The sequence below is a fragment of the Ranitomeya variabilis genome, chromosome 6, assembly GCF_051348905.1.
Source record: "Ranitomeya variabilis isolate aRanVar5 chromosome 6, aRanVar5.hap1, whole genome shotgun sequence".
In the NCBI taxonomy this organism is placed as follows: Eukaryota; Metazoa; Chordata; class Amphibia; order Anura; family Dendrobatidae; genus Ranitomeya; species Ranitomeya variabilis.
This window is the reverse complement of record NC_135237.1, coordinates 57,812,556-57,956,734: the sequence shown is the minus strand read 5'-3', so window position 1 is coordinate 57,956,734 and position 144,179 is coordinate 57,812,556.

Here is a 144,179-nt window from a genome sequence, read left to right as displayed (position 1 = left end):
TCCAACACCGCCAGTTGGCGTCCAGAAGTGCTGTACGCACAGTCAACAGTCCCTCCTCTGTTATTGGGGTTCAGTAACGTCAGCTGTTCCCCTGCTGTGTGTGTGGCAATCCCTCCTCCAACCTCCTCCAACCTCCTCCTCCTCCACCTGTCCCTGGGCTCCAACACCGCCAGTTGCCGTCCAGAAGTGCTGTACGCACAGAGCCAAACACCTCGCCAATGTGTTAGTGGGGTTCAGCACCGCCAGCTGTTCCCCTGCTGTGTATACGGCAACGTGTACTGCGACCGCCACGCAGGCACAACAAGTTAAATTTAAGGGAACCTGTCCCCCCCCCCCCAGGCGTTTGTTACTGAAGGAGCCACCTTGTGCAGCAGTAATGATGCAAAGGGAAAAAGTGCCTCTTTTCGTGGTGCTCCTTGCAGATGCTGAACCTAACACTTATGAAATGTGTCCCCTCACAGCGTTCAACCGTCCGGTAGGTGGAACTTTCCTTTGTCATGTGACGCAGCACAGCCGTCATTTTTACCCCCTTGTCGCCGTGCGCCGCCTCCTCAGCGTTGTTTGAATCTGTCCCGGAGCCTGCGCTGTTAGGTTACCCCTTGGCCATGCACACATTTTGCGCTGCCCGTCTTCTGACATCATTTGCTGTCAGGCTGGCTGCGCCTGTGCGGGTGCGCTGTCCGAGATTCAGCCTCGCGGTGTCGTCTAATGTAATCCCACCGCGGGCCTGGGATCCGTGTCCATGCGCAGTGCATATCCTCGCCTCTCACTCCCCTCCCTACGGCTTCTTCAGACTGTTCGGTGTCAGCTGATCCCTAATAGCATGCCACGGCCGTGACACCGCACAGTCTTAAGAAGCCGTTGGGAGGGGTGTGAGAGGCGAGGATATGCACTGCGCATGGACACGGATCCCAGGCCCGCGGTGGGATTACATTAGACGACACCGCGAGGCTGAATCTCGGACAGCGCACCCGCACAGGCGCAGCCAGCCTGACAGCAAATGATGTCAGAAGACGGGCAGCGCAAAATGTGTGCATGGCCAAGGGGTAACCTAACAGCGCAGGCTCCGGGACAGATTCAAACAACGCTGAGGAGGCGGCGCACGGCGACAAGGGGGTAAAAATGACGGCTGTGCTGCGTCACATGACAAAGGAAAGTTCCACCTACCGGACGGTTGAACGCTGTGAGGGGACACATTTCATAAGTGTTAGGTTCAGCATCTGCAAGGACCATAATTAAAAGAGCTAAGTTTACCTTTTCCAGCATTAGTGCTGTACACGATGGCTCTTCCAGCTACAAACGCCTGGGGGGGGGGGGGTTAAAGGTTTCCTTTCAACTTGCTCCAGTGCAGGCTTCGGCCTACACTCTGCTCCCCCTGCAGAGCCCGGGCTCCAACACCGCCAGTTGGGGCCCGGTACTGCTAGCTGCACAGAGAAAAACACCTCGCCAATGTGTCAGTGGGGTTCAGCACCGCCAGCTGTTCCCCTGCTGTGCAGCCGGCAACGTGTCCTGCAACTGCCACGCAGGCACAACAGACCCAAAAGCTGCCGCCAGTGCAGGCTTCGGCCTACACTCTGCTCCATCTCCTCCTCCTGCTGACCCCGGGCTCCAACACCGCCAGTTGGGGCCCGGTACTGCTAGCTGCACAGAGAAAAACACCAGCCAATGTGTCAGTGGGGTTCAGCACCGCCAGCTGTTCCCCTGCTGTGCAGCCGGCATCGTGTCCTGCAAAAGCCACGCAGACACAAGAACTGAAATTGAAGGGAACCTGTCCCCCCTCCCCCAGGCGTTTGTACGTTTTTAAGGCCACCTTGTACAGCGGTAATGCTGCATGTGTGCAAGGTGGCTCATAAACGTATTCTCCTCGCACATGTGGAACGGAAAACACGTCTAAAATGTGTCCTCTGTGTGACCATTTAACCGTCCCGGTGGTGTGACTTTCCTTTGTAATGACACGCTGCAACCCCCTTGGTAGCGCTGCCCGTCTTCTGGCATCATTGTTTGGCTGCCTGCGCCTCTGCGGCCGCCCTGACCCACACAACGCCCCTCGGTGTCTTATTTCTTGGGACTGCGAGGGTGTGTTTGATGGGCATGAGCAGTGCATCAGTTCGCCTGTCCCTCATCTCCTTCCGCCTTCTTCAGACTGTGCGGCTTCATGGCCGTGGCATGCGATAAGGGATCAGCTGACGCCACATAGTCTGAAGCAGGTGTAAGAACCCAAGCGAGAGGCGAACATATGTACTGCGCCAGGCCATGAATCCCAGCCCCGCAGTGTTTTAACTATGTCAATACACTGCGGGGCTGTGATTCATGGGCATCGTGAACCGCACCAGCCAACATTAAATGAGGTCAGAAGATGGGCAGCGCTAACAGCGCTAGGCCAGGGGATAACACGACAGCGCAGACTCCTGTACAGCAAATAACAACGCTCAGGAGGCTGCACCCAGCACCAAGGTGGGATTCTTGACATCTGTGCTGCGTCTCATTACAAAGGGAACTCGCGCCTCCAACACAGTTTGACTGTATAAAGGGCTAAATGTTATACGTGTTCCATTCAGCGTGTGCAAGGAGCCAAATTAAAAGAGCAACCTTTGACTTGTGCACCACTACTGCTGCATAAGCTGTGGCTCTTCTACTTTGTAACCCCTGAGGGGGGGTTAAAGGTTACCTTTGAAATTGGTTCGATTAGGCTTCTGCCTACACTCTGCTCCCCCTGCAGAGCCCTGGGCTCCAACACCGCCAGTTGGGGCCCGGTACTGCTAGCTGCACAGAGAAAAACACCAGCCAATGTGTCAGTGGGGTTCAGCACCGCCAGCTGTTCCCCTGCTGTGCAGCCGGCAACGTGTCCTGCAACAGCCACGCAGGCACAACAGACCCAAAGCTGCCGCCAGTGCAGGCTTCGGCCTACACTCTGCTCCATCTCCTCCTCCTGCTGACCCCGGGCTCCAACACCGCCAGTTGGGGCCCGGTACTGCTAGCTGCACAGAGAAAAACACCAGCCAATGTGTCAGTGGGGTTCAGCACCGCCAGCTGTTCCCCTGCTGTGCAGCCGGCATCGTATCCTGCAAAAGCCACGCAGACACAAGAACTGAAATTGAAGGGAACCTGTCCCCCCTCCCCCAGGCGTTTGTACGTTTTTAAGGCCACCTTGTACAGCGGTAATGCTGCATGTGTGCAAGGTGGCTCATAAACGTATTCTCCTCGCACATGTGGAACGGAAAACACGTCTAAAATGTGTCCTCTGTGTGACCATTTAACCGTCCCGGTGGTGTGACTTTCCTTTGTAATGACACGCTGCAACCCCCTTGGTAGCGCTGCCCGTCTTCTGGCATCATTGTTTGGCTGCCTGCGCCTCTGCGGCCGCCCTGACCCACACAACGCCCCTCGGTGTCTTATTTCTTGGGACTGCGAGGGTGTGTTTGATGGGCATGAGCAGTGCATCAGTTCGCCTGTCCCTCATCTCCTTCCGCCTTCTTCAGACTGTGCGGCTTCATGGCCGTGGCATGCGATAAGGGATCAGCTGACGCCACATAGTCTGAAGCAGGTGTAAGAACCCAAGCGAGAGGCGAACATATGTACTGCGCCAGGCCATGAATCCCAGCCCCGCAGTGTTTTAACTATGTCAATACACTGCGGGGCTGTGATTCATGGGCATCGCGAACCGCACCAGCCAACATTAAATGAGGTCAGAAGATGGGCAGCGCTAACAGCGCTAGGCCAGGGGATAACACGACAGCGCAGACTCCTGTACAGCAAATAACAACGCTCAGGAGGCTGCACCCAGCACCAAGGTGGAATTCTTGACATCTGTGCTGCGTCTCATTACAAAGGGAACTCGCGCCTCCAACACAGTTTGACTGTATAAAGGGCTAAATGTTATACGTGTTCCATTCAGCGTGTGCAAGGAGCCAAATTAAAAGAGCAACCTTTGACTTGTGCACCACTACTGCTGCATAAGCTGTGGCTCTTCTACTTTGTAACCCCTGAGGGGGGGTTAAAGGTTAACTTTGAAATTGGTTCGATTAGGCTTCGGCCTACACTCTGCTCCCCCTGCAGAGCCCTGGGCTCCAACACCGCCAGTTGGGGCCCGGTACTGCTAGCTGCACAGAGAAAAACACCAGCCAATGTGTCAGTGGGGTTCAGCACCGCCAGCTGTTCCCCTGCTGTGCAGCCGGCAACGTGTCCTGCAACAGCCACGCAGGCACAACAGACCCAAAGCTGCCGCCAGTGCAGGCTTCGGCCTACACTCTGCTCCATCTCCTCCTCCTGCTGACCCCGGGCTCCAACACCGCCAGTTGGGGCCCGGTACTGCTAGCTGCACAGAGAAAAACACCAGCCAATGTGTCAGTGGGGTTCAGCACCGCCAGCTGTTCCCCTGCTGTGCAGCCGGCATCGTGTCCTGCAAAAGCCACGCAGACACAAGAACTGAAATTGAAGGGAACCTGTCCCCCCTCCCCCAGGCGTTTGTACGTTTTTAAGGCCACCTTGTACAGCGGTAATGCTGCATGTGTGCAAGGTGGCTCATAAACGTATTCTCCTCGCACATGTGGAACGGAAAACACGTCTAAAATGTGTCCTCTGTGTGACCATTTAACCGTCCCGGTGGTGTGACTTTCCTTTGTAATGACACGCTGCAACCCCCTTGGTAGCGCTGCCCGTCTTCTGGCATCATTGTTTGGCTGCCTGCGCCTCTGCGGCCGCCCTGACCCACACAACGCCCCTCGGTGTCTTATTTCTTGGGACTGCGAGGGTGTGTTTGATGGGCATGAGCAGTGCATCAGTTCGCCTGTCCCTCATCTCCTTCCGCCTTCTTCAGACTGTGCGGCTTCATGGCCGTGGCATGCGATAAGGGATCAGCTGACGCCACATAGTCTGAAGCAGGTGTAAGAACCCAAGCGAGAGGCGAACATATGTACTGCGCCAGGCCATGAATCCCAGCCCCGCAGTGTTTTAACTATGTCAATACACTGCGGGGCTGTGATTCATGGGCATCGCGAACCGCACCAGCCAACATTAAATGAGGTCAGAAGATGGGCAGCGCTAACAGCGCTAGGCCAGGGGATAACACGACAGCGCAGACTCCTGTACAGCAAATAACAACGCTCAGGAGGCTGCACCCAGCACCAAGGTGGGATTCTTGACATCTGTGCTGCGTCTCATTACAAAGGGAACTCGCGCCTCCAACACAGTTTGACTGTATAAAGGGCTAAATGTTATACGTGTTCCATTCAGCGTGTGCAAGGAGCCAAATGAAAAGAGCAACCTTTGACTTGTGCACCACTACTGCTGCATAAGCTGTGGCTCTTCTACTTTGTAACCCCTGAGGGGGGGTTAAAGGTTACCTTTGAAATTGGTTCGATTAGGCTTCGGCCTACACTCTGCTCCCCCTGCAGAGCCCTGGGCTCCAACACCGCCAGTTGGGGCCCGGTACTGCTAGCTGCACAGAGAAAAACACCAGCCAATGTGTCAGTGGGGTTCAGCACCGCCAGCTGTTCCCCTGCTGTGCAGCCGGCAACGTGTCCTGCAACAGCCACGCAGGCACAACAGACCCAAAGCTGCCGCCAGTGCAGGCTTCGGCCTACACTCTGCTCCATCTCCTCCTCCTGCTGACCCCGGGCTCCAACACCGCCAGTTGGGGCCCGGTACTGCTAGCTGCACAGAGAAAAACACCAGCCAATGTGTCAGTGGGGTTCAGCACCGCCAGCTGTTCCCCTGCTGTGCAGCCGGCATCGTGTCCTGCAAAAGCCACGCAGACACAAGAACTGAAATTGAAGGGAACCTGTCCCCCCTCCCCCAGGCGTTTGTACGTTTTTAAGGCCACCTTGTACAGCGGTAATGCTGCATGTGTGCAAGGTGGCTCATAAACGTATTCTCCTCGCACATGTGGAACGGAAAACACGTCTAAAATGTGTCCTCTGTGTGACCATTTAACCGTCCCGGTGGTGTGACTTTCCTTTGTAATGACACGCTGCAACCCCCTTGGTAGCGCTGCCCGTCTTCTGGCATCATTGTTTGGCTGCCTGCGCCTCTGCGGCCGCCCTGACCCACACAACGCCCCTCGGTGTCTTATTTCTTGGGACTGCGAGGGTGTGTTTGATGGGCATGAGCAGTGCATCAGTTCGCCTGTCCCTCATCTCCTTCCGCCTTCTTCAGACTGTGCGGCTTCATGGCCGTGGCATGCGATAAGGGATCAGCTGACGCCACATAGTCTGAAGCAGGTGTAAGAACCCAAGCGAGAGGCGAACATATGTACTGCGCCAGGCCATGAATCCCAGCCCCGCAGTGTTTTAACTATGTCAATACACTGCGGGGCTGTGATTCATGGGCATCGCGAACCGCACCAGCCAACATTAAATGAGGTCAGAAGATGGGCAGCGCTAACAGCGCTAGGCCAGGGGATAACACGACAGCGCAGACTCCTGTACAGCAAATAACAACGCTCAGGAGGCTGCACCCAGCACCAAGGTGGGATTCTTGACATCTGTGCTGCGTCTCATTACAAAGGGAACTCGCGCCTCCAACACAGTTTGACTGTATAAAGGGCTAAATGTTATACGTGTTCCATTCAGCGTGTGCAAGGAGCCAAATTAAAAGAGCAACCTTTGACTTGTGCACCACTACTGCTGCATAAGCTGTGGCTCTTCTACTTTGTAACCCCTGAGGGGGGGTTAAAGGTTACCTTTGAAATTGGTTCGATTAGGCTTCGGCCTACACTCTGCTCCCCCTGCAGAGCCCTGGGCTCCAACACCGCCAGTTGGGGCCCGGTACTGCTAGCTGCACAGAGAAAAGCACCAGCCAATGTGTCAGTGGGGTTCAGCACCGCCAGCTGTTCCCCTGCTGTGCAGCCGGCAACGTGTCCTGCAACAGCCACGCAGGCACAACAGACCCAAAGCTGCCGCCAGTGCAGGCTTCGGCCTACACTCTGCTCCATCTCCTCCTCCTGCTGACCCCGGGCTCCAACACCGCCAGTTGGGGCCCGGTACTGCTAGCTGCACAGAGAAAAACACCAGCCAATGTGTCAGTGGGGTTCAGCACCGCCAGCTGTTCCCCTGCTGTGCAGCCGGCATCGTGTCCTGCAAAAGCCACGCAGACACAAGAACTGAAATTGAAGGGAACCTGTCCCCCCTCCCCCAGGCGTTTGTACGTTTTTAAGGCCACCTTGTACAGCGGTAATGCTGCATGTGTGCAAGGTGGCTCATAAACGTATTCTCCTCGCACATGTGGAACGGAAAACACGTCTAAAATGTGTCCTCTGTGTGACCATTTAACCGTCCCGGTGGTGTGACTTTCCTTTGTAATGACACGCTGCAACCCCCTTGGTAGCGCTGCCCGTCTTCTGGCATCATTGTTTGGCTGCCTGCGCCTCTGCGGCCGCCCTGACCCACACAACGCCCCTCGGTGTCTTATTTCTTGGGACTGCGAGGGTGTGTTTGATGGGCATGAGCAGTGCATCAGTTCGCCTGTCCCTCATCTCCTTCCGCCTTCTTCAGACTGTGCGGCTTCATGGCCGTGGCATGCGATAAGGGATCAGCTGACGCCACATAGTCTGAAGCAGGTGTAAGAACCCAAGCGAGAGGCGAACATATGTACTGCGCCAGGCCATGAATCCCAGCCCCGCAGTGTTTTAACTATGTCAATACACTGCGGGGCTGTGATTCATGGGCATCGCGAACCGCACCAGCCAACATTAAATGAGGTCAGAAGATGGGCAGCGCTAACAGCGCTAGGCCAGGGGATAACACGACAGCGCAGACTCCTGTACAGCAAATAACAACGCTCAGGAGGCTGCACCCAGCACCAAGATGGGATTCTTGACATCTGTGCTGCGTCTCATTACAAAGGGAACTCGCGCCTCCAACACAGTTTGACTGTATAAAGGGCTAAATGTTATACGTGTTCCATTCAGCGTGTGCAAGGAGCCAAATGAAAAGAGCAACCTTTGACTTGTGCACCACTACTGCTGCATAAGCTGTGGCTCTTCTACTTTGTAACCCCTGAGGGGGGGTTAAAGGTTACCTTTGAAATTGGTTCGATTAGGCTTCGGCCTACACTCTGCTCCCCCTGCAGAGCCCTGGGCTCCAACACCGCCAGTTGGGGCCCGGTACTGCTAGCTGCACAGAGAAAAACACCAGCCAATGTGTCAGTGGGGTTCAGCACCGCCAGCTGTTCCCCTGCTGTGCAGCCGGCAACGTGTCCTGCAACAGCCACGCAGGCACAACAGACCCAAAGCTGCCGCCAGTGCAGGCTTCGGCCTACACTCTGCTCCATCTCCTCCTCCTGCTGACCCCGGGCTCCAACACCGCCAGTTGGGGCCCGGTACTGCTAGCTGCACAGAGAAAAACACCAGCCAATGTGTCAGTGGGGTTCAGCACCGCCAGCTGTTCCCCTGCTGTGCAGCCGGCATCGTGTCCTGCAAAAGCCACGCAGACACTTGCTCTTGTACCTTCTGCTCCCCATCCTGGTTCCAGTACCGTCAGCTGGTTCCGGGCAGAGCCTTTGGCTTAGGTGCCTCCCTCTGGGTATCCGAGTTCCACCAACGTCAGGTGGTCCTTGGTAGTGCTTTCAGGCACGGGTACCTCCTGCTTAGTAACCGGGTTCCAGTAACGTCAGCTGGTCCTCGGTAGTTCCATTGGCTCTTGGACCTTCGGCTACCCATCCGGGTTCCAGCACCGTCAGCTGGTTCTCGGCAGTGTCTTTTGCTCTTGTACCTTCTGCTCCCCATCCTGGTTCCAGTACCGTCAGCTGGTTCCGGGCAGAGCCTTTGGCTTAGGTGCCTCCCTCTGGGTATCCGAGTTCCACCAACGTCAGGTGGTCCTTGGTAGTGCTTTCAGGCACGGGTACCTCCTGCTTAGTAACTGGGTTCCAGTAACGTCAGCTGGTCCTCGGTAGTTCCATTGGCTCTTGGACCTTCGGGTAGCCATCCGAGTTCCAGTTCCATCAGCTGGTTCTCGGCATTTTCTCAGCCTTCTTGTACCTTCTGCTACATTTCCAAGTTTAAGAGACTAAACACGATGACCCGGAAGACCACCCCTAAGATGACGACGACACCAGAGACGACAACCACCGTGATGACGACGACCCTGGAGACGATGACCCCGAAGACCACCCCGATGACGACGACCCCGGAGACGACGACCCTGAAGACCACCCCGATGACAACGACCCCGGAGACGACGACCCTGGAGACGACGACGACCTGGAAGACCGAGAAGCAGAAGAACAAGAGGCTGCAGAACAAAGAGCAGAAGAACATTAAGCATAACACTAAATATCAGAGCAAAAAATATTATCTAAATTATAAGCAGAAGAAGACTAAGCAGTGTATGGGGGTGAGTCCGTTCCTCCTCGTGGTGCCCCTGGATAAAGCCTGATGCTGCAGGCCAAACTGAACGCGGACAAATGTAACTCTTTTGTGACAGGCAGAACGGAAGGTGTAATCTTCAAAGTTTTATAGATAACAACTACGGGAATGCCTGTCACAAATAAGAATATGATGAAGAAGTAGAATATGATGAAGATAATAGTAAAATAAAAAGAATATGAACAATGTAACCAAAAAAATAATAGGTAGAAGATGAAGAAGAAGATGAATAAGGTGAAGAAGTTGATGTCAAAGAAGCTGATGATGAGGATAATGAAGAAGAAAGTGTGGGAGAAGTAAAAAAGAAGGTGAAGGGCGTGGAAGTAGTGAAACATCAATATCTGACAAAATAAAAAAAAAAATTAACATAGTCAAAATCTTTCTACCGCCGAACGTCATAAAAAAACCCCAAAATCCTGCTATTCTATTACATTGGGCTAAACCTCTGTGCCTTTAATGTCTCCGCCACGTCCCCCAATACATCCTACATTATTCTTAGTTGTTTTCCTTCATGTAGAATGAACCTACAAGTTTATAAAGGGTTTATTTTAATTCCGATATTTTCGTCCCATTGACTTGCATTGGGATCGGGTATCGGTATCGGATTGGATCCGATATTTTGACGGTATCGGCCGATACTTTCCGATACCGATACTTTCCGATATCGGAAAGTATCGCTCAACACTAATAATGACAACATTTTTCTTGACTGAATTTTTAGACAGGGATCGTGCTGAGATCATAATACTGGGTGAACACCAGAATGGGCCAAAGAACAACAAACAATATGCACCAATTACTGCTTCCAAATTGGCCATCTATGTAAATGTTTCAAGAAAGGGAAAATAATTACTGTTTAAATCAAGTTTTTATGCAAAACATCGCTCAAATGTTTTTTTTTTGTATAAGCCTAATTTTCCCTGTACAAAAACAAATCTTAAAATGTTTCACATAATGCCTAGCTTAGATGCTGGCAATCTGAAGGATTGTAACTAATGATGAGCGAGTATACTCATTGCTCGAGTTTTCACGAGCATGCTCGGGTGGTCTCTGAGTATTTGTGACCACCCGAGCAATGAGTATACTCGCTCATCACTAGTTGTAACATAAGGGATTCCATGGATCTGGACTTCACTACAGACAATCCCCAGGTATTGGCAACAGCTGAAACATGATGGATTCCAATATATAATAATAATAATAATTTTTATATAGCGCCAACATATTCCGCAGCACTTTACAATTAATCGGGGACATGTACAGACAATAAATTCAGTACAAGTTAAGACAATTTAAAAATTTAAACAGTGACATTAGGAGTGAGGTCCCTGCTCGCAAGCTTGCAATATACAAGGAAGTGGGGGGGACACAATAGGTGAAAAGTGCTCGTTATTTCTGGTCTGGAAATTATAATAAATAGGGATTTTCATAAAAAAGCTGCATGATCCGGTCATCAGCCCGTGTGTTTAAGTGCAATAGTCAAGTATCAAGTGCAGTTATCGTGTGCATGGAGGGTGTGGAGACAGATGAATAGTAGGGTGCAGATTCAGAGTAATATTTGGAACGAGGGAACAGGGCAAAGTTAGTTTACTGAGTAGTTGATACGGTAGGCTTGTTTGAAGAGATGGGTTTTTAAAGCACGCTTGAATAGGTGGGGGCTAGGTATCAGTCTGATCGTCTGGGGAAGTGCATTCCAGAGAGCTGGCGCAGCACGAGAGAAGTCTTGGAGATGGAGGTGCGAGGTTCGGATTATGGGGGATGTTAGTCTTAGGTCGTTTGTAGAACGGAGGGCACGTGTAGGGCGATAGACAGAGATGAGAGAGGAGATATAAGGCAGAACTGTGGAGGGCTTTGTGGGTGAGAGAGATGAGTTTATACTGGACCCTGTAGCGAATGGGTAGCCAGTGTAATGACTGGCACAAGATGGAGGCATCGGTGAAGCGGCTGGACAGAAATATGACCCTGGCTGCCGCATTCAAGATGGATTGGAGAGGAGAAAGTTTGGAAAGAGGGAGACCGATCAGAAGAGAGTTGCAGTAGTCCAGACAAGAATGAATAAGAGTGACAGTAAGAGTCTTAGCAGTTTCAAATGTGAGAAAAGGTCGGATCCTGGAGATGTTTTTAAGATGCAGGTGACAGGAGCGAGTGAGTGATCGGATATAGGGAGTAAAGGAAAGTTCGGTGTCGAATATGACCTCAAGACAGCGGGCATGCTGCTTGGGAGTTATGGTTGAACCTTCCAGGGTAATTTCGATGTTGGGTAGAGTCAGGTTCGTAGAAGGGAGAAACACAAGTAGTTCAGTTTTGGAGAGATTTAGTTTCAGATAAAGGGAGGACATGATGTTAGAGACAGCAGACAGACAATCCTTGGTATTTTGAATTAGAGCGGGGGTGATGTCAGGGGAAGAAGTGTATAATTGGGTGTCGTCAGCATAGAGATGGTACTGGAACCCAAATCTGCTGATTGTTTGTCCAATAGGGGCAGTGTATAGAGAGAAAAGGAGGGGGCCCAGGACTGAGCCCTGCGGAACCCCGATAGTAAGGGGACGAGGAGAGGAAGAGGAGCCAGCAAAAGATACAGTGAAGGAGCGGTCAGAGAGGTAGGAGGAGAACCAGGAGAGGGCTGTGTCCTTGAGGCCTATGGAGCGGAGCATGGTGAGAAGGAGCTGGTGATCCACAGTATCAAATGCGGCAGATAGATCCAGGAGAATCAGCAGAGAGCAAAGACCTTTGGATTTAGCTGTTATTAGATCATTAGAGACTTTAGTGAGGGCAGTTTCAGTGGAGTGTAAAGAGCGGAAACCAGATTGTAAGGGGTCAAGAAGAGAGTTATCCGAGAGATAGTGGATTAGACGGGAGTGGACCAAGCGTTCCATGAGTTTAGAGATGAAGGAAAGGTTAGATACAGGTCTGTAGTTAGCCGTGCAGTTCAGGTCCAGGGATGGCTTTTTAAGTAAAGGGGTAATGATGGCATGTTTAAATGAGGAGGGAAAGATACCTGAAGAAAGAGAGAGGTTAAATATTTTAGTCAGGTGAGTTGTGACCACTGGTGAGAGAGACTGCAGGAGAGGTGAAGGAATGGGGTCACTATTGCAGGTTGTAGGCCGAGCAGAAGTGAGGAGCTTGGAAACTTCTTCTTCTGAAACAGGCTCAAAGATGTCTAATGAGCTTGAGGTGTGGCAGGGAAGGGGATCCAAGCACTGAGGAGATTGGGCTGAGATATCCTGATGGATGTGGTTGATTTTTTCTAGGAAGTAAGTGACCAGATCCTCACCACTGAGGTTCGTGATGGGGGCCTGTACTTTAGGTTTCAGGAGGGAGTTTAAGGTTTCAAAAAGTCGTTTTGGGTTGTTGGATAGTGAGGTGATGAGGGTGGTGAAGTAGGATTGTTTGGCCAGAGAAAGGGCAGAGTTATAGGTTTTGAGCATGAACTTAAAGTGGATGAAGTCTTCTGCTAAGAGAGATTTTCTCTACTGCCGCTCTGCACACCTTGTGCACCTTGTACAAGAAGTAGAACCATGAAGAAAAGTCATGGCAAAAAGCAGATAAGGAATAAGATCAGGAAAGAAAACTTTTTTTCTCATTACACCGTTTAGCAATCGGGTTAATTATTTTTTAACATTGATAGATCAGGCGATTTTGAACATGGCAATACCAAGTGTGTGTATATTTGATTATTTTTATCGTTTTATTTTGAATGGGGTGAAAGAGGATGATTTGAACGTTTATATATTTTTTAAATATTTTGAAAAACTTTTTTTACTTTTGTATGTTTCAATAGTCTCTATTGGAGACTAGAAGTTGCAGTACTTTGATCGCCTCTGCTACACACAGGCGATGATCAGATCACGTGTGTGTAGCAGAAATGCTCACTTGCCGACCACCGGGCTAATAGCAATCTGGCATGACAACCATAGAGTTCTACTGCAGACCTCTGGTTGTCATGCCAACCCATCGGTGACCCGCTATCACCTGACGGGGTCACCGATGAGCAGGATTAGTGATGCTCTTCATGTAAGCACAAGTTAACAGCAGTGGGGTGATAACGATTCCACCCACGGCTGTTGCCGGCACATGTCAGCTGTATAGATCAGCTGTCATGTGCCTGGAAAGGGGTACTATTACACCACATCTTGGAAAAGGGTTAAAGAAGGTTAACTTGTCTCGCCAACTATTTGCAAATTTATGGACTGTACTCTTTTTTTTAATCATGTACAGTATATACATACAGTGCCTTTAAAAAGTATTCATACCTCGTGAACTTTTCCTCATTTTTTCATGCTACACCCACAAACTTACAGGTGCATCTCACAAAATTAAAATATCATCAAAAAGTGAATTTATTTCAGTTCTTCAGTACACAAAGTGAAACTCATATATTAGATACAGTCATTACAAATAGAGTGATATATTTCAAGTGTTTATTTCTCTTAATCTTAATGATTATGGCTTAAAGCCAATGAAAACCCAAAAGTCATTATCTCAGAAAATTAGAATACTTCATAACATCAGCTTGAAAAAATGATTTTAAAATTTGAAATGTTGGCCTACTGAAATACAGGTTCAGTAAATGCACCCATTACGTGGCCGGGGCTCCTTTTACATCAATTACTGCATCAATGAGGCGTGGCATGGAGGTGATCAGCCTGTGGCACTGCTGAGGTGTTATGGAAACCCAGGTTGCTTTGATAGCAGCGTTCAGTTTGTCTGCATTGTGAGGTCTGGTGTCTCTCATCTTCCTCTTGACAATACTCCATAGATTCTCTATAGGGTTACAGTCAGCCGAAGTTTGCTGTTAATCAAGCACAGTGATACTGTTATTTGTAAACCAGGTATTGGTACTTTTGGCAGTGTGGACAGGAGCCAAGTCCTGCTGGAGAGTGAAATTTCCATCTCCAAAAAAGCTTGTTGGCAAAGGGAAGCATGAAGTACTCTAAAATTTCCTGGTAGACGGCTGCACTGACTTTGGTCTTGATAAAACACAGTGGACCTACACCATCAGATGACATGGCTCCCCAAACCATCACTGATTGTGGAAACTTCACATTAGACTTCAGGCAGCTTGGATTGTGGACTCTCCACTCTTCCTCCAGACTCTGGGACCTTCATTTCCAAAGTCTAGAGTGAAGTATCCACAGCATGAAATTCATATCATGGGGATATTTGCTGTTTAAAGTGAGAATCCAAAAAAGCCTCTGGTGTGGTCAGATGTTTTTTTCCAAGTCTCACCCCTTTTAGGATATTTAACCTTTTGAATGTCAAATTGAATGTCAAAGAACTTTGAAATGTGTAGTGTCACTATTGTGCACATTTACAAAGTGCTTCACTGCTCCAGATTATGATTCATTTTTACTGGTAATGTTAGAAACGTGTCCTGCAATAAGTCTGTGATTGGTTCCTTGTTTGTGATTGGTTCTGGCATTTTTCACCAGAAACGCATCAGTTTTAATGTTTTTCCTGGACATTATTAGTTTTAATGAATTTAAATAAATAGTTTTTGTTATACTTACCATGTGGACGTGCTGTATTCCCTCTCCTTCCTCTTGGCAGAGATAAGTTGTTTCCTAGTTATATCTTATATCTTTATCACTGTGAGTTTAATTACAAAAAAAAACAAAGATTGACCAGCACCTCTTAACAGAATTAACCAATTGTAAACAGGTGAAAGCTACTATGACTTATTATATACAAGCCAAAGAGTCCAGAAACACACTGTATGTGCTGAATATATACAAATCTGGAATGCATGAATTTAATGGCATTAATGCCAAATAGACTATATTTATAGGATTGAGATACTTAGCATAAAATTGGCCACTTTGTGTGTGCCCACCAGTCAGAAGAAGGTGTACCTTTCTAAAAAAGCCAATCATGTTAATAATATTCCTGCTGTAAGGCCAATCGCTAAAGTTGGTCAGTAGATCAATGACGGATAGGTTTAATCAGCAGATAATGGGGGAACCCTAATAAATCTCCATGAACGTACCTCTTACTGAATTGCACTGCACTATGTTGGGTTTTAATTTTACCCATAGAAAACATGGAGAAAAGGAAATATATTACATTGAAATTAACTTTTGATAGTGAAAGCATAATATAAGTGATGGCGTTGAATGTGACATCTTTATTCTTGCTTCCTTGAACAATCCCGTGCTTTTAGTCACAGTTCCTGGTCTTATTTAAGTGTTTCTAAGTTGATTGACATGCCTTCTAATTTTAATGCTGTCGTTGAATTGTTGGAATTCTGAGAAGCAAAGAACAATTTTGTAGAAACATATGAAGCGAGAACTTGCTATCTATCCCCTAGATATAATTATTTGTATTAAGGGAGAGTGGTTTTGGCATGTCATTCATTTCCCTCCCTGTGCTGAAATCATTCCACATGACAATTAGTGAAGTAATATAATTCATGGTTCCTATTAATTAACGCGCATTGTAAGTGGGTTATTATGGTAATTCTATATAATAATTCAGTTGCATCTTCTTTTGTCTTTGTCAACTGCTGGGTGTGGTGAAGAAAGATGACAAAGTTTGCTGAACACTAGGAGTTTGCAGCTTTCAATTACGATTACATAAATCATCATTATAAATATAACTCTCAGGAGATAAAGATTTGTTCCCACTATGAGTCTGTATATTCAGTTTAAGTTTATATTGGATGATTTCATGAGAAAAAGACTGTGATAGTTTGATCAGATCGGAGTTTTTCTTCTATTGCTCTTTCCCTTTGGAGGAGGAATAAGAAGTGTAAACACAGTGCTACAAATAATCAGCACAAAATACATGAATATCTACTCTCTAAATGTACAGACCCTGTGAAGCAGGACATAGTGTTCCTAGGGGTTTTTAATTACAGTAGTTCTCTGTTTGCTATCATACGGGGCCTTTATTGGTCACAATATGTTTCTCTAGAAGCAATACAAAGACCTTATTTGGTATTATCATTTTCCGCAGCAGCAACAACATTGTGTACCGCCATGACAGAATGTACAGTAACTCAATATGGGTCTATGTCATTTATGAGAAAAAGCATCATATGACCGTTCTTAGTTTATTTTATATACTGTTTTATTTCATTATTTTTCTTTTCTGTTTGTGTATTTGAGCAAGATACTCTGATGAAGGTACAATGTGAGACCGAAAACATTCAGTTATTTCTTTTGTTTTTGTCTGGATGCAAAATAAATGAAATTTCCTCATCTTTCATCATTTTGAGTGCCAAGTTTATTTTTGCTTAGATTACGGGTTGGATACCCTACTTGAGCACCATCCACAAGTTATTTTTTGTTGAGTGCCTTGTTGTTCTCTACTTTACAGTCCGTAGAGTTATTCTCTGGTTTTGGCTTTTATGTTAAGTAATGTAACAAGACTCGTTAAAGGGTCGACATTGTCTTCTAGGATTGCTACTTCCTACAGGTAGCATTAGAGTTCTAGTCCTCTTCCTTCCTGAAGAGACAATTTGCATATTTCCCAGAGGAGCATGCATCTCGGCATGCTTAACATGCCACTCTCCGCAAGGAGAAACGTTACTTCTTGGATCCCAGCCTGTAGAGTTGTAAGGCCAGGTTCACACTTGCGTTTGGCTGGTTTGTGTATGGCTGCGTATTTCCTCCCTTAAGCTCTACCTACTTCCACATGTGTCCTGCGTACTTATCTATAACATTGGGTATGCAGGGACATGCATTGTATGCGGATGTGTCCGCATGCGGCATTTTGACGTGCCTGCCGAACGCAACATGTTGCATTTTCTTGCGGCCGGTGGGCGCATCAAAACGCTGCATGCGGACACATCCGCATACACCGCATGTCCCTGCATACCCAATGTTAAAGATAGGTATGAAGGACGCATGTGGAAGTATGCGGAACTTAAGGGAAGAAGTTCGGAAGTAGGCTGAGCTTAAGGGAGGAAGTACGTAGCCCTACGACTCTAACCAAACGCAAGTGTGAAACTGGCCTTACCTGTGGCTCCTGACTCCTACTGAAGGTAATGAAACAGCCACCCCACCAAATTAAAGTGTGCCATTTGTAACACTTGTGTCTTCCTATGTAGTAGAGGGGTCTATGCGACAGGCAGATAGAAAGCCGAATATGGACAGTGATTTCATCATTGCAGTATTACAACATTTTCGGATCTAGATTGTGAATTTTTCATCTAGACTGATAGGTAATAATTTCCTCTCCTATAATATCTTGCTCTTCCATTTACATATTTTTTGAATTGGTATTTGTAAATATGAATAAATATATTGATTTATTGATACCTAAAAGGATGAAGATAAACTGTGATCTGCTAAGGACCAGCCTAAGGACTGCTGCCCATGGAGGTTACACGTTCATTTGTGGACTACAATTTTACTGAGGGGCAACTCAAATTATGGTGGTGGTGCTACTTTCTGTTACACTGTCTTGTTTTGCAGTCTACAGGAAGACTAGCCACAATACAAAATCCTGTGGTGTCCTAGTATGTCTACTGGTGTTTGAGTTAGGGAATGCAAACCTTCCGAGTAAGGTTTGTAGGACTGCCTAGGCTCAGAAAGAGTCTGGTGCTGACAGTGGGAGAGTACAATGCTGATATTTTGTGCGACTAAGCTGCCAAGAGAGAAGAATGCCTTTGGGAAGAATGACCAAATTTCTTAATTTTACCAGGAGCTGGAATTATTCGCTTCATGTTTTCCCCACTTGCCGCACAAATGGTCTAATCATGTTTTCCATGCAGACTGGACTACAATGACTACTATTATTGGTAAGCTGGCAATTTCCCATTTTCTTTTTTTTTATTGCATACTCTTGACTTTGCCGTGCACACTTTTTTGATATATTAGTAGAAAATCTAAATATATACAAGCTATGACATCTGCAATCTTAAAAACCAGGAAAAAAAGAACTGCTCATAGGCTTGATGATGTGAATGATCCTACAATATCTCACACACCTCTAATGGACAATATGCGCTGTTTGGAAAAACAATTTAGCAATTAGATGAAAATTTAGTAGGACCTTACAACCCTACAAAAATACAATTCGAAGGATGTGATTCCTCAAGGTTTGAGAATAAAGGAAGTAACCACCACTGTCTATGATGATGAATTATTGAATCAATGGAACCAAATATTGTCCAATTGTTATCTGAAGCTCATGCGTCTTATTATCAAATATGAGGAGTCTAAATTATTAGACTTACAGAGAGACATAGAATCTACCCGCTCATTAAAGTAATGAATATGGACTCCACTCACATAGGTGTGGAGCCGCATATTCATTACTGTAATGAGCGGTACCATGTGACCGCTCACTACAGGAAGAAGCTGCCATGCCCGGAGACAATGGGACATGCAGGGACCATGCCAGGAGCGCCGGGAGCAGGTGAGTATTTCATATTTACCTTTCCGCATTCCACCGATGCTCCATCTTCCCCGTCCTTTGCAGTGACTGCTCAGGTCAGAGGGCGCGATGACTTATTAGTGTGCGCGCCGCCCTCTGCCTGAACAGTCACTGCAGAGAGATGGGACGCTGAGGAGCAGCGGGCGGTGACGAGAGGTGAGTATGTCATTTTTTTTTTTTTAGTGCAGCAGCAGCATTACATGTGGCACAATGTTATATGGAGCATCTATGGGGCCATAATGAACTGCATGAAGCATTATATGGGGCATCTATGGGACCATAAAGATCTGCATGGAGCAATATATGGGTCATCTATGGGGCCATAAAGAACTGCATGGAGCATTATATGGGGCATCAATGGAGCCATAAAGGACTGCATGGAGCATTATATGGGGCATCTATGGGGCCATAAAGAACTGCAATGAAGCATTATATGGGGCATCTATGGGGCCATAAAGAACTGCATGGAGCATTATATGGGGCCATAAAGAACTGCATGGAGCATTATATGGGGAAATAAAGAACTGCATGGAACATTATATGGGGCATCTATGGGGCCATAAAGAACTCCATGGAGCATTATATGGGGCATCTATGGGGCCATAAAGAACTCCATGGAGCATTATATGGGGCATCTATGGGGCCATAAAGAACTGCATGGAGCATTATATGGGGCATATTTGTATATGGAGCATCTTATGGGGCCATAAAGAACTGTATGGAACATTATATGGGGCATATTTTAATATGGAGCATCTTATGGGGCCATAATGAACTGTATGGAGCATTATATGGGGCTCCTGATTCAATATGGATATTCAAAAACACTTAACCTTCTGATTTCTCAATTAATTTTACTTTTATTGGTATTTTTATCTGTGACATTTACCGGTAGCTGCTGCATTTTCCACCCTAGGCTAATACTCTAGTCAATAAGTTTTCCCAGTTTTTTGTTGCAAAATTAGGGGGCTTAGCTTATATTCGGGTTGGCTTATACTCGAGTATATACGGTATTCTGATTTTGATGATCACAATAATAGCTCTCGCAATCGCCATTACAAATCATCTACATTTTCCAAGGGCAGAAATGTTTTTTTTTTAAAATTAAAAGACGTGGAGGAAGGAAACTCAGAAAAACACAAGGAATTATGGCTCAGCACAGTAGGAATCATCAATTTTAAATACTGAATCTAATGTTCTCAATTTGTCTTCACGTATATTCACACTCCAACAGATACAACTTCTTTCCTATAATCTTAATTTTATCCCTGACCAAGATTTTGATTTATTTTCTGCTATCCTAGACATTATTAATTTTATTTTTAATCTTGCCTTCAAAAGACATTTTTGGAATAATGATGTTGGACCTAATAATTCCTGATCATGGTGTTTTTTTCAATTCTTATTTCCGTTTTAATTTCCAAGAACAAATGTCTGTTTGTCTGTTTGAAGGCAAGATATCTGACATTACCAAAAATCCCTATTTTTATCTTATTCAATCTTGTGTGGATTGTATGGGCAAATTCCAAGTTGCAGCGGAAGAGGAACTAAAAACTCTCTATGATAGTACTCATCATCAAACCTTCAAATTAAATCTTCCACCACTTTTGATAAACGCATTGTATGAATTACAATACTTGAAAAACATTATCGTGAAAATGTAAGACAAGGATAGTGTGGTTGTACTAATGGACACTGAGGCATACAGATCACATATCAATATTATGCATATAATATAATGAAGGTTTTACATTAGGAGTTTTGACTAAAAAACAAATGGAATATCTCCTATCATTCCAACTCTACACACTTTGCCCAAAGTCCACAAAGGAACTACCATATATACTCGTGTATAAGCTGACCCAAGTATAAGCCGAGGCAACTAATTGCCTCGAAAAGCTGGGAAAACTTATTGATTCGAGTATAAGCCAGGTATGCATTGTCCCTTAATCCCTATTCTGGTATGCATGGTTCCTTATCCCCATCCTTGTCTGCATGGCTCCTCATCCCCATCCTTGTATGCAGGGCTCCTTATCCCCATCCTGAAGCCCTGCTCTATGGAGCAGAGGCGATCGGACAACTGTAGCTTCTAGTCTCCCATGGAGACTATTGAAGCAAGTAAAAAAAAAAAGTTTTTAAAAATATTAATCTTTTTTTAAAAAATATAAAAGTTCAAATCACCCCCCTTTCACCCCATTCAAAATAAAACAATAAAAAAACAAACACACAGATATTTGGTATCACTGCGTTCAGAATTCACAAGCTATCAATAGAAAAAATAATTATCCAATCAGTTAACAGCGTAACGAGAAAATAAATCAAAACGCCAGAATTATGTTTTTTTGGTCACTGCAACATTGCAACAAAATGTAATAACGGGTGATTAAAAGATTGTATCTACACCAAAATGGTATCAATAAAAACGTCAGATCGGCGCACAAAAAATAAGCCCTCACCCAGCCCCAGATCCTGAAAAATGAAGACGCTACTGGTCTCGGAAAATGGCAACTTTTTTTTTTTACAAAATTTGGAATTTTTTTTCACCACTGAAAAAGAACCTAGACATGTTTGGTGTCTATGAACTTGTAATGACGTGGAGAATAATAATGGCAGGTCAGTTTTAGCATTTAGTGAACCTAGTAAGAAAGCCAAACAAAAAACAAATGGACTTTTTTGCAATTTCACAGCACTTGGAATTTTTTTCCCGTTTTCTATTATTGACATGGTAAAATCAATGGTGTTTTTCAAAAGTACAACTCATCTCGCAAAATAACAAGCCCTCACATGGCCATTTTGACAAAAAAATTAAAAGTGTTATGGTTCTGGGAAGAAGGGGAGCAAAAAATGAAAATACAAAACCAAAAATTCACCCCGTCTTTAAATGGTTAAACCAGGTATCAGTGCTTTTTGGCAGTGCAGACAGGTTCCAAGTCCTGCTGGAGAATGAAATTTCCTTCTCCATAAAGCTTGTTGGCAGAGGGAAGCATGAAGTGTTCTAAAATTTCCTGGTAGACGGCTGCACTGACATTGTCCTTGATAAAACACAGTGGACCTACACAGTAGATGACATGGCTCCCCAAACCATCACTGATTGTGGAAACTTCACACTAGACCTCAGGCAGCTTGGATTGTGGCCTCTCCACTCTTCCTCCAGACTCTGGGACCTTGATTTCCTAATGAAATACAACATTTGCTTTCATCTGAAACACCTTGGACCACTGAGCAACAGTCCAGTTCTTTTTCTGCTTGTCCCAGGTAAGACACTTCTGGTGTTGTCTATTGGTCATTAGTGGCTTGACAAAAGGGACACTTGTAGTCCATATCCTGGATACGTCTGTGTGTGGTGGCTCTTGAAGCAATGAATCCAGCAGCAGTCCACTCCTTGTGAATCTCCCCCAAATTTTTGAATGGCCTTTTCTTAACAATCCTTTCAAGGCTGCGGTTATCTCGGTTGCTTGTGCACCTTTTTCTACCACACTTGTTCCTTCCACTCAACTTTCCATTAATATGCTTGGATACAGCACTCTGTGAACAGCCGGCTTCTTTAGCAATGACCTTTTGTGACTTACCCTCCTTGTGGAGAGTATCAATGACTGCCTTCTGGACATCTGTGAGGTCAACAGTCTTCCCCATGATTGTGGAACCTACTTAAACAGATTAAGGGACATTTTTAAATGCTTAAGAAGCCTTTGCAGGTGTTTTTTGTTAATTATTCTAATTTACTGAGATAATGACTTTTGGGTTTACATTGGCTGTAAGCCATAATCATAAACATTAACAGAAATAAACACTTGAAATGGATCGCTCTGCTTGTAATTACTCTATATAATATATGAGTTTCACTTTATGTGTTGAAGAATTTAAATAAATTAACTTGCTGATGATATTCTAATTTTGTGAGAAGCACCTGTACATCTAAACCAAAAGGAACTGTAGCGATCCCTTTAACTATATGCTTTTTTGCAATGTCCTATTTTGCTTTTATTGAATCATGTGTCTTGCTTTCGATTTGTTCACCTGTGTATTTAGGGTTGGCAGTTGTTAATTTTGAACAAGTTTTGACGAAGAACATTTGTGTACGTTTGAAGTGCATCGTTTTTGCATATTTCTGCCTTGGATATAAGTTTCTACTTTTTATATGGAATAAAGTCTTGATAATTTTTTTTACCAGGAGCTGGATTTTTTCACTTCATGTTTTCCCAGCTTGCCACACAAAAAGTTGGATTGTGTTTTCCGTGCAGACTGGGCTACTATTAGTGTTGATCTGGCAATTCCCCTTTTCCTTTTCCTGTTTTGTTGATGTGAGGTCAAATGAAGCAGCAGAACTTTCTGCAGAAGTGGTCCGTAACCCCTGTAGCAACTACCTGTCTGTCAGTTCTTAGACCCATGAAAAAGAAATACAATAATCCCAGATAACCCCTTCAAGCAATAAATGTAATAGACTTAAAGAAGAAAGTAGAAATCATACTCATTCTTCAGATAGTATACACAGACTGTTTAAAATGAGCAGTTATTACGGAAATTATAAGTAGTGTTGAGCATTCCGATACCGCAAGTATCGGGTATCGGCCGATACTAGCGGTATCGGAATTCCGATACCGGGATTCCGATACTTGCCGCGTATCGGATACCGGAATCGGAAGTTCCCAGATTCAAAATGCAGAAATTCAGCCAATGAGAATGATTTCAAGTGTGGGCACATCCTGTTCAGCATGGAGGGCATGAAACTACTGGCATGGCTGTGATTGGCTGCTGAAATGATGTCATGATGCAGTTTAAAAGTCGCTGGCGCCATTTTGCGATCACTCTGCTGTGAATTCAGTTAGTGACAGGACGCTGTTTGCTGACTGAGGGACAGTTTAGAGATAGCGATTTGCTTCTTTGTGCTTTCCAAAGGCTAATTTAGCAACCGCTGTGTTCACCTACTATTCACCTTCCTTTTGCCTTGTAGCGCTGTTTTCACAGCGATCTGCAAGGTCTCTCTGTGTGTGTGTGTGTGAGTGCAGCCCACTCTCTAGTCTGAGTGCAGCCACATAGGCCATCCATAGCTGGTTGTATTCAGTTCAGGGAGGGTGGTTCATTGCCTCATACTGTCCTTTTTTTTTTTTTTTTTGAAGTAGTGCAGGCTGCTGCACATTTTTTCCAAAAATTCCTATTAGTGTCTTTCCACCCGTCTCCAGCTAATTTGTGGAAAAACACTACATAGGATAAAGTAGAGGAGGGTTTTTGGGCCTTGCAGCGCCGTTTACGGCTGTCTGCACGGTCTCCGTGTGACTGCAGCTCGCCCTGTAATCTGTGAGCAGCTATAGCCTGGTTGTCTCCAGCTCAGGGTTTTTCACTGCGTCATACCGCCAAATCAATTTTCTTTTTTTTCAAAGTAGTGTAGTCTGCTGCTAATTTATTTTAAAAAATCCTATTAGTGTCTTTCCACCCGTCTCCAGCTAATTTGTGGAAAAACACTACATAGGATAAAGTAGAGGAGGGTTTTTGGGCCTTGCAGCGCCGTTTACGGCTGTCTGCACGGTCTCCGTGTGACTGCAGCTCGCCCTGTAGTCTGTGAGCAGCCGTAGCCTGGTTGTCTGCAGCTCAGGGTTTTTCACTGCGTCATACCGCCAAATCAATTTTCTTTTTTTTCAAAGTAGTGTAGTCTGCTGCTAATTTATTTTAAAAAATCCTATTAGTGTCTTTCCACCCGTCTCCAGCTAATTTGTGGAAAAACACTACATAGGATAAAGTAGAGGAGGGTTTTTGGGCCTTGCAGCGCCGTTTACGGCTGTCTGCACGGTCTCCGTGTGACTGCAGCTCGCCCTGTAGTCTGTGAGCAGCCGTAGCCTGGTTGTCTGCAGCTCAGGGTTTTTCACTGCGTCATACCGCCAAATCAATTTTCTTTTTTTTCAAAGTAGTGTAGTCTGCTGCTAATTTATTTTAAAAAATCCTATTAGTGTCTTTCCACCCGTCTCCAGCTAATTTGTGGAAAAACACTACATAGGATAAAGTAGAGGAGGGTTTTTGGGCCTTGCAGCGCCGTTTACGGCTGTCTGCACGGTCTCCGTGTGATTGCAGCTCTATCCGTTGTCAGTTCAGCCCCAAAAAAATAAATAAATAATAAAGTTCACCAAACACACCAGTTACACACCACTTTACATTTGTGTAGGCCACATTAGCTCATATTCAAGTCTAGTCCACACTTTAGAAAATTAGTGTGTCTTATACCTGTTAGGAGGAGTTGCTCAGGAATAAGCACACAAAGCCGTTAGTACTTTTCTGCTTATCTTTATCAGTCAACCAAGATGAAGAAGGCAGTGAGTAAGGCACGTGGGCGTGGGCGTGGGCGCGGAGCAGGGAGGGGACGTGGGGATTCTGTGCCTGCTGCGGGCACCGGTGAGTCATCAGCACCCACTTTCACAAGGGAACAGTCGTTCATGCGCAGCTTTGTCGCCGAGCGCCGTACACCGCTGCTGCGTGAAGACCAAATTGAAGCCGTTGTGGGATGGATGGCAGCTAATGCATCAACTTCCATTAGTGCCACATCCTCTCAGACACAGAGCACTGGAGAGCAGCCATCTGTCTCTTCACCACCTGCAAAATTGCCCAGGCAGACAGAGATCCCAGGACAGGAGCAGTCTCTACTTCTGTTCTCTGAATCATCTCTTGGCTTGGAAACAGGGGGCCAGCCAAGCAGCATTGGAGAAATGGAAGAAGAGGCAGGGTGCAGTGATGCCCAACCGCTTTTTCTGTCTTCCTCTGAAGAGGCGGGTGGGCCAGTGGCTCCGGTCACCACCTCGCAGGCCGCATCAGCTGATGATGACACTCAGGTGCCACTTACTGGTGCGTGCTCTGCTGCTGAGACTACCCAGGAGGAGCAGTTGGGGGCAGAGGGTAGTGTAGATGATGAGGTCCTTGACCCATCTTGGCGTCAGGGACAGGAAGGTGGTGGGAGCAGCTCTGAGGAAGAGATTCCCCGTACGGCCCAAAGAGGGAGAGGGAGGGGGAAGACTGCGGATCCTGCAGCCTCCGCTTTGGCACCCGTAAGGAGCATGTCTCTTCCAAAAGTCAAAAGGGGGGCTCCCAAGACTTGCAGTGCCTGGTCCTTTTTTGACCCAGTTGCAGATGACATTTGCTATGTCAGATGCAAGGTGTGTCATCAAAAAATCAAAAGAGGTCAAAAAGTCGCCAACCTCAATACCTCCAACATGTGGAAACATGTGCGCAACAGGCACCCGGCGGAGTTAGACAAACACACTGAAGAGCTAGGCCAACCAACAGCGGCAGCTACCACCTCTTCAGCTCGTGTTGCCTCTTCCTCTAGCTCACACGCAGCTGGTTCGGCTTCCTCCCAGGATCGCCGTGGAAGAACCTCTGGCCCTGTTGTCCAGAGACCCGCTGTCATTCCACCCGCAGCACCACTTTCCCAGTCATCCACACACTCCCAGCCCAGTCTACAGCCATCGGTAGTACAGGCATGGGAGAAAAGGCGGCCTTTCTCGTCAAACCACCCACGAGCACAGGCTCTGACTGCAGGCATTGCCAAACTTCTGTCACTGGAAATGCTGTCATTCAGGCTGGTGGAGACTGACAGCTTCCGTGACTTGATGTCATTGGCAGTCCCACAGTACAATGTGCCCAGCCGCTTTTACTTCAGCAGGCAAGCCGTCCCTGCCCTGCACAAGCATGTGGAGGGACACATAAAACACGCGCTACTGAACGCCGTCAGTAGCAAGGTCCACCTCACCACCGATGCGTGGACCAGTCAACATGGACAGGGGCGATACCTTTCCCTCACTGCCCATTGGGTTAATGTAGTTGAGCCGGGTACAGACCGTGCGAGTGGCGCAGGACGTGTCCTGCCCACTCCAAGGATTGCAGGAATCCATTCTGTACGCATTGACTCCTCCTCTTACACCAGTTCCTCAGAATCATCGCTGCAGGAGCCGTCACAGTCCACCTCCACATGGACCCGTGATGAACGTGTACCTGTTACGACCGACATGAGCACAGCCGTGGCCAAACGTCAACAGGCCGTCTTGAAATTAATTTTTTTGGGGAATCGTAGCCACACAGCGCAGGAGCTCTGGAATGCCATCAAGCAGGAGAGCGATGTGTGGTTTGAGCCAGCGAATCTCCAGCCAGGCATGGTAGTGTGTGATAATGGCCGAAATCTGGTGGCAGCCCTGGACCTCGGCAACCTCACTCACATCCCATGTCTGGCACATGTGCTCAATTTGGTCGTGCAGAGTTTTTTGAGGGACTATCCGGATCTTGATGCACTGCTGCACAAGGTCCGCCTAGAGTGTGCTCACTTGCGGCGTTCCAGCACGGCAAAAGCGCGCATTGCGGCTCTGCAGCGCCGACACCGCCTGCCGGAACATCGCATCATATGTGACCTACCTACCAGGTGGAATTCCACGTTACATATGTTGGAGCGGTTGTGTGAGCAGCAGCAAGCTGTAATGGAGTACCAGCTGTATCAGGCGCAAAAAAGTCGCAGTCAGCGCCGTACAGACTTCACAACCACAGAGTGGGCCACTATGAAGGATGTCTGCCAGGTTTTGCGTCCCTTTGATTATTCCACGCGGATGGCGAGTGCAGATGATGCACTAGTCAGCATGACTGTCCCCCTTATCTGCCTGCTTGAAAAATCACTGCAAGCGCTAAGGGATGATGTTGTGGAAGAGGTGGAGGATGAGGATTCACCACTTCCATCATCTTCTGGACAGTCAGCGCCACGTGGTTCCTCACAAACGCGTAGGCAGGGGACAGTTTGTGAGGAGGATGAGGAGGAGTCAATGGAGGAGGAAGACATCCGTCCAGAGGAGGGAGTTACACAATTGTCCAGTACTCAGTGTGTACAGCGAGGGTGGGGTGATGACGAGCGGGCAGAGATCACGCCTCCAGCTGGGGACAGCGTTTCTTGGGCAGTTGGCAGTCTGCAGCACATGGTGGATTACATGCTGCAGTGCCTGAGAAACGACCGCCGCATCGACCACATTCTCAACATGTCTGATTATTGGGTGTTCACCCTCCTCGATCCTCGCTACCGGGACAACGTAGAAAGCCTCATCACACCGTTGAACCAGGAGCGAAAAATGCGGGAGTACCAAGACACACTGGTCAGTTCCATCATCTTCTCCATTCCAACTGAGAGAAGTGCTGCTACTGCATTCCAAAGCAGCTCAGTGCGTCCAGGCAGTGGTGGAGGCTCTGCACAAAGAGGGAGCAGAAGCAGTGCCTCTGCCCAAGGCAAGACCAGTATGGCCCAACTGTGGCACAGTTTTGTGTGCCCCCCACAAAAGTCTACACCATCACAGACGGCTCCAGTCAGCAGGAGGCAACGGTTCCGTCAGATGGTGACAGACTACATGTCTTGCCCTCTTGCTGTACTCCCAGACGGCTCTTCCCCTTTCAAGTTTTGGGTCTCAAAGCTGGATACATGGCCAGAGCTAAGCCAGTATGCATTGGAGGTGCTGTCTTGCCCTGCGGCCAGTGTATTATCGGAACGTGTCTTTAGTGCTGCAGGTGGTGTACTAACTGACCGTCGCATGCGACTATCCTCCGATAACGTTGACCGGCTTACTTTTCTGAAAATGAACAAGGCCTGGATCTCGCAGGAATTTGCCACTCCTCCTCCTGATTAAATAATTAGGTCACTGTATACGTTATCCAGGTCTCCTGTTGTGTTCATCTTTCTACCACCTGAACTTAAATTCCTGGGCTCCAACACCGCCAGTTGAGGCTCAGACGTGCCGTCTGCACAGTCAAAACATACGACCCAGTGTTATTGGGTTTCAGTAACGTCAGCTGATCCCCAGCTGTGTAGCCGGCAATGTGTCATGCGACCGCCACGCTGACACAACAACTGAAATGTAAGGGAATCTGTCCCCCCCCCCCCCAAGGCGTTTGTTACTGAAAGAGCCACCTTGTGCAGCAGTAATGCTGCACAAGGAAAAAGGTAGCTATTTTGGTTTTGCTCCTTGCACACGCAAAACTTAACACTTATAAAATGTGTCCACTGATACCGTAAAACCGTCCCGGAGGTGGGACTTTCCTTCGTAATATGACGCAGCACAGCCGTCATTCCTACCCCCCCGGCGCCGCGCCCCGGCTCCTCAGCGTTGTTTGATTCCGTCCCGGAGCCTGCGCTGTTATGTTATCCCGTGGCCAGGCACACTTAGCGCTGCCCGTCTTCTGGCATCATTTGGTGTCAGGCTGGCTGCGCCTGTGCGGCCACGCTGGCCGAGAGCCCGCCTCGCAGTGTCTTCTGATTTAATCCCACTGGGGGCCTGGGATCTATGGACATGCGCAGTGCATATCTGAACCTCCACCTCTCACTCATCTCCCTATGGCTTCTTCAGACTGTTCGGTGTCAGCTGGTCCCTAATAGCATGCCACGGCCGTGACACCGCACAGTCTGAAAAAGAAGCCGTAGGGAGGGGAGTGAGAGGCGAGGATATGCACTGCGCATGGCCATGGATCCCAGGCCCCCAGTGGGATTACATCAGAAGACACTGCGAGGCGGGCTCTCGGCCAGCGCGGCCGCACAGGCGCAGCCAGCCTGACACCAAATGATGTCAGAAGATGGGCAGCGCTAAGTGTGCCTGGCCACGGGATAACATAACAGCGCAGGCTCCGGGACGGAATCAAACAACGCTGAGGAGCCGGGGCACGGCGGCGGGGGGGTAGTAATGATGGCTGTGCTGCGTCATATTACGAAGGAAAGTCCCACCTCCGGGACGGTTTCACGGCTTCAGGGGACACATTTTATAAGTGTTTAGTTCTGTGTTTGCAAGGAGCATGATGAAAAGAGCCACCTTTTCCTTTTGCATCTTTTGTGCTGCACAAGCTGGCTCTTTCAGCTACAAACGCCTTGGGGGGGGGGTTAAAGGTTCCCTTTCGACTTTCTCAGGCTTCGGCCTACATTGTGTTCCTCTGCTTTTCCACCTGCCCCTGGGCTCCAACACCGCTAGTTGCCGTCCAGAAGTGCTGTACGCACAGTCAACAGTCGCTCCTCTGTTATTGGGGTTCAGTAACGTCAGCTGTTCCCCTGCTGTGTGTGTGGCAATCCCTCCTACCTCCTCCAACCTCCTCCTCCTCCACCTGTCCCTGGGCTCCAACACCGCCAGTTGCCGTCCAGAAGTGCTGTACGCACAGTCAACAGTCCCTCCTCTGTTATTGGGGTTCAGTAACGTCAGCTGTTCCCCTGCTGTGTGTGTGGCAATCCCTCCTACCTCCTCCAACCTCCTCCAACCTCCTCCTCCTCCACCTGTCCCTGGGCTCCAACACCGCCAGTTGCCGTCCAGAAGTGCTGTACGCACAGTCAACAGTCCCTCCTCTGTTATTGGGGTTCAGTAACGTCAGCTGTTCCCCTGCTGTGTGTGTGGCAATCCCTCCTACCTCCTCCAACCTCCTCCAACCTCCTCCTCCTCCACCTGTCCCTGGGCTCCAACACCGCCAGTTGCCGTCCAGAAGTGCTGTACGCACAGTCAACAGTCCCTCCTCTGTTATTGGGGTTCAGTAACGTCAGCTGTTCCCCTGCTGTGTGTGTGGCAATCCCTCCTACCTCCTCCAACCTCCTCCTCCTCCACCTGTCCCTGGGCTCCAACACCGCCAGTTGCCGTCCAGAAGTGCTGTACGCACAGTCAACAGTCCCTCCTCTGTTATTGGGGTTCAGTAACGTCAGCTGTTCCCCTGCTGTGTGTGTGGCAATCCCTCCTACCTCCTCCAACCTCCTCCAACCTCCTCCTCCTCCACCTGTCCCTGGGCTCCAACACCGCCAGTTGCCGTCCAGAAGTGCTGTACGCACAGTCAACAGTCCCTCCTCTGTTATTGGGGTTCAGTAACGTCAGCTGTTCCCCTGCTGTGTGTGTGGCAATCCCTCCTACCTCCTCCAACCTCCTCCTCCTCCACCTGTCCCTGGGCTCCAACACCGCCAGTTGCCGTCCAGAAGTGCTGTACGCACAGTCAACAGTCCCTCCTCTGTTATTGGGGTTCAGTAACGTCAGCTGTTCCCCTGCTGTGTGTGTGGCAATCCCTCCTACCTCCTCCAACCTCCTCCAACCTCCTCCTCCTCCACCTGTCCCTGGGCTCCAACACCGCCAGTTGCCGTCCAGAAGTGCTGTACGCACAGTCAACAGTCCCTCCTCTGTTATTGGGGTTCAGTAACGTCAGCTGTTCCCCTGCTGTGTGTGTGGCAATCCCTCCTACCTCCTCCAACCTCCTCCTCCTCCACCTGTCCCTGGGCTCCAACACCGCCAGTTGCCGTCCAGAAGTGCTGTACGCACAGTCAACAGTCCCTCCTCTGTTATTGGGGTTCAGTAACGTCAGCTGTTCCCCTGCTGTGTGTGTGGCAATCCCTCCTACCTCCTCCAACCTCCTCCAACCTCCTCCTCCTCCACCTGTCCCTGGGCTCCAACACCGCCAGTTGCCGTCCAGAAGTGCTGTACGCACAGTCAACAGTCCCTCCTCTGTTATTGGGGTTCAGTAACGTCAGCTGTTCCCCTGCTGTGTGTGTGGCAATCCCTCCTACCTCCTCCAACCTCCTCCAACCTCCTCCTCCTCCACCTGTCCCTGGGCTCCAACACCGCCAGTTGCCGTCCAGAAGTGCTGTACGCACAGTCAACAGTCCCTCCTCTGTTATTGGGGTTCAGTAACGTCAGCTGTTCCCCTGCTGTGTGTGTGGAAATCCCTCCTACCTCCTCCAACCTCCTCCTCCTCCACCTGTCCCTGGGCTCCAACACCGCCAGTTGCCGTCCAGAAGTGCTGTACGCACAGAGCCAAACACCTCGCCTATGTGTTAGTGGGGTTCAGCACCGCCAGCTGTTCCCCTGCTGTGTATACGGCAACGTGTACTGCGACCACCACGCAGGCACAACAAGTTAAATTTAAGGGAACCTGTCCCCCCCCCCCCATGCGTTTGTTACTGAAGGAGCCACCTTGTGCAGCAGTAATGATGCAAAGGGAAAAAGTGCCTCTTTTCGTGGTGCTCCTTGCATATGCTGAACCTAACACTTATGAAATGTGTCCCCTCACAGCGTTCAACCGTCCGGTAGGTGGAACTTTCCTTTGTCATGTGACGCAGCACAGCCGTCATTTTTACCCCCTTGTCGCCGTGCGCCGCCTCCTCAGCGTTGTTTGAATCTGTCCCGGAGCCTGCGCTGTTAGGTTACCCCTTGGCCATGCACACATTTTGCGCTGCCCGTCTTCTGACATCATTTGCTGTCAGGCTGGCTGCGCCTGTGCGGGTGCGCTGTCCGAGATTCAGCCTCGCGGTGTCGTCTAATGTAATCCCACCGCGGGCCTGGGATCCGTGTCCATGCGCAGTGCATATCCTCGCCTCTCACTCCCCTCCCTACGGCTTCTAAAGACTGTTCGGTGTCAGCTGGTCCCTAATAGCATGCCACGGCCGTGACACCGCACAGTCTTTAGAAGCCGTAGGGAGGGGAGTGAGAGGCGAGGATATGCACTGCGCATGGACACGGATCCCAGGCCCGCGGTGGGATTACATTAGACGACACCGCGAGGCTGAATCTCGGACAGCGCACCCGCACAGGCGCAGCCAGCCTGACAGCAAATGATGTCAGAAGACGGGCAGCGCAAAATGTGTGCATGGCCAAGGGGTAACCTAACAGCGCAGGCTCCGGGACAGATTCAAACAACGCTGAGGAGGCGGCGCACGGCGACAAGGGGGTAAAAATGACGGCTGTGCTGCGTCACATGACAAAGGAAAGTTCCACCGACCGGACGGTTGAACGCTGTGAGGGGACACATTTCATAAGTGTTAGGTTCAGCATCTGCAAGGACCATAATTAAAAGAGCTAAGTTTACCTTTTCCAGCATTAGTGCTGTACACGATGGCTCTTCCAGCTACAAACGCCTGGGGGGGGGGGTTAAAGGTTTCCTTTCAACTTGCTCCAGTGCAGGCTTCGGCCTACACTCCGCTCCCCCTGCTCCTCCTGCTGACCCTGGGCTCTAACACCGCCAGTTGGGGCCCAGATGTGCTAGCTGCACAGAGAAAAACACCTCGCCAATGTGTCAGTGGGGTCCAGCACCGCCAGCTGTTCCCCTGCTGTGTAGCCGGCAACGTGTCCTGCAAAAGCCACGCAGACACAACAGACCCAAAGCTGCCGCCAGTGCAGGCTTCGGCCTACACTCCCCTCCCCCTGCTCCTCCTCCTCCTGCTCCTCCTCCTGCTGTCCCTGGGCTCTAACACACCGCCAGTTGGGGCCCAGATGTGCTAGCTGCACAGAGAAAAACACCAGCCAATGTGTGAGTGGGGTCCAGCACCGCCAGCTGTTCCCCTGCTGTGCAGCCGGCAACGTGTCCTGCAAAAGCCACGCAGACACAAGAACTGAAATTGAAGGGAACCTGTCCCCCCTCCCCCAGGCGTTTTTACGTTATCCAGCCACCTTGTACAGCGGTAATGCTGCATGTGTGCAAGGTGGCTCAGAAACGTATTCTCCTCGCACATGTGGAACTGAAAACACGTCTGAAATGTGTCCTCTGTGTGACCATTTAACCGTCCCGGTGGTGTGACTTTCCTTTGTAATGACACGCTGCAACCCCCTTGGTAGCGCTGCCCGTCTTCTGGCATCATTGTTTGGCTGGCTGCGCCTCTGCGGCCGCCCTGACCCACACAACGCCCCTCGGTGTCTTATTTATTGGGACTGCGAGGGTGTGATTCATGGGCAGGATCAGTGCATCAGTTCGCCTGTCCCTCCTCTCCTTCCGCCTTCTTCGGACTGTGCGGCTTCATGGCCGTGGCATGCGATAAGGGATCAGATGACGCCGCACAGTCTGAAGCGGGTGTAAGGACCCGAGTGTGAGAGGCCAACATATGTGCTGCGCCAGGCCCTGAATCCCAGCCCCGCAGTGTTTTAACAATGTTAAGACACTGCGGGGCTGGGATTCATGGTCATCGCGAACCGCACCGGCCGACATTACATGATGCCAGAAGATGGGCAGCGCTAACGGCGCTAGGCCAGGGGATAACACGACAGCGCAGACTCCTGAACAGCAAATAACAACGCTCGGGAGGCTGCACCCAGCACCAAGGTGGGATTCTTGACACCTGTGCTGCGTCTCATTACAAAGGGAACTCGCGCCTCCATTACACAGTTTGACTGTATAAAGGGCTGAATGTTATACGTGTTCCATTCAGCGTGTGCAAGGAGAAAAATTACAAGAGCAACCTTTGACTTGCGCAGCACTGCTGCTGCATAAGCTGTGGCTCTTCTACTTTGTAACCCCTGAGGGGGGGTTAAAGGTGACTTTTGAAATCGGTTCAATTAGGCTTCGGCCTACACTCTGCTCCACCTGCAGAGCCCGGGCTCCAACAACGCTAGTTGCTGTCCGGAAGTGCTGGCTGCACAGAGCCAAACACCTCGCCAATGTGTCAGTGGGGTCCAGCACCGCCAGCTGTTCCCCTGCTGTGTAGCCGGCAACGTGTCCTGCAAAAGCCACGCAGACACAACAGACCCAAAGCTGCCGCCAGTGCAGGCTTCGGCCTACACTCCCCTCCCCCTGCTCCTCCTCCTCCTGCTCCTCCTCCTGCTGTCCCTGGGCTCTAACACACCGCCAGTTGGGGCCCAGATGTGCTAGCTGCACAGAGAAAAACACCAGCCAATGTGTGAGTGGGGTCCAGCACCGCCAGCTGTTCCCCTGCTGTGCAGCCGGCAACGTGTCCTGCAAAAGCCACGCAGACACAAGAACTGAAATGGAAGGGAACCTGTCCCCCCTCCCCCAGGCGTTTTTACGTTATCCAGCCACCTTGTACAGCGGTAATGCTGCATGTGTGCAAGGTGGCTCAGAAACGTATTCTCCTCGCACATGTGGAACTGAAAACACGTCTGAAATGTGTCCTCTGTGTGACCATTTAACCGTCCCGGTGGTGTGACTTTCCTTTGTAATGACACGCTGCAACCCCCTTGGTAGCGCTGCCCGTCTTCTGGCATCATTGTTTGGCTGGCTGCGCCTCTGCGGCCGCCCTGACCCACACAACGCCCCTCGGTGTCTTATTTATTGGGACTGCGAGGGTGTGATTCATGGGCAGGATCAGTGCATCAGTTCGCCTGTCCCTCCTCTCCTTCCGCCTTCTTCGGACTGTGCGGCTTCATGGCCGTGGCATGCGATAAGGGATCAGATGACGCCGCACAGTCTGAAGCGGGTGTAAGGACCCGAGTGTGAGAGGCCAACATATGTGCTGCGCCAGGCCCTGAATCCCAGCCCCGCAGTGTTTTAACAATGTTAAGACACTGCGGGGCTGGGATTCATGGTCATCGCGAACCGCACCGGCCGACATTACATGATGCCAGAAGATGGGCAGCGCTAACGGCGCTAGGCCAGGGGATAACACGACAGCGCAGACTCCTGTACAGCAAATAACAACGCTCGGGAGGCTGCACCCAGCACCAAGGTGGGATTCTTGACACCTGTGCTGCGTCTCATTACAAAGGGAACTCGCGCCTCCATTACACAGTTTAACTGTATAAAGGGCTGAATGTTATACGTGTTCCATTCAGCGTGTGCAAGGAGAAAAATTACAAGAGCAACCTTTGACTTGCGCAGCACTGCTGCTGCATAAGCTGTGGCTCTTCTACTTTGTAACCCCTGAGGGGGGGTTAAAGGTGACTTTTGAAATCGGTTCAATTAGGCTTCGGCCTACACTCTGCTCCACCTGCAGAGCCCGGGCTCCAACAACGCTAGTTGCTGTCCGGAAGTGCTGGCTGCACAGAGCCAAACACCTCGCCAATGTGTCAGTGGGGTCCAGCACCGCCAGCTGTTCCCCTGCTGTGTAGCCGGCAACGTGTCCTGCAAAAGCCACGCAGACACAACAGACCCAAAGCTGCCGCCAGTGCAGGCTTCGGCCTACACTCCCCTCCCCCTGCTCCTCCTCCTCCTGCTCCTCCTCCTGCTGTCCCTGGGCTCTAACACACCGCCAGTTGGGGCCCAGATGTGCTAGCTGCACAGAGAAAAACACCAGCCAATGTGTGAGTGGGGTCCAGCACCGCCAGCTGTTCCCCTGCTGTGCAGCCGGCAACGTGTCCTGCAAAAGCCACGCAGACACAAGAACTGAAATTGAAGGGAACCTGTCCCCCCTCCCCCAGGCGTTTTTACGTTATCCAGCCACCTTGTACAGCGGTAATGCTGCATGTGTGCAAGGTGGCTCAGAAACGTATTCTCCTCGCACATGTGGAACTGAAAACACGTCTGAAATGTGTCCTCTGTGTGACCATTTAACCGTCCCGGTGGTGTGACTTTCCTTTGTAATGACACGCTGCAACCCCCTTGGTAGCGCTGCCCGTCTTCTGGCATCATTGTTTGGCTGGCTGCGCCTCTGCGGCCGCCCTGACCCACACAACGCCCCTCGGTGTCTTATTTATTGGGACTGCGAGGGTGTGATTCATGGGCAGGATCAGTGCATCAGTTCGCCTGTCCCTCCTCTCCTTCCGCCTTCTTCGGACTGTGCGGCTTCATGGCCGTGGCATGCGATAAGGGATCAGATGACGCCGCACAGTCTGAAGCGGGTGTAAGGACCCGAGTGTGAGAGGCCAACATATGTGCTGCGCCAGGCCCTGAATCCCAGCCCCGCAGTGTTTTAACAATGTTAAGACACTGCGGGGCTGGGATTCATGGTCATCGCGAACCGCACCGGCCGACATTACATGATGCCAGAAGATGGGCAGCGCTAACGGCGCTAGGCCAGGGGATAACACGACAGCGCAGACTCCTGTACAGCAAATAACAACGCTCGGGAGGCTGCACCCAGCACCAAGGTGGGATTCTTGACACCTGTGCTGCGTCTCATTACAAAGGGAACTCGCGCCTCCATTACACAGTTTGACTGTATAAAGGGCTGAATGTTATACGTGTTCCATTCAGCGTGTGCAAGGAGAAAAATTACAAGAGCAACCTTTGACTTGCGCAGCACTGCTGCTGCATAAGCTGTGGCTCTTCTACTTTGTAACCCCTGAGGGGGGGTTAAAGGTGACTTTTGAAATCGGTTCAATTAGGCTTCGGCCTACACTCTGCTCCACCTGCAGAGCCCGGGCTCCAACAACGCTAGTTGCTGTCCGGAAGTGCTGGCTGCACAGAGCCAAACACCTCGCCAATGTGTCAGTGGGGTCCAGCACCGCCAGCTGTTCCCCTGCTGTGTAGCCGGCAACGTGTCCTGCAAAAGCCACGCAGACACAACAGACCCAAAGCTGCCGCCAGTGCAGGCTTCGGCCTACACTCCCCTCCCCCTGCTCCTCCTCCTCCTGCTCCTCCTCCTGCTGTCCCTGGGCTCTAACACACCGCCAGTTGGGGCCCAGATGTGCTAGCTGCACAGAGAAAAACACCAGCCAATGTGTCAGTGGGGTCCAGCACCGCCAGCTGTTCCCCTGCTGTGCAGCCGGCAACGTGTCCTGCAACAGCCACGCAGACACAAGAACTGAAATTGAAGGGAACCTGTCCCCCCTCCCCCAGGCGTTTTTACGTTATCCAGCCACCTTGTACAGCGGTAATGCTGCATGTGTGCAAGGTGGCTCAGAAACGTATTCTCCTCGCACATGTGGAACTGAAAACACGTCTGAAATGTGTCCTCTGTGTGACCATTTAACCGTCCCGGTGGTGTGACTTTCCTTTGTAATGACACGCTGCAACCCCCTTGGTAGCGCTGCCCGTCTTCTGGCATCATTGTTTGGCTGGCTGCGCCTCTGCGGCCGCCCTGACCCACACAACGCCCCTCGGTGTCTTATTTATTGGGACTGCGAGGGTGTGATTCATGGGCAGGATCAGTGCATCAGTTCGCCTGTCCCTCCTCTCCTTCCGCCTTCTTCGGACTGTGCGGCTTCATGGCCGTGGCATGCGATAAGGGATCAGATGACGCCGCACAGTCTGAAGCGGGTGTAAGGACCCGAGTGTGAGAGGCCAACATATGTGCTGCGCCAGGCCCTGAATCCCAGCCCCGCAGTGTTTTAACAATGTTAAGACACTGCGGGGCTGGGATTCATGGTCATCGCGAACCGCACCGGCCGACATTACATGATGCCAGAAGATGGGCAGCGCTAACGGCGCTAGGCCAGGGGATAACACGACAGCGCAGACTCCTGTACAGCAAATAACAACGCTCGGGAGGCTGCACCCAGCACCAAGGTGGGATTCTTGACACCTGTGCTGCGTCTCATTACAAAGGGAACTCGCGCCTCCATTACACAGTTTGACTGTATAAAGGGCTGAATGTTATACGTGTTCCATTCAGCGTGTGCAAGGAGAAAATTTACAAGAGCAACCTTTGACTTGCGCAGCACTGCTGCTGCATAAGCTGTGGCTCTTCTACTTTGTAACCCCTGAGGGGGGGTTAAAGGTGACTTTTGAAATCGGTTCAATTAGGCTTCGGCCTACACTCTGCTCCACCTGCAGAGCCCGGGCTCCAACAACGCTAGTTGCTGTCCGGAAGTGCTGGCTGCACAGAGCCAAACACCTCGCCAATGTGTCAGTGGGGTCCAGCACCGCCAGCTGTTCCCCTGCTGTGTAGCCGGCAACGTGTCCTGCAAAAGCCACGCAGACACAACAGACCCAAAGCTGCCGCCAGTGCAGGCTTCGGCCTACACTCCCCTCCCCCTGCTCCTCCTCCTCCTGCTCCTCCTCCTGCTGACCCTGGGCTCTAACAAACCACCAGTTGGGGCCCAGATGTGCTAGCTGCACAGAGAAAAACACCTCGCCAATGTGTCAGTGGGGTCCAGCACCGCCAGCTGTTCCCCTGCTGTGCAGCCGGCATCGTGTCCTGCAAAAGCCACGCAGACACTTGCTCTTGTACCTTCTGCTCCCCATCCTGGTTCCAGTACCGTCAGCTGGTTCCGGGCAGAGCCTTTGGCTTAGGTGCCTCCCTTTGGTATCCGAGTTCCACCAACGTCAGGTGGTCCTTGGTAGTGCTTTCAGGCACGGGTACCTCCTGCTTAGTAACCGGGTTCCAGTAACGTCAGCTGGTCCTCGGTAGTTCCATTGGCTCTTGGACCTTCGGCTACCCATCCGGGTTCCAGCACCGTCAGCTGGTTCTCGGCAGTGTCTTTTGCTCTTGTACCTTCTGCTCCCCATCCTGGTTCCAGTACCGTCAGCTGATTCCGGGCAGAGCCTTTGGCTTAGGTGCCTCCCTCTGGGTATCCGAGTTCCACCAACGTCAGGTGGTCCTTGGTAGTGCTTTCAGCACAGGTACCTCCTGCTTAGTAACCGGGTTCCAGTAACGTCAGCTGGTCCTCGGTAGTTCCATTGGCTCTTGGACCTTCGGGTAGCCATCCGAGTTCCAGTTCCATCAGCTGGTTCTCGGCATTTTCTCAGCCTTCTTGTACCTTCTGCTACATTTCCAAGTTCAAGAGACTAAACACAATGACCCAGAAGACCACCCCTAAGATGACGACGACACCAGAGACGACAACCACCGTGATGACGACGACCCTGGAGACGATGACCCCGAAGACCACCCCGATGACGACGACCCCGGAGACGACGACCCTGAAGACCACCCCGATGACGACGACCCCGGAGACGACGACCCTGGAGACGACGACGACCTGGAAGACCGAGAAGCAGAAGAACAAGAGGCTGCAGAACAAAGAGCAGAAGAACATTAAGCATAACACTAAATATCAGAGCAAAAAATATTATCTAAATTATAAGCAGAAGAAGACTAAGCAGTGTATGGGGGTGAGTCCGTTCCTCCTCGTGGTGCCCCTGGATAAAGCCTGATGCTGCAGGCCAAACTGAACGCGGACAAATGTAACTGTTTTGTGACAGGCAGAACGGAAGGTGTAATCTTCAAACTTTTATAGATAACAACTACGGGAATGCCTGTCACAAATAAGAATATGATGAAGAAGTTGAATATGATGAAGATAATAGTAAAATAAAAAGAATATGAACAATGTAACCCAAAAAATAATAGGTAGAAGATGAAGAAGAAGATGAATAAGGTGAAGAAGTTGATGTCAAAGAAGCTGATGATGAGGATAATTAAGAAGAAAGCGTGGGAGAAGTAAAAAAGAAGGTGAAGGGCGTGGAAGTAGTGAAACATCAATATCTGACATAAAAAAAAAAAAAAAAACATAGTCAAATTCTTTCTAACGCCGAACTTCATAAAAAAAAATAAAAAATCCTGCTATTCTATTACATTGGGCTAAACCTCTGTCCCTTTAATATCTCCGCCACGTCCCCCAATACATCCTACAATATTCTTAGTTGTTTTCCTTCATGTAGAATGAACCTACAAGTGTATAAAGGGTTTATTTTAATTCCGATATTTTCGTCCCATTGACTTGCATTGGGATCGGGTATCGGTATCGGATTGGATTCCGATACTGTGACGGTATCGGCCGATACTTTCCGATACCGATACTTTCCGATATCGGAAAGTATCGCTCAACACTAATTATAAGTGAACATGGTGAGTGGATTCCAGAAATTGAAAAAAAAAAAAAATGTAATAATCATGCTACACCCTGCTGTGATTATCATTTGTGTCTCTGGACTATTCTTTGTCATAGTTTTGTTCTATCTTTTATTTGCAGACCATTCAGTACATCCTGGAGCATTCTGCTTCTTGCACTTTCTCCTTTTCTCTAACATTTTATCGAAAATTAATTGGACAGTAAGATAAGCAATTAGGTTAAGGTGACTGATTATATTAATGCATTAAGTTAATGCACTGCAAAAATATAGAGTAGTCACAGATAGGTCACAAAATCACAATCTGTCAAATACTGAGAGTTTGCAAACAGCAAAAACTGCAAGACAAATATTCCTTCTTTAATAATGCCAATATACTTTTAGAATTGTTGATTGCATCCTCTGTACATATAAGAATAGGTCTAGATTTGTTCTCCTGCACAAATAAACTCATGGTGTTCTTCTATTTAATAAGAACCGCAGAAAGCTGAGAACTACCATAAAATAAAATGTACTCATTCAGTCTTAATAAGATCAAGCTTTTCCTATACTTTTTCCATTCATGTCAACCTGAGATTGATGCCTAAAAGGTCATCCATGCACAATGAGGAAAGTGGGCACTATTATATATACAAGTGGGTGAGTCATATTCTACTTTCATATGGTGGAATTAACCAATTACAGTCCTATGCAAGAGAACAAACGATTATTTTTTAATAACCGAATAAAAAAGTATCTTGACTTCTGCCACCAATGAAGACGACTGCATTAATCCAGATACAGAGGTATTATCCCAAAGACCATTTGCATGCAGGCTGCATCTATTGTAGGACCAATTGTATACAGCGTCTTTATATGCAGGGTGATTAATATTAATATTGGCATGTTCACCAGATTCCACACTAGGTTTTATTAGAAACGCTCTCCCATTACTCAGTCAATCGGGTCCATTTAGTTCCTGATCTGTCCAGAGGTGTTTGTTTGTTTTAACTTTTTTCTTGGATTTACCCAACTTATATCCTTACCAGGATTACTCATTTTCTACTTGCTCATTGTAAAAGAACTGCAACTGCCTGACTACATTTTGCATGTGCTGCCTTGGCACTGTGATTTAGTATACTCCGCCTCAACTATTGCTAACAAAATGTAATCTAGGGTTGAAAACCTTAGAATTTCTTCTGTAAAAGGCAAAACTTGCTAGCAGGAGTTAAAGATAACCTATCAACAGCATTTTCACATATGAGGTAATGTCTGTACCTGTAAGCTCTCATATACAGCATTCTAATATGCTGTTTTCATGCCCCCAATCCGGCCTGCAAGATAAGAAACATACCTTTTATTATACTCACCTACTGGGCCGTCCAGTCCGATGGGCGTTGCTCGTTTTCATCCAGCGCCTCCTCTCTTCTTCTGGTCGCCGTCCTCCTTTTCTGCTTCATGTGGATGACACATCTTCCATCATCCACACAGTGCTCAGCATTGCATTTCTGCGCATGCATACTTCTCTCTGCCCTGTCAAGGGTGGAGTAAAGTACTGCTGTGTGTACGTGCCAGCACTCTTTGGCCATTTTCTGCATGTGGCCTACAGTACTTTGCTCAGCCCTCAACAGGGCAGAGAGTAGTGCACCTGTGCAGGAGGGCAATGCCGAGGAGAAAAAGGAAAAGAGAAACTAAGCTACATTTTATTCAGCTGTTCCGCATTTGTATCTTGTAATAGCCAGTTTAACATACAAAAAAATGGTGACAGGTCCTTTCTCTTTAAATATGATCACTCCTGATACTTTCCTCGATAATTTGGTGAGTTTGCTGGATAATCAAGCACAGTGATACTGTTGTTTGTAAACCAGGTATTGGTACTTTTGGCAGTGTGGACAGGTGCCAAGTTCTGCTGGAGAATGAAATTTCCATCGCCAAAAAGCTTGTCGGCAGAGGGTAGCATGAAGTGCTCTAAAATTTCCTGGTAGACTGCTGTGCAGACTTTGGTCTTGATAAAACACAGTGGACCTACACCAGCAGATGACATGGCTCCCCAAGCTAGAGCGCTTACCGAATAAGCTGCAGAGGGAACCTGGCTTACTGGATCGCTCCGGCCGATCAGCTGTTCGGCTCTGCAGCTGCATGTGTCGCGGCTGTGTCACTGTCACAGTACATGCACGGAGAGCCTATGTGTTGAGCTTTCCATGCACGTGCTGAGACAGTGACACAGCCGTGACACATTCAGCTGCGGCACCGATCAGCTTATCGGCCGGGCCGCTCCATGTATCCGGGTTCCCTCTGCAGCTTATTCGGTAAGCGCTATAACTTGCTGAATAAGCGGGGACCCGAAGAAATTCGCTCAACTCTAGTATCAACTCTCTAACAATGAAAAACAAAGGATTTTTTGTGCGTGATTCCAAACGTTGGCATGATGACTGATAGTATAGTGAGGTTTGCAGCGTGCAACTCATCCATACTATAGTCAAACCCTGTATTTAACAGCCCTCGTTATACTTTTCTGTGCATCGCGCTGACAAGTGACAGTGTAATAGTGGTGTCTTTCCTTCGCTATGACTTTCCTTGTAATTGTATGTTCTATAACAAGTGATTCCTGCTGCTCTGCACAGTTCATCATGATCAAGTAAAATTGTCACTTTCTTAAGTCTTCTATATCTTTAACGCATAAAATTCCCCTGTTTGACAAGGAATAAGAAACCACAAAGCACCACAAAGCTCAACCAATTATCCCTCTTATATATATTACAAACAGAGATAATTCAGGGATTATCATTAAAAGATCATTTCTCTGCTTTTAATTAAAGGAGTATGTATCGTTAATTATATTGATCTACCTCCGAGTACCCTGACAGGTGATAAGAGGCGCAGCAAATAAACTCTTTGAAATGCTGATCTGTAAATTTTAATTGAAGATAAGGACTAATTATTTTTATCTATTCAGCTAGTTCTGGGTCAGTTATTGCAAGCATTGTTTGTAGCATATCATGCTATTTTATTATATGCTACTAGGTGCAAAATAAAAAAAATATAGGGCCTGACTTATCATGGCATTTTTTAAATTTTTTGGAGTGAATAGTTCTCAATTGGTGACTTTTTGATTATTTCAACAAATTAATCAAAACATTTGTGACTTGTATATATTGTTGTTTAGCTACTTTTATGATTTTTATGTCAATGTGGCTTTTCTAGATGTTTTAAGCCACGTTCACACACTCAGTATTTGGTCAGTATTTTACAGCAGTGTTTGTAAGTCAAAATAAGGAATTGAACAATCAGAGGAAATGTATAATAGAAACACATCAACACATCTGCATTTTTAATAATAATAATAATAATAATAATAACAATTATTATTATTTTATGTCTATAGCACTAACATATTCCGCAGCACATTACATTTTATAAAATGCATAAAGCATGTGAGAACATGATACAAGGTTCCTGGTTTTAAACAAAATTTTGAATGGGCAAAACAGGTATAGTTACATAAATATGTTGAGGCGGTTGGCCAGTCTGAAGAAATGCATTTTTAGGGCACCCTTAAAACTGTGGGTATTGCATTCCTAAAGAATTGGTGCAGCATGCAAGAAGTCTTGGAGAGTGGGAGGATCAGATTATTGAGGATGTTAATCTTAGGTCATTAGCAGAATGGAGGGCACGAGTAGGGTGGTAGACTGAGACAAGGGAGGAGATGTAGAGTTGTGCTGAACCATGGAGTATTTTGTGGGTGAGAGTGATAAGTTTATATTGAACGTTGGAGTGGATGGGTAACCAGTGAAATGACGGCCACAGGGTCGAAGCATCAGTGTAATGGTTGGTGGGGAATATGATTCTGACTGCAGAATTCAAGACAGATTGGAGAGGGTAGAGTTTAATAAGAGGGAGACTGATTAGCAGAGAGTTAGGGTACTGTCACACAGTGGCACTTTTGTCGCTACGACGGTACGATCCGTGACGTTCCAGCGATATCCATACGATATCGCTGTGTCTGACACGCAGCAGCGATCAGGGACCCTGCTGAGAATCGTACGTCGTAGCAGATCGTTTGGAACTTTCTTTCGTCGCTGGATCTCCCGCTGTCATCGTTGGATCGGTGTGTGTGACACCGATCCAACGATGCGTTCGCTTGTAACCAGGGTAAACATCGGGTTACTAAGCGCAGGGCCGCGCTTAGTAACCTGATGTTTACCCTGGTTACCATCGTAAAAGTAAAAAAAAACAAACCGTACATACTCACATTCCGGTGTCCGTCAGGTCCCTCGCAGTCTGCTTCCCGCACTGACTGACTGCCGGCCGGAATGTAAGAGCAGAGCACAGCGGTGACGTCACCACTGTGATCTGCTTTCACTTTACGGCGGCACTCAGTCAGAGCGGGAAGCAGACTGCAAGGGACCTGACGGGCACTGGAATGTTAGTATGTACGTTTTTTTTTTTTTACTTTTACGATGGTAACCAGGGTAAACATCGGGTTACTAAGCACGGCCCCGCGCTTAGTAACCTGATGTTTACCCTGGTTACCCGGGGCCTTCGGCATCGTTGGTCGCTGGAGAGCGGTCTGTGTGACAGCTCTCCAGCGACCACACAACGACTTTCCAACGATCACGGCCAGGTCATATCGCTGGTCGTGATCGTTGGAAAGTTGCAGAGTGTGACAGTACCCTTACAACTGTAACAGAGTCCAAAGTAAATAAAGATCTAGAAATATTTTTGAGGTGTAGATAACGAGAGCAAGCCAGTGATTGGATGTGGGGAGTGAATGAAAGATCTGAATCAAGTATGACCCCAAGACAGAGGGTATGTTGCTGGGGAGTAATAGTAGAACCACACATGGAAATGGCAATGTTGGGCATAGGTAGGTTAGTGGAGGGAAGAAACACGAGGAGTTCAGTTCTTGACAGGTTTAGTTTCAGATAGAGGGAGGACATAATGTTGGAGACAGCTGTAAGACAATGACTGGTGTTTTGTAATAATGCAGGCGTGAGGTCAGGAGTAGAGGTGTATAATTGGGTGTCATCAGCATAGAGATGGTACTAGAAACCAAATCTACTGATTGTTTGTCCAATAGGGGCAGTATACAAGGAGAAGGGAGCCTAGGACTGATCTGCACTTCAGTACTTTACTCTGCCCTCAACAGTGCATAAAGAAGTATGCCTGCGCAGAAACACAAAGCTGAACATTGTGTGGATGAAGTAAAATATGTCATCCACACGAGGCAGAGAAGGGGGTTGGCAATCACAAGAAGAGAGGAAGCACAGGATCAAGACCAGCAAGGCCCATCGGACAGGACCGCCCCGTAGGTGAGTATAAAAAAAGGGGAAGAGGAGGTGCCAGCAAAAGATTCAGTGAAGGAGCAGTCAGAGAGATAGGAGCAGAACCAGGAGAGAACGGTGTCCTTGAGGCCGATGGAGTTTAGCATAGTGATGAGGAGCTGATGATCCACAGTGTCAAATGCTGCAAAGAGATCCAGGAGAATCAGAATGGAGTAGAGACCATTAGATTTAGCTGTTAGTATAACATTAGAGACTTTATTGAGGGCAGTTTCATTAGAGTGTAAAGAGCTGAATCCGGATTGTAGAGGATCAAGAAGAGAGTCATCTGATAGATAGCTTATTAGATGGGAATGGACCAAGCGATCCAGGAGTTTAGAGATGAAGTGAAGACTGGAGACAGGTCTATAGTTTGCAGCACAGTTTTGGTCGAGGGATGGTTTTTTAAGTAATGGATGTATGCTGGCGTGGGAGGGTAAGATACCGGAAGAGAAAGAAAGGTTGAATATTTTTGTTAGGTGAGTGGTGAAAGCTGGGGAAATGGATTGCAGGAGATGTGAGGGAATTGGGTCACTGGTGCAAGTGGTAGTGCGAGAAGATGGAAGGAGCCTCATCACTTCTTCCATGACTGTTCAAAGACAGAGAGTGAGCTAGCTTCAGTGGGGGAGGGAGGACAGTGCATGGTATGAGGGGATTCAGAGAAAATTTCCTTTCGGATATGGTCAGTTTTTTCTTTCAAATAATTGGCCAGATTGTCAGCACTGAGATAAGTGGTTGGGGCCTGCACTCTTGGATTGAGGAGGGAATGAAAAGTGTCACCCACACCTGGTTTTTGCTTACAAATACTGATGTAAAATTCTGAACAAATACTGAATGTTTAAACATGGCCAAAGACTGAATAATTAAATGAGATATTCAAAAAGTCACATTTTTTTGTGCATTATGCTCTAATTCTCCCTGGAGTAATTTCATTTATGCCAGATTTTTTTTTTTGCGACATTATGCAGAGCATGCAACTTTTTTGTCTTAATAAAAACAAAAAAAGTTTAAAGACTATTTTTGACTTTGCGTAAAATTCAAGTGAAGATTTCAGTGCAAAAAAAAAGCAAGAAATATCTCAAGACAAAAAAAAATTATAAAAAAGTGCAAATGATGAATGGGGTCTTATAGTTTAATGAAAATATGTATCAAGTGCACCTCATATGTGAACCTTTGTAAAACCATGACCTCTTTACACATTTGTATGACCTATAATAAATATCAAATGGGCCTTGTCTAGCTATGAGATGTCTGACAAATGTACTATTCTTGTTATGAAAGTGAATGTCCACCATAACTTCTTAACATACCATTATGGGAGTTGCAGTGCTAATATTCACACATAAAATACCAAAGCACCTGATTCTGTAGTTAATTTAGAATGGTGAAAATCCTTCCCGGCCACGGTTATGGGGATAGTCAGTAGAACCCGATATACATTAGAATGTCCATCCAACCTGCCATGTCAATCATTGATCTAAGTGTTTGGCCAAGGTAATGTCCATTGCATTTTTTTATATTTAAAATACGCCGATGGGAGGCATTAATGCTACATTTGGTAAGTTTTTGATGTTGCAGATTCTTGAAAACATGCAAGTGACCTATTTACCTTAATGGGTGCAAAAATAGTGCAGAAAATCTGCAACATCAAAAACTCACCAAAGGCTCATCATAGGAACCAAGCCTATAATAATATGAAAACAGATGCTCACCTGCTCACTGGACCTGCCCCATCATTGCTTTTTTTCCAGCTCAAAGAGATAAAGATGATCAGTTGCCACTGATTGACTGCAGCAGGAAAAACAGGCAGTGGTGCGGTGGAGTGGCTGGATCTAGTAGGTGAGTAATCTTTATTGGGACTATTTTTAATATCAAAAATGTAGTGGATAATCCATATAATGTGTTCCCATCCTGTACTGTAAAAAAAAACGTTGCTGGAATAATACAACTCCAATGAGCCAATAGTGTAATCATGGTAGGGGTGAAGGAGCTTTGTACGCGACATCACTTGCGCGTGCTGGATGTATTGTACAGCTGCCACCCTACTCTAAAATCTTGAATTGAGAATAATTCCTATTAGAGTTGAGCAAAACGATTCTCAGTACCCAGGTACAGCGGCCACGTCAGTAGTCTGAGGCTGCCAGATAAGAGCACTGCGACCTCCTTCTACCTATGACAATATCAACACTGCTTGTACGTAAATATTATGCTGCCACAATATCATTACACAAAAAAATCTAAAAAAATGCTGTTGTTTATTTCGAGCTTTGCAAACAAAACCAAGAAAAATATGGCAAAATTGCTGTAGTTTTTTCAAATACCTTCTTTAGAAAGGTTAAAGAATACTTTATACAGAATGTTCCTTGTAATTTTTTAATTTCCTTTGCAGACATTGCAGTGAGTTGCAGGTTGTATTGCAGCTAAGGGAAAAACAACTGTATATATAAATCATCTCTTACAACGAGAATGAGAGCTTGCTAGTGTGATTTGTTTTATGTGTGTTTTGTGATTCAGTGACTTTGGTTTCAAGGAGCTTAGAAGGGAGTAACGTATTAATTGAGTGTTTGCATTTACTTGCTTATTGTTCTGACTTGTGAAATCCTCATTAGCAATATATGCGCCATGATTGACAATAACATACAGTGCACATATTGTCGCGTGTATGCAATACTTGGCCAGCCGTGTGAAGGTTCATACTGTTGTGCGAGATGTGTAAATGTTGTGCATAGAGAAGCCCAGATACTGGATCTAAGTAAAAAAAAACTGGCAACACCTGAGATCCATTGACAATATGGAAAAGAGTTTGCTGCTCACTAAACAGGTGCTCAGTGTGGAGGATGGTAGCATGGAGCTGCAGGACAGTGAGGCAGCTAGCTGGGTGACAGTTAGAAGTCAGGGTAGAGGGAAGAGTGTCAAGGAAGCTAATCTAGATCTGGCATACCTCAACAAGTTTGCTAGGTTGGCAGATGAGGGGGGTATCAGTACAGACCTAGCACTGCTGCAGCAAGACATGTCCTCTGAAAGATTGGGGAGTGTCTGCTCCAGAAAGGAGAGAAATAGGGGCGCAGGGCAGGCCAGACAGATGTTGTTAGTGGGGGACTACATCATAGGGGTACAGATAGGGCAATCTGTCACAAAGACAGCGATCGCCGAATGGTGTGATGTCTTCCTGGCGTTCGAGTTCGGCATATCGCTGATCGGATTAACAGATTACTGGGAGGGACTGGTGAGGACCTAGTGGCCATGGTGCACGTAGGCACCAATGACAAAGTTAGAGGTAGATGGAAAGTACTTAAAGATGTTTTCAGGGAATTAGTCTGTAAACTTAAATTAAGAACCCTTGAACGTTGTATTTTCTGAAATACTGGCTGTACCATGTGCCACGCCAGAGATTCAGCGGGAGATTAGGGAGGTGAATAAATGACTCAGGAAATGGTGTAGGAAGAAAGGTTTGGGGCTTCTGGAGAACTGGGCAGACTTCTCTGTTGGCTATTGCCTCTACGCTAGAGATGGGCTGTATCTGAATGGTGCAGCTGTGCTGGTGGAAAAAAATGGTGAGAAGGTTGGAGAAGTGTTTAAACTAGGGATTGGAGGGTGGGCAATTATTGTACAACTAGGCAAGAAAATGTAGATAGTGACCTGAGCATAAGTAATAAAATTTGTGGGTGGCATGGGGGGAGGGGTTAGGACAGTCAATACACTAAGCAGGAGCAGAAGTACTCACAAATACACAGGGCTGCCACTAGAAGTTTTGGGGCCCCATACTGGCAAAATTTTCGGGGCCCCCTTGAGACTCCACCCAAGCTCCTCCCCAGCCCTGCCTCCACCCCTCGAACTGTCCACAGTCCCACCGCTCTCTCTTGGAAAAACTCCACTTCTCACCTATCACACATTAACAGTTCCCATCATCACACATATAGCCGGCAGCTTTTGATTTGGCCAAAAGATTTTTTAAGCCACCACCATAACACGGTAGACACTTTTGGCCGGGCCCTATTCTACTGTAACCTACTAAATATTTGTTAAAATATGCAATACAATTTAGGTATATTTTTATTTATTTTTAAATTTTTAAAATGACCAATAATATCACAAACAACGAGCAAATACCACTACACCATGATCAGACACCATATTACCACCACAGTGATCGAATAATATCAAATACAAGGAACAAATAACACCGCACCATGACGGGACCACATATTACCACCACAAAGTGACCAAATAGCACATACAAGGGACAAATACTGCAACACCATGTCCCGACCACATATTACCACCAGTGACCAAATAATATCACATACAAAGAACAAATACCACTACACCATGATCAGCCACCATATTACCACCACAGCGATCGAATAATATCAAATACAGGGAACAAATAACACCGCACCATGACGGGACCACATATTACCACCACAAAATGACCAAATAGCACATACAAGGGACAAATACCGCAACACCATGACCAGACCACATATTACCACCACATAGTGACTGAATACTACAATACTGATCAGTAATAAAAGAAACCACAATACTATCACCATAAGTGCCATTATACACAGGAGATCTGTACTTAGTATGCAGTTTCTGTGTATAGGTAATACAGTGATCACTGGTGACATTATACACAGGAGCTCTGTATATAGTATACAGTGCATAGTGTCAGTGTACAGGTAGCACACTGACTCACCAGTGATGTCTCTAGGTGAAGTCCTTTACCTTTCATCCAGCACAGACCGCCATCACTTCTTCCAGCCAGGACTCGTCTCTGCAGGAAATAACACAGTTATCTCGAGCTCTGCTTGCAGAACACATTACTTACCGGTAATTTTTCCCACCTTCTACATTACACCACATGAAGAAAAAAAGGCGACATAGTGTCATTCTACACCGTAACAGGACCGCCCCCATTTAAAACAGTATCCTCAAAAAATAAAATAAATATGTCACTGCAGTAATAATACCCCTTAATTAGCCCCTATGGTAATAATATTCCCCATCCTGGCCCCCGTGTGTCTCATTCCTGGCTTCAGCCATATGTTCTCCCATCCTGCCCTCATGAGTATCCATTCTGCCCCATATGATCTCCCCATCCTGCCCCATCTGTCTCCATCGTATCCATCCTGTCTCATGATCCAATACTGCCTCATGTCTTTCATTCTGCCCCGTATCTCCATTCTTGCCCCACCTGTCTCCAGTCCTGCCCCCAGTGTGTCCAGCATTCTGCCCTCATTGCTCCAGCATTCTGCCCCAGTGTGTCCAGCATTCTGCCCCAGTGTGTCCAGCATCCTGCCCCCAGTGTGTCCAGCATTCAGCCCCAGTGTGTCCAGCATTCTGCCCTCAGTGTGTCCAGCATTCAGCCCCCAGTGTGTCCAGCATCCTGCCCCCAGTGTGTCCAGCATTCAGCCCCAGTGTGTCCAGCATTCTGCCCTCAGTGTGTCCAGCATTCTGCCATCAGTGTGTCCAGCATTCTGCCCTCAATGTGTCCAGCATTCTGCTCCCAGTGTGTCCACTATTCTGCCCCAGTATGTCCAGCATTCTGCCCCAGTGTGTCCAGCATTCTGCCCTCAGTGTGTCCAGCATTCTGCCCTCAGTGTGTCCAGCATTCTGCTCCCAGTGTGTCCACCATTCTGCCCCAGTATGTCCAGCATTCTGCCCCAGTGTGTCCAGCATTCTGCCCTCAGTGTGTCCAGCATTCTGCCCCCAGTGTGTCCAGCATTCAGCCCCAGTGTGTCCAGCATTCTGCCCTCAGTGTGTCCAGCATTCTGCCCTCAGTGTGTCCAGCATTCTGCTCCCAGTGTGTCCACCATTCTGCCCCAGTGTGTCCAGCATTCTGCCCTCAGTGTATCCAGCATTCTGCTCCCAGTGTGTCCACCATTCTGCCCCAGTTTGTCCAGCATTCTGCCCCAGTGTGTCTAGCATTCTGTCCCACTATGTCCAGCATTCTGCCCCAGTGTGTCCAGCATTCTGCCCTCAGTGTGTCAGCATTCAGCCCCCAGTGTGTCCAGCTTCCTGCCCCCAGTGTGTCCAGCATTCTGCCCCAGTGTGTCCAGCATTCTGCCCTCAGTGTGTCCAGCATTCTTCCCTCAGTGTTGCAGCATTCTGCCCTCAGTGTGTCCAGCATTCTGCTCCCAGTGTGTCCACCATTCTGCCCTCAGTGTGTCCAGCATTCTGCCCCCAGTGTGTCCAGCATTCTGCCCCAGTATGTCCAGCATTCTTCCCCAGTGTGTCCAGCATTCTGCCCTCAGTGTGTCCAGCTTTCTTCTCCCAGTGTGTCCACCATTCTGCCCCAGTGTGTCCAGCATTCTGCCCCAGTGTGTCTAGCATTCTGTCCCACTGTGTCCAGCATTCTGCCCCAGTGTGTCCAGCATTCTGCCCTCAGTGTGTCCAGCATTCAGCCCCCAGTGTGTCCAGCTTCCTGCCTCCAGTGTGTCCAGCATTCTGCCCCAGTGTGTCCAGCATTCTGCCCTCAGTGTGTCCAGCATTCTGCTCCCAGTGTGTCCACCATTCTGCCCCAGTATGTCCAGCATTCTGCCCCAGTGAGTCCAGCATTCTGCCCTCAGTGTGTCCAGCATTCTGCCCCCAGTGTGTCCAGCATTCAACCCCAGTGTGTCCAGCATTCTGCCCCAGTGTGTCCAGCATTCTGCCCTCAGTGTGTCCAGCATTCTGCTCCCAGTGTGTCCACCATTCTGCCCCAGTGTGTCCAGCATTCTGCCCCAGTGTGTCTAGCATTCTGTCCCAGTGTGTCCAGCATTCTGCCCTCAGTGTGTCCAGCATTCTGCCCTCAGTGTGTCCAGCATTCTGCTCCCAGTGTGTCCACCATTCTGCCCCAGTGTGTCCAGCATTCTGCCCCAGTGTGTCCAGCATTCTGCCCCAGTGTGTCCAGCATTCTGCTCCAGTGTGTCCAGCATTTTGCCCCAGTGTGTCCAGCATTCTGCCCCAGTGTGTCCAGCATTCTGCCCCAGCATTCTGCCTCCAGTGTGTCCAGCATTCTGCCCCCACCCCGTGTGTCCAGCATTCAGCCCCGGGCCCCCCGCATCGCCGCTCTCAATAATAATAATAAAAAAGTTCTTACCTGACTGCGGTCCTGCGGCGAAGCTCCCTCCAATCAGCCGCAGCGCTCACTTGCCGGCAACTGACACTGATGTCAGACGCCAACAATGTGTGCGCTACGGCTGACGTCAGCTGCCAGCCTCCGATTGGCTGGTGGCTGTTAACTATTGACGTGCGGGCGCGAGCCGGCACCCGCACGTCAATAGTGTTGGTGCAGTGCCGCTAAGGGCCCGGTTTAGCCTGCCGGTGTGGGCCCGGTGAGCAGATGAGACGGGTCCCCTCTGCCCACCGGGCCCCATACGCCAGTCAGGGCAGTAATGCCCTGATGGCGGCCCTGCAAATACATAAAGTACATGTACACTAATGCCAGAAACCTCACCAACAAGATAGAGGAATTAAAAATAATGTTGTTGAAAGAAAATTATGATATGGTGGGGATAACGGAGACATGGCTAGATGACAGCTATGGCTGGGCTGTTAGTTTGCCCATTGTATGTGATGAGTGGGGCAAGTGAAAAGTCTGTGTGGGTGTAGATAAGATGAGGGAAAAAGAATAATAAAATACTGATAGGGGTTTCCTATAAGTCTCCAAATATAATGGATGAAACAGAAAATATCCTCACAAAGCGAATAGATGCAGCAAATCAGGGAGACGTAATTATTATGGGGGGTTCAACTACTCTGACATAAATTAGGTACCAGAAACCTGCAGGTCCAGCAAAGGTAACAGGTTTTTTACAACAACACAAGACAATATCTTTCACAACTGGTCCCCGACCCAACAAGAAGGGGGGCACTTCTAGACCTAATATTGGCTAATAGGCCAGACCGCATATCAAATATTCAGGTTGGGGGTCACGTTAGTAATAGGGATCACAAAATAATATGTTTTCATGTATCCTTTAATAAGATATATAATGGAGGGGCTACTAGGACAATAAACTTCAGAAAGATAAGAGATGATCTTAGGCTGGTTTCACACTTGCGTTTTTATCTGCATGCGTTTTTTAACCCCTTCATGACCCAGCCTATTTTGGCCTTAATGACCTTGCCGTTTTTTGAAATTCTGACCAGTGTCCCTTTATGAGGTAATAACTCAGGAACGCTTCAACGGATCCTAGCGATTCTGAGATTGTTTTTTCGTGACATATTGGGCTTCATGTTAGTGGTAAATTTAGGTCGATAATTTCTGAGTTTATTTGTGAAAAAAACGGAAATTTGGCAAAAAATTTGAAAATTTCTCAATTTTCACATTTTGAATTTTTATTCTGTTAAACCAGAGAGTTATGTGACACAAAATAGTTAATAAATAACGTTTCCCACATGTCTACTTTACATCAGCACAATTTTGGAAACAATTTTTTTTTTGCTAGGAAGTTATAAGGGTTAAAATTTGACCAGTGATTTCTCATTTTTACAACAAAATTTACAAAACCATTTTTTTTAGGGACCACCTCACATTTGAAGTCATTTTGAGGGTTCTATATGGCTGAAAATACCCAAAAGTGACACCATTCTAAAAACTGCACCCCTCAAGGTGCTCAAAACCACATTCAAGAAGTTTATTAACCCTTCAGGTGTTTCACAGCAGCAGAAGCAACATGGAAGTAAAAAATGAACATTTAACTTTTTAGTCACAAAAATGATCTTTTAGCAACAATTTTTTTATTTTCCCAGTGGTAAAAGGAGAAACTGGACCACGGACGTTGTTGTCCAATTTGTCCTGAGTACGCTGATACCTCATATGTGGGGGTAAACCACTGTTTGGGCGCACGGCAGGGCTCGGAAGGGAAGGAGCGCCATTTGACTTTTTGAATGAAAAATTGGCTCCAATCTTTAGCGGACACGATGTCACGTTTGGAGAGCCCCCGTGTGCCTAAACATTGGAGCTCCCCCACAAGTGACCCCATTTTGGAAACTAGACCCCCCAAGGAACTTATCTAGAAGCATAGTGAGCACTTTAAACCCCCAGGTGCTTCACAAATTGATCCGTAAAAATGAAAAAGTACTTTTTTTTCACAAAAAAATTATTTTAGCCTCAATTTTTTCATTTTCACATGGGCAACAGGATAAAATGGATCCTAAATTTTGTTGGGCAATTTCTCCTGAGTACACCAATACCTCACATGTGGGGGTAAACCACTGTTTGGGCACATGGTAAGGCTCGGAAGGGAAGGAGCGCCATTTGACTTTTTGAATGAAAAATTATCTCCATCGTTAGCGGACACCATGTCGCGTTTGGAAAGCCCCTGTGTGCCTAAACATTGGAGCTCCTCCACAAGTGACCCCATTTTGGAAACTAGACCCCCCAAGGAACTCATCTAGAGGCATAGTGAGCACTTTAAACCCCCAGGTGCTTCACAAATTGATCCGCAAAAATGAAAAAGTACTTTTTTTTCACACAAAATTTCTTTTAGCCTCAATTCTTTCATTTTCACATGGGCAACAGGATAAAATGGATCCTAAAATTTGTTGGGAAATTTCTCCTGAGTATGCCGATACCTCATATGTGGGGGTAAACCACTGTTTGGGTGCACGGCAAGGCTCGGAAGGGGAGGCGTGCCATTTGACTTTTTGAATGGAAAATTAGCTCCAATCGTTAGCGGACACCATGTCGCGTTTGGAGAGCCCCTGTGTGCCTAAACATTGGAGCTCCCCTACAAGTGACCCCATTTTGGAAACTAGACCCCCCAAGGAACTTATCTAGATGCATAGTGAGCACTTATAACCCCCAGGTGCTTCACAGAAGTTTATAACGCAGAGCCGTGAAAATAAAAAAATAATTTTTCTTTCCTCAAAAATGATTTTTAGCCCAGAATTTTTTATTTTCCCAAGGGTAATAGGAGAAATTGGACCCCAAATTTTGTTGTCCAGTTTGTCCTGAGTACGGTGATACCCCATATGTGGGGGTAAACCACTGTTTGGGCGCACGGCAGGGCTCGGAAGGGAAGGCACGCCATTTGGCTTTTTGAATGGAAAATTAGCTCCAATCATTAGCGGACACCATGTCGCGTTTGGAGAGCCCCTGTGTGCCTAAACATTGGAGCTCCCGCACAAGTGACCCCATTTTGGAAACTAGACCTCCCAAGGAACTAATCTAGATGTGTGGTGAGCACTTTGAACCCCCAAGTGCTTCACAGAAGTTTATAACGCAGAGCCGTGAAAATAAAAAATGTTTCCTTTCCTCAAAAATATTTTTTAGCCCAGAATTTTTTTATTTTTGCAAGAGTAACAGGAGAAATTGGACCCCAAAAGTTGTTGTCCAGTTTCTCCTGAGTACGCTGATACACCATATGTGGGGGTAAACCACTGTTTTGGCACACGTCGGGGTTCGGAAGGGAAGTAGTGATGTTTTGAAATGCAGACTTTGATGGAATTCTCTGCGGGCATCAGGTTGCGTTTGCAGAGCCCCTGATGTGCCTAAACAGTAGGAACTCCCCACAAGTGACTCCATTTTGGAAACTAGACCCCCAAGGGAACTTATCTAGATGTGTGGTGAGCACTTTGAACCCCCAAATGCTTCACAGAAGTTTATAATGCAGAGCCGTGAAAATAATAAATGTGTTTCCATTCCTCAAAAATATTTTTTTAGCCCAGAATTTTTTATTTTTGCAAGAGTAACAGGAGAAATTGGACCCCAAAAGTTGTTGTCCAGTTTCTCCTGAGTACGCTGATACCCCATATGTGGGGGTAAACCACTGTTTGGGCACATGCCGGGGCTCGGAAGGGAAGTAGTGACGTTTTGGAATGCAGACTTTGATGGAATGGTCTGTGGGCATCATGTTACGTTTGCAGAGCCCCTGATATGCCTAAACAGTAGAAACCCCCCACAAGTGACCCCATTTTGGAAACTAGACCCCCCAAGGAACTTATCTAAATGTGTGGTGAGCACGTTCAACCCCCAAGTGCTTCACAGAAGTTTACAACGCAGAGCCGTGAAAATAAAAAATCATTTTTCTTTCATCAAAAAAGATGTTTTAGCAAGCAATTTTTTATTTTCACAAGGGTAACAGGAGAATTTGGACCCCAATATTTGTTGCCCAGTTTGTTGTGAGTATGCTGATACCCCATATGTGGGGGTAAACCACTGTTTGGGCGCACGTCAGGGCTCGGAAGGGAAGTAGTGACATTTGAAATGCAGACTTTGATGGAATGGTCTGCGGGCGTCACATTGCATTTGCAGAGCCCCTGATGTGCCTAAACAGTAGAAACACCCCACAAGTGACCCCATTTTGGAAACTAGACCCCCGAAGGAACTTATCTAGATGTGTGGTGAGCACTTTCAACCCCCAAGTGCTTCACAGAAGTTTATAACGCAGAGCCGTGAAAATAAAAAATAATTGTTCTTTCCTCAAAAATTATGTTTTAGCAAGTAATTTTTTATTTTTGCAAGGGTAACAGGAGAAATTGGACCCCAACAGTTGTTGCCCAGTTTGTCCTGAGTACGCTGGTACCCCAAATGTGGGGGTAAACCACTGTTTGGGCGCACGTCGGGGCTTGGAAGGGAGGGAGCACCATTTGACTTTTTGAATGCAAGATTGGCTGGAATCAATGGTGGCGCCATGTTGCGTTTGGAGACCCCTGATGTGCCTAAACAGTGGAAACCCCTCAATTCTAACTTCAACACTAACCCCAACACACCCCTAATCCTAATCCCAACTGTAGCCATAACCCTAATCACAACCCTAACCCCAACACACCCCTAACCACAACCCTAACCGCAACACACCCGTAACCTTAATTCCAACCCTAATCCTAACCCTAATCCAAACCGTAGCCCTAATCCCAACCCTAACCACAACTGTAACCCCAACACACCCTTAACCCTATCCATAACCCTAACCACAAGCCTAATCTTAACCCTATTTCAAACCCTAGCCCTAATTCCAACCCTAACTCTAATTCCAACCCTAACCCTAAGGCTATGTGCCCACGTTGCGGATTCGTGTGAGATTTTTCCGCACGATTTTTGAAAAATCTGCAGGTAAAAGGCACTGCGTTTTACCTGCGGATTTACAGCAGATTTCCAGTGGTTTTTTGTGCGGATTTCACCTGCGGATTCCTATTGAGGAACAGGTGTAAAACGCTGCGGAATCTGCACAAAGAATTGACATGCTGCGGAAAATACAACGCAGCGTTTATGCACGGAATTTTCCGCACCATGGGCACAGCGGATTTGGTTTTCCTTAGGTGTACATGGTACTGTAAACCTGATGGAAAACTGCTTCGAATTCGCAGCGGCCAATCCGCTGCGGATCCGCGGCCAATCCGCTGCGGATCCGCGGCCAATCCGCTGCCAATCCGCTGCGGATCCGCGGCCAATCCGCTGCGGATCCGCGGCCAATCCGCTGCGGATCCGCTGCCAATCCGCGGCCGATCCGCTGCGGATCCGCTGCCGATCCGCTGCGGATCCGCTGCCGATCCGCTGCGGATCCGCTGCGGATCCGCGGCCGATCCGCTGCGGATCCGCGGCCGATCCGCTGCGGATCCGCGGCCGATCCGCTGCGGATCCGCGGCCGATCCGCTGCCGATCCGCTGCGGATCCACGGCCGATCCGCTGCGGATCCACGGCCGATCCGCTGCGGATCCGCGGCCGATCCGCTCTGTGTGCACATGCCATAACCCTACCCCTAACCCTACCCGTAACCCTAACCCTACCCCTAACCCTACCCCTAGTTCTAACCCTAGTTCTAACCCTAACCCTAGTGGAAAAAAAAAAAAAAAAAATTCTTTATTTTATTATTGTCCCTATGGGGGTGATAAAGGGGGGGGGGGTTATTTATTATTTTTTTTATTTTGATCGCTGTGATAGAACCTACCACAGCGATCAAAATGTACCTGTAAGGAATCTGCCGACTGGCAGATTCGGCGGGCGCACTGAGCATGCGCCCGCCATTTTCCAAGATGGCGGCGCCCAGCAAGGAGACGGCCGGACACCGGGAGGATCGGTAAGTATGAAGGGGTGGTGGGGGGGTGGATCGGAGCACGGGGGGGGGGAACGGAGCACAGGGGGGGTGGGTCTGAGCAAGGAGGGAGCGGACAGGAGGACGGGGGAGCCGGCAGGCGGACAGAGGGGATCGGACCCCATAACGGAGGACGGGGGGGCGATCGGTGGGCGTGGGGGGGGGCACTTCAGTATTTCCAGCCATGGCCGATGATATTGCAGCATTGGCCATGGCTGGATTGTAATATTTCACCAGTTTTTTAGGTGAAATATTACAAATCGCTCTGATTGGCAGTTTCACTTTCAACAGCCAATCAGAGCGATCGTAGCCACGGGGGGGTGAAGCCACCCCCCCTGGGCTGAAGTACCACTCCCCCTCTCCCTGCAGATCGGGTAAAATAGGAGTTAACCCCTTCACCCGATCTGCAGGGACGCGATCATTCCATGACGCCACATAGGCGTCATGGGTCGGATTGGCACGGGTTTTCATGACGCCTACGTGGCGTCATGGGTCGGGAAGGGGTTAAAAAAAACGCATGTGTGAAAAACGCATGTAAACGCGGTAAAACGCATGCGTTTACATAGACAGCAATGCATTTTTTTGCCGCGAAAAAACGCATGCATTTTTTCGCGGCAAAAAAACGCGCAAGAAAATACTGCAGGTAGCATTTTTGAAAATGAACGCATGCAGACAAAAAACGCATGCGTTTGAAAACGCGACCAAACGCATGTGCAAAAAAACGCATGCGTTTTCAATGTTAAATATAGGGAAAAAAAACGCATGCGTTTTTTGTGCAAAAAACGCTGCAGACAAAAACGCAAGTGTGAAACCAGCCTTAGTGCCATAAACTGGGACTGTAATAAAAGTACACAAAGCAAATGGGATACTTTTATAAGCATCCTGAATAGGACCTGTGCGCAGCATATACCTATTGGAATAAAGAAGCTAGAAATAGGAGGAAACCTCTATGGCTAAATTGAGCTGTAGGAGGAGCAATAAATGAAAAAATGAAAGCATTTTGAGAATTAAAGAAAGAGAGAAGTGACAACACATTAAATAATTATAGAAAAAATAAATAAATTGTGCAAAAATCAAATCAAGGCAGCAAAGATTGAGACGGAGAGACTATTTGCCAAAGAAAGTAAAAATAATCCAAAAATATACTTCTGCTGTATAAACAGTAAGAAACTGAAATATGATAGTATTGGCTCCCTCAAAAATAGTCCAGGTGAAATGGTGGAAGTGGATGTTGGAAAGGCCAATTTGCTAAACTGCTTTTTTTCTACAGTATTTGTACAAGAAAATCCCAGGACATACAACATGATCAGGGATACTAGAAATTCTCCACTAAATGTCCCCTGGTTAATCCAGCAGGAAGTACTGTGCCACCTCAAAATCACTAAAGGAGACAAATCTCCTAGCCTGGACGGGATATCCTTGCCGCTGCAACAGAAGACAAGGTTGACCAACTTAAGACCATCCCTAAACACAAATTGTATTACTCTCATGATCTATCTGGCCTTGATCACATTCACTCAGACCTTTGAGGTGGAAATCTTAGTCATCTTCTTGCCCAGAAGGAATCCAGATGGATTTGGACAGCACGCACCTTGCAACCACATGGTTTGATCGCATCTTTGAGTTTTACTTCTTTACTGCAATTATCAGTACCATAATTCTTTGAGATTCTTTTACACAATCAACACATTTTCGGTTACATTTATTATGAACCCTAGTTTTCACTTTCAGTTTTTTTTAGGTATCCAGTTCTACATTGACACCTTACTTTTGTGTTTATAGTTAATCACATTGTAACATGCAGATTTAAAGCCCGGACAATAAAGGAACAAGACAGAAGAAAAATTAAAGCCTTCAAAATGTAGTGCTGGATAATGAGTTTTTCAATAGCATTGATGCAAGAAGGACAAACAAATCAATTTTGGAATAAATCAAGTCACTTAAAGCAAGGACCACTGAGCTACGACTTGCCTACTTTGGACACATCATACAAAGTGATCAATCACTGGAGAAAGACATCAAGGAAGAATAGAAGGAACAAGGCGACGAGGAAGACCACAACCCGATGACTTGATCACAGTGGAGAAGACCATGGTAGACTTACCTAGGATTGCACAAGATCGATCTTCCTACAGATCAATCATCCATCAAGTCACCATGGATCAAGATCGAGACAAAGGCTGTTAAAAAAAATTGAGCATTAAACATCCTTAAAGGGTTAACAGTGAAAAACTGTAGAGCCTCATAAGGTTGGAGCCCCTGTGCTGAATTCTCAAGTATTAGAAGACAGATTCATTCATTATAATATATCACTGCTTGCTTTCTGTTTTCATACTTAGCACCTTTCTTGACCAACAATTTAACCAGCCAAAGTGTTTCTTGTTAGTGCACAGAGAAGGCGCAGTCAGCTGAGATCCAGTGATCATGTGCCGATGACAGATACCTAATGGATGTGTTAGAACTTTCATGTTGTCCCTGGGGATATATTTAGGCTACGTTCACACTAGCGTTGTGCGCCGCTGCGTCGGCGACGCAACGCACAACGCACGCAAAAACGCGGCAAAACGCACGCAAAAACGCTGCGTTTTGTGACGCATGCGTCGGTTTTTGCCGAAAATCGGACGCAAGAAAAATGCAACTTGTTGCGTTTTCTTGGTCCGACGCTTGCGGCAAAAAAGACGCATGTGTGGCACAACGCAACAAAAAAAAACGCATGCGTCCCCCATGTTAAGTATAGGGGGCGCATGACGCATGCGTCGCCGCTGCGTCGCCGACGCAAACCCGACGCACATTAGCTTAACGCTAATGTGAACGTAGCCTTACTGAGTTGCTTCTTTCACCGCATGACATGCAGATCAATGCAACCTTTTAAAATTGTGCTGTTGATTAAGGTTTCATCTGAATTCATAATGCTCCTTAAAAGCTCCAGGAGCTAATAAGAATGTGTTGTGGTCTGACAATAAATAATTTAGTTGTATTTTTGAGTCATTTACACTAATGGACAATATGTTTTCTCTGTGAAACAAATGTATCTGTAGTTTTCTAGTATTGTGACTGCCATTTGTGAATTATTGAAATACATTGAGAGGTATTACACAAGCGAGCTATTTGCATCAGTACACAAGCATTGGAATCAAATCCTGGATTATGTCATAATGGAAAAAAAACATAATACAAAGATACAATACAAAGACGACACAAAAATGTCCCTTTTCCTCTTTCAAAACTTAGGTCCACCAATGTAACCATTATCTTTCTTAATTGTCCTGATACATACATTTCACGTATGTCTAAAATGAAAAATGAAGCAATTTTGTAAATAGTCTTGGTTTAAAAAAAATCCCTTTATTTAGTGTATACGGCTCCATTACAGACCTATGTATCTCCATTGAAACAGACAAAAACCAATTGTTACTTGCATCTGTCAGTTGTCATCTGGTACCTCTATAATGGCTACCACAGACATGCTTTGTGCAACCACTCTGTTTACTTGATCCAAGGGATTGCCCAGGGATTTACCTTTAACATCTGTACAGGAATCTGGACTTATGCAGGGACTCCTGGGTCAGGGTCACAGAGTTAACTGCGGGCCAATAGTGCAGGCTGGCAAGAATGGTCAGGTAGCCTGGTCAAAACCAGGAGGGCAGTCAAGGTACGAAGGGAAAGAGAGCTCTGAAATGCCTCATTGGAATTAAGCAATGGCCAATTATTGCATGCCACAGATAGCTGTCAGCCAACAGAGTAATATAGTAGGTAACATACTTAACTTATGTCTAATCCCCATGTGGCTTCCACCTGAAAATTCCAAAACTTCAAGGAGCTGTTGGTTACTGAATCTGTTCATCAGTCATATGTGCAACATGCGTGCATTGTGAAACTGGTAAAATACCTACAGTGACTATGACTTTCCTATATTTTGGCATGCTTGATTCCTACACAATTCCTACAGGTGCTTACCCCATGTTGTCTATTACCAATGTCATGTTCTGCAGTCTAAAGATTCTTTATCAAGAAACTACAATGAAATGTGCAGCATCTGTAGCCAGAAGGATAGCTAGAAACTCTTTAGCTTTGATGAAAAATGTGTACCAGGTTCTCTACCAAACGTGTGTTTTTTGATGTGGCAGAGGGGCATTTGTTCCCTCCTCCCCAGGCACTAAAACCAGGGTGTGATTCAACTTTTGCACCACAAATTATGCTGGGTCTACATGGCAAAGTGGGACAACTAAACAATTGTCTTTGTGCAAGCGGATCTGCTGTCATTTAATAGTCAAAAACATTCTGGGTGCTCAAAATGGTCTAGAATATAGTTTTTTACAGCACATCACCTGTTTACACAGGACAATGTGCTGCAGAAAACAATAATTTTTAAGCCTGTGTAATGTTCATTCATAGGCTTTTGGCCGGGCCATCTGAATGGTCCTTAATGGTGCCTTTGTGTGTAGTCAGAGAAGGCCAATGGATAGGAATCAATGTAAAAATTTCTGCTATTTAGTTAGAAAAAGTGTTGGTCATAACTACAGATGAATAGAGATGGTGCCAGAGTCATGCAAATCAATTCACATCTTCTCTATAAATAAACCAATTTTTTTAATCAACTCTCTTTTCCATTATTCTTCAATATGTGGAGAAGTCCTACCGGCTTATTGGAATTGTCTCTGCTTAATCTAAGTACAGTACATAGTATTATACCAGGGAATTGTTTATAATAACACAATTTCATAGTTATATATCGAAAGAGGCTCCATACCAGAGCTTAAACCGGGGTCTATATAATTTTACATGCAGGAAACCCAGTGAAAACATTCACTTTGCTCTGGGCAAGGCAAAACTGACTTACTTGTGTCATGCCCGGCACAAAGGACACAAATTTCACTATTCTGTTCAACCCCCTGTTATGTCCCTGCTCAACGTCAGATTGGAGCATCAAGAACCCATTACTAAAATTAATTTTGTGAACCCACTTAGTTATTTGCAACTACAGCAAGGCACACTTGGGCAAGGCAAGGCAACTGTGTCAATGAGCAGCCACATCTAACTAAAGATTATGGAGCAGGAATTCATGAATCCCATTCATTGAAGGATCCTCAAGATAGCATTTATCCGGTAAAGGGCAAGTGCACAAGTAGCAGTTACACTTTCCTCAAAATCTTCGTCTTTGTGCAGATTTCAATTTAATAGTTAATGGCTGCGTGGTTCCCAAGTAAACAGTGTGGACAACAAGAGGTAGGCAGGCACAACTATTCGGGATCACCTAAAGCATGCTACAAAAACACAAGATAATAAACAAAAGAAAAAGGGGTAGCATGCAAGCAAAAGGGATCACCAAGACAATGATTTTACCAAAAAATATATATCAATTTTATTAAACCACAATGCTGAAACACTACATACCAAGGTTAAAAACATTTAAAATTTGCAAAGACATAGCAAAAAATAGATATAGCCTAGACCAATAATATGATCAAGCCACAGTGCCACCCGCCAAACTATCTAGGGAACCGTGATGAGAGATCCCTAAGTGGCTACAAAAGACCACACTATAGAGTAACCTATACTACCTGACAGGGTATAGCAGGCTTCCAAGGTAGCATCCCCATGGATCAATCAGGGCAATAGAAAGTGGTAGATAAAGCAGATGGATAAATAAATAAAGCAGGTGGCACCGGGCACTGATGCCCAACGCGTGTCGCCAGCAAACTGGCTTCCTTGGAAGCCTGCTATACCCTGTCAGGTAGTATAGGTTACTCTATAGTGTGGTCTTTTGTAGCCACTTAGGGATCTCTCATCACGGTTCCCTAGATAGTTTGGCGGGTGGCACTGTGGCTTGATCATATTATTGGTCTATATCTATTTTTTGCTATGTCTTTGCAAATTTTAAATGTTTTTAACCTTGGTATGTAGTGTTCCTAAGTAAACACAGACTTACATGCCATCTAAGAATCAATATGCAATCTGTTGCATTTTTTGTAAAAGTGCAAGGCAGTGCATTTTGACACAAACGGCGGTTGAGTTTTGATCACAATACTGTATGTAAACTTGCCCTTAAATAATTTTCTATTTGGAAATTTGTGGAGAAAACTGCAACTTCTAGCAGGTCCTGAAGCTAAGTGTCAACATATTTTGATGCGTGCTGGGAGCTACAGTCCACCATGGGGAGGAAGTAATGACAGAAATTTGAAAATTATTTTAACAACCTAGAAGAACACAGAATGTTTATTTCAGATTTAGTGTAATGCCAGGTTTTTGTCTCAAATTACTATTGTTTTGTGAGCCCTCTCAGTAGCCTGATCCTAAAGGTACCGTCACACTAAGCGACGCTGCAGCGATACAGACAACGATGTCGTTCGCTGCAGCGTCGCTGTTTGGTCGCTGGAGAGCTGTCACACAGACCGTTCTCCAGCGACCAACGATGCCGAAGTCCCTGGGTAAGCAGGGTAAACATGGGGTTGCTAAGCGCAGGGCCGCGCTTAGTAACCCAATGTTTACCCTGGTTACCAGTGTAAGGTGTAAAAAAACAAACAGTACATACTCACCTTCGTGTCCCCCTGCGTCCGCTTCCTGCACTGACTGAGTGCCGGCCCTAACAGCAGAGCGGTGACGTCACCGCTGTGCTGTGCTTTCACTTTATGGCCGGCGCTCAGTCAGTGCAGGAAGCGGACAGCGGGGGACGCGAAGGTGAGTATGTACTGTTTGTTTTTTTACATTTTACACTGGTAACCAGGGTAAACATCGGGTTACTAAGCGCGGCCCTGCGCTTAGTAACCTGATATTTACCCTGGTTACCAGTGTAAAACATCGCTGGTATCGTTGCTTTTGCTGTCAAACACAACGATACACGGCGATCTGACGACCAAATAAAGTTCTGAACTTTAATCAACGACCAGCGATATCACAGCAGGATCCTGATCGCTGCTGCGTGTCAAACACAATGTTATCGCTATCCAGGACGCTGCAACGTCACGGATCGCTAGCAATATCGTTTATTGTGACGGTACCTTAACTCTTCAGATTCTCCATGAGCCAGAAATACATGCTCACACAACAGCAGGCCACAGATAGGAGCATGTCTGAAGGGTATATGTCACGGGGAGACTAGGTGGGTGAGAGCTAATAACCCAATTTCCCTCAGACTAGGGAAATGCTGACTGAACCTCTACCTGAAGTTTACACTGATGGTGTGCATGTCCAGGCCTCGAACCTCACCCTGCCTCCTGTTACAACCCTAAGCTGAAAACCTCCGTCCTCCACCCAGTGAATGTAATACACCAATACCCACAGTTAGCACAGACAAGGATAAAGGAAAATATACACCACGCCGCAGTCACTCAGGAATACACTATAAATGTGCAGGGCAAAATAAACACAAATATAGGAAGGAGTAAACAAGACAAAGGAAAATACACCACCAGCAACGATTCTCCAACAACCAGCTCTCCACTCCAGACCGAGATAACAACGCAAGACAGAAGCTATAATCGGCGACGCCCAATGATCCGGAGAACTATTTAAAGGCCATGGGCATGGCCCAGCTTCCAATCCGAGGATCAGGTAAATTAACCCTGGAACAGCTGGACAAAACCTAGTTGACGCCAATGAGCAAATAGTGGTCAAAAGCGGAATTACCGCTGTCTGTCGAACGACCTGGTCTGAACAGCGTCCGACATGACAGTATATTTCTGGTAGAGTAATGTTCAGATCAGTGGGGTATTGATAGCTTGGACCTCCACTGATTGCAAGTACTTGACACTTTTATTCTGTTAGAATGGAACAGCAGTGCACACAATCAATCACCGTTCCACTCCTTCTCCAATGGACTGCCAAAGCACTCTAGATGGCTTTCTCCAGAAGCCCATAAATAACTGGCTGCTCCATTCCCACAAGGATAAAAGTGCCCTGTACTAGTAATCGAGGCGGATTCCAGCAGTTTGACACCCCCTGATTATTTCAGCTACATGATGATGGGTGAAGATGTGGTCCCTTCAACTATGTAGAGATGTCATGGCCCAGGTAATAAGGACTACTGCGTTATTTGCTGTTATTTCTATATTTCATCTCAGTCAACCTAGGTTGAAAAAGTATTCTGCATCTCCTCCAGAGTGACCTCTTGACTTCTTCTCTAGTTACGGTTCTCCTTGTTTGGGATATCAGTTTAGGTGGACGTATAGATTGCGCAATGCTATATGAGGTGTTCAGAGCTTGGGCTATTTTTTTTAACCTAAGTCTGCTTTACTCTTTTCCACAACTTTATCCCTGACCTGCCTGGTGTGTTCCTTGCTTTTCATGATGCTGTTTAATCCCTAATGTTCTCATACAAACCTCTGGGGCCTTCACAGAACAGCTGTAGCTATACTGAGAATAAATTACACCCATGTGGACTCCATTTACTTATTATGTGACTTCTGAAGGCCAATTGTTACTCAGGATTTCATTTAGGGGTACCATACTGCAGGTAGTTGAATACAAATGCACATCACAAATTTTCAGATTTCTGTTTTTCAAATATTTTTTTTAAAAAACAGGTATAATTTCCTCTACACTTCACAAATACTTTCTACTTTGGTATATCACACAAAATCCCAATAAAGTTTGTGGATGTAAAGTGAAAAAAATTTGAAAAGTTCATGGGATGTGAAGACTTATTCAAGGCACTGTATATACTAAAATAGATAATTTGCACATAGTGCATCCCGTGTACTGTGCACAGCATGTATGGGGGGAGATCTTGGTGTCCACTTCTGCACAGGTATCCACAAAATGAATCATCCATTATCCTGTAGGTCAGTTTAAACCTGACACTGCTTAAATATATGTTTTAAACTTTCTAAAACTTCCCGAATTCTTTGAGAAACTATTTACCAGGACCTGACTTAATTTTGAGTGTATTTTCTTTCAGGATAACATTTTAGTCTGCAGTTTTCCGAGTTGCCCTGAGACTAAGCCTTGCCATAATTCAGCAGCTGAATTCTCTGCCGTCTTTACACTTCTTGCATCTGTTGTCTTTGTTCTTTCTTGAGAAGAATCAATGGTGCTGCAAGGCATACACCTTTCAGAAAAGATATGCTACAGCAAATACGTGCCCAGCTTCTATTTCGGGAGAACACCCTGCTGTGAGGAGGTTCGGATACAACTGACATAGATGCTGAGAGAACATATGCTACTTTTGTTTTGTGCATTCGCTTCAGGTGCGATGCGCTTTGGTGCATATCGTTGAGCATCATTAAAATTATAGCAAAAAAAAAAGAAACAAAAAAACCTCTCCTCTTCTGCTCCAATGTAGTAATTGAGTCAATAGCAGGCTAATGATGAAAATATATTAACAATCAAATATTTATTTTCTTAATGCTGAGTGCTGTAATTATCTTTGTAATTAGACTTTTAGATGAGGAAAACAAGAAATCCATTATGTAGTGTCTATCACCACCGCTAATGTACTAGGAGGGGGTCGTGGAATGGACAGCGCATGTTATATGAGGACTCAATACTATAAAATAAAGACATTGGCTCATGAAAGATATTGGGGATGATCTCCATATAAAGTGCAAATAAAAATCTTGCATAAGGTGCAAAATCCCAGGTAGCAGCCAAGAGATGACATATAAACCTCCGAATTTAAAGGAATTGTCCTTTTTTATAGGAAAGAGCCATGGCCAATAAAATAATCCCCGGCAGTCCCATGGATGCTTTTACAGCAATTACCGTAGTTATAATCTGGGGAGCAACTTGGCAGGTTTTAGATTAACATATTAAGCTATGTTCACACAAAGCATTTTTTTTCTGCAGCCAAAACCTGTTCTCTTCGCAGTAAAAACTATATGTTCAAAATGCTCATTTTGTAGCTTTTTTGAACCTTTTTGGGCAGATTACAGTTGTGCTTTGTCTACAGCACATGTTTAATAAAGTTCATTTTATTCACCAAAAACACTTTTTGCATCATTTTTTCACTTTCTCATTGCTTTCAATTGTTAAAAAAATGCTGCAAAAATGCTTAAAGAATTGACAAGCTGCAGATTTCAAAAACACCACAGTGCTCAAATTCAGTCAGGAAAAAAAAAAAGAAACATGTGCACGAGATTTCTGAAATCTCATACCTTTTGTTTGTACTGTAAAACAGCTTTTTATTTCCATAAGAAATGCTGCAAAAATGCTGCATGTGAACCTAGCCTTACAGGTCCATCTGTGCATTCATATTATAGATCTGGGGTCTAAGATCTTGATCTACTTCAGTTAAGGTTCGTAGACCAGCAGTCAGGCCAAGACTTGAATCCTTAAGGGCTCATGTAGGTGTCCGTGCAAATCAGTTTTAGATCGGACCTCAAACCTTGGACTGGCCGTGCCTCTCCTGATCTGAGCGTGACAGCTTCATAGAAATACATGAAGATGTTGCTCCTAGGTAGGGAGACCCACAATCGGCCTCTGCATTAGAACTCTGTGCTCACATCGACTTGCACAGACATCTGCATAAGTCCTATATGAATAATACAATAGTCTGAAAATAACTCTTGGCTGAGCTCCACTATGGATCCTGCCATAAACCTTCGGTGATTCCATAGCAAAATCCATGTGTAAAATGTCGGTGAAATCCACAATGAAAAGCGATTGTATTTTATTATTCATTTCATGGCCTTTAGCTCAATCTCAAGCAATGGAGACTTGATGGATGAATGCTCTGAAGGAAGATCGATGTAGTACACGCCTAGATAGGTCCACCAGGATCTTCACAGCCGTTATCTTAATTGTATCAAGCCATTGGCTTTCTGGTCTTCTTCGCCTTATTCTTCCGGCCATGATGTCCTTCCCCAGTGATTGCTCTCTGCATTTAGGCAGTGTAATTGCCATATTCATGCATAACTGAATTCCATCAATTTACCCATTTCATCAATTTAACTCATGTTCGTTTTTTTTCGATACGTGTGGATGGGATTTTCAAAAATCTTATCCACAAGTTTTGTGCTATAAATTGGATTTGCTGTAGATTTACAGTGTAGAACGCCCAAATATCATATATCTGCACCAAATCCACAGTCCTCAATATCGTAGTCTGGTCATACCCTTTAGATGATGTATCAGGATCAGGACAGATTTAGACAAAACTGTTACAGTTTGCATGAACAGATCTCTGTTCGGTCACAGGTTCATTATCACATGGCCAAGGAAAGTAATAAAATGCCACTTGCAAAGTTTTGTAACAGGTCTCTCTATATACCATTAGAAAAGGTTTACTGTGTATCTTCTTTCTTTCACAGATTTTCCTTTTGTGAAAAAAACAACTTGTCAGAAGATGTTTTAGGTCAAATTTTGTTTTCCCTGGTAATTTAAGTACAAGCAGGAGTATTCCTCTCATATGATGTGATGGCCAGAAAGCACATGTTCAGGAACAGTGCTCAACATTATTTTACAGTTCCAAGCATTCCCTGTTCTGGAATCAGCTGATAAAGTTTTATTAAGAACAATAAAGACATGTTTTTCCACTTTTTCTTGGCACAGGATACCAGCTACTACAGCATTTTTCAACTTTTATGTGGCAAGTACCATGTCAAATTACTTCCAACAAAGTACAAGCTAAATAGCCATCAGTCAATTTTTGGGGAAATGAATGGTCATCTCACCTAATCATGCGTTTCATCTGGTTAGGGACTGTCTTCTTATTTGACACTTGTTAGACACATCATGACTAGATGAGGAGAAAATTGAGAATATTTTTTGGCATGCAGTAGATTCATTTACAAGTGCTAAAGTGGTGTCATAGCAAAGCCAGCCACAGTACACCATGGTAAAGGCGAGCACTTATAACACTGATTGTCTGAAAAAGGACAGAATTAGGAGTAACAGGGCCTGGATAAAATACAATGAATTAACCAATGGAATAAGGAGATCTGCCTAACTTTGGAGCACCACATCAAACCCTTTAGGACCCTATACATGATAGACTAATGTTGGCTGACCTCGCCAATATTGATGGTTTGGCCAATGGTCTGATGTTTATGGGGAGGCTGGCCGGCTGGTGGTCGGGGGAGAAGTCAATCACGCATACTTGATTTTGGACTGCCGATCACATTGTTCTCCTGCAGATAAGCTGCCAGCTGAAGTGTTGGTTGGCGGCTTTTTCATAGAAAACACAGGAGCACTTGGCTGAATGACTGCTTTTGTGTATGGGAGAGTTGGCTGAGATGGCTGTCAGCTGAACGATCATTGGGCCAACAGTCATCTAATGTGTATTACCAGCTTTAAACCTCAAGGGGTTTCCTTACCAGGCATTATTATCTATCCGCGTAGGTGATAAATGTTTGTTTGCTGGTGGTCCTAGTGCTGGGATAGCATTGAACGTTATGTTGTGCCATTTCTCTATTTATTACTCCTAGAAATTTATGAATAAATTGAGATCTGGGTTAGTTGGGTGTAACACTGTCCAGTAGCTGCCTAAAGTGTCGTACTGTGCAGGGATTCACCCCTTTGGTGAATGTTAATACTCAGCTGTCAATTTATTAATAGAATTTCAGAAGGAATTAAAGATAAATGGCACAACGCAGAGCTTTGAAAAAAAGATCCATAATAGCTTTTTCATGGGAAATACAATTATGTACCAGACCAGACATGTCAGGAGAGGTGATAGATCCTCTTTAAACACTGTTTATATGAATCAAACCTTTCACGTTGCTACCAATACTAACATTACCTTAATTAACAGGATTTTCATACAAAATTGACCTTGTATTATGGATCAAGGCTGCATCTCTGTAGAAGAATGTGCTTGTTATACAATGTTTAATTTATAACTTGCCATGCAATCTATTGTGAAATCTTCCTCTTCTCAATTGCTTACTCTCCACTCCCGGAACCACTCTCCGGCTGTGTTATTCATTCAGTCTTTAAACAGTAGCTTTAACGAAAGCACTTTGCAAACCTCTACATATCAGCCATTATCGCTCACTGTTCCCCTGAAGAGTTTACACAACACTTGTGTATCAATGCCTTTCTAATGGCAGCTAGAGGCGAGAGGAGCAATCACATGGTTTATGGAAAAAAATGTGTTTTGATGTGAGTTTCTTCAAAAATATATATTTTTTGCTCATAGCTATTTAGAACTAGATGTTTCCAGCCAGCTAACGCTTGGCACGCTCATTGCTATCTAATTAACGCTGCTGGTGATATTGACAACATTCAATAGCGCTTACACAGGTGGTAAATTAACTTAAAATGAAGTTAATAACAATAGTGTGGTGATGGGGTGGGGGGGCGGAATTATGTGTGGTAATGGGATGGGGGGATTATGTGTGGTGATGTGTTGGGGGGCGGGATTATGTGTGGTGATATGGTGGGGGGGCAGGATTATGTGTGGTAATGGGGTTGGGGGGTGAGATTATGTGTGTTGATGTGTTGGGGGGGCGGGATTATGTGTGGTGATGTGGTGGGGGGTGGGATTATGTGTGGTGATGTGTTGGGGGGTGGGATTATGTGTGGTAATGTGGTGGAGGGGCGAGATTATGTGTGTTAATGTGGTGGGGGGGTGGGATTATCTGTAGTAATGTGGTGGGGGGGCAGGATTGTGTGTGGTAATGTGGTAGGGGCGGGATTATCTGTGGTAATGTGGTGGGGGGTGGGATTATGTGTAATAATGGGGTGGGGGGCAGAATTATGTGTGGTGATGTGTTGGGGGTGGGATTATGTGTGGTGATGTGGTGGGGGCAGGATTATGTGTGGTAATGTGGTGGGGTAACGGGATTATGTGTGGTAATATCGTGGGGGGTGGGATTATGTGTGGTAATGTGGTGGGGGGCAGGATTATCTGTGGTAATGTGGTGGGGGGCAGGATTATCTGTGGTAATGTGGTGGTGGGAGGGATTATGTGTGGTAATGTGGTGGGGACGGGATTATCTTTGGTAATGTGGTGGGGGGCGGGATTTTGTGTGGTAATGGAGTAGGGGGCGGGATTATGTGTGGTGATGTGGTGGGGGGTGGGATTTTGTGTGGTGATGTGGTGGGGGGGGCGGGATTATGTGTGGTAATGTGGTGGGGGGCGGGAATATGTGTGGTAATATGGTGGGGGGCAGGATTATGTGTGGTAATGTGGTGAGGGGGCGGGATTATCTGTGGTAATGTGGTGGGGGGCGGTATTATGTGTGGTAATGGGGTGGGGGGGTGGAATTATGTGTGGTAATGGGGTGGGGGGTGGGATTGTGTGTGGTAATGGGGTGGGGGGGTGGGATTGTGTGTGGTAATGGGGTGGGGGGTGGGATTATGTGTGGTGATGTGTTGGGGGTGGGATTATGTGTGGTGATGTGTTGGGGGGCGGGATTATGTGTAGTGATGTGGTGGGGGGGCGGGATTATGTGTGGTGATGTGGTGAGGGGCGGGATTATGTATGGTAATGGGGTGGGGGGCAGGATTATGTGTGGTAATGGGGTGGGGGGCGGATTATGTGTGGTAATGGGTTGGGGGGTGGGATTATGTGTGGTAATGTGGTGGGGGGCAGGATTATCTGTGGTAATGTGGTGGGGGGCAGGATTATCTGTGGTAATGTGGTGGTGGGAGGGATTATGTGTGGTAATGTGGTGGGGACGGGATTATCTTTGGTAATGTGGTGGGGGGCGGGATTTTGTGTGGTAATGGAGTAGGGGGCGGGATTATGTGTGGTGATGTGGTGGGGGGTGGGATTTTGTGTGGTGATGTGGTGGCGGGGCGGGATTATGTGTGGTAATGTGGTGGGGGGCGGGAATATGTGTAGTAATATGGTGGGGGGCAGGATTTTGTGTGGTAATGTGGTGAGGGGGCGGGATTATCTGTGGTAATGTGGTGGGGGGCGGTATTATGTGTGGTAATGGGGTGGGGGGGTGGGATTGTGTGTGGTAATGGGGTGGGCGGGCGGGATTGTGTGTGGTAATGCTTATGTGTGGTGATGTGTTGGGGGTGGGATTATGTGTGGTGATGTGTTGGGGGGCGGGATTATGTGTAGTGATGTGGTGGGGGGGCAGGATTATGTGTGGTGATGTGGTGAGGGGCGGGATTATGTATGGTAATGGGGTGGGGGGCAGGATTATGTGTGGTAATGGGGTGGGGGGCGGATTATGTGTGGTAATGGGGTGGGGGCGGGATTATGTGTGGTGATGTGTTGGGGGGCGGGATTATGTGTGGTGATGTGGTGGGGGGGCGGGATTATGTGTGGTGATGTGGTGGAGGGCGGGATTATGTGTGGTGATGTGGTGGGGGGCGGGATTGTGTGTGGTGATGTGGTGGGGGGGCGGGATTGTGTCTGGTAATGTGGTGGGGGGCGGGATTGTGTGTAGTAATGTGGTGGGCGGGCGGGATTGTGTGTGGTAATGGGGTGGGGTGGTGGGATTATGTGTGGTAATGGGGTGGGGTGGTGGGATTATGTGTGGTGATGTGTTGGGGGGCGGGATTATGTGTGGTGATGTGGTGGGGGGTGGGATTATGTGTGGTGATGTGGTGGGATTATGTGTGGTAATGGGATGGGGGGATTATGTGTGGTGATGTGTTGGGGGCCGGGATTATGTGTGGTAATGGGGTGGGGGCAGATTATGTGTGGTAATGGGGTGGGGGCGGGATTATGTGTGGTGATGTGTTGGGGGGCGGGATTATGTTTGGTGATGTGGTGGGGGGGCAGGATTATGTGTGGTGATGTGGTGGGGGGCGAGATTATGTGTGGTGATGTGGAGGAAGGCAAGATTATGTGTGGTGATGTGGTGGGGGGCGGGATTGTGTGTGGTGATGTGTTGGGGGGGCGGGATTGTGTGTGGTAATGTGGTGGGGGGGCAGGATTGTGTGTGGTGATGTGGTGGGGGGCGGGATTGTGTGTGGTGATGTGGTGGGGGAGGGATTGTGTGTGGTGATGTGGTGGGGGGGGTGGTATTATGTGTGGTGATGTGGTGAGGGGTGGGATTATGTGTGGTAATGGGATGGGGGGATTATGTGTGGTGATGTGTTGGGGGCCGGGATTATGTGTGGTAATGGGGTGGGGGCAGATTATGTGTGGTGATGTGGTGGGGGGCGGGATTGTGTGTGGTGATGTGGTGGGGGGGCGGGATTGTGTGTGGTAATGTGGTGGGGGGGAAGGATTGTGTGTGGTGATGTGGTGGGGGGCGGGATTGTGTGTGGTGATGTGGTGGGGGAGGGATTGTGTGTGGTGATGTGGTGGGGGGGTGGTATTATGTGTGGTGATGTGGTGAGGGGTGGGATTATGTGTGGTAATGGGATGGGGGGATTATGTGTGGTGATGTGTTGGGGGCCGGGATTATGTGTGGTAATGGGGTGGGGGCAGATTATGTGTGGTGATGTGGTGGGGGGCGGGATTGTGTGTGGTGATGTGGTGGGGGGGCGGGATTGTGTGTGGTAATGTGGTGGGGGGGCAGGATTGTGTGTGGTGATGTGGTGGGGGGCGGGATTGTGTGTGGTGATGTGGTGGGGGAGGGATTGTGTGTGGTGATGTGGTGGGGGGGTGGGATTATGTGTGGTGATGTGGTGAGGGGTGGGATTATGTGTGGTAATGGGATGGGGGGATTATGTGTGGTGATGTGTTGGGGGCCGGGATTATGTGTGGTAATGGGGTGGGGGCAGATTATGTGTGGTGATGTGGTGGGGGGCGGGATTGTGTGTGGTGATGTGGTGGGGGGCGGGATTGTGTGTGGTGATGTGGTGGGGGCGGGATTGTGTGTGGTGATGTGGGGGGCGGGATTGTGTGTGGTGATGTGGTGGGGGCGGGATTATGTGTGGTGATGTGGGGGCGGAGCTACTGTGCAGGGGGCGGGATTAACGAGTAATCACGATGCCTCTTATATATATAGATGTTGCTTTTAGTGGGGGTAACTTGAGTTCTTTTTTTCTATACGTCATTTGTATACATTTGGACACAACACCAGTTGATCTCCTACAACACAACTTAATCCTTCATTGCAAATAAAAAAGCACAGCAACTATGTATGATAACAGATTAGGTGAAAGAATCAGAATGTGGATCTTCTTATTAGAAAGGAATATCAAATAAAAATACATACATTTTTCCCTCAATGATGGAGGCGTCAGTGTCTCCAGTGTGTGGTGACAGTTTTCACATGTACTGGTGACATTTATGCAAGTGGGCATGTTGTTTTTTTTGGGCAACACAGACATCAATATGGCCCGCACCCGTGCACATAGGTGACATAAAGTGTGTCATCTGTGTGCTACATACCGGAAAAGAATGCAGAATAAAAATGACAGGTGTTTCAGTGTTGGATGTGCAAAGAGATAGATAGCTAGATAATAGATAGATAGATAGATAGATAGATAGATAGATAGATAGATATCCTTAAGATATATAATTAGTGTGCCGTGTCATTTACAAATTGTCTCTTGAGAGAGGAAGAGGACTAGAAATCCAGTGCCACCTGTAGGACGTAGAAATCCTAAAAGTCAATATTGACGTACTAACGAGCCTTGGCACATGACTTAGGATAAAAGCCAAAACCAAAATCTCAATTTGCAGACACTGTGTTTCAGGGTACTGCCCCTCATCAGTGCAAAGTGTGAGATCTGGCTTGACTGGGTGAGAGGCGTCTGACCGGGATCCAAGGGGTAGCATTCCTCCTTGTAGAAAGAGACAAGGCAAACCAGACATGCCGAGGTGAGAAGACTTTTAAGCTGCAATGCTCCTCTGGGAAATGTGCAAATTATCACTTCAGATATAAATATGCAAATTGTACTTTGTTAATGTATAGTTTATATCACTGGCGGTCATTAGAGGTACACTAAAATATTGTTTGAATATTAGTATATTCTGTTTCCCAGTAATATGTATGTCTACTGTAATGTGACATTTTATTGAATCTATTAGAACATTGCAACTCACATTAAATATAATTATTAAAAGTAATACAAAATTACTTTAATTACTGACTGGCGTCTGTTAGCGCATACCTCACATGCACGCCTCATGTGCCATGGTGTTGTTCTCAGAATATGTGACGCGTCACCCGGGCAACGGGCCGGGTCAGCTGACTCGGTCTTGTGCTTATGTAACATTCGAAGTGAGGACTGGCCTCTTGGTGATGCAACATCTGTATTCTGTATGTATTTATTTTACCAACAACTCAGTGACAACAGATTGTCTTTTTATCAATATTGGTATTTTGCATTTTTAATAAAATCATTCTATATTGAAATATCGTGGATCATATCCTCCTTCATTGTCTCTACAGGTTTATTATAAGATCCTTTTCTTTATCTTCTGAGGGACAGCCCATAGCTGGTGGCTAATCTGGGACAGGGGACAATATCCCAAAAGGTTCCCAGGCTATTAATAACAGCCGTTTGTTTAGCTTTTACTGCTTAGTTTATGGGGGACCCCAGAAAAAAAGTACGTAGGATCCCCCTATAAATTCTCACCAGCAAAGGCTAAACAGACAGCTGTGGATTGATATTAATAGTCTGGAAAGGGCTAGGGATATTGTCCCCCTCCCTAACATCAGCCCTCAGCCACCCCAGAAATGGCACATCCATAAGATGACCAAATCTGGCGCTTATTCTTGCTCTTCCCACTTGCTCTGGTGTGGTGGCAAGTGGGTAATAGTGTCGGGGTTCATGTCAGCTTTGTATTGTCAGCTGACATCAAGCCCAGGCGTTTATAAGACGTGCTCATTACTAATCCCATAGTCATATGTAAAAAATATACAGCCAAAGTAAAATCCTTTAATTGAAATAAATACATCCCACCCTCGTTTTCCCATTTATTACTGTAAAAAGGAAAATAATAAAAAACATATTTCTTACCTGTTCGACAACAATCCATTTGTCCCACGAAGAAGTCCAGCTCTGTTACATCTGGATTACATGGCTGAGCAGTGGTATGATGAGACTGCTCCGCCATGAATCCAGGACACACTGAGCTGAACTTGGGGTGCAGTTTCAGTGTCGAGCGGTAACATCATAGAGGTTACCGCCGGTCACTGCCCGCTGTTCCCACACTCAGTTCAGTGTGAGCCGGTCGATGAACTGTGGTAACCTTCATGATGTCACCGCTAGCAGAGTGAGAAATTACTCATAGTGCTAGCAGTGATCTCATTGAGGTCACCACAGATCATCATCCCACTCACAATGAGCTGCACGTGGGAACTGCAGCTTCAGTGATCTGTGGGAACCTCAATGACATCACCACAGGTCCCGGAAGCTGAGCTCTGATGCTCAGCTCAGGGTCTCCTGGATGCCAGGCTGAACAATCGCATCATGCCACCAAGGCATGCAGAGAAAGCAGAGAAGAATTATGGCATGGGACAAATGGATTATCATCAGATAGGTGAGGAATATAATGTTTTATTTTTCATTTTAGCTGAAAAGGCATTTCATTAAAGTAATGAATATGCACGCGACTCAACTCCCATAGGCGGAGCGCATATTCATTACTTTAATGAGACCACTGCAAAATTTTCAGTTTGTCCAATTTTTCTCTTTATAGGTATATTTTTTAATAAAATCTATAAACTACTGACAAAATGTCTCTGAAGTTCCAAGCAATAGATTTTGTATTTATTTTCTGAAAATGAGAAATTGTCAAAATAACCAAAAAATGCATTGCTTGCAGACCTCAAATAATGCAAAAAAAAGTTCATAATCATTTAGAAACAACAATACTAATGTTTTAACTCAGGAAGAGTTCAGAAATCAATATTTTGTGGAATAACCATGATTTTTCACAGCTTTCATGCTTCTTGGCATGCTTTCCACCAGTCTTTCACACTGCTTCTGGCGCAAAAATTTAAGCAGTTCTTTGTTTCATGGCTTGTGACTATCCATCTTCCTCTTGATTACATTCCAGAGGTTTTCAATAAGGTTCATGTCTGGAGATTGGGCTGGCCATGACAGGGATTTGATGTGGTGGTCCTTCATCCACACCTTGATTGACCTAGCCGAGTGGCATGGCACATTGTCCTGCTGGAAAAAACAGTCCTCAGAGTTATGGAACATTGCCTGAACAGAAGGAATCAACTGTTTTTCCAGGATAAACTTGTATGCGGCTTGATTCATACGTCCTTCGCAATGAACAACCTGCCCAATTCCAGCCTTGCTGAAGCATCCCCAGATCATCACCGATCCTCTACCAGATTTCACAGTGGGTGCAAGACACTGTGGCTTGTACGCCTCTCCAGGTCCCCATCTAACCATTAGATGACCAGATGTTGGTCAAAGCTGAAAATTAGACTCATCAGAGAAGATTACCTTACTCCAGTCCTCTATGGTCAAATCTTTATGGTATTTAGCAAACTTCAGCCTGGCTCACTTTTGCTTCTCACTGATGAAAGGCTTTTTTCTAGCTTTACATAACTTGAGTCCTGCCTCTAGAAGCCTGTTACAAACTGTTCTTGCCGTGCACTTCACCCCAGCTGCAATTTGTCATTCCTTTTGTAGGTCACTTGATGTCATCCTGCGGTTGCTGAGTGACATTCGAATAAAATGACGATCATCCTGGTCAGTGGAGAGTCATTTTCGCCCTCTGCCGGTCTGTAGCTTTGTTGTCCCCAATGTCTGCTGCTTGACCTTGTTGTAATGGACTGTCGTCTTAGAAATTTTAAGGCTGGAGGCAACATGACACTCACTGTATGACTCTGCTAATAAAGCCAGAATTGAGCCCTTTTTTTTCCTCACTCAAGACTTTTCTTTTCAACTCCTTTGGCATGGCTAAAAGTTATTTTTTCATTCCTACTACTTTTGGGATATTACTAGCACTTGTTTTGCAATGCAGCTTGTCCTATTGCAAGAGGATTGTGAACAGCACCTCAGTGTTTTTTTTATTTTGTATACTTTCCTTCATTAAATAAGATTTGGTTCAGGTGATCACCTAATCAGAAGCACATTAAGTAAGAATGAGGTGTACTCTGGTTGGAAATCAACTGACACTGGAATGGAATGGCTGTCAGACATGTAGAGAAGCTGATGTTTATTGTTGTGAACTCTGTTTTTGGGCTCCCTCTTGTGGTCACAAGTGGTACTGTGTGAGTGCTGTCTTTGGGCTCCCTCTGGTGGCTCTTTGTGTCTTTCTGCAGGTCTGAGGCGGATCAGCTGTCTCGTTATCTGTTAGCTGGTTTCCTATTTAGCTCACCTGGACTTTCAGTGTTTGCCTGCTGTCGATGTATTCAGTGCTATCTTGATCCTCCTGAATTCCTTCGCTATCAGTCTCTCCAAGAGAAGCTAAGTTTTCTGTTTGGTTATTTTTTGCTCATTAGTGTTCAATATGTTTCTTGGTTATTTACTTGTCCTTGTCCAGCTTGCTAATATGTGATTTCCTTGCTTGCTGGTAGCTCTAGGGGGCTGAGTTTCTCCCCTCACACCATTAGTTGGTGTGGGGGTTCTTGTATTCTCAGCGTGGATATTTTGTATAGGGTTTTTTACTGACCGCACAGTCCCCTGCCTGTCTTCTGCTATCTAGTATTAGTGGGCCTCATTTGCTGAATCTGTTTTCATTTCTACATTTTGTATTTTCCCCTTACCTCACCGTTAATATTTGTTGGGGGCTTACTATATCTTTGGGGTCATTTCTCTGAGGCAAGTGAGGTCTTACTTTCTCTATAGGGGTAGCAAGTTTCTCAGGCTGCGTCGAGACGTCCAGGAATTTAGGCACGTTCACCGGCTACCTTCAGTGTGTTTGGTTAGGATCAGGTTTTGCGGTCAGTCCAGTTACCACCTCCCTAGAGCTCGTTCTATGTTCAGTAACTTAGCTAGTTCATTCTGTGATCCTCAGCCACTAAGGATCATAACAGTACAGCAGGCCATAAAGTGTTTAATGCATCGCAGAAGTGGGATAAGAGAAGCCCTGAGTACAATTTTTTTTTTCCTCTCCCTTTGCTGCAGTCTGTTCAGCTTCTCTCATCCCCTTAATCTCTGGGTGGCTTTGAGTTCAGCTGCAGACATGGATATTCAGAGTCTGACTTCTAGTGTGGATCATCTTGCTGCAAGGGTGCAAAGCATTCAGGATTTTGTTGTTCACAGTCCTATGTCTGAGCCAAAAGTATCTATTCCTGAGTTGTTTTCTGGAGATAGATCTAGGTTTCTGAATTTTAAGAATAATTGTAAATTATTTATTTCTTTGAGACCTCGTTCCTCTGGTGATTCCGCTCAGCAAGTTAGAATTGTTATTTCCCTGTTACGTGGCGACCCTCAAGATTGGCCTTTCTCCCTGGCGCCAGGAGATCCTGCATTGCTGAATGTGGATGCGTTTTTTCTGGTGCTTGGTTTGCTTTATGAGGAACCTAATCTTGAGAACCAGGCAGAAAAGGCCTTGCTGGCTCTCTCTCAGGGCCAGGATGAAGCTGAGGTGTATTGTCAAAAATTTCGGAAATGGTCGGTGCTTACTCAATGGAATGAGTGTGCCCTGGCTGCAAATTTCAGACAAGGTCTTTCTGAAGTCATTAAGAATGTTATGGTGGGGTTCCCCATGCCTGCAAGTCTGAATGACTCAATGGCTTTGGCCATTCAGATTGATCGGCGTTTGCGGGAGCGCAAATCTGCGCACCATCTGGCGGTGTTTTCTGAACAGAGACCTGAGTCTATGCAATGTGACCGAATTCTGACCAGAATTGAGCGGCAAAATCATAGACGTCAAAATGGGTTGTGCTTTTACTGTGGTGATTCAACTCATGTTATCTCAGCATGCTCTAAGCGCGTAAAAAAAAATCGCTAAATCTGTCACCGTTGGTACTATACAGCCTAAATTCATTTTGTCTGTTACTTTAATTTGTTCTTTGTCATCCTACTCGGTTATGGCTTTTGTGGATTCAGGTGCTGCCCTGAACCTGATGGATTTGTCGTTTGCCAGGCGCTGTGGTTTTGTTCTGGAGCCTTTAGAATTCCCTATTCCACTGAGGGGAATTGATGCTATACCATTGGCTGAGAATAAGCCTCAGTATTGGACTCAAGTGACCATGTGCATGACTCCTGTACATCAGGAGGTGATTCGCTTTCTTGTGCTGCATAATTTGCATGATGTTGTCGTTTTGGGTCTACCATGGCTGCAGGCCCATAATCCAGTTCTGGATTGGAAAGCTATGTCTGTTTCAAGTTGGGGTTGCCAGGGGATTCATGGCGATGCTCCTTTGGTGTCAATTGCTTCTTCCACTCCTTCTGAGGTTCCTGAGTTTTTGTCGGACTACCAAGATGTATTTGATGAGCCCAGATCCGGTGCCCTGCCTCCTCACAGGGATTGTGATTGTGCTATAAATTTGATTCCTGGTAGTAAGTTCCCTAAGGGACGACTTTTTAATTTGTCTGTACCAGAACATGCCGCGATGCGGAGTTATATAAAGGAGTCTTTAGAGAAGGGACATATTCGCCCGTCCTCCTCCCCTCTTGGTGCAGGATTCTTTTTTGTGGCCAAAAAGGATGGTTCTCTGAGACCTTGTATAGATTATCGTCTTCTAAATAAAATCACGGTCAAATTTCAGTATCCTTTGCCATTATTATCTGATCTGTTTGCTCGGATTAAGGGGTCCAGTTGGTTCACCAAGATAGATCTTCGTGGTGCGTATAACCTTGTGCGTATTAAGCAGGGGGATGAATGGAAAACAGCATTTAATACGCCCGAAGGCTATTTTGAGTACTTGGTGATGCCTTTTGGACTCTCTAATGCTCCTTCTGTGTTCCAGTCCTTCATGCATGACATCTTCCGAGAATATCTGGATAAATTTATGATTGTGTATCTGGACGACATTTTGGTCTTTTCTGAGGACTGGGAGTCCCATGTAAAGCAGGTCAGGATGGTATTTCAGGTCCTGCGTGCTAATGCCTTATTTGTGAAGGGCTCAAAATGTCTCTTCGGAGTACAGAAGGTTTCCTTTTTGGGTTTTATTTTTTCTCCTTCTACTATTGAGATGGACCCAGTCAAGGTCCAGGCTATTCATGACTGGACTCAGCCTACATCTGTTAAGAGTCTTCAGAAGTTCTTGGGTTTTGCTAATTTTTACCGTCGCTTCATTGCTAATTTTTCTGGCGTGGTTAAACCCTTGACGGATTTGACCAAGAAGGGTTCTGATGTGACTAATTGGTCTCCTGCGGCCGTGGAAGCCTTTCGGGAGCTGAAGCGCCGGTTTTCTTCGGCTCCAGTTTTGTGTCAGCCTGATGTCTCTCTTCCTTTTCAGGTCGAGGTTGATGCTTCTGAGATTGGAGCAGGGGCTGTTTTGTCGCAGAGAAGCTCTGATTGCTCTGTGATGAAACCTTGTGCTTTCTTTTCAAGAAAGTTTTCGCCTGCCGAGCGGAATTATGATGTTGGTAATCGGGAGTTGTTGGCTATGAAGTGGGCATTTGAGGAGTGGCGACATTGGCTCGAGGGAGCTAAGCATCGTGTGGTGGTCTTGACTGATCACAAAAATCTGATTTATCTCGAGTCTGCCAAGCGGCTGAATCCTAGACAGGCTCGTTGGTCATTGTTTTTCTCCCGTTTCGATTTCGTGGTCTGGTACCTGCCTGGTTCGAAGAACGTGAAGGCTGATGCTCTTTCTAGGAGTTTTGTGCCTGACTCTCCAGGAGTTTCAGAGCCGGCTGGTATCCTCAGAGAGGGAGTGATTTTGTCTGCCATTTCCCCAGATTTGCGACGAGTGGTGCAGAAATTTCAGGCGGATAGACCTGACCGTTGCCCACCAGAGAGACTGTTTGTCCCAGATAGATGGACCAGCAGAGTTATTTCCGAGGTTCATTCTTCGGTGTTGGCTGGCCATCCTGGGATTTTTGGTACCAGAGATTTGGTGGCTAGGTCCTTTTGGTGGCCTTCCTTGTCGCGGGATGTGCGTTCCTTTGTGCAGTCCTGTGGGATTTGTGCTCGGGCTAAGCCTTGCTGTTCTCGTGCCAGCGGTTTGCTTTTGCCTTTGCCTGTCCCGAAGAGGCCTTGGATGCACATTTCCATGGATTTTATTTCGGATCTTCCAGTCTCTCAGAGAATGTCTGTCATCTGGGTGGTGTGTGATTGTTTTTCCAAAATGGTCCATTTGGTGCCCTTGCCTAAGTTGCCTTCCTCCTCCGATTTGGTTCCTCTATTTTTTCAGAATGTGGTTCGCTTGCACGGCATCCCTGAAAATATTGTGTCTGACAGAGGATCCCAGTTTGTGTCCAGATTTTGGCGGATCGTTTGTGCTAAGATGGGCATTGATTTGTCTTTTTCGTCGGCCTTCCATCCTCAGACGAATGGCCAAACCGAGCGAACTAATCAGACCTTGGAAACTTATTTAAGATGTTTTGTTTCTGCTGATCAGGATGATTGGGTGACTTTTTTGCCATTGGCCGAGTTTGCCCTTAATAATCGGGCTAGTTCTGCTACTTTGGTTTCGCCTTTTTTCTGCAATTCTGGTTTCCATCCTCGTTTTTCCTCAGGTCAGGTTGAGCCTTCTGACTGTCCTGGGGTGGATTCTGTGGTGGATAGGTTGCAGCAGATTTGGAACCATGTGGTGGACAATTTGAAGTTGTCACAGGAGAAGGCTCAGCGCTTTGCCAACCGCCGTCGCGGTGTGGGTCCCCGACTTCGTGTTGGGGATTTGGTATGGCTGTCTTCTCGGTATGTTCCTATGAAGGTCTCCTCTACTAAGTTCAAGCCTCGCTTCATTGGTCCTTATAAGATTTTGGAAATCCTTAACCCGGTGTCATTTCGTTTGGACCTCCCAGCGTCGTTTGCCATTCATAACGTGTTCCATAGGTCTTTGTTGCGGAGGTATGTGGTGCCTGTGGTTCCTTCTGTTGAGCCCCCTGCCCCAGTGCTGGTTGAGGGCAAATTGGAGTACGTGGTGGAGAAGATCTTGGATTCTCGTATTTCTAGACGGAGGCTTCAGTATTTGGTTAAGTGGAAGGGCTATGGTCAGGAGGATAATTCCTGGGTTGTCGCCTCTGATGTTCATGCGGCCGATTTGGTTCATGCCTTCCATGTGGCTCATCCTGATCGCCCTGGGGGTTTTGATGAGGGTTCAGTGACCCCTCCTCAAGGGGGGGTACTGTTGTGAACTCTGTTTTTGGGCTCCCTCTTGTGGTCACAAGTGGTACTGTGTGAGTGCTGTCTTTGGGCTCCCTCTGGTGGCTCTTTGTGTCTTTCTGCAGGTCTGAGGCGGATCAGCTGTCTCGTTATCTGTTAGCTGGTTTCCTATTTAGCTCACCTGGACTTTCAGTGTTTGCCTGCTGTCGATGTATTCAGTGCTATCTTGATCCTCCTGAATTCCTTCGCTATCAGTCTCTCCAAGAGAAGCTAAGTTTTCTGTTTGGTTATTTTTTGCTCATTAGTGTTCAATATGTTTCTTGGTTATTTACTTGTCCTTGTCCAGCTTGCTAATATGTGATTTCCTTGCTTGCTGGTAGCTCTAGGGGGCTGAGTTTCTCCCCTCACACCGTTAGTTGGTGTGGGGGTTCTTGTATTCTCAGCGTGGATATTTTGTATAGGGTTTTTTACTGACCGCACAGTTCCCTGCCTGTCTTCTGCTATCTAGTATTAGTGGGCCTCATTTGCTGAATCTGTTTTCATTTCTACGTTTTGTATTTTCCCCTTACCTCACCGTTAATATTTGTTGGGGGCTTACTATATCTTTGGGGTCATTTCTCTGAGGCAAGTGAGGTCTTACTTTCTCTATAGGGGTAGCAAGTTTCTCAGGCTGCGTCGAGATGTCCAGGAATTTAGGCACGTTCACCGGCTACCTTCAGTGTGTTTGGTTAGGATCAGGTTTTGCGGTCAGTCCAGTTACCACCTCCCTAGAGCTCGTTCTATGTTCAGTAACTTAGCTAGTTCATTCTGTGATCCTCAGCCACTAAGGATCATAACAGTATATAAAACTGTGCAGTGGTCTCTTAATTGTTGCCAGAGCTGTATATATATTTATATTTATAACTTGGTTGCTATAAAAGGAGGGGGACCCATACACATTCCTTGCACAGGGGCCCCAAGCTGTCAGTGTTTGCTTCTGGATAGATGATTTAGATTATTAGTATTTACTGTCTTGTTATTGCAAAGTAAACCTTTCATTATTAATTAATTAATTTCCAGCTTTCAGTACAGACAGCCATCATTATCTCTCACTTTTATCACATTAATTGTTGAAGGGTATGGTTTTGTCCGGCAATTTGCTAGGCGTATCATCTGCAAATGTAGCAAAAGCTTGAGCTCAGAAGATCACAAGAAACAACTGGCAGCACTCCAGTATTTCATCTTGATAGGAACAATGCTGGATAGCTGACAACTTTCTCTGTATAATTCAACAAAGCTGAACTTTCCCTGGGCGCTCAAAGAGAAGCACACATGGGAAGCACAGAGGCTATTTTCTAAACTTTGTGGACTGATCATACACCATACTTCACAACGCTATACTAAATGTCAAGAAATATGTTACTGTCAGTCACCACGCATTAGATTCAATTAAAGAAAGGCCGAATTAAACCCAATGTCTTAAGTGTAGCATTTACCCTTTAAATCTATCATATTTGTTGAAGGTACAGTCTTCAGGAAAGAAAGATTATCTGTTTTAAATATCATTGTAAAAGTAGAAATGTCACCAGGTATTTTCTGGTAATATTGTGACTCTTGTAGGGTATAATATAAATCTACAGAAGAAAATTAGGAATGGAGAAAATATTTTACCCAATCAAGTTGCCTTTTTTATTGCAAGATCTTCCCCTTTTTTTCCTGGATCTGGTACAATACAAATGGAAGTTAGTGTGGACCTATGTCCTTTTGGCAACTTTTGAAAACACTAGAGCATCTTTTTTTAGAGCTCTGCATTGTTCATTTAAAAAAAAATTCTGAATGAATTGGTTTTGTCTGTCAAATGTCCACAGTGTGAATATGCTCCTACATATTGCACTTATACCACCTTATGCTCCGGTTGTGACGCTAGTCACTACTTCACGGACAGACCATGAGGCAGAAAAGTCAAACATTCTGGGGTCAATACCAAGAGAGCACGTAGATAACCAAGGGAAAAGACAAAGGTGCAGATCAGGCCACAGTCCATGGTCAATAACAAGAGATAGTGAATCAAAGCCAAAGGACAAAGGGATAGTCTGATCATGGTTCAAAGGGTCAGGCAACAGAAGATCAGAACTCAAAACAACAGAATCATAGGCTAACCTGGAAGCACAAACTACATCTGGCAGGGATGGGGGCAGACAGCTCAGTTAAATAGCTTAGGCAATCTCCAGAACACCGAACACCTGGAGAAAGTCCCGCACCTCCTAATCACAAATTGGGCAGCTGAGCTGTCAATCAAAGCACTGATACATCAGCAAGACACAGTTTCCATCAGACAGCATAGCAATCACTCACTGAGTGGAGGAATCATGTCATCGGTTCATTTCTTTGTTTTTGCTGTAGTATCTTGTAGTCTGTACAGATAGGGGTGTCAACCCCTCTTTTTGGGCTAGGAATTTCATCTATATAGCTTCCCATGGGTAGGTGTCTGCACAGTCTGGCCGAAGCCCTGCTCTGCCCCATCTATATTGATGTTGGCTGACACAAGGTGAGGTTTTAATACTAATTATCAGACCATCCTGATTGGGAACATCTTGTTGTGGTGGGATAATTTTTAAGCTTTTTTGATAAAAAAAAATAGTGTTAACTAAGCACTATTGATGGGCGAGAACTAAAATGTTTGGATGCTTGTTACTCGTAACAAGCTTTCCATACTGCTCGAGTGCTTGTCTTGAGTAAAGAGGATAATGTAAGTAAATTAGAAACTTGAGCATTTTTCCAGTGGATCCTCCTAGGAGGTCTGGGGGGGCAGGAAAATCACTGAAATAGATTGAAACAGTGCTGGAAAAAAATGGGAACAGTAGGTGGAAGATACCTGGATGCATTTCTGACTCACAGGTCGCTTCTGGGAACAATATTGTCAGAGTATTACGCCACTTTAATGAAGTGGCTATAAAACATATAAAACCTTTAAATAAAATGAATATTACAGGAAAAAAATATTAAGAAATATTCTTTCCTGTATAATGACTTGTATATAATTATTTCTCAATTAACCTAAAGGTATAGCACTTCCCCATGTGGCACAAAAATAATTAAATAACCAAGGAAACAAAAACATTGTGCTGGGGATGAAATATATCACAAGAATCATTTAAAAAGTTAAATTATTAGCTCACCTACCACATACACACATATGGTTATATGTATGCACATGCATGTATGTATCATATAATTTTTTTAACGTGTCTCGGTTTGTCTTTTGGTGTTTGTTTTAATTATTTTGCATATACGGTACATGTTCTTAATGAATTCATACAATTAAATTATGGTAAAGTTTTTGTGTAAAATACAAAATAAAAGAGTGAAAAAAACCCACCTTCTCCACCCCTTAGGCTTAGCATTCATTCCATCTTTAAAGGGAACCTGTCACCAGAAATAACACTATTAACCTGTGCACCCAGGTTACTGTCAGTCAGGGATGGGGGAGCAGTTACAAAAGCTGCTCTGTGTTCTCAGACTGGTAACTGAACTAGCGGTGGCGCTGCCCCCCCACTATTGAAACCGAATGCTGCCGGGGAGAATAAACATAATTTTCTCCCTACTGCATTTGGCTATATCCAGGACCAATCAGCATAATAACGCTATTAACCTACAGACTAACCGCATATCTGCAGGTTAAAATTTGCATAATGGGAATATAAAGTGTAAAGCTTCACCATGTTGTTCAATTTCAGGACCGTTCACAATATAGCATTGTTGCTCCAAGGAGAGCCATTGACCCACTGTAAAATATGAAGAAAAATTCCAGTACACCACGTTCCTCGTGTTGCAATTAAAAAATGGATATTTTGTGTGTCATTAAACTGACTTGTCTTGTGCGCATATGGACACATATTACATTTTGCGCCAGCACACTTAAAGAAACCCCTCATTGTAAGCCAGGCCTTATTAGTTTGTGGCTTGAGATACAAATTGTGGGAAAGGATGTTGACTATGGATTTACCATTTCTGGCAACATAGTTAAATCCTTCTGACAAAATTTCATTCAAGACTGGGCCCTGGAAAATAACTTGTACATATTTAGTAATGATCTTTTTTATTTCATTGTACTGCAGATTGTATGGAGTACTGAAAACCATCATGTTACTACTTCGGAATATATGCTTCTTTTTAGAAACATTTTTATCATGTAATAAATCCTGTTGGGATAAGATTTTCACTTTATTCAATGAGCTGAGGACGTTATGGTCTTTATAGCCCCTTTTCATCAACCTTCCTTTGTTCACAGTATTTTCCCTTTGGAATACTTCAATTTTGCAGCATATTTTTTAGCCCTAATAAATTCCCCATGGGGGATGGAATTTATTGGATGGATGGCATGGCAGCTGTCAGCACATAGCGTTGTGTTGCCACTGACAGCTTTGTGGTGCATTCTACAGGTTATGTTTCCAAATCTGGACTACCTTCTAATGTGAGGTCCAAAAAATCTATTGTTTTATTTGGTCAAGAAAAAAGTGAAAGATAAATTAATCTCATTGGCATTAATACATTGTATGAAAGCAGGGATAATGGACATATCTCCCCTCCAGAAAATCAATATGTCGTCCACATACCTTCCATACCATAATAGATTCTCACTGAAAGGAATTTGGACATCAACCCCTCTTGTATGGTACTGCCTGCTGAGACTTATATCTAATCTTTTTGCGTGTGGTACTCTTTGCTGAGCTGTGTATCTAATCCTCTTCTGTGTGATATTGTTTTTTGAGCTGTTATTTTTAGAATTGACACTATGTTCATATAAAAGTGTCTATATTCTGTTGCTTAATGTTATTGCTGCAATTTTGTATTATGAAAGTACAAACATGACATGTTGTAAATTCACTTGTGTCTGTTATACTCTTAATTCTCTAATTATTGTGCATCCCTTTATAGTTTCTGCCATTTCATGATTGGTCAGCACAATATTACAATATTTTGTTATGGGTTTGTTTGCTATACTCAATGACCAAGGGCAGTAAATGCCTAAAACGCTGTTATGATCTGGTGACCTTGGAGCTGCATGAAACTTTCTCTGGAGTCGGTGGAACCTGTACTGACCGCAATCCTGAACTAACACCGCAACTAGAAGTAGCCGTGGGGTGTGCCTAACACTCCCTAGACACCTTGACACAGCCGGAGGACTAAATACCCCTATAGATGGAAATGGGAATGCTATCTTGCCTCAGAGCAGACCCCCAAAGGATAGGCAGCCCCCCACGAATAATGACTGTGAGTAGGAGAAGAATAGACACACGCAGGTAGAAAACAGGATTTAGCAAAAGAGGCCACTCTAGCTAAATAGGAAAGGATAGGACAGATAACTAGGCGGTCAGTATTAAAACCCTTCCAAAAATATCCACAGCAGATAATACAAAAAGTTCCACAATCTAACTAAAGACATGGAATGTATATCTGCCACTCCAGAGAATCCAGCAAGACTGAGAAAATACTGACACAATCTAAGCTGGACAAGAAAACACAAAGAATAGCACTGAAATGTGAAGCACACAACATGTGTGCCACAGTGAAAAAGAACCAGACACTTATCTTTGCTGATTTGGCAGAAAGGCAGGAGGAACCAGGCAGAGGTCCTACACCTCCCAACAACAATTGACAACTGGCAAGGACTAATGATTCCTGCACACCTAAATACCCCAGTCAGATCTGCAAACAGCAGATACACCTGACCAGGACTGCAACTCAGGGGCAGCTGCATTACCACCTACAACCACCGGAGGGAGCACAAAAGAAGAATTCACAACAGTACCCCCCCTTGAGGAGGGGTCACCGAACCCTCACCAGAGCCCCCAGGCTGATCAGGACGAGCCAGATGAAAAGCATGAACCAAATCAGCAGCATGGACATCAGAAGCAAAAACCCAAGAATTATCCTCCTGGCCATAACCCTTCCATTTGACAAGGTACTGAATCCTCCGCCTCGAAAAATGAGAATCCAAAATCTTCTCAACCACATACTCCAACTCCCCATCAACCAACACAGGGGCCGGAGGATCAACAGAGGGAACAACGGGCACCACATATTTCCACAATAAAGATCTATGGAAGACATTATGGATAGCAAAAGAGGCCGGAAGCGCCAATCGAAAAGACACCGGAATAATAATCTCAGAAATCCTATAAGGACCAATAAACCGAGGCTTAAACTTAGGGGAAGAGACCTTCATAGGAACATGACGGGAAGACAACCAAACCAAATCCCCAACCCGAAGCCGGGAACCAACACACCGACGACGGTTAGCAAAACGTTGAGCCTCCTCCTGAGACAACACCAAATTGTCCACCACATGAGCCCAAATCTGCTGCAACCTGTCAACCACAGAATCCACACCAGGACAGTCAGAAGGCTCAACCTGCCCAGAAGAAAAACGAGGATGAAAACCAAAATTACAAAAAAAGGCGAAACCAAAGTAGCCGAACTAGCCCGATTATTAAGGGCAAACTCGGCCAATGGCAAAAAGGCCACCCAATCATCCTGATCGGCAGACACAAAGCATCTCAAATAAGTCTCCAAAATCTGATTAGTTCGCTCGGTCGGGCCATTTGTCTGAGGATGGAATGCAGAAGAAAAAGACAAATCAATGCCCAGCCTAGCACAAAAGGCCCGCCAAAACCTAGAAACAAACTGGGAACCTCTGTCGGACACAATATTCTCCGGAATATCATGGAAACGAACCACATGCTGAAAAAACAACAGAACCAACTCTGAAGAGGAAGGCAATTTAGGAAAAGGCACCAAATGAACCATCTTAGAAAACCGGTCACAAACAACCCAAATAACCGACATCCTCTGGGAAACCGGAAGATCAGAAATAAAATCCATAGAAATATGCGTCCAGGGCCTCTCAGGGACCGGCAATGGCAAAAGTAACCCACTAGCACGGGAACAACAAGGCTTGGCCCACGCACAAGTCCCACAGGACTGCACAAAAGAACGCACATCACGTGACAAGGAAGGCCACCAAAAGGACCTACCAACCAAATCTCTGGTACCAAAAATACCAGGATGACCAGCCAACACAGAACAGTGAACCTCAGAAATCACTCTACTAGTCCATCTGTCAGGAACAAACAATTTCCCCACAGGACAGCGGTCAGGTCTATCAGCCTGAAATTTCTGAAGAACCCGCCATAAATCAGGGGAAATGGCAGAAAGGACCAACCCTTCTTTCAGAATGCCGACCGGTTCAAGGGCCTCAGGAGAATCAGGCAAAAAACTCCTAGAAAGGGCATCAGCCTTAATATTCTTAGAACCCGGAAGATACGAAACCACGAAATCAAAACGGGAAAAAAACAAGGACCATCGAGCCTGTCTAGGATTCAGCCGTTTGGCAGACTCGAGGTAAATCAAATTCTTATGATCGGTCAGGGCCACAATACGGTGCTTAGCTCCCTCAAGCCAATGTCGCCACTCCTCAAACGCCCACTTCATAGCCAACAACTCCCGATTGCCGACATCATAATTGCGTTCAGCAGGCGAAAACTTGCGGGAGAAGAAGGCACACGGTTTCATCAAAGAACCAACAGAATCCCTCTGAGACAAAACGTCCCCTGCCCCAATCTCAGAAGCATCAATCTCAACCTGAAATGGAAGAGAAACATCTGGTTGGCGCAACACCGGAGCAGAAGTAAATCGGCGTTTAAGCTCCTGAAAGGCAGAGACAGCCGCAGAGGACCAATTCGCCACATCAGCGCCTTTTTTCGTCAAATCAGTCAAGGGTTTAACCACGCTGGAGAAGTTAGCAATGAAACGGCGATAAAAATTTGCAAAACCCAAAAATTTCTGAAGGCTCTTCACGGATGTGGGTTGAATCCAATCATGAATGGCCTGAACCTTAACCGGATCCATCTCCATAGATGAGGGAGAAAAAAATAAAGCCCAAAAAAGAAACCTTCTGCACCCCAAAGAGACACTTAGACCCCTTCACAAACAAAGCATTGTCACGAAGGATCTGAAATACCATCCTGACCTGTTCCACATGAGAATTCCAATCATCGGAAAAAATCAAAATATCGTCCAAATATACAATCAAGAATTTATCAATATAAGTCCGGAAGATATCATGCATGAAGGATTGAAAAACAGATGGAGCGTTAGTGAGCCCGAATGGCATCACAAGGTATTCAAAATGGCCTTTGGGCATATTAAATGCAGTTTTCCATTCATCACCCTGTTTAATACGAACAAGATTATATGCCCCCCGTAGGTCAATCTTAGTAAACCAACTAGCCCCCTTAATCCTAGCAAACAAATCGGAAAGCAAAGGTAAAGGGTGTTGAAACTTGACTGTGATCTTATTCAGGAGGTGATAATCAATACAAGGTCTCAAGGAGCCATCCTTCTTAGCAACAAAAAAAAAACCTGCTCCTAATGGTGAAGAAGATGGCCGAATATGCCCTTTCTCCAAAGACTCCTTAACATAAATCCGCATGGCGGTATGTTCAGGCACAGACAGGTTGAAAAGTCGACCCTTAGGAAACTTACTGCCTGGAATCAAGTCAATAGCACAATCACAGTCCCTGTGCGGTGGAAGGGAACTGGACTTGGGCTCATCGAATACATCCTGAAAATCAAACAAAAACTCTGGAATTTCAGAAGAGGAAGAAGAGGAGATTGACATCAAAGGAACATCATTATGAACCCCCTGACAACCCCAACTAGTCACAGACATAGATTTCCTATCCAATACAGGATTATGTACCTGCAACCATGGGAAACCCAGCACAATAACATCATGCAAATTATGCAACACCAGAAATCGACAATCTTTCTGATGGGCTGGCGCCATGTGCATGGTCACCTGTGTCCAAAACTGAGGCTTATTTTTAGCCAAAGGTGTAGCATCAATCCCCCTTAAAGGAATAGGGTTCTGCAAAGGCTGCAAGGGAAAACCACAAAGCCTGGCAAACTCAAAATCCATTAAGTTCAAGGCGGCGCCTGAATCCACAAACGCCATGACAGAGAATGATGACAATGAGCAAATCAAGGACACCGATAACAGAAATTTAGGTTGTACAGTACTGATGGTAGCGATCCTCTTTGTCCGCTTAGGGCAGACTGAAATGACATGAGAAGCATCGCCACAATAATAACACAACCCATTCTGACGTCTGAATCCTTGTCGTTCCGTTCTAGACAAAATCCTATCACACTGCATTGGCTCAGGAATTGACTCTGAGGACGACGCCACAGCGCGCACAGTTCTATGCTCCCGCAAGCGCCGATCAATCTGAATGGCCAGAGACAAAGAATCACTCAGACCAGAAGGCATGGGAAACCCCACCATAACATCTTTAACGGATTCAGAAAGACCCTTTCTGAAAATTGCCGCCAAAGCATCATCATTCCATTTAGTCAACACAGACCATTTTCTAAATTTCATCATATAATAAACCTAAAGCCTGAAAAAAGGATTCTACATTAAGCAAGGCTGGATTCCCATATTCCAGGGAAAATGCCCAATCCTGTGCATCACCACGCAGCAGGGAGGTGACAATTTTAACCTGCTGAATGGAATCACCGGAGGATCGCGGTCTCAGAGCAAAATACAATTTACAATTATTTTTAAACCCCCAAAATTTGGACCTATCACCAAAAAACAAATCAGGAGTAGGAAACTTCGGTTCTAAAGCTGGAGTCTGAACAATATAATCAGAAATACCCTGTACCCTAGCAGCAAGCTGGTCTACACGAGAAGCTAATTCCTGAACATCCATGCTGGCACAAGACTCCTCAGCCACCCATAAATAAAGAGGGGAAAAAAGACAAAACAGACTGCAGAAAAAAAAATGGCGCAACACTTTTCTTCCCTTCTTCTGAGATGCATTTAACTCATTATGGGCCAGTTGTACTGTTATGATCTGGTGACCTTGGAGCCGCATGAAACTTTCTCTGGAGTCGGTGGAACCTGTACTGACCGCAATCCTGAACTAACACCGCAACTAGAAGTAGCCGTGGGGTGTGCCTAACACTCCCTAGACACCTCGACACAGCAGGAGGACTAAATACCCCTATAGATGGAAATGGGAATGCTATCTTGCCTCAGAGCAGACCCCCAAAGGATAGGCAGCCCCCCACGAATAATGACTGTGAGTAGGAGAAGAATAGACACACGCAGGTAGAAAACAGGATTTAGCAAAAGAGGCCACTCTAGCTAAATAGGAAAGGATAGGACAGATAACTAGGCGGTCAGTATTAAAACCCTTCCAAAAATATCCACAGCAGATAATACAAAAAGTTCCACAATCTAACTAAAGACATGGAATGTATATCTGCCACTCCAGAGAATCCAGCAAGACTGAGAAAATGCTGACACAATCTAAGCTGGACAAGAAAACACAAAGAATAGCACTGAAATGTGAAGCACACAACATGTGTGCCACAGGGAAAAAGAACCAGACACTTATCTTTGCTGATTTGGCAGAAAGGCAGGAGGAACCAGGCAGAGGTCCTACACCTCCCAACAACAATTGACAACTGGCAAGGACTAATGAATCCTGCACGCCTAAATACCCCAGTCAGATCTGCAATCAGCAGATACACCTGACCAGGACTGCAACTCAGGGGCAGCTGCATTACCACCTACAACCACCGGAGGGACCCCAAAAGCAGAATTCACAACAAAATGCGTCTGAGTGTTGTTACATCTACCGCCATGAATTTTAATTCTATATTTTGAAATATACTTTTGAAGATTTTATCCAGTTGCCGACACTTGGAATTTTTCTTCATATCTGCAGGTTAATAGCATTATTTATGGTGACACTTTCCTTTTAATAAAGCATATGGAAACATACATTAATTCTTACCTATCAAATAGGATGACGACAACTGTCTAGACCTGTATCCCACCACAAGAACCACTCTGTAGTAATCCCTGGATTAATTAAATCAATTTCAGTGACAAAGTGAGGGGCCACATGCCCCCCTATGATCTATGATCTCAGGGTTTTGACTCTTCCAAACATTCTGCTCAAACTGTTGGGGTGTAGCTGTGTGACCATATTTTCAGAAATTATTCCATCCAACTCAGAAAAACCTGAAAGGGTCTTCTGTAGAGAAGGGTAGTCGAGCTGGGCTATCAGATGATCCTCTCCACAGTTGGCCGTTTTCTCCCTCTTACCACCCTGCTACCTCTGATGACCCTTTAAAAATTATTAACCATAGGAAAGATGATATCACAAATACAGAGTTGTAAATAAGGAGTCCTATGTTTATTACTCTATTATCGATATGTTTAAATTTTTAAGGGATTATCATTCTCCATGTGGCTTATAAGTTCACACACTTTTTCTAATGTTCATTATTGGTATGTTTTATTTTATTTTGTTGATTCTATCATTGATTTTGTTTACATTCTTTGTTTTCACTGCCAGTACACTGATGAAGGTCATTGTTTGACCGAAACGTCTGGATTTTGTACTACACATTTGACTAAATTTAATTCACATCTATGCTAACATAGAGTTGCAGCCTGGAGGGCCAATTAGCTACTTCTAATCGTTTGTGCTAAAACTGTGTTAAAGTGGCAAATCAAAAGGCCAGATTTCCACACAGAAATCATTAGGCCTATTACAGTGGTGCAGCCAAGAGGCCCAATTAGCTACTCCAAACTGTTTGCGCTAAAACTATGTTTCAGTGGCAAATCAGAAAACTGTATTTCCACTTAAAAATCGTTAGGCATAACAGTGTTGTTCGAGCACACTATCTAAGAAAATAAATAGTGATTGTTCATTTAGTGACAGGTGACTGACAGCAGTGGTTGTGAAACAGCAGGGTACAAGAGGGGAAGGCTACTTAAAACATGAGTGGGAAAAAGCGAGGTTGTGGTGGAAGGGGTAATAGAATTGGTATTCGAAGTGTACATGGGTTAGGTGTTAATGTGAATGAAAGCTCAACTGAACAAACACTGTCTCATCCTATCCAAAGACCACTGACAGCATCTCTTTATGACCGGCCTACCCGACTCGCTTTCTTTAGCAGCAGCACAGCGGTATGCCTTGTTGATGATGGCCAGAAAGAGCATGTGCTTGAGTGGATGGCAAGCACAGCTTCAAGTGGCCTCTTCTCGCCTTCCTCCACCTCAACATCACACCCAGTACAGTCCACAAAGGTGGCACCCCAATTAGCCTTGCTTCCCCTGGCGTCACAACTCTCCAACTACCCAACTGACTATAGGGAGCCACAGATGGGTGAGTCTGCAGAACTATTCACAAGTTCTATGCCATGGGCATCAGAAGGGTACTCAAAAGCTTCACAGAGTCAAGAGGAGGACATATGCACCAATGCCCAACATTCTTTTTAGCTTGCTTGAGGGGCAGGACAAAGTAGGGTCCAAGCAGAAAACTGACCCCCATTGCCAGATGTTAACCTCCAGGGGAGGTGATCCTGATGAGACTCAGATATCTGAGGCTCACGCAGACTGTACTGTGCTGTCAGTGCAGGAAGAGGAGGAGGGTGACTCTCAGGGCAAGGAATGTGATAAGATTGATGATGATGATGAGGTTGTAGAGCCCACTTAGCATTTCACTCTTACTCCATTGATTCTGCGTCCTCATCTACCTCCTCTAGGGTCTCCACCTGCACCCTAAACCTCTGCCTTAATGAGACACGCGTTCCAACAGTGCAAAGCGAATCCCCACCACCTCCACACTGTGCAGTCAGGGTTCACCGCAATCAGGTGGTGTTAAAACTTGATATACCTTGGAGATTGCAGTCATACAGCTGAAAAATTGCGGACAGCTCTCCAGGCCGGGTTTGAGCAATGTTTGAGCGATGTGCCGACACAATAGAGTCCACAATGTTTTCATAATTAAAAAAAATTGTACTAAGACATTTACCTTTACTTTTAGTGGATGATATCCTCTCTTATATTCTCAAATCTGGATGCTCAATAGTTGCTAAAAAAACACCTTCGCTAGCAAATCAACTTTCTCCCAGCCTTTTCTCTACAGCCAAATCTGCAGATTGTACCTGGCTAAACTTCGAAGGTTTTTTGCTGTTGAGCTCAGCGATGTAGCACCTGCAAATTTGCTCACCGGTGTTCATCCTTTTCTAATTCGACAAACAGTCAAAATTTCAATATCAAACAATTTATTAATTGTAACACTGACCATGTGATCTATGCCATTGAATGCACACCTTTCAATAAACTATATATTGGATGCACATCTCGTAAACTAAAAATACGTATTAATGAACATATTAATGACATTATTGATAACAACCATTATAACTGACACATGTCTTCTGCATCCAAACATTTCATTGATACACATTGTGGCAAACTTTCATCTTTCAAAATTTTGGGCTTTGAAAAAATTAATAAACCTGCTCGATGTGGTGATACATTATGCAGATGTGCCTATTAGTAAGAGAAGCTTTCTGGATTTTTAATCTAGGTACCCGATTTCTTCTAGGACTAAATTTAAGAAACAAAATAGCTTACCATTATTGAAATATCAGCTATTTGTGTATCTTGTTATTGACCTCCTTCCTCACTCTCCTTTTTCCTCCACTTATTTAAGTCATTTATTATTTTTTCACCCAATTTTATGTTTTTGTTAATTTAACATGTTTCTCATGATTTAACCCCTTTTCATTTCCAATTTCATTTTTTTGGTTTCTTTCTCACATTATATGTCAGTCTTAATTGTTTAGTTATTTTTCATGTGTGCTGATTTCATTTCACCTGTGTATTTAAGACTGCTGTTTGGTGATTTCTAACTAAACTTGACAAAGAACAACTGAGTTCGAAACAAGTTGCTTGCTGACCATCATGTCTTTGATTTTTAAATTTTGATGGAATAAAGACAACTTTTGATATTTTACCAGAAGCAGGAACTCCTTTTCCTAGGAACGACTGACTAGTCTCAGCACCTATCATGCTGGAGGATAACTTATGGCTTTCTCATCATGCAGGAAATTAACCTTTGCGACACATATCTCCCCTCATATGTGGTGCCAGTGACACTGTCACATCATTCAAAAAGGATATAGTAGGGCTTTAGAGATGGGTGAACCCGAACAGTAAAGTTCGGCGTCCGTACCAAACACCTACTGTTCAGGCATGGACACCGATCACCTACTTCACCAGGAAGTCCGTGTTACTGTTCGTATTTAGCCCCCTGAACACTGGGTGTTTGTCGTGCTGTCACATGCATGATAGCACAGCAAACACCGCTTCTGACTGGCTGTAAAACATCATCGCCAGTCAGAGAGCTGCGGTTCCCATGCTATCAAATGACAGTGTGAGCCCACAGCTGTCATCAGAGGTATAAAGTTTACCTCCGGTCATTGTTGTCAGCTGATGGAACTACTGCTCCCATCAGCCGACACCTGCTGCCGCTAATAACAGTGAGATCAGGAGCGGCTGATGGGATTACTCATCTGCCGACACGTGCACTGTAAATAAATAATGAGAAAAAAATGCCGTAGGTTCCCCTGTATATTTTAAAACCAGCCAGGCAAAAGTGACAGCTGGGGGCTACAACCCTCAGCTGTGTGCGTTAGCAAGGATGGTTTTCAAGAATAGAGGGGTCCCCACTCAGATTTTTTTAATTATTTAAATAAATTTCAAAAAAGTGCCGTGGGGTCCCCCCATTCTTGAAAACCAGCCAAGCTAAAGCAGACAGCTGGTATTCTCAGTCTGGTAAGGGGCAATGGATATTGACCCCCCAGCCTTAAAATAGCAGCCCAAAGCAGCCCAGAAAAGGCCAATCTATTAGATGCTCCAATTCTGGCACTTTGCCTGACTGTTCCCACTTGCCCTGGAGTGGTAGCAAGTGGGGTTCATATTTGTGGGGTTGATGTCACCTTAGTATTGTCAGGTGACATCAAGCCCATGGCTTAGTCATGGAGAGGTGTCTATAAGACACCGCCCTCCATAGAAAACTTTTGGAGGGAGTTGAACGTCTGTGTTGTCCAGCGACAGGCCCAAAACATCACTGCTCTAGAGGAGATCTGCATGGAGGAATGGTCCAACATAGCACCAACAGTGTGTGTGAACCTTGTGAAGACTTACAGAAAACGTTTGACCTCTGTCATTGCCAACAAAGGATATATAACAAAATATTGAGATGAACTTTTGTTAATGGCCAAATAAATACTTATTTTCCACCATAATTTGCAAAATACATTTTGCCAAATCAGACAAGGTGATTTTCTCAATTTGTTTTTTCATTTTGCCTCTCATAGTTGTGGTCTACATATGATGTCAATTACAGGTCTCTCTCATCTTTTTAAGTGGGAGAACTTGCACAATTGGTGACTGACTAAATACTTTTTTCCCCACTGTATGAGGGCCACATGAGTGTTTTTTAGTTAACACAATCACAGTCCTTTTGAGCTACAGTAGATGCCATTTCACTGGATGTGCACAAATGAAATAAAAAAATAGAGTTCTGGAAAAACCTAATTTTTAATGAAATTCCAGGAGAATTCAATTTGCCTCGAAGCGATTCACTTCTCTCTAATAAGCAATAATTGGTGTTGGATTATGTAAAACTAGTACTTAGACTATGAGAGAATGCACCTGCCACTATTTGTAAAGGGCAACTAATGTGTGTTCTTGATCAATATTCTTTAGAATGCATCAATCAATACAAACTCGTGACATCACTAATGAGATAAGAAATCAATCACATCATTGACAGGAGGGTAGAAATGCGCATTTAATTTCAAAAGCTTTTGAATGAAATCTCATCAGGATTACCATTGGGGATATTTTAAAAATTTCTATCTCCCAAGTCAAAATTTCATAATTTCCTGTTGTATTGAAGCCTATTTCTTCAGATTTATGTAGGTGAGCTAATATTTAAAAATTCTCTTCTACAGAGTTTCCGCAAAATGCAAATTCATCTTATTTACTGTATATCTCAAACTTGAAGAATTGATCTATCCATGATGGATTATCTAAATTTACATGACTCATTCTACCTCTGAATGTTGTAGTCATTGAGAGAAATTAATATGTACCATGACATACTCACTCTTTATAAAAACACCATAAGTGACATTTTCCAACAATTGTACTAAGTCACTCATTATACAGCAAACACATAGATAAAAATTCAGGTGGCAAGTGTCAAATGAGGGTCTGATCTCTTCATCTGGTTGGAGAGTTCGAATAGTTTTAGTTACAGACTGTTAAACCTTGTTATAATTGCTTTCTCCATATTATAAAAAATTTGCTATTATTATTAGTACAGTAAAATAAAAATGTTTTCAGGATTTTTATGCCTTTCATATGAATACTATTATACTATATGACGTTTTATTATTTAAATGTGTCATTGACCGTTCACCTTTAAAACTAGAGATCATTGATCTTTATGGTGAATCCATTGTCGGTGCACACTGACAGCCTTCTAGACAATTGATGAATCATCAAAGGTTCATCTATATTCATGGATAAATCAATATTCGAAGGTTATTATTAGGCACTTAGAATGTTCTCACAAATAAGACAATTTCTATTAGCCCTTTAAACTATGGCAAGGCTCCTCAAGCTTTTGAGGACTTCACAACAAAAATATTGTGTTGTTCTGGGGTGCAGCAGTGATTGAAATATATGACAAAATGGAGATTGTGGCCAATTTACATAACACTTAAAAATGACTAAAAAGTCAATTCTGTAGCTATGGATATTGTAGATACATTTCCCTTGGCTGGTTACCGAAAAATGGGAGAGACCCCAAATCGTTTTTTAAATTATTTATTACTCATATATAAATGAACAAAAATGGCTTGGTTCACTCTTTTTTAATAACCAGTTAAGGGAAAGCAGACAGTTTAAGGCTGTAGCCCCAGCTATCTTCTTTCCCTTGGCTGGTTGTTGTTTTTTTAGTTTATTTGTTTATTTAATACTAATGAAAAAATGGCATGAGTTCCCCCCTATTTTTAATTACTAGCCAAGGGAAAGTAGAAGTCTGAGGGATGCAGACCCCAGCTGTCTACTTTCTCTTGGTTCCCTTGACTGATTATTAAAAATAGGAGGGATCCCACATGTTTTTTATAAATAATTATTAATAAAAAAAAGGATTACAGACCAGAATGTCCAGGCTATAAAATGTCTGTAAATGGTGATAATAATGGGTAGGGGGTCTGCAAAAGAAAGAAAAATGGGGGTAAGAGCAGGATAATCGCCCTGTAAAAAATGTGGATAAGGAAATTGCTTAAAATAACAGAGAAAAATTAAAGATAAATAAAAATGAAAAAATATATAAAACCATGAGGCAGAGGTCCAAGTGGAAGAAGGGGGGTGGAGGTGGATGTGGTGGTGGAAGTGGAAGGAGAGAAAGGGGCCCCCACTTATTTTCAGCAAAGGATTTAACAACAAAATAAACAAAAATAGTAGTAGGACTGTGCTAAAAAACACTCTGTGTACTCTGAAAACTCATCTGTGAGAGTACTGTGCTAAAGCCACTGTGTTTACTCTGCCCCCTCCCCGGCCTGTGGAAGTACTGTCCTTTAAACAGCTGTGTGTACTCTGCAAATCATGTCTGTGACAGTACTGTTCTAGTACTGTGCTAAAAGCCGCTGTGTGTACTCTACACCCATATCTGTGGAAGTAATGTCCTTTAAGCCCCTGTGTGCACTCTGCACCCTCTGCCTGTTGGAGTACTGTCCTTTAAGCCACTGTGTGCACTCTGCACCCCATAGTGCTCCATACAGTATAATACACACCCCATACTGCACCACATAGTATAATACACACCCCATAGTCCTCCATGCAGTATAATACATACCCCATAGTGCTCCATACAGTATAATACATACCCCATAGTCCTCCATATAATACAATGCAGCCCCACACAGGAGCACAGTGCAGCCCCACACACCATACAGGAGCACAATGCAGCCCCACAAAATGTAATGCAGCCAGCCCCCATAGAATATAATGCTGACAGCCCTCATAAAATGTAATGCAGGCAGCTCCATAGAATGTATTGCAACTAGCCCCCATAGAATGTAATGCAGCCAGCCCCCATAGAATGTAATGCAGCCACCCCCATAGAATGTAATGCAGCCAGTCCCCATAAAATGTAATGCATACCCCATAGAATGTAATGCACCCAGCCCGTATAAAATGTAATGCAGCACCATAGAATGTAATGCAACCATCCCCATAGAATGTAATGCCACCCCATAGAATGTAATGCAGCAAATCGATATAGAATGTAATGCAGCACCATAGAAAGTAATGCAGCCAGCCCCTATAGAATGTAATGCAGCACCATAGAATGTAATGCATCCCTATAAAATGTAATGCATCCCCATAAAATGTAATGAAGCCCCATAGAATGTAATGCAGCCAGCCCCCATATAATGTAATACAGCCCCCATAGAATAATGCAGCCCCCTTACAATGTAATGGAGCCCCCATAAATAAATACAATACTCACCTATCCTCGTTCCCCGCTGCAGCATTTTGTAATAATTATAGGGGATAACTCAGGAGACTCTTTGCGTGGAACAAGACAACTACAGGACACAGTTTTATAAGTGGTAAAGTCTATATTATCACACGGTGATTCAAACAGGTGCAGAGAGAAACTCAAGTCCACAACACTTGGTGTAAATATTAAACGCAGCTTAGCAGTCTATAGGGAACTTCAGAGGAAAATGCAATCACGCAGAAAATCTATGAAACACGGTTATTCTTGAGGATACTTGACACGAATAAGTCCTTGTTTTAGTCCAAACACAGATAGATATGCTTATAAGGCAGTTCAAGCAATGTCTTATCTCAACCAGGAAGGCCCGGGTGATAATCTCAGGTTTAAGCAGAGCAGCAACAGCTTACATGTCCAGCAAATGCAGATGGAAGTAAACATGAGCAGCAGATGAAGGAGGATTACTGGAAACTGGTGTATGCAGCAGTAACTCAGAGCAGAGTAGCAGGATAACCATACAGGTTCACAGGAGCAGGTATATAGCCAGGGAGTCACCAGAGTCAGGAGATGGATGCAAGGCAGAATACTCTAGCACAGACTGAAGGCTGGGGTGGAGTTTTATAGCAGGAAGACACAGTGCACATGAGACCAAAGACGCCATCTTGGAAAAGGGCAGTAATGCACAAACGGTAATAAAAATGTTCAGAGTCCTGACACGTTTCTCCTCACTTCAGCAGCTCCACTGACTGACATAGCATGGTGTGCGATGACATCATCGATCCTGCTGCGTTAGAGGCAGATGGAGATGATTGAAGAGGGAGAGTGACACTCTGCGGGGTCTGACGCCATTCGTGGCGCGTCACTGGAGCCTTGGCTGCCTGCCCCAATGCCTAATGGGATTACTAACCTTTAAGCTGCTGTGTGTACTCAGCATGAGTAACTGTGACAGTATTGACCTTTTAGCGACAGTGTGTACTCTGCACCCACTTGCCTGTAGAAGCACTGTCCTTTAAGCCGCTGTGTGTACTCTGCACCCATATATGTGGAAATACTGTCCTTTAGGCTGCTGTGCATATTCTGCAACTCCTGCCTGTGGGAGTACTGTCCTTCAAGCCGCTTGGTGTTCTCTGCACCCCTCTGCCTGTGGGAGTATTGTCCTTTAAGCTGCTGTGTGTACTCTGCACCCATATCTTTGGGAGTACTGTCCTTTATGCTGTTTGCACTCTGTACCCCTCTGCCTGTGGGATTACTTATTGATACTTTAAGCCGCTGTGTGTTTTGTGGTAGGTATGGGAAAAAAATAATTGCCATCCGGCATGTCGCTGCCATTTATAGGCCAAAGAAATATTTTTTCTGAACCGGTGTGTGTCTTTTAGAAGTCTGGGAAATATACAATCGGGACCATCCATCTCTTTGCCATTTGTAGGTCAAACCAATAATTTTACTATACCGCTGTGTCTATATGATTAGTGTGCATAAAAAATACGTGTATTTTTTTTGCGAGTAGTGTGTCTAAAAAAAACCTACTCTGCTGACATCTGTCCCATTTATGGGCCGAAAAAATAATTGTATTCTATCGCTGTGTCTTTACGAGTAGTGTTTCAAAAAATGTAATCTACTCAGCTATGGTCTTTTTGCGAGAAGTGTGTCTAAAACAAATTGAACTCTACCACTGTATCTGTATGAGCTGTAGCTGTGCCTGAAAAAAATGCTTTTAACATAGCTCCCAACCATCCCTCATACTGCGGGACTGTCCCGATTTTGAGGCTTTGCCCCACAGTCCTGCACGGGACTCTACTTCTCCCACACAGCCAGCAGGAGAAGCAGCTGACACACCCCCTTGTATTAGGCCATGCCCCCTCCATATATTCTTCCGGGGCGGTGGTTCAGAGAAGGAGAGAGGACATTCTGAGGTACGGTTGCGTGTGTTACAAACATACATGAGGGTGGCCCTGCTCTACTGTGCTTACAGTACAAGGTAACAAGGAGTAGTGGCAGCAGTTAGAGCAATCCAGTGCAGCCTGTTAGTCATAGTCACAGTATATATATATGTATCTTTTATATACTACAGCAGTTATGGAGTGGAGCTAGTAGATAGTGGTGTTGTCTGAGTGCATGCAGAGTTTGCAGAGCTGGGCTACATTGCAATGTGCAGGATCTGTGAGGCAGCAGTGTGGACAGCGACAAGTGGTGAAATCTTTGCCTGCATTTTTAAGCAAAGCTGCTAGGACACATCTACAGCCCTGACTGTACACTGGCATCATCATGTGGGGCCATTATACTGTACGCAGCATCATGTGTGGCCATTATACAGTATGGCTTACTGTGTGGCCATTATACAGTATGGAGCACCATGTTTGGCCATTATACAGTATGGAACATCATGTGTGGCCATTATACAGTATGGAGCACTGTGTGGCCATTATACAGTATTGAGCATCATGTGCGGCCATTATACAGTATGGAGCACTGTGTGGCCATTATACAGTATGGAGCATTGTGTGGCCATTATACAGTATGGAACACTGTGTGGCCATTATACAACATTGAGCATCATGTGTGGCTATTATACAGTATGGAGCACTGTGTGGCTATTATACAGTATTGAACATCATGTGTGGCCATTATACTGTATGCAGCATTATGTGGGGCCATTATACAGTATGGAGCACTGTGTGGGTATTATACAGTATTGAGCATCATGTGTGGCCATTATACAGTATGGAGCACTGTGTGGCCATTATACAGTATGGAGCATCATGTGGGGCCATTTTACAGTATGGGGCACTGTGTGGCCATTATACAGTATGGCGCATCATGTGTCAAAGGCCATTATATTGTACACAGCATCATCTGGGGCCATTATAGAGTATGGAGCACTGTGTGACCATTATACAGTATTGAGCATCATGTGGGGCCATTATACAGTATGGAGCACTGTGTGACCATTATACAGTAGGGAGCATCATGTGGGGCCATTATACATTTTGTAGCACTGTGTGGCCATTATACAGTATGGAGCACTGTGTGGGCATTATACAGTATTGGAGCATCATGTGTGGCCATTATACAGTATGGAGCACTGTGTGGCAATTATACCATTATACAGTTTTGAGCATCATGTGTGGCCATTATACAGGATGGAGCACAGTGTGATCAGCAGTGCTAAATGGGTGTGGTTGGGACGTGGATATGGGTGTGATTAGTTGTGAAATGGGTGTGGTCAGGGGCATGGTTTAAAATTTGGCATTGGGTTCTTCGCTACCTCTGTCCCTCTTTGCCTTCTTCAAAAGGTATGCTTTAAGCCTCCACAACCCTGCCTCTGGAAGTACTATGCCAAAATACCTCTGGGTGTACTGTGCGAAAAAGCCTCTGTGAGTACTGTGGCTAAAAGCTACGCGTGTACTGTGCTAAAAAGTTTCTCTGTGTACTCTGCAGCTCTGTCTGTGAGAGTACTGTGCCTAAAAATAATTATACTCTGCCACTTTGTCTGTACAAGTTATGTGCCTAAAAAATAGTTATACTCTGCACCTGTGATTGTGGTAGTAATGTGCATAAAACAAATTTTTTCTAGTATGCAACTGTGTCTGTGGGAATACTGTGCCAAAGAAACCTGTGTGTGTACCCTTTGTGCGTGCAACAGGCCTACCAGAGTTGATGTGCAAGGCCGGATTAAAGGTGTTGTGATGAACGAGCTTGGAGAATCAATACAGTACACACACATAGTGTCCAGCATAAGATTCCACTTTTATTAAATGCGGGTGGGGTTTATATACACAGATTAATTTGCGCTGTAAATGCCTTCCTTGTGACAAGGTATAATTGATGATACAGTGTTGTGAAATAGATTGGGACAATCATGCAGGCATATCCCAAGGACAAATATAAAGGTGCACTAAAACACTATAGCAGTAATTATTAGAAAATATGTGTGTGGACACTTGGCTTAAAGCTTTGTTTTTCTATTAGGCATAGAAGTGGGATGTCAGTAATGCTGATGATTAGTGTTGAGCGATACCGTCCGATACTTGAAAGTATCGGTATCGGAAAGTATCGGCCGATACCGGCAAAGTATCGGATCTAATCCGATACCGATACCCGATACCAATACAAGTCAAATGGGACTCAAGTATCGGACGGTATCCCTGATAGTTCCCAGGGTCTGAAGGAGAGGAAACTCTCCTTCAGGCCCTGGGATCCATATTAATGTGTAAAATAAAGAATTAAAATAAAAAATATTGATATGCTCACCTCTCCGACGCAGCCTGCACTTTACCGAGGGAACCGGCAGCCTTCTTTGCTTAAAATGCACGCGTTTACTGCCTTCCGTGACGTCACGGCTTCTGATTGGTCGCGTGCCGCCCATGTGACCGCGACGCGACCAATCACACAAGCCGTGACGTAATTTTCAGGTCTTGAATGCCTAGAATTAGGCATTCAGGACCTGAAAATTACGTCACGGCTTGTGTGATTGGTCGCGTCGCGGTCACATGGGCGGCACGCGACCAATCAGAAGCCGTGACGTCACGGAAGGCAGTAAACGAGCGCATGTTAAGCAAAGAAGGCTGCCGCTTCCCTCGGTAAAGTGCAGGCTGCGTCGGAGAGGTGAGTATATCAATATTTTTTATTTTAATTCTTTATTTTACACATTATATCGATCCCGATACCGATTCCCGATACAACAAAAGTATCGGATCTCGGTATCGGAATTCCGATACAGCAAATATCTGCCGATACCCGATACTTGCGGTATAGGAATGCTCAACACTACTTATGATGCCATCATCACTGCTGTCCATGTTCATGGAGTACTTAAAGCAGCACAAGATGGCACACATCCCACATAGAGGCCCACTCACCCAATCGTGCGGCAGCTGAATTTCTACTATTGCTTGCCACTACTCGCACAGTCTCTCCAACATATGCAAGGTGGAGTTCCACCTTGCGGGTATGTCACATATGAGGAGGGGAGCAGTTAGCCAGACGTAATGCTGCACCGCAGACAGGCGAGCAGCAGGAGCATGAGAATGCCAAAAGCACGCATAGACGGCCCACACTTTCTGACTGGATGAGGAGACAGTGGAGGAAGAGGAGTGGTAGGATGAGGCAACATGGACATAAACAGTTGACATAATAACTAGGGGCCGGCCACGATGCACAGTAGCAGCCAACTTAATGGCTAGGGGGTGTCCTCGGCACTTTGTAGCAGCTGACATAATAGCCATCAGCCGATCATGCTGTAGAGTAGCAGCCAACTTAATGGATGGGGGCCTGGCTCAGCGCTTCTGCACCCTGCTTGCTCTTTTGCACTCTGCTCCCTCTTTTGCTATGCAGTTGGAGCAGCGTGACCACCACCTCTTCCTTCGAGCTGCCCATATCACTGGGAGGGCCTTGACTCCATGTGGGGTCTAGGACCTCATCATCCTTCATTGCATCATCACACCTCTACAGTCTGTCCTTAAATCTGCTGCCCTACTAATCCTCTTCTGTCCTCACTCCATTTTTCACCTCTGCTAATCATTTCATTGTCTTCCAGTTCTACAGGCAGGACCACAATGTATTCACTTCAAGCTACTAATACTTACAATGCTGTCCATAATCTGTTTCCCACATATATCTGTGAACTATCTCCACCACACAATCTCTAGTCCTCCCAAAACATCCTTCTCTCCTCCACAATTGTATGTTCCTCATCCAATCACCTGCAAGACTTCTCTTGAGTATCACCCATCCTGTAGAATTCTGTGGCTAAGCACATCCGAATATCCCCTATACTCTGAAATTTCAAGTGAATCTTTGTCTTCATAACATCTTACAGCATGCAATGACCTGACTGCCACCTCATCAACACCAGAGTTGGTGCAGCCCCCAAACCTACTGCCTGCTTCCCCCTTATCATGTAGAATGTAAGGCTGCAAAGGTAGGGTCCTCTTCCCTCTGTATCTGTCTGCCACTATTAGCCTGTTCATTGTAATTTCTATTTGTTTTGTATATAATCTCTCTTCATGTACAGCTCCATGAAATCAGTGGTGCTCTAAAAAAAATTAAAAAAAATAATAATAATCCTCTGCATGATGTTGCACCCAGTCCTTACCCCTGCTCTCCTTGCCAGACTATACCCAGCAGACAGCTGCAGCAGTTGGCACCAGTGTTTCATCATCAGACATGTGCTGCAGTGGTCTGCTGAACATTTGCACTACCCCTCCCATGTACTCATACTCCAGCAGAACAAGTGATTGGGCATCAGTGCACTTAATTTCTTCCAACTGTTGGCCAGGTCCAGGTGGATGGCTCACGGAACCACAGCCAGCAGAGTCATCAAAGAGCAGAAGAGACTCCTGCATTATATGCAGCTCAGACTGCTTGCCTGATTTTCAAAAGGGTGAGGTGGAAGATAAATGTCCATGAGCCGTAGGTACAAAATCTGCACTTCCACCTATACCTCCTCCCCTTCCTCTTCCACCTATACCTCCACATCCACCTCCTCCACTTGGAGCTCCACTTCCTGGCTCAAGATTATTATTATTTATTTTTTTATTGTGCTATTTTAAATAATTTCTGTGAAGGATGGCGCCAGAAGAATCACGCAGAATCGCACAGCTGCCACCACATGTGAATAACCCGCATCTCACCACCCCATCTGATGTCACTATTATGCCTGAGAGATCACGCGGTACGCTCTCCTCACTTGCACCAATGTGACATTCCGCACCCCCTGGGGACATGTAAGGTCAGCTTGGCACAGTTTTATACACACACTCCCCCTGTCCACATGGGCCCAGGGAGGCACGGGGAGTGAGAGGATGTGGGCAATGCAGTTGCTGATGTGGCACCACTTTCGCTCACAACCTTGACAAACTGAGAGGTGCCTTTCATCAGTACCAGTGAAACAGCACCTGGTCAGCCTTCTAAGACTGCCACCAGTTCCTCGTTAGATATAAGCATGGTCTGTTAATGGGTTTATATGGGGCCAGAAACCAGCCCCGGTAGCATGGAAAGTTAAGCCGAGAACATGGACGTGTGGATTCATTGATCGAGAAAATAGAGCAGCCCGAGGTTAAATTATACATTTAGATATAGTTGTTTGCGCTAAAGTGCACTTCCAGAGTAAGATAAAAAGGATATAAACATGTCAGCAGAAACTAGAAAAGTCCATGGAGAAATCCACAGCAGTCTTGACTCTAAGGTGGTTCATAGGTCCACAAAAAGATGCATTAACTGCTTAGTCAATACAACAAATGGTCCCAGAAATTTATATCCAAAGCTTAATAATATATATAAAGAGAGTTACCTCATAGTGACGTTAGGCTGTGGTATACTTTAAATGTCCATCCACTCTCCCAGTGTTAGGTCTCAATTTCCCGCCACTGCAAAGGGGGAATCTCGATCCACCTCCACTGCGGTCTCCCATTCTTCTCCAGCCGCAGTGGAGCCTGCTCAGCGGAGACATCGGTCCCAGCATCTGGCTCAGGCCAAGGCTATGCGCTTGATTACTGCTGCCCTTCCAGGCTCAGCCATTGTAGCCAGTACTGGTCAGCGGCGAGCAGACACTTCTGGGACTAAGTCCTGCTTTTCTCCTTCTGAGAATGCCCAAGGGAAGACCTCTCATTGGAGGTCTGGGGTCACACGCTCAGGTCCAGTTGCAGCTCCTGTTGGACCACTAGGAAGGTCCTTGTCTGCTGCAGCTATAAAAGGTTTGCATGGCCGCACAGCCATGCGCTAGTATCAACCTATGTCTGAACTATTCTGTATTGTGGTCATGCTTGCATGTGGTTAGGGTTGGCAGAAATAAGCCCCTAGAATACCGGCACCTCCGGTGAGGAGTTGTGTGTATGAATTCAGGACTGGCATATAGCCACTAGAATTCCTTTCATTGCATGACCACTGACTGCTACCCACACAGTTAGTTATCTGTGATCTTCTGTGAGGTTAACAGGGCACAGCGTTTTCCTTCTCGGTGACTCTGTGAAGTAACAGGGTTCGCTTATACCGCCATATAGTGCTGCCAACTACTAGCAGCATGTTTTTCTCCTGAACTGTGGACCCCGGGCTGCGAACGCACCTATAACAACTCATATATATATAGTGGGTGCGTTCCACCAGCCATAACACCTAGTACCTTCCGTTACATCCAGGTTTTGATTGGAGACAGTTGGTGAGTTGCAACCGGCAACATCACAAAGGTCCTGCTTCTACACGAACTCCGGTGTTAGGAAGATTGGATTTGCAGTGCTTAAACTTCTGCGTAGTACTGAAAGAGCAGCACAGGGCATCTGTCACCTGCCAGGACAGCGCTCTGACTCCACCACCCTGACTCACCAACTGTCTTCAATCAACACCTAGATGGAACAGAAGGTACTGGGAGAGTGGATGGAAGGAGAGTGGACAGTTTTTAGAAGGCTAAAAACGATCTAGCAACCAGGGCAAAACCCAAACTGCCCCTTTATCTGCACCCCCGACTATAGTGATTAAATATCTTTATATACTTATGCAGAAAATACATATGTATGTTACCCAAAAAAGAGTTAAAGGTAATAAATTGTGATCACCATAATAGTTTTTTATACTCTATTCAAAGTAATAGTCATCTACAGTATGCTTCTCAATAAATAGGGATCCCACTACTTTTTTAAAGGGAGGCAATTGAGGATATATGAAACTGTATGGCGTAAAGTTACATACTGAATATCGTGTAATTTTCTCACAGTTTACAATAAAAGTGCATGACATGGTATGAGCAGATTCCAAAATGTCACAACAAAGTATTTTTACATTACAAACAACAGAAGATGCATGCAATGTGGCACACGGCAATGAACTACATCTCTTTGCATGCAAACCCATGACATACACAGTGATCATCACAGATCAGTCTCAAACTTGTTTGTGTTGTTTTATTCAGCCATTTCTTGTTACTTTTACATCCAATGCTGCCTTATTGACATGCACAGAGAACTTATCACTAAATACATTGAAGTCCACATTTTTAATTTTAATACAGAATACGGTATTTTCTTTTTCTGTGGGTTCTCGGTAATGACAGATGCCATGGGCATAAACAAGTTGTATGTTGCTTTTATAAATTGCGTGACATGTATCAGTAATTCATGTTACGTTGGTACTTTTTTTTATTGATAGCTGACCTTTCTGTTATTTTCAGTTTTTGGCTTTTTTTCACTTACCTTGTCAACTATTATTCTTCAGGTAAATCTTTAAGGATAAAAGTGTATTTTTTTTGTGGTGTGATGTATACATTTTATATCATTCAGGAACTATTTGTTTAATACAAATGTGTTTCAATATGTTATAGACTTTTACGTCGATCACTTGTATTTTAAATGGGGTCATATACTGTATGCTATTCTCCACTGGATGTAAATGTACCTACCGATTCTCTCCTAGTCTATCTCCTACACCTTTCCACAGTCTTAGGGTACTGTCACACAGTGCAATTTTCGTCGCTACGACGGCACGATCCGTGACGTCGCAGCGTCGTATGATTATCGCTCCAGCGTCATAGACTGTGGTCACACTTTGCAATCACGGCGCTGGAGCGATGCTGAAGTCCCCGGGTAACCAGGGTAAAACATCGGGTAACTAAGCGCAGGGCCGCACTTAGTAACCCGATGTTTACCCTGGTTACCATCGTAAACGTTAAAAAAACAAACAGTACATACTTACATTCCGGTGTCTGTCCCCGGCGTCTCAGCTTCTCTCCACTGTGTAAGCACCATAGCCGGAAAGCAGAGCGGTGACGTCACCGCGTCACCGCTGTGCTCGCTTTCCGACCGGCAGGCGCTCACACAGTGCAGAGAAGCTGAGACGCCGGGGACAGACACCGGAATGTAAGTATGTACTGTTTGTTTTTTTAACGTTTATGCTGGTAACCAGGGTAAACATCGGGTTACTAAGCGCGGCCCTGCGCTTAGTTACCCGATGTTTACCCTGGTTACAAGCGAACACATCGCTGGATCGCTGTCACACACAACGATCCAGCGATGTCAGCGGGTGATCAAGCGACGAAAGAAAGTTCCAAACGATCTGCTACGACGTACGATTCTCAGCAGGATCCCTGATCGCTGCTGCGTGTCAGACACTGCGATATCATAACGATATCGCTAGAACGTCACGAATCGTACCGTCGTAGCGATCAAAATTGCACTGTGTGACAGTACCCTTACTCACTTTCCTGTATACAAAGCTGAGCTCTGCATCTGCCAGCTCTATCTTCTCCTGTGGCAACCCCACCCACATCTCTGACATCACACTCTAAGACTTGTAGTCTAGCTCAGGCAGTTGGACACTGCCAGAGTATTAATGCAGTTGACAACTGCAAAGTTGCTATACACTGCTTCATTGTTTCTGGATTCATAGAACTTTTTGACAAATCCTGCACTGCTACATAACTGGGTCACCCTCCTACACTGATGGTTAGCTCTGTCGTGAACTTTTTGACAAACTGAGCACTGCTGCATTGCTGGATAACTCTGCTATACCACTGGTCAGCTCTGGTTTGGACTCTATGACAAGTTTATCTCTGCTATATCACTGAGTCAACTCTGCCATATTGTTGTTTAACCCACCTCTGCTCCACCGGTTCCTCACTACTGAGTTTCCTCTGTTTCCTTATGGATTATATCTCTGCTTTATCAGTTCCCATGTGTCAGGACTCTGAACGTTTTTTACCTTTTGTGCATTACTGCCCTTTTTCAAGATGGCGTCTTTGGTCTCATGTGCACTGTGTCTCCTGCTATAAAACTCCACCCCAGCCTTCAGTCTGTGCTAGAGTATTCTGCCTTGCATCCAGCTCCTGACCTCTGATTACTCCCTGGCTATACACCTGCTCCTGTGAACCTGTGTGGTATCCTGCTACTCTGCTCTGAGTTCCTGCTGCATACACAAGTCTCCAGTAATCCTCCTTCTTCTGCTGTTCGTGTTTACTTCCATCTGCATTTGCTGGTCATGTAAGCTGTTGCTGCTTTGCAATAACCTGAGACTATTAACCAGGCCTCCCTGGTTGAGCTAAGATATGATTTGAACTGCCTAATAAGCATATCTATCTGTGCCTGGACTAAGACAAGGATTTATTCGTGTCAAGTATCCTCACGCAAAGAGTCTCCTGAGTTATTACACCATGTATCCCGTTTGTTCATTCTGTTGCCATACTGTCTCAACAGCAACTATCATTCCATCTAGATCTCCCTGCTGCACCAACATCATCTGTTCATGCTGCATAACAAATCCATAAGGATTCATGTCACCAGGTAAGACATAACACACATAATTGGTGATATGTCTAATCACTGTAGGTTCCTGCTGTAACTCCCCACGGATCATGAGAATGGAGGTCCTAAGATGGAATGGAGCTGCAATGAAGCATTTGCACTTCTGATTTGCTTAAAGTCTATGGGACTTGTGGAGAAGGCTGGCTGCTGTACTATAAGATGACCATCCATCCTGTAGACTTTGAATGGGGACAACAGTGCAAATGCTTTATTTCCAACCCATTGAAATGTAGGACCAGTGTCAGACTGTTGTGCCAAGGGCCCTCCAATAACCAAACCCCAGTGTCCCACTTTTTAGCTACATGCAAATGTGACACTATCCTCACTCACAAATTTATATAACAATTAAAAATGTATATAACAATTATCTGTGTAGATTGCTAAATGAATAAGATGCCATTTTTTGTCTACACATAGTGATTCAAATAAATTGTGCCAGGTACTGCTCATATAAGAGGGTGGTGGCCCACTATTGCACAGGGGCCCACCGCAGGATTCCCTGTTCTCCTGAGGGGCCAGTCCAAGCCTTCTTGAGACCCTTGTGCTTCAGAGAGTAATTTTTTTTTAGTATAGAAATGGGGAAAATTACCTTCAGGGCATCAGTGGCAACATGTTGAGGTCAAAAATCAACATGCATAGCATGGGGTCATCATAAATAACATAAATAATTACATTGGCTGTATCAACAGCCTGACCAGTGGGTCAAATGAGCCAGACTATCATCATAAAACTGTGTTGCATTTTTTGGAGCCATTTTGTATAATCTCATACAAAATTCCTGGGATTTATGCATCATCTGGAGCCAAATTTATGGAATTTTACTGTATAAATCTTATCAGTGACGCACACATTATTATAAAAGTATTTAACTCTGAATCCGTGATTGACTGCTTCATCTATTGCTCTAGGTTCTCCACACAAATACACACATGCAAAGTTTAGAATATTTAGCACAGAGCCAAAATAATGGACAAAGCTGCTGCATGATCATATCAAGACTATGACATATCGTGAACAAGCTGTATTATTTACACATGGCTGCAGGTGTTCTGAATCTAATGATATCTGCAAGATGTAATGCATATTAATAATTGATACAACTTTACTTACAGATTTTTTATATACACGGTAATCTAGCAGTTCCTTTTTAAAAGGATTTATCTGCTCTACTGACAAGATTGTTTCACTAAGGTATTGTATAATAAAACTCTAAATTATGCCTTCCTTCACTTATTCCTCCTGGAAATGAATGAGTAAAATTACAACATAACCATTCCCCTTTATCAATAGGGAGTTTTTCCACACCCTCCGACAATGGCAGATCTGTCAGTGTTCAGGGGGACCTGAGTCTTTTGTAAAGGGAAGGGTAATACCTAGTTGTACTACATTTCCTAATGTAATAACATCACACAATACATGGGGCTAAGAAAAAGAATGTTTCATCATTATTTTTTAATGGTGTTATTCAACTATCCCAATTCCAAGCCCCAAGTTGGGCTCTCCATCTTCTTTTCTTGGTCGATTCGCTTTGTTCCAGTGAGCTCCTCTGAGATCAAATTTGTCATGCTTCTAAGTAACACAATTCAGGTATTTGGCACTCTGGCCACTCAGACACAACTAATCCTTTTTGCTAGTGTGCCTCCTGTCATACTCAGCTTTGCTGGGCCACCCGGCACTTCTACATCACTACTATTGAGTCTACTGACATGCCCAGTTCTGCTGTGCCGCTGAGCTCTGATACATCACCACAAGTGAGTCTGCTGCCATGCCAGGTCTGCTGTACTGCTTGGCTCTCCTACATCACTACCATTAGTATTCTTACTCTATCAGCTCTGATACAAGAAACGACTCTGTTTCATGTTCCTGACTCTGTTTCATCAGTCTCCCTTCCCTTCTATTTGTAGTCTACTGCTTTACTTTTCCAGGTGTCGTCCTGTCACTAAAGCATTCATTGCTACCTTCGCTACAAGTATGTCCTAAAGCAGAGCTAACAAGTCGTCTAACAAAGCACTCCCATCAAAGTCTTTGTTCTTTTAACATACTTCAATCCAAAATTATGTGGCTTTAGGTGATGTCACTTTGACAGAGCAGCTGATTCTCTTCCACTCTGCTCTGTTGATGGGGGGCAACTGCTGATTTCATGCTGATTGACAGCTGGCTCCCTGCTGTCTAATTGCCACTCAGTTGTCACTCAGCATGACATCAAAGGTCATGCCTAGTTGAAGAGCAAAAGAGCAGAGCAGAAGAAGAGCTGCTCTGTTGATGTGAAGTAAAGGAATCACCAGCAGGAGTGTTCTGTGATCGCTGTGAGATGTTGCCCCGAGCAACAAGCAGGTAGTTAGCAACTACTGGCCTGTCAGTTATTAGCCCCATGTGAAAAAAATTAAAATAGTCCCAGATAACACCTTTAATTTTATACACTAATAATTAAGCTTTTTAATACAAATTCCAAACATTTGAAAGAAATACATTCCTTGATACATTTAGTTTTGCTCGCTAATATATCAGCCCTTCCTGTATATATAACAGTGTAACACTGTATTACATTTATACGACACATAATCACGTCTAATAATAGTAATTACTTAGCTCTAAACCTCTCTCATAATTCCTACAGCACCACATAAACTTCTTATGAACTCCATATTTATCTTCGGTTGTACAGCGGCACCCACCTGAGTAGGTTAGAGAGTAATATCTGCGATGACATGTGGGACTGAAAGAATTCACAATGTGTTGCTCCACTGAACTGACCTCACATTTTTGTCGAAGGGCTTAAAAGGTGTCTTTCCTATTGTGCAAGACAGCTTTATGGAAATGTACATTGTTTTATGGACAATGTCTTTCAGCATATTGTCCAACTAGTGATTTAGGCTTCATTGGCAGGACTCACAACTGCGAAGAGTACATTATGTCATTACTTCCATAGGATGTCTACAGGCATATGTATTTTATGACTGGAAGCTTGTTTTTGCCAAAATATAAGGCTGAATAATGTGTAATAGTAAATTGCAATAGATAATCAGTTTCATTGTGATATGGAAAGTTTACAAAGTTGGCGGTAAATAATGTTGGAGTGCACAACAGCTGCAGGCTTATACTATGTTAATTGTTAGAGATTGTTAATACTGTATTGTAAGATCGCTCTGGTTTGTGTATGTCAGTTCTCTCCTACAATCTGCTCAAAAACTGTACTCAAAACGGAAATGGGCAGCAAACTAATAGAAAGGGTTGTCCGACTTCAGAAAAAAATGGTAATAAACAGTAAATGCTAAAAAAAAAAAAAGTTTCAATCCTCCTTAACTCCACCGCTATTGCACAAGTAGTCTGCCGCAGGACCGGAAGTGATGACATTCTGTTCTTAAGTACACTATGTCTTTGGATCTTGTGACATCCTGCTCCAGTTTACATGACTGCTGCAGTCAATCAGTGCAAAACATTCAAGATAAGAAGCATGCTAAAAAATATGTTACTAATCTTATTTTTATGGGTGTATAATTATATGTACAATTAAAAATGCCAATAGGCTACATTCACAAAACTACGTTTGCCTTGCAATAGTGCAAACACTTATGCGTTTCTCCACTAAAACTGTAGTTTCTTTAGGGGTGAAGTCAATCAGTGGTTTCAACAGTCAGGTGAACAGGACATCATTATAGTCTCAAAAAAGATTACTGGAGCTTCTGTAAAATGCTTAGGTGCAATATCAATTCAGGGAACTGGATGAAAACTTTAAAGCGAACCAGTCACCAAGTTTGGCCAATATAAGATACGGTCCCGCCTTTCAGGGCTGATATACAGCATTCTATAATGCTGTAGATAAGCCCACGGTGCGACCTGTAAGATAAGAAAAATAAGTTATATTATACTCACCCGGGGAACAGTCCGGTCCGATGGGTGTCGCAGGTGTGGGTCCAGCGCCTCCAATCTTCTTGCGATGCCACCCTCCTACTTGCTTCATGGCTCCCCGGCATCACTCTCATGTGCAGTTGTACTTATCTGCCCTGTTGAAGTACTGCAGTGCGCAGGCGCAAGGCCTCTCTGACCTTTCCCGCCTGCGCACTGCAGTACTTTCCTCTTTCTTCAACAAGGCAGATAAGTACGCCTGCGCAGGAGCATGATGCTGGGGAGCCGTGAAGCAAGCAGGAGGGCGGCGATCATAAGAAGATGGGAAGCGCCAGACCCGGATCTGTGACACCCATCGGACCAGACCGCCCCCCGGGTGAGTATAATAAACTTATTTTTCTTATCTTTCAGGTCAGATCGGGGGCTTATTTACAGCATTATAGAATGCTGTAGATAAGCCCTGAAAGGCGGTGGCCGTATCTTATGTCGGTCAAACCTGGTGACAGGTTCCCTATAACTTTTTGGTTTTGTGTTCATGTGAGAGAGATTAGGATTTTAAATTGTGAGCAAAAGGTAAGATCACAGCTTACTCATGCATTCTTCCCTTGCACAGTCTTCGGTGACAAGAGCATCCCCAGTCAGGAACCTTCTTCCATGTTTTCATGCACCTTACCATTGAAAAATTATATTGTATTTGGCCTGTGTGAAATTTAAGTGGGATTTCTCATTCTACTAAAGAGTTGAGAAAATGAGCAATTATTGACCTAACCAACCTGTACACCAAAACGCACAACCTCCTGTCTCCATGGTTTATGATAGGACATTTGGGTCTCTCCAATTTTGATTATTTTGTAAAGATTTATGCCCATGGATTCTTACGCATTTTTTTAAAAAAAATGTAATATTTTGATGCACAATGCATGAATCTACCTATGAGTCTAATAAAAAGCGTAAGAAAGGGAAAAATATTATTTATTTTGTATTTGAATTGGTTTTAATACTTTTTATTTTTTTAATAGAAAGCTGTTTATATTTCCACTGAATTGAATGGGACTTCTAAGAACCCTTGCTGCCTGTGCTATTTAGTAAAAATAACTTAGTAGTAAATAATTTTATTGGCTGATGTGTGTGATATGTGCATTATAACAATTGCTTCCTGTAACTTAACCACATGCTTCTGCTGATATGTCTGCCATTTATATGATATATGTGATGTTGTGGTGCGATAAAGATGCATGTTGGAGGTGGAAAACATGACTCATAATCACATTTTTCTTTGTGCCACAGAACTAATTCTGGTTTAAAGATTTTGTCGTTTTATGTTCTATGTATAAAGTTCAGATTTGTAAATATTACATTAACACATTTCCTGCTCATGTACTCTAGGCAGAGGTGTATCTAGGTTTCCTGGCACATGGGGCAAGAATTCAGTTTGATGCCCCCCCCACCCCCCACACACATGTGAGGGAGTGACAGGGCTGTAGTCATGGCCCGTATAGGTGTCTGCTTTAGTGTGCCCTGACCACCTGCATCACATATATACAGTCTCACTTGTCTAGTTCTCCGAGGCCTCCCTTAGACGCAGAGACACTCCTTCCTTTGATCTGGCACATAAAGAGACAGAGTCCAATTCTGCACTGTTCACATCCTTCACTTTCCCTGTGCTCTTCCCTATGTCCTTTAGTTTGTACCCGATTCATTACATCTTGACTGGTACTGCAGCGTCCTCCCTGTTCAGCTTCACTACGTTCAGGGGTTCCCTTGTCCTTTCACGCCAGACGTGAGGGCATCTGCTCATGTAGAAAGCTGCCACATCTTGAGCAACCTGCGTACTTATTCTGCTGCACTTCTGGCCCACTGGCCCTGGACGGCTGTGCTCTTTGCTTGTAACATTACGGATCTGACCGCCCTGACTGGGCTCTATGGCCTCTACTGTCTAGGAACAGGAAAACCCTGTATCTTATCCATGGTTGCAGGGCCGGCTCCAGGTTTTTGAGGGCCCCGGGCGAAAGAGTCTCAGTGGGCCCCCCTCTTTATCACATACCACAATTCATGATGCACAGATACAGCAGAGAAATATAGCACAGCCACGCAGTATATAACAGCCCACGTAGCATATAACACAGCCCACATAGTATATAGCACAGCCACGTAGTATATTGCACATCCACGTAGTATATAACACAGCCACGTAATATATTGCAGAGCCACGTAGTATGTGGCACAGCCACGTAATATATTGTACAGCCCACGTAGCATATAACATAGGCCACGAAGTATATAGCACAGCCCATGCAGTATATAGCACAGCCCACGTAGCATATAGCACAGCCACATAGCATATAACACAGCCACGTAGCATATAACACAGCCACGTAGTATATAACACAGGCCACGTAGTATATAACACAGCCACGTAGTATATTGCCCAGCCACGTATATTGCACAGCCACATAGTATATAGAACAGCCCACGTAGTATATAACACAGCCATTTAGTATATAGCACAGCCCATGTAGTATATAGCACAGCCCACGCAGTATATAACACAGCCATGTTGTATATAGCACAGCCCACGCAGTATATAACACAGCCACATAGTATATAGCACAGCCCACACAGTATATAACACAGCCATGTAGTATATAGCACAGCCCACGTAGTATATAGCAAAGCCCACGTAGTATATAGCACAGCCCTCATAGTACATAACACAGCCACGTAGTATATAGCACAGCCACATAATATATTGCACAGCCACTTGGCATATAACACAGCCACGTAGTATATAGCACAGCCACGTAGTATATAACACTGCCCACGTAGTACATAACACAGCCACGTAATATATTGCACACCCACGTAGTATATAGCACAGCCACATAGTACATAACACAGCCACGTAGTATATAGCACAGCCACGTAGTATATTGCACAGCCACGTAGTATATTGCACAGCCACATAGTAAATAACACAGCCACGCATTATATAACACAGCCCACACAGTATATAACACAGCCCACGCAGTATATAACACAGCCAACGCAGTATAAAACACAGCCCACGCAGTATAAAACACAGCCCACGCAGTATAAAACACAGCCCACGCAGTATATAGCACAGCCCACGCAGATGCAGTATATAGCACAGCCCACACAGTATATAGCACAGACAGCCCACATAGCATATAACACACAACCACCCACCCACGTAGTATATAGCACAAGCCCGGGCTGTGACATAGTATATAACACAACCCACGTACGTAGTATGTAACTCAGCCAGCCATTTACAGACAGTCTAGGCTAGGACTATAACCAGGCTCACAGCAGGCTACATCCGACCCCACCCGCCCCCGCAATGCGTTGGGACCAGGAACTTGGAGGAAGACTCACTCTTCACTCACTGCTTCACTTCGCCGTTACTTCCATTCCATTGTGGACACAGCCTGGGACCGGGTGCACCGTCCGTGCACCTGACTGGTGCTGCTCCTGCCTCTCTTTCTGCTTGGCACTGCCTGCGCCTGCAGCCGGTCTTCTTCTCTGAGCTCTTAGGATGATGAGCTCTCACGTGACCGGAAGTGACTGGACAGAGCGACCACCGGCCTGGAAGTGACTCGTATCCATGGTGATGGCGGCGCCGGTGGTGACTGGTGAGTATTGCAGCTGCATGAAACTCAGTCCCAGGCCCGGCCCGGGAGTGACTCACTCTGCGTATCCATGGTGACGGTCCCGACTCCTGGAGGTGAGAATTCCTGCTGCAGCTATGCACCGTAAATGGGCCCCCCGTCTCGCCAGGGCCCCGGCACTTGCCCGGGTACACCGGGTGCTGACGCTGGCCCTGCATGGTTGGCTTCTCCTATGTAAACTATATACACTGTTGTACCCCCATCTAGTGTCTAACTTGAGGTACTGTACTTTCCCTATCTACACTACATATAAATATATGTACATAGCAGCATCAGGAACATTAAATATATATAATTATATACAATACCAACATGAGGAAAGGGAGTGGCGAATCAAAAGGTCCTGGAACACCCCTTACACTCCCCCCTCCTTTAAGATTCGTCATCCCTGACCAAGTAAGAAATAAAACGTTTTTATTATGTACATAAGAATACTCCACATAGGGAGATAGGCGAGATAATCAAACCATGTTGCAAGGAAGTTCTTATACAGGTGCCTGGTTCACAGTCTCCCAGGTGCACCTTCAGTCCATTGAGCCTCGATCCCATCCGCTTATAAGACCCGAGCAAATATACAACAATGGGACCTGTCTGTTAAGTCCTCAGTCCTTGGGGAGGGTGTTCCCCCCTTCCTTTGTCCATAGCACTGCCCTTCTATCATATGTGCGCTGCCTGTTCCTGAAGCACAGTATGTTGCTCCAGCCACACACAGTCTGTTCTTCAATCCGAAGGCAGAGTCCTGCTATCCAGCAGGAATGGCACAACAGGCGCAACAAAACTAAAAATCAAAAACAACAGTGATTCCGGGACATACTGGCCTCATTGCATCTGACTCTGAGGTGCTCCAGGGCTCCTTTGCCCACAGGGAAGAGTCTCGTTACAGATTTTCCTAAGGTGCAACAAGCACAACTTTTCCTACAGCACGTTTTCCACAGTTCAACAACACGCATCCCATGTTGTGTTGTCTGCCCTTGGACTTCGGGCCTGGGTTTGGGCCAACTTCGACTATGCAGCCACAAGAGCTGTGGACTGCAAGTCAGCGCAGAGACAGAGCTGGATTGAGCAGTGGCCTGGACACAGGGAGCTGACTGGGTCTGCTCCAGGGCTGCCTACAGCTGTAGATCTTCCCCTTGGTACAGGGTCACTGCCAACGTGAAGTACACCCGTGGGCTGTCCTCTTTGATAAAGGAGACCCAATCCCCTTCATCCAGGGGTCTGCAATATCTTATGGAAGCTGCATTGACATAAACTTTATCATTAGTGCCTAACTCCGGTATGAAACCGTATCCATGGTCAATGTTCGCATGGACTAGCTGACTGCAGGTGCGACGCCTGGCCATAGCGCCCCTTCCTGGTCAGCGCAGCTCTGCCCACACCTCCCTCTCAAGCTATTTCTTGTGTTCGATAACTCTTGCAATCCAGGCGGCCTGTCCGGGAGATAGAAACCGGCCCTCTGACGCCTGATGAAATCGTGATGAGCCAAGAGACGAGTCACCACTGGATGGGGGTCTGACCTCCAGTGTTTGATGAGCATGAGACAGGCCGAGAGGCGCAGGACCACTGCACAGGGGCTTGCCCCCTGGAACGGGAGGCCGAGTGACAGACTGGCCTTCTGGGATGAGGGGTTGGAGCATGGGCCAGCTTTCTGGGGTCAAGAGCCGAGGTGCATTCACCATCTCAGATTCCAGCAGCTTGGCCATGCCCATCTCATGATCACATGATCCCTCTGCAGATGCAGCTGCGCCTCCGGCTCCCGATGTTGAAGTTCCAGCTCGGACTTCATTTCCAGCACAGGCTCCACCATGGCTGTCGCTATTTCCAGTCCCCGATGGTGTGGAAGCACTGGCTTCGGGTGAAGAGGTTCCAGCTCCCAAAGATGGTGTTCTGGCTCGGGCAGCCGCTGGCAGCTCTCCTCAGGTACAGGGGATCGTTGCCGGGGAGAATTCATCGGTGACTTCTCTTAGTCCTCCCGGTCAGGCCTTCTCCTCTTCTTGCCACCACTTCCACTCTATGCAGCCTATGCCCCTGCAATACCAGGTCCAGGAATGGTCCATCAGTGCCAGTGCCATATCTCGCAATGGCATTGCGCAGCTGCACGTCCTGACCACCCGCATCATAAATATACAGTCCCACTGTCTCATTTGCCTGGTTCTCCGAGGTCCCCCTTAGATGCAGAGACAGTCCTTCCTTTGATCTGGCACATAAAGAGACAGAGTCCAATTCCAACTTTAAACGTAGAACTTTACTCATTTTCAATCGCAGCATGTCCACATCAGTTACAGCATCAACACAGAGTTCTGCAGAATCTGCACCATTACATCCTTCACTTTTCCTGTGTTCTTTCCTATGTCCTTCAGTCTGTACCTGGTTCGTCAAGTCTTAACTGGTACCGCAGCATCCTCCCTGTTCAGCTTCACTATGTTAAGTAGTTCCCTTGTCTGTTTCGCAACAGACATGAGGGCATCTGCCCATGTAGAAAGCTGCCACATCTTGGAGTGACCTGCATACTTATTCTGCTGCACTTCTGGCCCACTGGCCCTGGATGCCTGGATCTTTGTTTGTAACGTTACCGAGCTGACCACCCTGACTGGGCTCTATGGCCCCTACTAACTAGGAACAGGAAAACCCTCTATCGTATCCACGGTTGGCACCTCCAATGTAAACTATATACACTGTTGTACCCCCATCTAGTATCCATCTTGAGGTACTGTACTGATTTTTTGACTATTCGTTTGAAATTTCTTCTGACTCACAGTTTATTTCTTTTAAACGGATCCTTCTACCTACAGCTCCAGGGGACAGCCATGGGTGCTGCTTGTGCACCTTCATATTCCAACCTGTTCCTGGGACCGTGGGATCTTTTCTCATCAGATCGGAGCTCATTAGTGGAGCGGGTCATATTGTGGGCCCACTACATTGATGACATTTTTCTGTAACTCCTTTTAACTTACAAACCTTTGTTCAGGAGTTAAATGATAATCATTTGAATGTACACCTTACTTACATGTACATTACTAAAAGCTACTCACTATGCGGTGGATATGTATTACATAGTTACATAGTTACATAGTTATTAAGGTTGAAGGAAGACTTTAAGTCCATCTAGTTCAACCCATAGCCTAACCTAACATGCCCTAACATGTTGATCCAGAGGAAGGCAAAAAAAAAACATGTGGCAAAGAGTAAGCTCCACATTGGGGAAAAAAATTCCTTCCCGACTCCACATACGGCAATCAGACTAGTTCCCTGGATCAACGCCCTATCAAGGAATCTAGTGTATATACCCTGTAACATTATACTTTTCCAGAAAGGTATCCAGTCCCCTCTTAAATTTTAGTAATGAATCACTCATTACAACATCATACGGCAGAGAGTTCCATAGTCTCACTGCTCTTACAGTAAAGAATCTGCATCTGTTATTATGCTTAAACCTTCTTTCCTCCAGACGTAGAGGATACCCCCCCCTATTGTTATGTATATTTGCACAATGCACTTGCACTTTTGGAGCTGATTGTGAGGCATATATCTGTTTACACTATTTGGACATTGAATACCTGTTGGGCACTGTGTTGTCACCTTTTTTGGTGAATTTTTGTCATTCTATGCTATCCCTAATATGTTTTTTATAATCTGTGATCTTACTCGTGATTAGTGTTGAGCGATACCGTCCGATACTTGAAAGTATCAGTATCGGATAGTATCGGCCGATACCCGAAAAGTATCGGATATCGCCGATACCGATACCCGATACCAATACAAGTCAATGGGACACCAAGTATCAGAAGGTATCCTGTATGGTTCCCAGGGTCTGAAGGAGAGGAAACTCTCCTTCAGGCCCTGGGATCCATATTAATGTATAAAATAAAGAATAAAAATAAAAAATATTGATATACTCACCTCTCCGATGCAGCCTGGACCTTACTGATGTAACCGGCAGCTTCCGCTCCTAAGAATGAGCGCTTGAAAGACCTTAGATGACGTCGCGGCCTGTGATTGGTCGCATGAGCGGTCACGTGACCGCCACGCTACCAATCACAAGCCGCGACGTCATCTAAGGTCTTTCAAGCGCTCATTCTTAGGAACGGAAGCTGCCGTTTACATCGTTAAGGTACAGGCTGCGTCGGAGAGGTGAGTATATCAATATTTTTTATTTTTATTCTTTATTTTACACATTAAGATCGATCCCGATACTGATTCCCGATATCACAAAAGTATCGGATCTCGGTATCGGAATTCCGATACAGCAAATATCGGCCGATACCCGATACTTGCGGTATCGGAATGCTCAACACTACTCGTGATTAAATAAAGTAAATAGTTTTATATTTGGATAATAGTAAAGAAGAAAATAGCGCACTCCTCAGTCCAGACGAAAAAACTTTTTCTTTATTGAACCATGTTCACAGGAACAAACGGGCGGGTGTGAGCGTGGTGGGTAGGAAGGACTACAGCTGTTTCGCGCAAAATGCGCTTCTACAGGTCCCGAGGTCCATCGGGACCTGTAGAAGCGCATTTTGCGTGAAACAGCTGTAGTCCTTCCTACCCACCACGCTCACACCCGCCCGTTTGTTCCTGTGAACATGGTTCAATAAAGAAAAAGTTTTTTCGTCTGGACTGAGGAGTGCGCTATTTTCTTCTTTACTATTATCCTCATATGTGAATTTCTTGGAAGCAGCACCCTCACTAGTGCCGACTGTTTTTGGGACAACAGGGTCTCCGCTACTTGGAACTATTCCACGCACGAGGGGTAAGTGCATCTCAGCGGTGCCAATTTTCTGTCTTTTGGCTTCTTGGTTATTTTTGGAGTTTTATATTTGGTTCTCGTAGTGCTGCTTTCTTATAGTATTTCTTCTATCTTCTGTGCACTGAACTGGTGAAATACATCCTAGCACCCTTGGCAATTTATTTTTAGGTGTTCGTGTGGTCTGATATATATGATTTGTCTTATAAATGTATTGTATCCAATGGCATTTACTATGCAGTTATCCAGGCAGTTAGAACTACCTCTGCAGCATAAGAGCAAGTCTTAGGGTACATTACTGCCATTTATTTAAGAAGGCAATAGTCATTTTAGGATCATGACCCAGTTTTCTTCTGTGGTTGAGCAGTTAGTTTTGCTTGTTTGCAAATATGGCAGTTTCCAATATAGTGAACTGTACTGTATAATTGGAAAATTAGACCTTGCAAGAACACAGCAATGAGTAACTGATCTCTGCCTCAGTTGCCTTGTGGATTGCAGCCAAAGGAACTTTCCGCTAACATTGTCGGCATAATCATGCAGATTGCCTGCTTTCTAAGTAAAACATAATGCAGGGAAAATAAACTTTGCAATCCAAGTTATAAATGTTGTCTTTATAAGGTGTTATATATTCACTATTATTGAAAACTTGCCCCCCGGATGAGAATGCTTTGGCTCTCTCCCAAATTAATTATGTCACTAATTATTTGATTTCTCCTGCAGTAATTGTGGTTGTTCCGATTCTTGTAAGTCATGCTTTCACAATCATTGTCCAATTAGTATACAAGGAGAAGAAAGTATTGAATTTGTTTATTCTTCAATTGTGTAACTTTCCTGTTACTTTGTCTTATTTTCTTCTACTGTATAAATGCATCTATTCTTAGCATGAACTTTTATGCAATGTAGGGAAACCTGGGCAATGATATATTGCCCTGCCAAAAAGGATACACATTTCCATTAGTGAACAAGTAGTGCGGTGCAGGGCAATAATCCAATACATTACAGTAATCTGAACATGCTGAAGTATGTAATGTGCTCAGAAAAGGAACCATACTTGACAGCTCACTTCACCCCCTCTTTCTTCATTTGGCACTCTATTTTCTCCCAGGACTAGCGTGTGTTGGTTGTCCATTAATTTTCCAAAAGCATAGATGGCCAAGGCAAATACATCCAAGGAGACCCTGAAATAATTACCTAGTATCCACCATGTATATAATAAATGGAACAACGCATTATTTCTTTGATAGGTAAAGGTCGGTCACAGCTTTATTACTTAATTAGTCACACAAAGCGCTTTTTCCTAAGTGCAATACAATACGGATCATTATGCCAACCGATGGTCTCCCGGCAGGATCACCGCAACTACAGAAATGTTTCACCCACATCGCCCACATCCGACTATAACATCACACAATAAATTTGTCTCTGACACATTCACTCCATTCAATCATAGATCTAATCCAATCCAATCCAATCCAAATAATGGTGCACCACCAATGGTAGCAAACTATACAGCTGCTATGAGGCAGTTGAGTCGGAGGTGCAAACATCCCATTCCCTTCTGTGTATCCACCCATATGGAGACTATCATAGGATAGAATTATAAGACAAATCAATCAGAAGAGATTATATCATTATACCAAAGAGCAGTGCGCATGGACTGTAAATGTATTTTGTCTGCCCCTTGTCTAATTCATCTCGAGCTTACTCCCTTTACTGGAGTAAGTTTAGGTGCTCAACACTTTACAGTCATGGTTGTAACACCTACCTCTTCATGACTGGCTTGAACAATGTTGGTATTGATTAATCAGGGCCTAGATCTTAGTAAATTAAAAGACCCGATGATGTCGTAACAATGTAATCACACATTGTTTAGGACAAACAGGACTCCTCCACAATAAGAACTAGTGAATGTAGTTCACGAACCTCTCGAAGAGTTACAGCGCTGTGTGGATCTATTGTCAATGAGGTGCATTAAATTTTCCTGTCAAACACCTGTAGCCGAGCTGTATGTGTTATGCCTGTAGGAAAGCTTTGTTTGCTATGCCTGCAGCAGAGCTATGTGTTGTGCCAATAGCAGATCTGTGTTTGCTATACCTGTAGCTGAGCTGTGTTTCTTAGGCTATATGCTCATCACCTACAGTACATACTACATGATTGTGGATTCATTGCGGCTTCCCTGCAAAGCCTTAAAAATTTTATTTTCTTTAATGTTGTACATCACCTCCTACATGGGCCTCAGTGCTGGAAGAACTAAAGACTCACATGGAGGACAAGGGAGCTACAGCAGTGGCTTAGGTGGCATAAGGAATTAGGCGCGGGCCTAAGATAGGTGAGTATAATATAATATGTGTTTTTAGCTCAAAATGGCTAGCTGAAATTTTACTTTGATCATGCAAATTGAACCCTGAAAATGTTGCCAATGCATCCATATGGGTATGGATAGGTAAAACCAAATGGTAAAGTTCAGAGTTCATACCAGACACCTAGTATCCGGTACCAAACCCTGAACACGGAGTTCTAAATAGAAGTCTGTGTTATTGTTCAAGTTCGGCATCTGAACATACAGTAGCTTGATGAAAGGCTGAAGTGCAGTGCAGGCTGGACACTTCCTTCAGCCTCATTGATGTCACAGTTTGATAAAGCTGCTGTGTGACAAGGTGGAAAACATCAGTGCTAACTGGTGGTGGCCTTACTGAAGTCTCTGCAGGTCACCGCGCTGCTTGTTCACACACTGTCACACAAAAGGCAGGTGACATTAGTAAGGTTACCGCCAGTCAAAGCCAGTGTTTCCCCCATTATCACACAGTGGCTCCGGCAGGCAGTAAGTGGTAACCTTACTGATGTCACCACACTGTCGGGTATTGTGGCAATGTTTGCTGCAGTGAGTGCTTATGAAGCTATGTTCTCTGAACAGGTCACCTTGTGCTGAAATTTTGGACAGGGATCATGGGATCTCGATGTGGACTATATAGCGACCTAGCGTTGGAGTTTTACCTTTTATAATTTGCTGAAAGAGGGTAATTATTGGGGAGAGTTTTTAACAAATAAAGGACTTTTCCGTGTGTGTGTTTATTTAGATTTACTACTAAGTTAGTGATGGGGGTGTCTGACAGATAACCTCCAAAACAATTACCCCAATTGTCACCACATCAGGGCAATTGGGATGATATGAGGCTTAGAGCCAGAATTGTTGAATTAAATATAATGCTCCATTTCTGGGGTGGCTGTAGGCGGATGTTTGAAGGTTGGGAATCACCAAATAACCTTGGGCATTCCCATCCTATTAATATAACTTCACAGCTGTCTGCATTTTTTAGCTAGTTATTAAAAATAGGAGTAACCCCAAGCTATTTTTTTCATTTGTTTATTTGTTATTAATAAATTAAAAATACTAATAAACAAATAAATGAAAAAACAACGTGGGGTTCCCATATTTTTGTATAACCAGCCAAGGGAAAGCAGACATCTGTGAGCTGGTCTTATTATGCTGGGAAGGTGCCAATGTCCATGAACCTTTCAATCCTATTAATTTCAGCCCCCAGCTGTCTGCTTTACCTTTGTTAGTTATTAAAAATGTGAGGAGTGGACCCTAAAAAAATGATGTGGGTTCCACCCTTTTTTAATAACCAACTAAGGCAAAGCAGACTGCTGGGTGCTGATATTAATAGGTTGGAAAAGGCCATGGATATTGGCCCCTTTCCAGCCTAATAATACCAACCCTCAGCTGCCCCAGAAATGACACATCCATTAGATGCACCAATTCTTGTGCTTAGACTCGACTCTTCCCGCTTGCCCTTGTGCAGTTGCAATCTGGGTAATGGGATTATGGGGTTGGTGTCAGCTATGTAGTGTCCACTTTGCTATCTTCTTATAAGCTTCTGCTTTATGGGCCTTCACCATTTTCATTTTCAGAGTGCTAGGCAGTTGTCTAGAAGAACCCACGGCTGCTTTTTTTTGGCACAAGGTTGGAGGAGGCTGGGTTATTATAAAGCTGGAAATGTGCTTCACCTGACCTTTCCTAATGATGATAATGAAAAAGCCATAACCCTAACAGGCTAATTAAGGTATGAAACCTTGGACAAAGTTTTCTGAGCACACAAATCTCTAAGGGTGCCCAAACTTTTTTTTTTTTTGCCTATAACACAGAGGAAAAGTTTTATCTTTAATTTTAGGCGTTTTGGAGATCATTTCATCTTCAACTTGCTTAACTCTTCACAATAACAGTAATTTTCACCACAGGTGCCTAAACTTTTACATGCCAATGTAATGGAAAGGGGCTTATGTTAATAGTCTGGGAATACCCATGGCTATTGGTCCATCCCCAAACTAGAAATATCAGGCTGCAGCTGCCCCAGAAGTGGGGCATCATATTTGATGCCCAAACTCTGGCGCCTTGCCTCAGCTCTTCCCGATTGCTTTGGTGCTGGGCATTGGGGTTATGCTCTCACATCTGATGCTACACGCTAGTGTGACTCTGGCCATAAACAATGGTCCACGGTTAGACTGGCCAACCAGGAATCATTTCTATGATTATTTTATGCTCATAAAATATCATGTTTTCGCCAGCACTTCTCCTGTTTAAAGAAGGCAATGTGCTGCCAATAGCAATTATTTCTAATTCTACTTAATAAGCATTGCACCAATAAAAGCATGGCTGACCTGTTCAGATGGGCTTAAAGTTAGGAATGAGTGTTCCTATGAATGCTCATTTCCCAATTATTAGTTTATCAGAATAGACCTTTAGCCAGCATACACTGTATGACAAAGTCTTAGTTCAATCCAGATATACGGAAGATCAACTGTAATGCAAGTCAACAGAAGGCTATAAAATCCCTGTGAAATGATATTAGTTACATTAGACCGTTTCCTACATCATGTGTTGTTGATCTCACAAAACCAGAGCTGGTTTTGGGCCACGTGATTTTCAGCACAGCTAAGAGCAATGGACCTCTTTGTTCTGTAGAAAGATCTTCATAAACAAGAACTTAACTGAATAGTCGCCGTGTCATCCAATTGGTACAGTTACAGTAGCTGCAGAAGAAGCTTTTTTTAAAATATAGAGTACTATAGTATGTGATTCTCAAATAAGGGTTTGCAAAGAAATTAGCTATCCCCAAAATAATGAAATCTGGCTCTAAAGTGACACCTATTAAAGATATAAAAAAAGTAAAAAAAATATTTTAAAAATATTGGCCCACATAATGCATCATGCAAAACAAAATGATGGAAAAACAAGGTTAATGCAAAAATGGGCTCAATGTGGGTGTGGAACTACTAGTCCAAGTTTATCTCGCATCCTGCTAAATCCGTAACTACTGTACCTGATGGCAGCACCAGTCTAGTGGGTCTTTTTTTCCAGCATTTTATTCACGTTTTAGAGATAGGCACTAGTGATGAGCGCGTGTGCTCGTTACTTGGGTTTTCCGAGCATGCTCGGGTGATCTCCAAGTATCTTGGGAGTGCTCGGAGATTATGTTTGTATTTGTGTGTTCAGGCTGTCAAGCAGCTGCAAATCATGCAGAGTCAAAAACATAATCTACGAGCACTCCCACGATGCTCAGAGAACACCCGAGCATGCTCAGAAAAGTCGAGTAATGAGCACACTTGCTCATCACTAATAATTTGCATTTCTTTTCCTCAGGGAGCATTGCCAGGCACATGACTCCTTATATCAGCTGATAATCTCCTCAAAGATAAACAGTGTCTCTGGCGCAGTGTGGGGCACAAAGAAGAAAGTCTCCTGAAAATGCAGTCTGTTACAGACATGTAATGACATAAACTTCTGTATAATCTTCAAATTCTGATGTATTGTACAAATGTCTCATCTACAAATATGCAGTGAAGAATGAATATTAGTATTAACCCATTCATGACCTTGCAATTTTCTGCTTGTGCACTTTCTGTTTTTCCTCTCCATATTCCAAGAGCCATAACTTTATTATTATTATTATTATTTATTGTTATAGCGCCATTTATTCCATGGCGCTTTACATGTGAGGAGGGGTATACATAATAAAAACAAGTACAATAATCTTAAACAATACAAGTCATAACTGGTACAGGAGGAGAGAGGACCCTGCCCGCGAGGGCTCACAATCTACAAGGGATGGGTGAGAATACAGTAGGTGAGGATAGAGCAGGTCATGCATCGGTTTGGTCGATCGGTGGTTACTGCAGGTTGTAGGCTTGCCGGAAGAGGTGGGTCTTCAGGCTCTTTTTGAAGGTTTCGATGGTAGGCGAGAGTCTGATGTGTTGTGGTAGAGGGTTCCAGAGTAGGGGTGATACGCAAGAGAAATCTTGTATACGATTGTGGGAAGAGGAGATAAGAGGGGAGTAGAGAAGGAGATCTTGTGAGGATCCGAGGTTGTGTGTAAGTAAGTACCGGGAGATGAGGTCACAGATGTATGGAGGAGACAGGTTGTGGATGGCTTTGTGCGTCATGGTTAGGGTTTTTGTTATGATCCGGTGACTTTGGAGCCGCATGGAACTTTCTCTGGAGTAAGTGGAAACTGTACTGACCGCAAACCCTGAACTAACACCGCAACTAGAAGTAGCCGTGGGGTGTGCCTAACAAACCTTAGACACCTCGACACAGCCAGAGGACTAAATACCCCTATAGATGGAAATAGGAATACTACCTTGCCTCAGAGCAGAACCCCAAAGGATAGGCAGCCCCCCACAAATATTGACTGTGAGTAGGAGAAGAAAGACACACGCAGGCAGAAAAACAGAATTCAGCAAAAGAGGCCACTCTAGCTAAATAGGGAAAGATAGGACAGAATACTAAGCGGTCAGTATTAAAACCATTCAAAAATATCCACAGCAGATAATACAAAAAGTTCCACAATCTAACTAAAGACATGAAATGTATATCTGCAACTCCTGAGAATCCAACAAGACTGAGAAAATACTGACACAATCACGCTGGACAAAAAAACAATGAATAGCACGGAATTATTAAGCACACAGCATGTGTGCCACAAAAACAAAACCAAACACTTATCTTTGCAGATTTGGCAACAAGGCAGAAGGAACCAAACAAGGACCAACACCTCCAAAACCATGGACAACTGGCAAGGACTAATGAATCCTGCAAGCCTAAATACCCCAGTCAGAACTGCAATCAGCAGATACACCTGACCAGGACTGCAACTCAGGGACAACTGCATTACCACCTACAACCACCGGAGGGGGCCCAAAAGCAGAATTCACAACAGGTTTTGTACTGGAGTCTCTGGGCAATGGGGAGCCAGTACAGGGATTGACAGAGGGGAGAGGCCGGGGAATAGCGGGGGGACAGGTGGATTAGTCGGGCAGCAGAGTTTAGAATAGATTGGAGGGGTGCGAGAGTGTTAGAGGGGAGGCCACAGAGCAGGAGGTTGCAGTAGTCACGGCGAGAGATGATGAGGGCATGGACTAGGGTTTTTGCAGTTTCTTGGTTGAGGAATGTACGGATTTGTGAAATATTTTTGAGTTGAAGTCGGCAGGAAGTGGAAAGGGCTTGGATATGTGGTTTGAAGGAGAGATCAGCGTCAAGGATTACCCCGAGGCAGTGAGCTTGTAGGACTGGGGAGAGTGGGCAGCCATTTACTGTAATGGATAGGTTCATTGGGGGGGTCGCGTGAGATGGGGGAAAGATGATGAATTCTGTTTTGTCCATGTTAAGTTTCAAAAATCTAGCAGAGAAGAAGGATGAAATAGTGGACAGACATTGAGGGATTCTGTTTAGTAGGGAGGTGATATCTGGTCCAGAGATGTAGATCTGTGTGTCAAACTTTCTTAGTTTTCTGGTTCGAAAGCAGTATGAGAGCTTGATTTTTGCAGGATGAGTTGTTCTTTTGAAGGACCACATTTATTGTATCTTGTGATGCACTGGAAATCAGGGAAAAATTCTATGTGCGTTGAAATTGCAAAAAAAGTGCAATTCCACAATGGCTTTTTGGGTTTTATATTTACCAATTCCACTATATGGTAAAACTGACTTGTGTGATGCAGTGATCACTAACGGGTTGGGGAATACCCGCTTGGCAATAGGATAAACATAGACAAGCACAGATACGGACTGAGGCTGAAATTCTGCCCTGGCATTTGAAATCACACAGGCCCACACTGTCCCCGTCCCCAAGAACCAGATGGTATATATTACAAAAATTACCCTGGATGGAGGAAAGCAAGATTTACTACAAGACCAATATTTCTAATGATACCCGTGGCCTGCTGGGTTAAGTGACGGAGTCAGCGACTTTGTGCTCCGTCACAACTCTTAACAGAGTGGGTGTCTTGAGAACACTGATTCTGTTAATAACGTAGCAGACAAGGCAGCCCATGACCAGTCAGGCCCTTCTGGCATTTGCCAGAATTACTAGATGGCCAGTCCGGCCCTGGACGGGAATGGTTTTTCGCATAAACAGTCTATTTTGGTTTATTCAAGCATCATAAACCACTTGAGGCCATGTTATATATCACAGGCTTAACACAGTCCTTAGCACTTCATAGTATATGGCTTTGCAATGCAGTCACTAAATACGCCGGACCTCTTTGTGCAATTACCGTGGGCGACCGGACGCCAAACAGTTCATTTATGTCCATGGAACACAACAGGCACCAACACATGACATTAGGCTGCAGTCTCTAAACATGCTGGACCTTACCCCGTCCAGTAACCATGGGTGACCACACAGTTCATTAACTGACCCTTGTCAGTACACACAGTCACCCAACTCTGGGTTACCTTTTTGGAGCTCCTGCTCCACACGCTGACTCCTTGTCAGTCCTTATTCCCAGGGAAGCTGTCATACTGGGATCACCGTCCTTGTGACCAGGGCACTCACGACAGTCCAGACCCACAGAAGAAACAGTAGCTTCCCCATCACAGTGCTGTCACAGACTCTGCACATACGGCCTCTCCATGTGCTGTTCAGGAAGTCCACTCCTTGGACCTTCCAACACATAGGCCTCCAGGTCCATGGCCTTACCATGTGCTTCAAGGAATCCGGTCATACTCCCAGGATATTCCAACACAGGCCATCCAGGACCTTAGAACACAGACCATCCAGGTTCCTACACTCTGAACACATGTGACCACACCATGGTCACATTATGTACCTGTAACCACTTCCATAGGTGGGAGGTATGTGTGGTTAGTCAGACCCACCCAAATTTCCGACTAACCTTGTAAGCCTCCCTTTAAAGCTACACAAACACGAGTCTTATGGAACTACAAGTCCCAGGACAACAATACTGGCTTACAGCGCAGACTCCCTCTGCGACACATACTGGCCATTTACAATCATGCCGGACACGGTCTCACCATCATAGTTATGCCTGCAACTGCCATGCATTTCCATGGCCTCAATACGCCTCCATGCGTATTCTGAGGAGAACATGCAGCGCCCCCTAATTGTTACAGGGGTCACTGCATCACACCTGGCAATATGATTCTCCAGGTCAGCACAAATATGCAGATACCAAATATGTATAGAGTTTTTACTTTATTTAAGTGGTGCAAAAAAAATTCAGAAATTTGTAAGAAAAATTGTTCTGCTTATGTCGCCATTTTCCAAGACCAGTAGCGTTTTCACTTTTTGGGGATATGTTTGCAGGCTTATTTTTTGCACCCTGAGCTAATTATTTTATTGATACCATTTTGGGGTAGATATGATGTTTCATATTCATATTCTAATTGCAGTTTATTGCAATGTTGCAGCTGCCAAAAAAACATAATTCTGGCACTTTGATTTTATTTCTGGTGAAGCCATTTACCAATCAGATTAATTTATTTTGTATTTTAATAGATTGAACATTTCTGAATGTAGATATAACAAATATGTGAACTTTTTATTGTTTATTTTTTAATGGGGCAAAAAGGGGGATGATTAGAACTTTTGTTTTTTTATATTTATAGAAACGTTTTTTCTTACATTTTTACTGTCTTCAATTCAAGCTATCATCTGCTTGCCCTTGCCTTGCTTAGCAGTGCTTCAGCACTGCTAAGGATGGCAGAAATCAAGATCTCCTATGAACGCTGGCCACTGGCTGCCATTCACAGGAGTATCATGAGTATCCATCGGCACCCCGCGATCATGTGACAGTGCACCGATGGGTGGGATGAATGACGTGATTCCGGCCAGTGCATGTTAAATCCCACTGTCAATCATTGACATCGGGATTTAGCTGGTTAACAGCAACGGACAGAGAACAGCTCCACCCTTGGCTGTTAAAAGCACATGATTGCTGATTAAATCAGTCATCATGTGCAGGTAAAATATAGGTAAGATATAGGCTTTGTGTGCGAGCTTATATTAAAGTCAAGGACACGACCTTTAAACCGTAAATGTACATCAAAAGTCGTGAAGGTGTTAAAGAAGAGCAGATCAATTTGTGAAGGTTCAAGTTTGAGTCGAATTTCCTGAAATTCAGTTTCATGCAAATTTGAACACTTTAGAATTCTATTCGCGATTCACATAGAAAGAAAAAATACTTGCCTTGCACCAGTTTCACATTGATGAAGAATCAAAGAGTGAGGTAATGTTATTTGTTATGGCTGTTAAGCCTCCCCATAATGTCATGCAGTATTGACACCTGACGAATTATCGTACCTTGTATAGTGATAATGTCACAGGTTTACCATGATAGAAAGGGGCCAGGAGGCTGCAGTGTCTGATTTTATGTACCTCTGGTCTAATTAGAAGCACTTCACCATCCTATTAAACAGTGCAGGTTTATGCTAGCAGTGCAGGGGTTAATCTGCTCAGTTTACAGCTCCTGAAGCTTTCCTGCTTTGACGGTTTCAGCTGTTCAGTGTTGGCAACTTACCTCTGCTACATATACTCACCTCTGGCAATCAGGGATTGCCAGTGTTAGTTTCATACTGCCTGGTTCAGGAGTTGGAGGTGTTGGTTGTTTGAACAGGCATTTGGAGTGTAGTTCAGAAGACTGTTGCTGGGTGATTTGTCTGTGTGTATATTCTAATCCTCTTGTATTTGGTTTTTCCTTCCTTTACTTCCTGGTGTTCCACTCTGTTGTTTGTAAGTGCGTATTTCTATGATTGGTATTTTCATGAATCCCTGTAAGTCTTCCCTTGTTAGTCTGATTTGTGCATTTTTATATACTACAACTCCCCACTTCCCTGGGTGGGAGAGGGGAGAGATAAGAGCTGAATTAGGAGCAAAGCAATGCACATGGCTCCGGCATCTTTACCATCAGAAGTAATCAGGGGAGAAGAGATAGCTATGGGCACCTACCTTTATGGATAGGGAAAGAGCCTATAACCTCAGGATAACAGCAAATAATCTTAAATAACAGCAATTAACAGCAGCAATTAAGAGGTTGGTCAGTGGTCATGCTGATCGCTGCTATTATAGGTAGATGCCAGCTATATAATACAGCCAGCATCTTCCCTATGTGGAGTAAGTTCTGCTTCTGAGCCTGCTCCAAGATTCTTAACATGCTCCATGATGGGCTGAGGGGTTAAGCATGTCAAGTTGCAATTTTTTGGCATCAGGATATCTTGCTGCAATATGGTGTGTCCATTGTAACATAGTATTTAAGGTTGAAGGAAGACTTTAAGTCCACCTAGTTTAACCCATAGCCTAACATGTTGAGCCAGAGGAAGGCAAAAAAAAAAATGCGGAAAACACTAAGCTCCACATTGGGGAAAAAAATTCCTTCCCGACTCAACAAAATTTCTTCCCGACTCCGCAAAATTCCTTCCTGACTTCATTCCACAATGTTAGGAAATACTACATCTGTAGATGTCACGTATACATATCTCATCACACAGAACATACTGTACATTTTTTAAATGACTTATGTAATAGCATGTTATTGGTGATTTTCCAGTGACATGTAAGTATGGTCTGTGGCAAATTATACACTCATCCCTGCTTCATATTGTGCTTTAGTAAATACTCTTATTGTGACTGAAGGGAAAATACAGTATGTGTATGGACATTTACCTAAACAGATCCATACTCACAGTGCAGATGTGTATATACATGGGTCTATAAACAGTGGAAAACAGCTGTATCCATGTTACATTTATGAAGAAGTGTTGTATATGTACAATATATAGCGGTGTTGACGACGTCCCTGTTCACAAAGCGTGAAGAACATAAATCCAAAGTCATGAACAATCTGTGACCGCTTGGTACTCAACCTTGTTAACTCTCTTGCAGCCATTGCAGATTAACACACAAGACCACATGGATTATAATTACCCTGCATTTAAAATACATAAATATATATTGTTTAGTTTTTATTTATGGCAATGTAATATGTGACATTTCACGATTAATACAAACAGGATGAATGGAGAAGATAAAGATTGATGTTTATCACAGGAGGACCAGGAGGACACGGAGGAGAACATTAAATACTATTATATAAAACAATGAAGGATAAATCATCTTCCCCCCAGAGATGTGTGTTCAGGGCACACCTACATCTCTGAAGGTTGGAGGTTAGTAACATTGTCCAAACCTATGCATTCCACAGTATGGGCTCAGCACTGGAGAGCTCCTCAATGTGGGGATGTCTGGTTATGATTAGGGAGGACTATATATCTGGTTGGGTGGTAATGAAAATATGGATAACTGTAGAAGGGTGCAGCAAAGAAGAACAAGAATGGCATTACAATGCTCAGTTTTATTCTTAAAGTAAAATTGTAAACGTGATTTTTCCCCTTTAGTTCACCACTAATATTATTATAGCTCTTCGTAGCATGCCTTTATTTTATATACCCACTTTAGATAACTTGTAAACATTACTTTTAAAGAAGCACTTCTCCCATCAAAGTTTTTATCCTCTTAATATATTGCAGCTATCATATTATACAGCACTGTGTACTTACAATTGCTAATTGCAATGATGTAGAATTGTAGTTCTATTGATGACTCATGCAAGGAATAGAGACTTCCTGTTTCTACATAGAGCATAGAATGATTCGTATAGTCTGTTTTTAGTAAATTAATGTCAGAAATAATGGATAGAAGGACAAAATGAGTAATAGTAAGTGCACAGTGCTATATAATGTGATGTTTGCAATACACTAAGAGAAAAAAACTTTGACCGGAGGAGAGTTTTTTTAAATTACATTGCAAACCTTATGCTTATGGTGACTGAGGGCAGTTTTTATTATTTAACACGAAGAAGAGGATTTTAAGTTCTATATCTGAATAGTAATATATGCAACTCTTCTAAAAATGTACAATATGCCAAGTCGCTCATACTATCAAAAGTATAGACTAATCTGTAGTCATCATTGTTTAAGGATTACTGCCCCTCATCAGTGCAGAGGAAGCTGTTAGTTGCCTTAGTGAGATGCAATAGATGCCACTAGGAGGAGATATTAACTCTCAATTAAGAGACCCAACTATGTATCAAGACTTATTTTAAAGGGAACCTGTCACCCCGTTTTTTCAGTATGAGATAAAAATACCATTAAATAGGGCCTGAGCTGTGCTGGACAATAGTGTATTTTGTGTACCCTGATTCCCCACCTATGCTGCTGAAATACCTTACCAAAGTCGCCATTTTCACCTGTCAATCAAGGTGGTCTGGTCAAATGGGCATGGTGAAATCACTTCTTCTCCCCCAGATCACTACGCCACCAACGGAAAGATAATCAAGATCTGGGGGAGAAGCAGCGATGTCACCACACCCATTTGACCAGACCAACTTGATTGACAGGCGAAAATGGCAACTTTGGTAAGGTATTTCGGCAGCATAGGTGGGGAATCAAGGTACACAAAATACACTATTGTCCAGCACAGCTCAGGCCTTATTTAATGGTATTTTTATCTCATACTGAAAAAACGGGGTGACAGGTTCCCTTTAAAGGTAAGTCTCAATGAGGAAAAAAGGAGTAAAACCCTCCAAATAGTGCTGTCTACAGATTGGTCTCTTTTTTGGTCGGTATGAGGTACATTGCCTATTTTTTTTCCCATGGAGCATTGCCTTGAAAATATGACTTCAAACATAGTTGGATCTCTTTCATGAGAACCAATACTCCTCCCTGAAAAATATATGAAGACATTATTCAGCCAAAAACTTCGGTTCAATATGGGTCCATGAGATTACTTCTGCAATCACTAGAGATCAATGAATTTACTTGAGTGGAATTGAATTCTACTCGAAAATAAAACATTTATCATTTTTAAGAACACAGTTTTCTGAAGAAAAACTTATATTCACCTCACCGTTCACCTGTCCGGCCCCCACAGCTGCCCAGCGTTCGGTCCTTAGATGTGCACTGCAAAGTGACCAGCGAGGCCTGGTTACACCAGGAAGTCCAGGCCTAGAATAAACAGTCTGTGAGATGTATCTCGCCACTGGGGAAGGAAGAGAGAGGACTCTTTGAGGACCAGATGGTGAATGGTGAACAGCAGGCAGCAGAGGGGCTAAGCGAATGATCGGTGAGGGGAGAGTGAAATGTTATCATTTGGTTTTACCAAATAATGTTCAGAATGCTCTGAGTTAATGAAAGACCTCAAAGCATTTTATAGGACTTTCAATTTGTGGAGAATAATTTTGGTGTGTATAGATTGTCCTGAAAAAATCCACGCAATTTGTCAAATTCAAATTTTGCCATATTTGTTCATCTCTAAATGTCATCACTCAAAGCTACTGACTGCATATGTATTTATTCAACTTTCTTTAACCCCTTAAAGACCGCCAATACGTCTTTTAACTGACCTGAGATATAAGAGAATAGCATCCCCATACAGGTGACAATCCAGCAGCTGTCGGCTGTCCACTATAGCTGACAACTTGCTGCATCAGCCACGATCAGCGTTGGCACCGTCCATATCTGTTTAACCCCTTAGATGCTGCTGTCAATTGCGACTACATTATTGTAAATGGTTAACAGAGTGTGGTGGCTTCTTGTTTATCCCAATTGGTGCCCTCAGATCACGATTTTGTGGTCCTGATGTTTGCCATGGCAGTTTACCACCAAATAGTGGCCTTAATCTGATGGCTGTTGTAACCTGTTCAGAAGATAGAGGCATTTAGGTAGTAAAAATACATTTTCATTTCTGTCATGCCACTTTGTATTAATTCCTGAAAAGCACCTAAAGGGTTAATAAACTACCTGACAGCAGTTGTCAATATGTATAGGGGTGCTGTTTTTAAAATGGAATAACTTTGGGGGTTTCCCAATGTATGGGACCCCTAAAGGCACTTCAAGGCTAGGTCCCTAAAAACATAAATTTTGTAAATTTCCTTGAAAAAATTAAAAATTACTACTACATTTATAAACCTCCTAAAATGCTAACAAAATAAAAGAACATTTTACAAATGGTGCTGATGTAAAGCAGACATGAGGGAAATGTTATTTATTAATGTTTTGCTGTGTTATGACTATATGGATTAAAGGGATAATCATTCAAATTTTGAAAATTGCTAATTTTTTAACATTTTTCTCAAATTTCTGATATTTTTTTAAATATACACAAAACATATCGACCTAAATTTGCCATTATCATAAAGTATAATGTGTCACGACAAAACAATCTCAAAATCACTGGCATATGTTGAAGCGTTCCAGGGTTATTACCACATGAAGTGACACTGGTCAGATTTAAAAAATGTGGCTCCTGTTGTGTATCCGCTTTTTGGGCTCCCCTGGTGATTGCTGGTGGTACTGGTGACTTGTTTGCACTTTGCTTCTTCTGTTCACCTGCTTCCATCAGTGTTTGGGAGTTTCCTATTTAGCCTTGCTCTCCAGTCATTTCCTTGCCGGTCATCATTGTAACCAGAGCCTTCGGTTGCATGTTCCTGCTACTAGTCTGCTGATCAGCTAAGTGGACTTTGTCCTTTTGTTTTGTACCTTTTGTCCAGTTTGCAGTTTTTGTAATTCTCTGTAGCTGAAGCTCTTGCGGGCTGAAATTGCCACTCCTGTGTCATGAGTTGACACAGGAGTCTTAAAGTAATTTCAGGATGGTTTTTGAAAGGGTTTTCAGTTGACCGTGTAGTCCTCTTTTGTATCCTTCTGCTATCTAGTAAGTGGACCTCTCTTTGCTAAATCTACTTTCATACTGTGTATGTCTTTTCCTCTTAATTCACCGTTATTACATGTGGGGGGCTGCTATCATCTTTTGGGGTATTTCCCTAGAGGTAAACCAGGTCTGTTTCTTCCTCTACCAGGCGTAGTTAGTCCTCCGGCTGGCGCGTGGCATATAGGAAGCCGTAGGTATGCTCCCTGGCTACTGTTAGTTGTGTGGTAGATTTAGCTCACGGTCAACTCGAGTTTCCATCACCCGAGAGCTCGTTCGTTACTTATATGTTTCTTACGTTCCCTTGCCATTGGGAACCATGACAGTATGACCGGCCATGTGTTAAACTTATTGGCAGAAGAAAGGAGAGAAAAAAGAAGTCTGTAAATTTTTTTTTTTTTTCCCTTTTTCCTCTATGCTTGCTCCATAGTTGGATCTGTTGTATTTCAGCTTTAATTACAGCCTTTGCCTTTCTCTCCTTATAATCCTTGAATGGCTCTGAGCTCACCTGTTTAAAGATGGATCCTCAGAGTTTGGCTGCAGGTTTAAATAATCTTGCTACGAAGGTTCAAAATTTACAAGATTTTGTTATACATGCTCCTATTTCTGAACCTAAAATCCCTACACCAGAGGTGTTTTCCGGAGATAGATCTCGGTTTTTGAATTTCAAATATAATTGTAAATTATTCCTTTCTCTCAGACCTCACTCCTCAGGAGATCCTGTCCAGCAGGTTAAGATTGTAATCTCTTTGCTGCGAGGTGACCCTCAAAATTGGGCATTTTCATTGGCACCAGGGGATCCTGCGTTGCTCAATGTGGATGCGTTTTTCCTGGCGTTAGGGTTGCTTTATGAGGAACCTAATTTGGAGATTCAAGCTGAAAAAGCTTTGATAGCCCTATCCCAAGGGCAAGATGAAGCGGAGATATACTGCCAAAAATTTCGTAGGTGGTCTGTGCTTACTCAGTGGAATGAGTGCGCCTTAGCGGCAAATTTCAGAGAGGGCCTTTCTGATGCCGTTAAAGATGTTATGGTCGGGTTCCCTGCACCTACAGGTCTGAATGAGTCCATGACAATGGCAATTCAGATTGATCGGCGTTTGCGGGAGCGCAAACACGGCACCATTTGGCGGTATCTTCTGAAGAGACGCCAGAGAAAATGCAATGTGACAGAGTTATGTCCAGAAGCGAGCGGCAGAATTATAGGCGTAAAAATGGGTTATGCTTCTATTGTGGTGATTCTGCTCATGTTATATCGGCATGCTCTAAGCATACTAGGAAGGTTGACAAGTCCATTTCAATTGGCACTTTACAGTCCAAATTTATTTTGTCAGTAACCTTGATTTGTTCATTATCAGTTATTACCGTGGATGCCTATGTGGACTCTGGCGCCGCTCTGAGTCTTATGGACTGGTCCTTTGACAGGCGCTGTGGGTTTGATTTAGAGCCTCTGGAAGTCCCTATACCTCTGAAGGGTATTGATTCTACACCTTTGGCTTGTAATAAACCACAGTTCTGGACGCAAGTGACTATGCGTATGACTCCAGACCATCAGGAGGTGATTCGCTTCCTTGTGTTGTACAATTTACATGATGTTTTGGTGCTTGGATTACCATGGTTACAGTCTCATAACCCAGTCCTTGACTGGAAGGCTATGTCTGTGTTAAGCTGGGGATGTCGGGGGGCTCATGGGGACACTCCTATGGTGTCCATTTCGTCATCTATTCCATCTGAGATTCTGGCATTTTTGTCTGATTATCGTGATATTTTTGAAG